This window comes from Pholis gunnellus (assembly GCF_910591455.1).
Source record: "Pholis gunnellus genome assembly, chromosome: 13".
Classification (NCBI taxonomy): Eukaryota; Metazoa; Chordata; class Actinopteri; order Perciformes; family Pholidae; genus Pholis; species Pholis gunnellus.
Window position 1 is genome coordinate 12,050,560 of NC_136540.1, and position 144,179 is coordinate 12,194,738.

Here is a 144,179-nt window from a genome sequence, read left to right on the forward strand (position 1 = left end):
ATCAATTAAAGTCACATTGCAGTATGTGAAGAATAAATGAAGGTATTCTGAGATATGCTCTGCGGGACCTCAGTGAGGGGAATCGTGGCAAAGCCGTCATGTAATTAGTCCATTCGAAGAGCATGATAATGAATGGGATTGTCACGTCGACTGCTCATTTGAGTCCAATAATGGATCACATAATTAGCAGAGGGATAGAAACATTGTCTTTTTCCTCCACTGTAATTAATCTTTTCATTGAACAGACTTTCCACAAAGACCTTAAACCTCATGGACGGGAACTCAGATCTTACTTGAAATGCATTTACAGTAATAGACGTAATGAAATACACAGGCTCATGATTTGCACAGAAACCCACTAATTCAGAGAAAGCAATATCAAGAGTTATCTGGATATTGATATAGAGCCTGTAATTCAAAAAACGAGTCCAAAATGCTTTCAAAAGTTCAAGAATTGCGATTTACATCTCATCATTTTAAACTTGCAAACTGCCAAAAACATATGGCAAGGACATCAGAGCAACTTTATGAAGAGTGCCTGAAGAAATGCCTTAAATACTCCGGAGCAATGCATCTGGAGAGTCATCAGGGAGATGCCGAGTAGCTGAGACAATTCAGTGCAGATTGAAGAATTGTCATGCGATGCAGGGGGCCCAGCCATGACGTACGATCATATCATATACAAGATGAAAGGTTTCTTCTATGGGAAAATAGTCCTCCACATTGACATCTTTCTGATCGTGCAACTCAGGAAAAGAGGTGCTCGTTCTTCTTCCAACTCAGACGCTCTTCTCAACTCATACTGTACATCATCTGGATGAGCTGTCTGTGTTGAAACATTGTCTAGCCTGAGGCAGAGCAGACTGGCATCTGGCAAAATCAAAACAGATGCTGGAACACTAGATGATGAGCAAATAAAAGTCTGCTGATAAACCCAAAAGCAATGCCACATTTTATTGAGGGGGTCTCATGTCTTGCACATTTAGTTTTACTGTTACTGTTGTTTAATGTAACTTAGTGCTTTCTGCAGGTGTTGTTGTTGTAACTTTGGCTCACTGCTTGCTCAAATCGTTAGAAAACACAGGGGATAGTTTATGCTACTATTGTCTTAGAAAGAACATTTTCCTTGGTGTTGTCAGGCACCGTAATGTGCCAGCTAATTTTGTGTGGCACATTCAGTTTGACTCTTTTCCATCTATTGCTGATTTATATTTTTGCAGGTGTGTGTGTGTGTGTGTGTGTGTGTGTGTGTGTGTAGGTGTGTGTGTGTGTGTGTGTGTGTGTGTGTGTGTGCGGCGCCCTATGTAGTTACTGCTGAAAGATGTGTTCGGAACATAAAATAGATTTTATTACTACTTGACAGAAACTCACCAAAGAAGTCTTGTTTGGTCTTTCCACTCTTCCAACAATTTAGCCAAAATACTCCGTTAATTCACCCATAGATGTGAAATTGTGCCAGCTCTTCACACTGTTTTTCCTTAATTATTTTTAGTATTTTTGTTTGAAACATCCCTAAAATACACCTTAAACATCAATGAGATACAAGTTCAAAAACATTATAGTGTTTGAAATCCTTGTCTTTTTGCTGCTATCATGACAGCACAAGCAGTGAAAACGAGTGGTATGACTGAGCTTTGCATACATATCGAGATCATTTTCATATCTAATGTGTTTTCAATGCATTCCCCTCACAAAGCCATTTCCCACGCAACTATTATAGATGCATCTTTCTTTATTTCAGAGCCGCACTCTCATGATTTAAGAATTATAGCTGCGATACTGCAGAATACGAACCCAAACAGAGCTGTTATCTGTAGAAGGAGAGAGGCATCAATCACTCTGAGACCAGAATAAAGGGCAGCAATGGGAGTAATTATCTGTGATAAAAGACAGTGACGTGTGACTCTGTAAAAAACCTCACAGGCAAAAACACCCGGCTCAATGATTTCTTTATCAATTGCATTAAGGCTTAAATAAGCCATGGGGAATGTTAGGGAAAGTTTAATAAGGAGGTTTATAAAGCAGAGCTGACTTTGCCTCACATAGTTTTATTAGCTATATTGTCTTTCTTTGAAAAAGTAGTTCAGATATCATCATATTTGCAAAGTCTTACAGTAGTGCAACAGTACCACTGATTATAGGGCTTATAGTATTACAACTTGAATTGTGATATATTGAGACCTGGATAAGTGCATGTATTGCAAAATGAAGTGCAAATGATACTCTAATGTGAAGTAAACTATATCTCCACAGAAGTGTGAAGTCTGGTTTCATTGCACAAAAAAGAGCCTCCACAATATTCACACCTTTCAGCCAGAAAATATGTTCTGGACATAAATACAGACGAGATGACCCCATTTAGTTTCTTGTGGACGAAATGCAAATTTCAGTTGCAACATAAACTTTAGACAAAGAAATGAAGCAGGTTGAAGTGAGGAACTGCGATGGAAAATAAAACAAATAGATAAATTCTGATGTGTTATAGGCACTTGAATTACAATTAACCTAAAGCTATCTTTTCAACTTTGGTGCAGTGGCAAAATCAGATCTTCAGCTCTTATTCATAAGGCACTGAGTCATTGTTACAATCTAAAAAAAAACACTTGCTCCCCATATTGCCCTGACATCCTGTATAATTCAGGAAAGTATTGAATTAAGAAAGCGACATATGATTAAAATGCTGCTTCCATGCAACTTAAACAAAACATTTTGAAAAAGGTATGCTAATTTATTAATTTCGTGCTGCTGCAATGCATTCTCTGTTGACCTCTAGTTTAATTGAATGCAGCAAAACAACTTGGAGAACTGGCTTGGAATCAATGGGCCACATGCTTGTTATTCTTTGACATGCATCTATGGTTTTGTGATCGGATCAATCAATGTTTCTCTGTCTTTTGCACACACATGATGAATGTATGTTGAAGAGAGAGCGAGAGAAGGCAGGACATCGTAATGTGAGGGGGCCCGAGGAAGGAGAGAGATATGTAATCAAAGAGAAAACAGCAGCGGGAAGGGGAATAGAGAAGGTGTGTGTGTGTGTGTTTGGCAAAAGTACCCCATGCAATTAGGTCATTCTGAATAATTGGCTGCCGCGAGCTCTCATTAAACCTATCTCGAGACTGTAGCCTTTGATCAGCCTACGGTCGGACCAAATGTAAATAGTTCAATGAGCATATAGAAGCCAAAAGGGAAGTTAAGTTCACAGGGAACACAATTTCTACTTTGCGGTCCTGAGCCGCATCATTATTGACTAAACGTTTGGCTTGGTCATAAGAAAAGAGTTTTCAGAAAGGAGGAGGTGAGTGCACAATACCTATCATGTTTATTACACAGTTTTATATCATTGTTCTTAACAGAAGGGCAACATTTTGATGTTTAGTCCATTGAAACAAACTTTTGTGTGAGTTTTTCTTACACTGGTCTGCATTGTGTGTCAAACCCTCAAACTGACTTCATGGGTGTGTGTGTAAAGTATATATATATTGCTGTTATAGGTTTTTTATTATACCCACTTACTGAACTCAAATACAACAAGCTTTACATTAAATGGAACAATGGCTCCTTTTGTTTGATTAGGGGAGAAATAAACATACAGCTGCCAACCACATTAGTGATCATAAAATTAGTGAAAAGATTCGATTGGTGGTTATAAACAAACAGTATTATGCTTGAAAAGCACCTCCTCAGTTGCAAGTGAAACACAGACATGCAGACTCACGCAAAGTTAGCATCGGGCAGCTGAAATAGCACAAATACAGCCAGTCTGCTCCACCTGTTGGCTCTCAGTGGCTCTGTCTGCCTCTCCATGGGGATATTCCTCAGTGATGGACAGTGGCTCATAAAAGTAGCCCACAGTTTTACTCTAACAACGTGTCATAAAAACTGAAGTAATCCACTGGCTCTTCAAAATATGGTTGTCAACTGCAATAGCAGACTGCTAGCGATGCCCCCAGGCAGACAGAAGAGACCTAACCTGATCTCTGCCAAAGTCTCCCTGCATTCCCCTCTACCCACGGACATCTGGAACCCTCAGTGGCACAGAGAGATCAGTGGCAAATATTATAGACCACTGCAATATGACAAATACGCAAACATGGGGCTTATCGTTTCAAGGTGTTAAATGTAGCATTTTCTCAAACTTCAGACAAAATATGCTCACTTCCATTTTCAGGCTCCTTGTATTTTGACAAGGATGAACACTAGAGACATTCATAACCCCACTATATATTACTTATTGATTTGTTTTTTTTAGTCTTATCTCTGTTCTTATGTAGTGAGACCTCATACGCTGCCGTTTTGACGAGGAATCTCATGTAAAAAAGACTCCAAATGGGATTATTATGGCTAAATAATGGTTAATTACGATGAAGATAAGACAGATACAAGCAAACACCACCTATTTAAAAGTGCTGAAATACATTTCAACTCATTTATTAAAAGATAGGTTCTTGTTTTAAAATCTTAATGGCCCCTGTATTTGTTTTTCCTGTTTGTACTGGCCGCCATTCCAATAATAGTGAGCCCAACTCAAAATCAACCCATTAATTAAAATATACTGTAAATCATAACCACAATTAAAGTCCATTTCATTTTCCCCTCCCCTGTCAACCTGAAAGTGCAAGAACAGTTACCCAGTTTCTCGATGTAACTTCACTGTTGATAAACATCATCATGAGAGAGATTTGCCATGCCTAATTGATATAATATGCTTGGAAATTAGTCTCATTTACTCGGCAGAAAATGCACTCTCACCACCAATATTGCCTGTTACTCTATCTTGACATATCTCTCACTTAGTGGAGGCGTACAGAGTTGTTTGGAGGATGTTGTAATTATATTAATAGACAAAAGCTGCTCAGGAGCTTAATTAATGGAGGGGGAACGTTTGCTGTGTTTTCTTCTCAGCCAAAATCACACTAAAAGAGGTGCGATCGACCCATCTTTTACCATCTTGCACCTTTCTGTCATGATTCTATCTTCTACATGTCCTCTGGTCACTTAAAAAATACTGCAAAACATCAAAATTATTTTCCTCTTGGAAGGTAAAAATGGTTTGAGCACTGCATTATTTTAAGCATGTATTTATAGTACCTTCACTAGTTGTGTAATTTCTAACTTCCTGTCTTCTCTCACACTGGGCTGTTGTGTATGCCATAAAAAAAAACACTGGCAGTATCCTCATTTTTATAGAAGCTCACACTATTAGTTTCCTGCAAGTTTTCCCTGGGGAATCAATTCTTTGAAGGCTGAACTGCACCACATCATCCACTCTTCTCTTCCTCTCTTTCAATATCTCTCCTTCCTCTCTGCCTCTCCTCAGTGATGCACCCCGGCCAAGAGCCATATATAGACAAATTAATACCTCTAACCAAACACAGAAGCCCCTTTCACAAATACTGTTAATACTCGTAAACACATATATAAATATTCAAGCATATATTTAGATTTTTTTTTTTCATTTTGGGCTATAACTCTTGGCTTATCTCCCTTTTTTTCTTTAATTTAATTCATGGAAAACAGAAAAACCTGAAACATTTCTCTACTCTCCACTCTACATTGCAGCTCGTCATTGCTCCCCCTGGTACTGAAAGGCACATAGTGAAAGGCATATATAATGAAACTTATGAAACAGAAATCCAAACATACACTGTGCTGCAAGCGATTTAAAAGTCAACGCACCTTTTGAAAAGTATAACTTTATTTGTATTTTTTTCAAATAATGAAAAGCTGAAACAGTGTAAGATTTTAGTTTGGTTTATTTAGAATTCTTTTTAATTACTGAACCTTGCTGTTCTTGTCCCAAAGCAAGTGCACACACACCAAACCGCTTCATTGACTCCGTGAACCTCAGTAGGGCATCAGTGCATGTGGATTTAGGATAGATATGCAGGAAGACCAATTCCAATTACCATGTTGAAAGTGAGAAATAAGGCTTCTAATCCTCTGGCTTTAAAGTCTTTAATGCTTAAGCAATTAACTGAGAATAACATGAACAGGGTTAGGGCCAACACCAATGAGATATCGGGACTGGTGCTGTCCACCTATTGCACAACAACATGATTTCTAATGTGTTATACAGATGGTAAAAGGCTGCCTTGTTAACACCTGCTGTGCATCACGCAGCAGCACATTTAACAGCAAGTGTCACACCTCCTCTGTAGGAAAACTGGCTCAGGCTATTAAGTCTGAGGAAAATGGAAATGTTTCCAAATATACTGTAGATTTCTTTTAAACTTTTTGTGTAGCCAAGAAATCAAAATAAATTCCCAGAGTTCTTTATTTGCAGTTGGCATATTCACATCCAATAATGGTCATTTAATGTGTTTGTTTGCCGGAAAATTCTTAAGATTTGTGAAAATATATTTTTGGAGTATCAACTAACTTGCATCTTAACTCAAATGAGGTCTGAACCAGTGATCTTTCAGTTGGGAGCCATCTGAGTGGGCTAAAATAAACAAAATAATGATGTGCACGGAAAGACTAACTAAGAGTCAAGTAATGTATGAATGAGTCGTTACTACAGTAGTTTGTGCTGGTTCAGAGCTAATCAGGAATGAAGAAAGTTCATTCATATTCATGAACTAATCATTACCATATGGTTCATTAACATACATCTCCCTCTGTTGTCTAGTAACTAATTTTTTACAATTAAATCTTTAAATCTGGGTTATTCACAAACTGCTCATTAACATATTTTGTCAAACTCAGTACTTAGAACTACTCACATGTGTGTTAACCTAATGTGAATTCAAGAAAAGCACAGACCTCATCAAGAAGCTGACACTTTCAAAGTTTGTAACCAGAATTATGTTTGTGAGCACTTCTCATTGTGTTACTGCATGGCCCTGGAGGCTGTTGTTCAGCTTCAGGGCCACAGTGGTAGAGCAGCCTCACTATACCTTTGACTACTTCTCAACTTGATTCATCTTAACTGTTTCGATTCAAGATGGCCATCTGTTTTATTTTTTTTATCCTGTGACACCTGCTTCTGTCCCTCTGGAAGATCTGGGGGACACAGTCCTGGACAAAGGACAAACCAGAACGTCACTGACGACTATTACCGGGTGCGAATCCCACTGCCCAAACCACACAGTCACATTTGTGCTGGGAGCTTCTCTCTGAGAGCTTTTTCAGTTTTCAATCAGGCTGTTTACTTGAATCTACAATTCCAAACATTAGTGTAGACCCCCAGCAATTTGAGATGCTCTGGAGTGTTTCTCTCTAAGAGATTTTCACTGTTCACTTACATTGTCTGACTTCCAAAACCTCCTCAAGGAAGGTAATTAGTGAAATCAGTTTAACATTTGGTTTCGAATTTAACCTGATGGTAATTATGGAGTCTCGGAGTGCCAAGTAAACATTTCCCTAAGAGAGAGAGAGCGTTCCTGCTTAGTCATCTTGGGGGGAAACCGAGGTAAAACAAAGCGTTATCACAGTGTGAGACATCGCACCGTTAATTGAACAACACAGGTGTTTCTTCCACCAGTTCTTTTTTTTTCTCTGCCAACATGCTCTCTTTCTTTGTTGATGTTGCCTTTTTCACATGATTAATCTTGGGGCATTCCATTCTCTTTGTTAGTTGACTGTCCACACAGTGTGATCCTATTAGATACATTGCAAAGCATCATGGGGGACACGAGAATAGTAAACCCTTGTCATTTGAGATGGAGGCAATGATGGAAAATAACCTCATGGCTATACCTTGCAATATGTATGTGTGACACTACTTCTGCTAATAACTAATACAGAGTACCAGCACTGGTAATAGTTTGCTAACATCGAGTTACTGTTGTGTGAAATATGTGCAACCATATTTGTGTTCTGTTGAAACACCTTTTAATTATGTATTGCCAAGTAGGGATACATCATTTCATGTAGGAAAATTCACCGTCTGAGTTATCATTCTGACCTGAACTGTCAAATTTGTGCAATTACAGAAATAAAATGCTGAACTAACTTACCCGACAGTAATATTCCTACAGACCCTTGAGACGTTGTAACAACATTCAGCCTCTTACAAGAAACAGAGGGATCAATCTGTTACCCACTTCACCAATAAAATAAAAATATAAATAAAGCATCTGCCCTCGTAGCTCCCCTTCTGGGAATACATTCGGCAGAAATCAATAGTTCCCTCGGAGAAGCACAGCATGCATGTGTGTGAGAGTTTGTGTCAGAGTCTACAGAGGGAGACTTTTCCACACTGACACACATCCCACTTCTCTGGCAAAAAGATCGACAAGGTTCCTCCCACAGCGGCTCTCAAATCAGAGGTTAACAAGGAGTGGGCGCACCTCACTGACTGGCTGGACTGCTGCCGCTGTGTCCATTTACCAACATTTGTCCCTCCTTCCCCTTAAACCATATTCACGTTCAAGTAGTTCCTTGAATAAATGAAAGACGGGCATCAACATTTTATCAGACCATTTTATGTGATGCCTTTCCTTTGCTGTCCCTCAGGCCTCACACCATCTTGTTCTTCTCTAATTCTTTTTCTGCTGTCCTCACATAGTCCTCTCTCTCTACTAACTATATCTTTTATCAAAGCAACCCCACCACACTCCATGTTTATCCCTCCACAACCTCACACTCCATCCTACGCTCTATATGTGTCAGGTTGTCCAAGTGAATGTGTTTATTCAGCTCTGTCACATGCACATTGGTAGTACTGTTGCCATGGAGGCTTGGCTTGTTTAATTGACTTTTTTTTGTATTTTCAACTAAACTTTATCTCAAATAGTTTTTGCGGCACACGTTAATATTCCTTAGCTATTCTTGATATTTCTTTATTGCCATTAATTGTTAAGGTCAATTAGAAAAGGGTATATTTAATTTGAGCATAATTTGAGGTAAGCCACATGGCTTCTCAGAATGGAGAACACATTTCGTGCAAATCTTGGCACAGCCCCATGAGAATAACTCTGCAAAGGCAGTCAAGTGTTCTCTTGCAGATAATCGTTTCTTTCAGCTTTAAGCTCTCTCCAATAACCAAAGTGTTTTGTTACCACAGCAATGATTGAACTGCTTTGCCTCTTTCACTTGCTGATGAACCAGCCGCTTGCTTTAAACATTCAGGGAGCCAGCTGCCATTGTCAAATCACACAAATCTTTTTTAAATCAGTCTTGATGATCGATGAGCTGAAGTGTTAAGATGTGTCAGTGCATGCGGTGAGCTGTGGTTTCCTCTAGTGCATATGTAAAGTTTACCGTCTAAAATGCGATTCTTTTTACAATTTTTCACTGAGGTTATCCTGATGAAATATGATAGTAGTTTTACAAGGGAGTGCATGAGTCATACTTTATAGCCCCCTCTGTCAACTTAATTCAACAGTTTGCAGTAAATTCTGTCAAGAGAGAAAAGGTTACAGTATACACCTTTTTGAATGCAACCCCAAACAGGGCATGGCAGTCAGGATCAGGAAATCCTCAAAGACAGATTCTCCACCCTTTGTGAGAACAGACCCTGCCTCCTCTTTCTGAATCATCTGACAGTTTTGAGAACTTCAAATCGTTCTCCTTGGCCACTCTAACATCCTGCCACACACACACACGTTTTGGCCTCGGCAACCACAAAAGCTACGGTCTCTGTGGTCTGGTGCTAGCTGTCTGCTATGTCAGGACTTCCTGAGCTTTTTTTACTTTCAACCTGATGGTATTTTTCACAGGTTCCTCCATGGGCCCTTATCATGAAACACACTGACAATCTTCTGGCCCCAGCTCAGAGCAGCTGTTTTGCCAAAGGAGGCTTTGAAATAGACCCAGTTGGACTGCTTGGATAAGTGTTCCAGGTAAATCGCTTTCATTTTTCTTTTTTAGGATACATTACATCCCCTGATTGGGTGATTATGGTATGCATTTCTATATGTTATAAATACAACTATTGGCACTATTTATCCATAACATTTTGACAATGTATTTTTTTAGTTCACTGGTTTTATAACCTGCCATATTGAAATATGTTCTCATCAAAAAGAACTGCAGTTATGATGGAAGTAGATCGAAGTGAATGCATTTGAACATTAAGTGACTAAACTCTAAAATAACCACAACATACTCAGCTATCTGGCTCTGTCCTCAAGTCAGCAGGTGTTCCTCTCAATTTAAACCCTCCACCAGTGTGACCCTTATCAGATTGGTCTGCAGAGTTGATATCTCCCCCTCAGCAGTCCTTAATGCAGAGTGATACCTGAATGACCATTACCAAGACATCAATCTCCATTCAATTGCCTTCTGGGGAATATAGCTTGGTAATAAGTTAGGGAAATTACCACTTTTGCCAGCTGATGGTAATTCACTATGTATGCAGGCTGTCAAATACATGGGCTGAGATCTTTGATCAAAGCTTAAGAATGTTTTGAAGTGGCTTAGAAAAGCTAAAGGGAGGGGGAGGGTAAGAGATGTGGATAAAGAGGGAGATTTGGGGGTATAGGGAGAAGGGGAGAAAGAAAAAGGGGATTCACACTTTTAGGAAACGGGTGAATACTTTAAAATGATCTTTCATGGAAGAATGCTTCACTGTTTTTCTTTGTTTTTTCTTTTCATACTACCCAGCTGTTTTTCTACCAATTAAAGGCTCCTGCGTGAAATATTATAGCGCATGCAGTGTTCAGTTGGATCATGTTTTTGCACACACATATAACCAAAAAACACAGACACTCGGTTTATCTTGGCATAACCATTTTTTTTCAGTCTCAGCTTCATTACACAATGAAAACACAGTTTGATCTCACATTCTGTGTTCATAATGAGTGACCATGGGGGCAGCAATTGACGGAGCTGTTGCCTAGCCCTTGTGCACCCTGTGTTCAAACAAAAGTAAAGAAGTTATAGATGAGAAAAAATAAATAAAAATACAATCCCCAATTTTAAATATGCCAGACTTACATAAGTAATTGTTTGCAAAGTTCATGGATCTCCAGGGGTTCTGACATCTTTAGATAAAACAAGCAAGTGAGGAAGGGTAGTCTTCCATGATTATCACTACACCATCAATACAAAGTGTTAAACTAACAAGTGATATGTTCACACTAAAGTCCATATACCGTAAGTCATGCATACTTTACATTACTGCAGCAATGATGCAGCTTCACAAAAAACAACAAAAAACAAACAAACAAAAACCACATGATGTTCACTGTGATGTAAGTCACTAAAGGTTTCCAACTGTGCAGAAATTAAGGGTGCTACATACGATATTGGGTTCTACCTAGACTGTAGCAAATAAATGAACCAATTAATGAATTCGAACCACTGGATTAGTCCTGAATAATGAAAACTGCAACTTTTCCTTTCACAACAAGAAGCAAAAAAGTAGTAGTATGTCATGTTTGAACTAATTGCCAGTCCTGAGATATGACTGATGCGCACATTGGAATGTCGATCGTGCAGCCTTGCTATGAGCCCAGAGACCTTACTGATGTGATAACAACAACAAGGTTTCAGCTTTTTATGATTTCATGTAGTAGTTTCCAATTAACTTCCTCAATGCCATAAGAAGCAACTGGTGGGAAGTGAAAAGAGAACCATCCGTCTGAGCTGGAATGTGTGTGGCTTTCTGTGAAAAAGCTTACTTTCTTTCTTTTCTTTTTTTTTCAATTATAGATGGAACAGATGCGTTTTTACACCCTCACTGGTTATCTTCAAACACTTAAGTCTTTAGCCCGTCAATTTTTGAAGGAACTGAATTATTGTAGAGTAATTTTCTTGGGCTGACTGCATTTAATGTGAGAAATATGCCCCCATTTGTATTTCTTTTAGTGTTGGGCTATCACACATACCATATTTGCCATCCTTCAGTGAGGTGTGAGCACCTTATCTTTCTACCGCCGTAAATCAACATTCAGCTACTACATATATATATATATATAAATGAGATGGAGAGAAAATGGTCCACCCTATGATTCATTGTGGCAAATGGACTCTAGACATGTGCACAAGCCCTTAAAAATGGACACTAGATGAAAATAACACACAACAGAGGCAGAATATACAGTAGAGGAAAAATTGAGGGACATCTGGCTCAGGAAAGAAAGCAACACAGGAGATATAAAACAAAGCGAGGAGGTAATAAACAGCACTCCAGTGGTCGAGTTAATGGCCAAAAAGAGCTGCAAGACAAACGCATCTTCCGTCAAGAGGTCAACTAAACAGCATTTGGGCGTCATACATCTCCAAATGGCAATTACTTTAGGAGTTAATGATGGAGAAATCTACCCACCCACTACAACAGTGGCAAAAAACAGCATATTCAAACTACATCAAGTAAACTTTTCCTTTAGAGATTGTCTTTCTCTTCCTTTGGCATTTTTATTACAAAGAGAACCAATTACGGCGCTGTGGCCTGAAACTATCACTTAATTTAGTCCCTAATATTAGTGCAATGCCAACGCCCAGAGGAGAATGATATGGACACTATTATATATTGTATTTGTTCTGCTTGTACAGGTAATCTTAGGATAAATTGTAATAAGGAATAATTCAATCTCCATTTACTCTGTCCATGAAATTCCATTCTCTAGTCGTATTGAATGGACACGCTGTCACGTCCGTATAAGAAAATGAAAGACCATGTAAGACCTTGAATTATTATAGTACCTACTGTGTCCTCATCAAGGTGGTATTCATTCTAAAATGGAGTAATCTTATGTAAGAATAATTCAGGAACTTCCCAGTTCTAAGATGACTTAGAGTGACTTAATGCATAATGTGGAAACTTTGACAGAATCATCAGAATCATGGCTGTACTTCTGTATGCTAAACTCTAACATGAACAAGCTATATTCTTTACTATTTCCCTTATGAGATTATAAGGGACGACAGAGGAGCAATCAAATCGTTCTAATACCGTCATGTTTCTTTGATGCTCTTCAGGAAATCATGTAAATTCATTTCTGCATGTCACTGATATTTGACTTTGTGAACAGATGCATGTTTGTGAAAAGAAGCATTCAATTGTTATTTCAGAAGTAAGTTTGGTAGCTGTTATTATTTAAACATGGTGCGTTTCTTTTTTTCATATAGCATTACATAACACATGATTATAAACATTTTTGGTGCCATTATCCAAAGCCTCTTTTCCAAATGATTTGCCAATACCTGTTTGGGTTTAGTTCTATGAGCAAATTTCAATACAGATGGACAACAGGCAAACACAGACCTGTACCTGTGGCAGTAGAGGTCTCAACAAAGAACAGAATGGATAAAGCGTTCGCCCTCAAATGTTTTAGTCATGACGCCCCTAAATAGAACACTAATGATGGAAATCAGTAAGGTTTTTAATGCCCTAACCTAATAGTTATTTCTCCAGCTTCGTCTCATGATGTCGAAACAATGAATACTTCATGAGCTGCAACATTTCTGGCTTTAAAACTCATTTTTTTTTCAGCCTGATCTCTGTGTTTTGAAGCAATAAATTCAATGTTCCCTTTTACTAACTTTATTATTTATTTTTTTATCACAAAATGTATCCGGCTAAACTGCAAAATTACTCACACAACAACTACTCACATAACACCTTTGGTGCTCTGCGATCGCACTGTGAGTGCAGGCTTTGTTCTTCACAAGGCGGAACAAACCTGGGCATTTTTAATATTCTGTTCATCTGTGTTTTTCTCTCAAGGGTGTGAGCATCAACTTTGGCAGACCACTTCCACTGGAAGAGAAATTAGAGATTCATTTGAAGAAATACAAATAAACTGAATACAAACGTATTCTTCCAAGTCAGATATTTTAATTGACATTGCAGAGTACTAGAAGTTTTAAGAGAGAGCAAGACAGAGAGGAGAGCAAGAAAAAAAAAAGATAATTTAAGATTCAAACTGATCAAAATGTGATCCTTTGGGTTTGAAGTTTAAAAAATAATTCTGGAAGAAAGGATGAGAAAATAGATGTGATCAGTATCTCCAAAGAAAACGCTTATTCGTGCTGGGATGGCCACGTATCTTTTCAGCAATCCGCTCTGACTTTGAAGAATCTTTGCAGACAGTCTATCCAGGCCAAACCAAAAGGACATTATAATCCAGGTCACAACGCCATTACACTTTCACTCTGTTTCCAAAGTGTTTTCTAGCTCTGAGTCACGGCTAACCTGACTAATCAAAAAGAGACATGAAAGCGTTGCTCCTTTTGAACCAGAGTCATTAGCAGCAGCAACCTCAGGGACTCAGTGGCATTGCAAACAGTGCACTGTTTAATCACTGGGATAGCGGCGGCATTTAACCACAATCCACACAAGTCTGACAGTTGTGTGAAGTTTTACGGTCAACTTTCGATGCAGAGCTCTGGTTGGCTTGCTGCTATCTCCAGCTGGATGTCCACCTAATATGTTATCTCATATTGAAGAGGGCGTAGATGCTCTTTCTGTGGAAATTCCAACCTCCTACACCTCTGTCTACACTTACTGTAGAAGGCTGTGGTGACCACTACTTAGACTGCTGGATGTATTAGCAAACTATTTACACTAAAAATCCATAAAAATCAGTGGCAGATCCATCGGAACACCACATTATATATACTGTAAGTTTGTGGTTTTGTTCACCCATCCAACCACCCCAACTGGGTGCTTACTTTGTGGCTCCTTTTTTACTTTTTTTGTACATGTTTTGGGGCTTTTTGCCTTTTTTGTACAGTGCAGAGAGAGACAAGGAAAATTAAGAGAAAGAGGGGTGTGACATGCAATAAAGGTCCGCCACATGACAGTTGAACTGTGGACGTTGCAGTTACTTATGTGGTATGCAGCTTAACATATAAATTGGCCATCTATGACACCCTTTATTGTAATTGGTGACATGCCCTTCATTTCCAAAAGTTCAATTTTTTCATCCACCATAAATCAATGCAGACGTTTATTTTAGCGTGACTTCTATCCAATTAGTTACAAAGGGTCTGTATAATTTTCCATTATTCCTCTTGCCTTCCACCTTTTATTAGTCTTTCAGATGGAAATCATTTCCTCACAGTGTGATGACACACCATTTTCACCAGGTCACATGAGTTCCTGTAATTATGTAAATCGCCATGGTTGTGTGAATCGGGAGTTCAAGCTGGTCAGTAGGTTGGAGAGGGGGATCATGGGTACAGCTGCGGTTCAAGGTACTGTCAATGCCAACATTTTGAGTATGCGTGACTTATTATGAGAATCATATACACATTTTGTCCCTGATGCAATTCCTTGCAACACAAAACTTTTGTCAATTTGAAGGGAAACTTTTTGTGGGAGGTATGTGCAAATGAACGATGTCTGGCTTCCCTCCATGTACCAGCGCCCGTAACTCTGACATTTTGGACAGCAGTTTGCAGAGGCATACAACCGCAGGATGGCTATTCTATTCTTCTCACTGTATTGCCCTTTTTCAGAAGTCTCCCACTGTTAAACATCCCACACCAACCAAAGGTACTAAATATCACGAAGATAAGATGTCTGTGAGGACATCCCAGAAAATCCCATCCTATCTCTCGAACCTTATTTGTTAAAATAGAGAACTGGCAAAACTCGGTCTGGATCAGCATTGGTTGGTTATTGGACTGAAAAAACTATCTTTACTGTAAGCACAGCTGCTCTTTTTTTAAGCTAACGGCAGCTTAATGAGATGAAGAGTAGAGTGCAAACATCACAGTGGTGTGGGACTTGCTCACCTTTGGACCAACCTGTAATAATGCTGAAAGGTTCCCTGTCTAAATGTCATCGAATATATGGGTCTATATTTGATGGTTGTTGGAACTTGCTCAGTATTGGCTGTTAAAGGAATTTGTTTTACATCTCAGTCCCCCAGTCAGGAGACAACATGACAATTATTAATATAAAAACTTTCTTTCGTAATATCATTAATAATTAAAATTTAGCCTCACTTTAAATCTCCATGAATTCTACATGGGAGAACACTTTACACATTCTATGGTTGGTACAGCTATTACAAATGCACAGCACTGTAGCACTGACACAGATGAAAACTACTCTCTTCATTACGCTTTCCATACCAAGGAATACTTTCTACACACATGCACATATTGTTTACTTGAAAATACATGTACTGTACACAGTCATTTTCCTTCCTCATTTCAACCCGAGACAGGCGAGATATTACAAACTGCTTTTGATTGTTTATTTCAAGAGCAGCTATGCAAATGTCAATGTATCAACAATGATGTTTCCCAAATTGAGGTCAGCTCCATTGATTATACACCAGGTTTCAGATTCTTGAGGTGGCAGCTGTTTTATGCCCAATGGAGGAAAAGAGAAAGAAAAAGAAAAGATCTGGAAAAGAAAGAGAAGAGAGGTGGGAAAAGGGAAGAAGACAGAATGAGGTGATGGAGGGGAGGATATGAGGACCGAAGGGCACTAAGACAGAAGAAAGTGTAGGAAGGGGGGAAAAAAGAGGAGGGGGGGTTATACAGATACAGGGAGTTGGTTGCAGGAGCAAGAAAACGGGGGACAGAATGAAAGCAGGGATGATGGATGGACGGACTGAGATAGAGAGGGAGGGAGGTGTCCAATTGAATGTTGGTAAGGATTTCTCCGTGTTAACAGAATACCTTGTCATGTCCTGCTTGTCTGAGGGCTAAAAATCGGATCTATAATCCTTCATCAGCTGCAGAAATGGCGATCAATACTGCCTCAGCTGATGGCTGTGGCAGTATTGTAACGGTTTGTGCTTTTTTGAGGTAAATCAAGTGATTCTGAGTGAGTGAAAAGGTCACACTGAACATGGGAAAAGAAGCAGGAGAAATGTGAACGAGTCTCTCTTTGAGCTACATGCTTGAATATTTGCACAAACAAATGCTTTTGCCTCAGTGTCAAGAATGTGCAAAGCTGCTTTTCTAGTACTCAACATTGAGGAATGAGTCATCATATCAACTCATATCGTTGCTTCTGTTTGACTTTTCTTTTGTCATATTAAGTGAGTGCATAGTAAGATTTTTGTCTTTTATATTTTCTAATTGAGTTTCTGTCATGCCTTCTTGCCTTCTTGTGTGTTAGAATGGCCATATCATTAATGGGACAATTGCAATGGCCTCTGTACCTCTTTAGTTGTAAAATGCTATTTCAGGTAACTCACGGTGACTTCATTAGGTGCACCTGACCAATCTAAACCTTGCAAAACAATAACCAATCAATAATCTACTGCTTCTAATACAGCTGGCTTGCAGTAGATCTTGCTCGTTTGTTGACACTGTGTCAACTCCATTGCAGTTTTTAAGGCTGAAGGTTAAGAAAGTGTTTTGTTGGAATACATTATGCTGAAAGATGCCTTTGTTGTAATAAGATCCAGTAGTCCTTAGGAGAAAGGAGCTTAATATTTTATAGAAAATGAGATTCTCACACACATCTCTTCAAGACATTATTGAAACCGTACATCTGTTATACTAGACCACTGTCCACTGACAAAATCACAGAAATTACCAGCAAAAACTGAACAGTAAAAAGCTTTATAGAAGTTATGGCAAGCATTGTATTGCAGCACAGTATCTGCAGGAATTACATCCAATGCCAACATTTAGTGCCATTGCAGAAAGCAGTGTGCCCTTAATGCTTCATTATAAACCACAACCACAATCGTTCCGTAGCTATAACTTATTTCCAATCTTTCCTATACTGTACCCTAGTTGTTATGCACATATATTATCGAAAGACAGATTTTTTTATAATCTCATTAAACGTAATACAAGGTTTTATACAAGGGTAATACAGGTTGTGTGTTGAATTGTCTTGTATTGTATAGAAGTACGTAGCAGTATACTGGTAACTTCTTTTGCTAAACCTGAAAAAAAGACCACTGTACAGTATGACCTAAACATACTCTTGGGTTTCATTGACTTAAATATGAAATCGTGCCTTCCTGTAATGCATGTCAATCACATCCATTCACATTCCCTTTAATCAATTAATGTCATCAATTCCAGAACTACAGAGATTTATTATTCCGGACACGACGCGGACTCCACTGTGAGCAAAGGTGTGAGAGGCAGAGGTGTCCGTGTCCAGAGCGGTATAGCAAACTTCTAAAAGCAGCTAATTAGAGCTAAGATGAATGCCCAGCAGGGAATGAGCCAAGGTTAGGCCCCAGCTGGACCTGTTTCACACAGATAACAAACGCAATGGGCCTTCAGTCTCAACTAAAGATAGACCTATAAACTATGCAAATGCCCCTGCGATCAAGTCTTTTTTTCTATTGAACACTACAAAATGTATTTATGTTGTGGTTGTGTTTTGCTAAAAAAAGGTGCAGGGGGCTTTCTTACATTGTCACTTAAATTCAGTGTGGCTCTTGTCTATAGGCTAACTGGCTTGCTCCTGTATACCTATGCTTAAAGGAGGAACATACATTATAGCAGTTCCAAGAATGAGTTCATGACTCTGAAAGAAAGGTTGCAACCCATAATTCTACATCCACAAATCTCCCATTTTTAAATCCTGTTTTTAAAGAGGCAAACAATATACATACCTGTATTCTAGACAGAGGACTTTACAAGACGTCCCATATTGTTCTTGCATTTAAATTCCTCCTTCCCCATGTTTAACAAAGAGCCTTAAGTATTACAGAGATTTGAGAAGAAGAAGACGCCTTTAATCTGAAAATTACAGTGAAGCTCTATAAATACTTGTCAATCCAGGAGGAGTAAAACAAGCCAGACTGGCCATTTGACTGGCAGCTGGAATAAAGGAGCACACAAAATCACTGCGACAGCGTCCAAGTGACCATGACAAATACGCAATCTGTAAAACAAGAACGGCGGAGGTTTTTATGGTGGGTGTTTGAACAGGGTGGGTGAAAACACATTTGTGTTTCTGCCATCAGAGACTCGAGTTCTCACACAGCCAGATGGCTGGTGCTGTCTTGATTTGTCTATCCCGGGCACCTAAAATAGATAATTACACACATTGGTGCCAGAAACTGGCTGCTACACATCAGTTGAAGTGGCTGAGTATTATATCGGTAGAGAACTAAATGACATATCTAGCTGAGTGTTTTCGAGTAAACATGTGTTTTGCCTATTGCCAAATACAAAGTATTCCAAATGTCAAAGGGTCTCCTAAGCCGTTATACAGGTACATAATGGTTAAACAATGTTTGTAAGATTGAAACAAGCTCTTGTCAACATTTGAGGTGACTAATAATTCAAGGATGAAATCCACAATGTCTCTCTTATGTTACCTCTCAATATGCAGAGCAGCCTACTATACCTTCAATAGAAACACAGAGGCAAACATTTACAGTGCATTGCCTTAGGCAGAAGGAAAACGTATTGAGCAGTCAGACAGCACATTAAACCACCGCAGGGATAATCTTCAAATGAAAATATGTCTATGAGAGAGAACACACTGGTCCCAACTGTGTATTTCTTCGTATGACAACAGGATTATGCTATTTTCATATTTAGCGTTGTTCACTTGAGCTCCAGCTTTTTCCAACACTTGCTGATTGTTATGCATAGGCGCTGTAAAGTGAAATCAGGCTGCAGGTCCGAAAGGTGTTTCTCCAATGTGCGATACAATAGGGCCTAATAATAAATGGCGGTCTAGCTATGCGCACCATCTTTGTTATGACTCTAAGATTCTCAGGCTCTTTTTTTAGAGCAGAACCCATCGAGCTAAAATGAGCTGCAGGTCAGGAGGTGTTTGAGCGTACTTTCCCAGTGGGAGACTGAACCGAGCTTAATAAATGACTTGTTTGCCAGAGCAGGAATCGTATGAAAAGGAAAGTAAAGGAGTTCGACACAGTAAAGTGCAAAGATCTAGAAGTTTGTCGACTGTCGCTATATTTCTTACTGTGGACAGCAAATAAATCAGCAACTACAGAGAAAATAAGGAGAAAAAGGTCAGAGTACATAATATTATATCGGCCCGCTGTATTTTACAGATGTTGAACGTTAGAGTAGGAGAGTGAAACAAAGCTACACATGCAAAATAAATAAAAAGTAAAAAGAATTCATGGCGATTTATCAGGAATGAGTTGCTTTTACATCTCGGCCCAACTCGCAGAAAATACATTCCCAAAAAGCAACCAGACAGCTTCACAGTTCATCTTTTTTCAACAATAACACAGCATGGCAAGCCAAATAAAGGCCACATCAGTCATCAGCACAACAGCACAACAGGTTGAAGTTTAGCTTCGCCCCCCTCTCAGTGAGGCAGCATCTGACATATCACCATCGCTCCGTCTCAGTTATGAACACATCTCAGACGTGAAGTCAGCAGAAGGGGTCGAAAGGCTTCCAGCCCTCACTGGGTCGTCTGTCTTGCCAGGTGTGGCTCGTACTGCCTATTTATTTCAGGCCTCAGAGGAAATAACTCAGTTAATTTATAAAGCCTTCAAGTTGAAACACTTCTTATATCTCAATGGTCATTGGTACGAGTAAAGATGCATTTGAACCCATTAGAAATGTTGGAAAACATGTTATTAATTAAAGCCTGAGTCAGTGAATGTAAGGATGATAAATTCCTCCATATGCCTGACCACAGGCGGCGGCGTTAGTTTGCATTTTTGATTACAAATCTTCCAGAAACACTAACCACAGCAATAATTATTACTTTGTACGGTATCTGAATTGGAGTTCTGTATGAGCACTCACTGTGAGTTGAGCTAAGGTACAGCACTTATAGATGATCCAGAATATAATATATTAAAATGTTGCCAATGCTCTGTTACCCATCACTTCTTTATTCCAGGTTGATACATACATTTGTAAGTACATTCAAACAATGCAATATTTTTTTCTCTGATTAATTACTATTAATGATAACAGGAAAATATGCAGGGTTGTGAAAAAAAGCACTTTGCCGTAAATGTAGCCTTTTTCCATTTAGCACAAATCCTCTGATATTTTGGATATTTGAAAAAATAAAATAAAACATTTGAATTGAAAGTCCACTCACTTGCTTCTTGCAGAGCTTTTAGCTGTATACTAACACAGTCTTCAATATTATATGTACTTATTGTGGTGCTGAAAAGATTAGTCCATTAATCCATTAGTTGATGTGCAGATAAATAATGTACAACTGTTTTGATAATTGATTAATCCCTTCAAATTCTTTCCCTTTACAAGGGTATGAAGGGTACTCTATGAATGTTCTATTTTTGTGCCATCAGTTTACATTAATGTTGTTTTATATTTTAATATTTTTTAATATTTTTTGTATTGGCTCTTGATAGATGGTTATATCCAGTTGCTCCCGTTACGGCTGACGGGAGTCCACAGCCTGCTATCATGTGATGTTATCGCCCTCAAGCTAAAATGTGTTTTGTGCAGGAAAGAATTTAGAGCCATGCTGTAGACTTGCTCCCCTTACCCCAAACTTATTGGTGACATTTATAATTCATGTACCTCACCATAGTCTCCCTGAGGACATCTCACTTTCTCTCTTTTATTGATATTTATGGTGTGATGTCTGGGTGCGGGGACTGTGACAGCTCACTCTCTAAAGCAGCACTTGGATTGTTTGCTGCTGTGCGCAAAGCAATAATGTATTTGTCACCCGCTGCCAAACGCCATACATTCCACCGTTCATCTTTTTTGTGTTCCATTTTCCGTACAAACGAAGCAAAAATATGTGCTACTTTCTGGAGGGCAGGTAGGTGAATATATGGGGATCTGAAATCTCATTTTTGGGGGAAAAACTGCAAGCCATTATTGAAGAAACAATTGGCTCAGCGTGGTGCTCCTGACTGAACGGGAACGGGACAGAGGGCTCTGCACTGCTGGGTGCTCAACAGGATTCTCCTCGCATTAACGTTGCAACGGCACCAGGGTTTTCTACTCCGTCCCAACCAGCCACAAGAGAAAAAACTAAAACTTTTTCTAGCAGCTAATATCTGGGATCTGTTCCTCTTATTGACTGACCGACTGACTAACAGACTGTGTGAACTGTGAGAGGCGACTGATGCTCGAAATTAGACACTGTAACATAGACTCTGTCTTTCTCCCTCTTTATGCGTGTGGGTGTTGGTGTAAGCGTGCATATGGATGAGATGGATATTGGTGCACAGTAAGCCAGCCATTACCTTTTTGGTGATGCAATTTTCTGTATTGTATGCTACGCTATGGGCTTAAAATGATTTTTTGGGACTTGTATTTGATCCCGCAACAATCGTACTAGCTTGGGGGAGTGGGGAAGGGCATTGAAAAAGTCAGAGCCCCAGGGCTCATGGTGCTTTAATGTGTAACTTCACCCCAAGATCTGAGCCTAAGTCCACCCAATACATCATTTTTGGAAAATGGAGAAAAAAAGTGGGCAATTCGGGCTTAGAGATGAACCCACGGCCACTTCCATGCGACAAAAGCCTCGAAGCAGCGTTGAGAATTATGACAGCTACAGTAGCCTGTAGCTAGGTATCATGATTCCCATCGCTCGTCTTATACCTAATCTTCAAGCAAGTAAAGGCTAAATATGACTGGTGAGTGGACCGTGCACTGGCTTCCACAGCCTTTGCCATCTGGTTTAATAAAGCAGAGCTACCTAACTTCAATTGAAGGAGTCTCTGTCTGTATTGCTTTACTTGGAATCGACAACCGTCATCAGATCAATCTTACTTTTGGCGGGTGTATTGCAGAGAACCCAAAGTAGTGCAGTGTCGAGTGCAAGCTCTTGAGATATAAATATGTATTAGCAGTGCGCTATGTACACACCGTGTAGTACATTATGAGGGGACCCCTATTAACTTATTTACAGCAAATGGCTTGCTTGGTACTAGGGCATTCACGACTGCTGCATTTTGGTAGTCACTGACTTCTCTCAAAAATTAGATGACTAATCGATTAATCGCAAGAGATACATCCAATGAACCCAAGAAACGCATTGTCGAGTGTTATTTGGATTAGTGGCTCTCGAGAAAACTGCATGCAGCAATAATGGAGGCCAAGAAATCTGCACGTTCATATCGGGCACTGCACTAGTCTGAAATACATCCATGAAATCTTGGATAGATTAAGTAGAAGGTTATTTATAGAGAGCTGTATAAGGGGGCTATTCTCTCTGTGTCGTGGTGCGTCAGTCTCTAACAATAGTTGAAAGCAGTAGATTTGCTGGAGCAGAAAGATTGGGACTTCCTCTGTGATGCCTGGAAATAGAGTCAGAGCCGAGACAATGATGTCACGGCAGCGACCCAGGCGTTCGGATGGAGATCATAGGGTTGTGCCTTGTTAGAATAGTTCTCCTGTAAAAATGACGCCCTGTCAACAGAAGTGCCTGGCCCATCCCTTGCTGTCTCTTTAGGGTACAGACCTAATCACTGAATATATTAAATGTGATTGGCTGGATTTTGTGCAGATGCATCTAGCCTCTATTACATCTCATTCCTGTAATGACTGAGCCAATTTAATTGGATGGATGAAAGCGAGATCTCCGCCACAGTAAACTAAGCTATTATGTCCTATTTGTCACCCAATAGCAGCATGCACGCATCACACGTTGGAGGGGCCTGGGGTTGCTTCAAGGCTTCCTTTTTTCTGCCAGCTTCCTCAGTAAAATCACTAAATGGAATGAACATAATTGGTGAATCTGAGGGCAGAGCTGTGTGGCACCATGGAGGTCCAGACTTATCTAAATTCAAATTGAAACACAATGCCATTTTAAATGTCAAATGAACTGAGTCTTGGTCTGAAATTACCAAAAGATAGAAAACACAACAGCAGTTTGTCTGTTTACTTCATCTCTGTCAAACTGTTTACAACATGAACAACACAGAGATTTTGTATTTTCAAACGGCATTTCTGAAAGCACCTTTTTTTCCAACGAAATTAAACGTTTTCCACTTTCAGTTCCAGCTATTCTGAGTTTGGGTCTTTTATGGGACATTTTACAGTCAGAATATTGCGTGGAAAATGCCTTTTCACTCCTCTGCTATTTCTTTGTTGCCTGCTATTACCTTCTTGCTAAAAGGATTTGACTCCAATCTCTAAGTAATCTTGCAGTGGCACTCTGTCCTTGATTTCCTGTCCATATCAGAAAACACAGAGGATTCAACATTTGCAAATATTTCTTAGTGTTTGTTTTATCTGGGATGCAGAAGTAGTGAACGTTTCGATTTTGCAGCGTAATAAATGACACAAATCAAATACTACAGTATGTGCAAGCTAACACAAGCCATGAAGATATTTTCCCATATTATGCTAATCATATCTGCCAGGATAAAATAACAGTACAGAATACAAAAGGTTTGTTTTTAGAATAAATACAGGCATTTCCTTTGTCATTACAATTAGTGTCATACTAGCTCTAACTTCAGTAGATATAAGCTCATTATGAAGGCTCTGCAATACTTTTTATTACATTCACTGTGTTAATATCGACTTTCAATAACATACAATTCAGAACTGATTGAAAAGCAATGCCCATTTGTATTCTGTTATTGCCTCTGTGGAGATGAAACCGATCTACTGACAGCTTGCAGGCGGGATTCAGTAATGTATTGATGGATAAGGCTGTCATTTCGGACAAAAAGGTAATATCCTTGGTATTTCCTTTTTTTAATATTTTTGGCTTTGCATTTTTAAGTTTTCCAGATTCAGAACCATTAAAGTTGACTATGGCCAAGAGAAATCCTACATACTGTACCTTGAGTCTGCACTTATATAATGCAGATTAGGTCTTACTTTAAAATCAGCTTGCAACATTTTCAAAACATCTCATTAACTGTAGCAAACAGCAAACAAAAATAAATCATTACATAACGATTACATTATTTAGTAACCTCAACATCTCTGAGGCTGTTTTCAAATGACTCAAAAACTACTTATTGTAAATCTGGAACTACTAAATACTGACCTGATTAGATGATCAGGTGCCTTCTAACTAATTCCTTGCTTATTGGTTCTCAGGGTTTTGTTTACCTTATTGTGACCTCAAAAGAAACAGGATGCAATCTGCCATAAAACGGAAAGGAGATTAAGCAACTATGCACGTATCAAGTAGGATGTACCATGACATTTCCACCATAAATGGATGCAAAAAAAGCCCTACACCCTTGACCTGTGCTTTGCAGCTATAGTCTGTATGCTAAATAGCAATTAGGTGAGTATAGCTCCTGAATGCTTTATAGTAAAAAGGTGATTGCGTGTATTCACAATGGAAGAACCAATGCAGCATCGTGATCTTTACTATTTCACTAGCAATATCATGGCTCCCTCTGGCCCTTCAATATCTTCATGCTTGGATTGTCATAGTGTAGAAAAATGTGCCCTCATGCTGTGAATACAGTTTGTAAGGATTTGAGCTGACATTGATTTTGGATTTCACACCACTGTATTACAGGTTAGGAAACCAGCTTGACTAATGAGCTCTATGCATGAAGAAGTAACTCATTTGTCTGCTTGCACCTGTCTGCCCTGAGCTGCTGACCCTGGTTTGATGCTTTGGGATTTGCGCCTCTCTTAATCTCAACAGCACTCACCTTGCCAACCTAACACAGGCCCCTCTTGCTCTCCGCAGAGCCACACTCGGCTTTTAGGCTTCATACATGATAATAACTGGGCTTCCATGTTGGCAGGCTTCAGTGTTCGCCATGATTAAAATCACTAGTGGCCTTCTCCTTGGCAGCGGTTAACAGGTATCCACATAGAGAAAAGACTGTTTCCAGATTTCTCCAGTCGGGCTCTCTCTACTACTTCTTTGTTGCTGTAACATGTTGGCTTTCAGGCTTCAAACTTTGAAATAATTGGCTGGGCTTACATTTGATGTTGCTGTCACTCTGCCCAGGAGAAGGAAATAGTCCAGAGTTTTTAGGCTTACAAGGAGTAAGCCCAGGATCAGGAAATGCAAATAATGATTTTAGGTGATTTCTGAAGGCAATTAGTGAAAGTATTTGAAACACTGGAACCATGACATCAAATTGTAACGAAAAGCAAAAAGGGACATTTGTAAACTGCAGATACACATATGCCCTACTTTCAACATGGCCTACCTACCTATCGCGTAGTGAGAATGACAGAGTTGTGACAGCAGGCTCTAACAGAGGATATAGAGAGAAATGGCTTACTGTATGGTTTGTAGTTAACAAGCTTTCCCTAAATCCTTCAAAATCAAAATCCACGTATGGGCTTTCTCAAAAATGTTGGTACACTGGAAACTCATGCTAGCATATCCTTTATATATTTTAGGTGTGACGATGGCTATAGGTTATTAAAAAGTGGCAGCTGGTATGGGCATCCAATGTAGAGCAAACATTTTTGTAAACAGCTATTGACAATGTTCTTTGTCTTACACACTGTGAAACAGCCGACCTCCCCGCAGTGCAAGGAAACAGGGCTAGACCAGAATGATTCAGCAAGTGATCAACAGACCAGACTTAAGAGGGTCACGTAAACCGCATATCCTGCTATGCACATGAGATGAAGCTAAACAGCAGGTCCTGACACTTCAGTACAAACAGAATTAAAGACATTTTGAAGAAAACATGCACACTGAAGGTAAAATACATTTTTGACAGTACAGATCTAACATGATTTATTACACAACAAAAGACTATACTTACGTGTGGTGCTGTATTTGTTTACCAGCCTCGCCATGCGTAGTACAATTAATCACAGTGCTTATATTAATGAGCATCCTCCATTAATCCGACAGAGTGTTACAGAAATAGTCACAGCCTTGTAGCGTAGCTAACAGGGCCTGGTCACGATGTGTAAAGCAAACACTAAATGTATCGTGTGATAATGCCGTTACATTCTCTCAGGTTCAGCGAAGACTCAGGCGCAGACACAGACACAGGAGACAAGGTGAAGTGGAGAACTAGGTAGCTTTACTGGGATCCAAGTCATCAAACATGGCAACAGAAAAGAACTCCAACAGGGAGCGGGCAAAAATCCAAACGGAGTAAAAAAGGGCAGAGTCACAAAAAGGCAAAGTCACAAACCAGGACCAAACGCTGGAGCACGGAAGACACGGAAGACACAATGCTGGGACATGTAGAAGACAAGGTGACAAACTGACAACCAGAACAGGGAAAGCAGGGGAGTATATATGTGTGGGGTGATGAGAAGATTGAAGGCAGCTAGGTGGACTAGGCAGGTGAGTTGAATGAGTGCAATCAGGGGAAACAGACACAGAGACACAGGAGGGAGCCGGGAGGAGACCAGGGGCGGAGCTACACAGACAGAGACGGAGACACAGAGACAGAGACACAGAGAGACAGAGAGACAGAGACACAGAGAGACAGAGAGACAGAGACACAGAGAGACAGAGACACAGAGAGACAGAGACAGAGAGACAGAGAGACAGAGACACAGGGGGCCAAAGCCCAATCCTAACAAATGCACATACACAGTAATGGCTACACACACAGAAGCACAAGTTTTCAGCCTTGCTGACTTAAGAGATATAAAGATTTTGCACCAAGTTGATGAAGCATGTTAGATCGTATTCCCACAGGGCACTTTAGTTAACACATTAAATATTACAATGTTGTGCAATATTATTGCTCTGGTTTATGCTCTTAGATACTTGCTTAGCAAAGGATATGCACTTATGACTTCTGGTGACTAGTAGTTCTCTTGAATACCGATGTTGAATACACTTATTGTAAGTCGCTTTGGATAAAAGCGTCTGCTAAATGACTGTAATGTAGTGTAATGTAATGTATTAATGTCTCACACGTAGTGCTACCCCCCCTCTCCCCCTTCTCCCCCCATTGTTGGTGTATGCATAATGGCTGACTATGTGTGTGTATTTATGCATGTACTGTATAGAATATGTTTGTGTTTATTGTTCAAATTTATGAGGTGCTGGAAACGTGTCTCCTGAAGTTCCAGCTAAACCGCCAAAAGCACAACAGAGATGGCGGCTGATTTTAGTTTTGAAATCTTATTTTGGCATTTGCGAATTTGGCGTTCCTTCTTGGAATGGAATAATGGAACATATTCTGTGGAATAACAACGCTGTCCAATAACCAGGGCCTTCAAAGAAAGCTAATGACACGTTTTCCCGATTGAGCCGTCATGAGCTGATTGGCTTCGTTGATCCGGCATCAGCAGCGAAGATACACAAGCTGTTGACAGCAGAGGCAGCCAAATATTGTGAGTCAACATATCTAAAAATATACCAGGTCAACAATGAGACAAAAATAGATAGTGGTTTGTAGTGTGCCTGAAGAAATTACTGTGCACTCTCACAGTGGCTTATTTCTTAACCGTAGCCCTGCGATCCAGGTTAAAGGGATTGAAGTCATCAGACTTGGTTTACATCTTCTCAACTTTCAAGAAAGCATTCATACAATGGAATAAAAGCCTGAATGCAAATATAACATAGCTGGCAACGCGTTATGCAGGCAAGACTTAGCGTTTACAGTCTTGCAAACCTACATTGGATTTAAGATAAGATGCTCTAAGATTTCTTTTAAATTTTGACACTAAAGTATGTGTTTCATCTTAATTGATTTTGAAAAAAACACTCGGCACATCCAAGACAAAAAAATCCTCTCCCATTTACACAACACCAGCACTGCAGATACATTTAACACTTTCACACCTCACCCTTTAATTAGCACATCAGTACGAACAACAGCAGACTAATGGACTTGGGTTGTGACTCTTCAAACTGGAAATGGCCTTCCCTTCATTTGCAACAACACACTGTATAAACAGGCATAAATGATCCTGATGGCTTAAAAATCAGTTCTGAGAAATGTTAGAAGTATTCAATATTCACAGGTAAAGCATTTCAATCAATGCAAATGTTCAGCCACATAACAAAGTATACTGCCAGTGTTACTCTCATTGCTGAATTCATGCTTTAAATAAAGGCTTTTAGACATTTTATTTTAACATGTTATTCAACATTATCCGACATTTGGCGGATACATTATGCAGTCTGGAGTGTACCACTGAAATAATTAGTCTTTTTCGCTGTTCAATTATATTAAATAAATAAATTGATTAGTCAAATGTTAATTTAAGTGATGCATTAAAACAAATAAAAAAACATACCCTTTAAAAAATAATGTTTTATTCTAAAATGGGATGTATTTATTTAACATAGATGCCATCATACTTAAATACAATTAATTTGCCTCTTTTAACATTTACAGTTGAAGTTCAACACTGCTTTACTGCTTGTAGACAGCTCTCAGATGTGTAAGCAATGTGTCGACTGAAAGTGAAATCTCCAACCTACAAGCACAGCAACAGGAGCTCTACAGTATTTGGCAAACTGTCATCTGTTGCTGTTATCTGTCTTTTCTGTTCAATTCTGTTTCTTCTTTCTGTCCCCATGTGTTTCTCTGAGATACGTCCTCGTAGGATACAAGTGGTAGTGAGGGAGGAGAGGAAACTAGCAGATAAAAGAACACACCCAATTTAAAAATGGCGTATGAAATTATCTCGGTCTTCAGCTTCAGACTTACACAAGAGTGCATTTTACAGTCTGTAGTTAATCAGAGCTAAAAATATCACTCATGAATATGTACTAAAGAAATTAATTCACATATCTCAAATCAATTTCCCCCAATGTTGGGGAATGTGGAACACCAGAGATAATGAAACGTACAATAATAAACCTAAATCCTGCAGTAGACATAAAAGGCATATTAAAGGCTCCCTGTGGAGTTTTCTTGTAAACAGACACTGTATTATTTGCATTCGCTGTTTTCTAACCAAAACGCATTGTGCGAATCATTAAGACTAAACAAAAATGTTGCACGTGTTTCTTTTCTCATCAAAGATGTATTGACTGCTTACGCTGATTCATTTAATATTGGGAAACCTGCTTTGTTTACATCCATGTTCTTCTTCCCTGCCTTTTGATGGTGAAGAGCTACTGCCACCAACTAAGAATAGTGTGGAACCGACGGCAGAAATGTTTGCCATCACCAGTCAGCTTCTGCATATATGTGTATCATTCTGTTAATAAAACAAGAGATGCAATTAAAACAGGGACTCCCTCATCAAATAATTGCTAGTGGTCACAAAGTCCAACAGATATCACAATGACAATTTTGTTAGTATTGGCACATCAGCATCAGCATATAAACTGACTAACAGGGTACGGGTACGTTTTCAAACCTTTTCAACATTTTTAAATATGCTGCAGCTTATTAGCTATCTAGCAAACTGACGTTATCAGTATACTTTCCTCTGGTGGGTATTTAGACAGAGAGCCAAGGAGCAACTCAAGACATGTCTGTTTTTTATCTGAGATAAGATGGAGACCATTTGTTCTTGTTCATATTCAAAAGCTTTTATGTTATGTCTCAGAGTGCTGTCTGGCTTTTAGGCAGTGTGAGATTAGCATTTAGAATTGGTCAAATCAAGTTATTCTTACAAAAATAGGCTGGAATAAACATATATTTTAAAGATCCAATAAGTAATCTTAGACAACGTAACTTTAATGTAATTGCTGGTCTGAATTTTGAGTTAGTGCTCCTCTTAAATAACAAGAGCATAGGTCCTCCATGTGGCCTTTGATTAAAAAGCAGCAGCACCAAAAACTAAAAGAAAAAGTTATACTATAAGTTTAGTGTAAGGTGCGGTATTAAATGTTTGATTTTGAAATAATCCAAAAGTATTCAGATGGAATCACAATTTGTATTGTAATCCCATGGATTTCTCTACTAATGACGTCCATGTAATTTGTATTCAGTAACTGACGACATTTCAAAGTAATGTAGCTCAGCAGCTCTCAAATCTCACAAAACATCCTGTGTTAAGCTTGCCGTCGTCAGCCCTTTGCTGACAGGACTCCTGTACTGTATATTAAAAAGCCTGCTGTATCTATTATGTGACTTCCATTGCACAGCAGGGCCTCAAGTAATGTTTGGCTCGGTACAGTTCGCATAGAAAAGGAGATAATGCATTAAATGTCCTTTTACTCATCTTTTCAATGGGATAGTGGCTCCAGGACACAGTTAATGCAGGATCAGCCTATTGTGCACAAAGGGCTTGTACCATTGTCCGCTCCACAATGGCTGGCAGTGTGCATCATTCAGCTGTGTTGTTGAGAAAATCATCCGGACTAGTTGCAACAATGGCGATACACGCGGCTGATCTGATTGCAGTGCAGGAGCGCTCGCTTTCATCTGTAATGCTGGAAAACAGATCATGTTGCTGGAGCGCTTATCTTGCAGATGGATGCTGACAGCTAACACAGGCTCTGTGCGCTTCCCCCCCCCCTCCTAGCTCTTCATCTTTTTCTTCTTCCTCAATCCCATTGCTGATGTTCTTCTGCTCCTTTCCTTCCTTACTCCTCCACCTGTCTCTCCACCAGCATCGAGTTGTCTTTATGCTGCTTCTCTGCCTACAAAGTGTCTTTTCTTATCCTCAAGATCTGTGACTTATTTCAGTTTCTTCCCTTTTCCTTTCCTCCCTTTTAATCTTTATTCCAACCATCTGCCCGGCTTACTTTCCATCTATCTTGTCCATCCTCTAACCTCTCCCTCCCTCTGCCCATTGCCTCTGCCTCATTTCCCTCCCTTTTCTCACCTTTTATCCTATTTAATACCTTTTCCTCTTTCAACACTCTTTTATCACCTTTCCCTCACACTTCCATCCACACCCCACATTCTACATTTCTTGTTTCATCAATGTCTTCATTGCTGGATCTGGCCAGCTCTAAGAGCCACATGTAGCCGCCATCGCCTGATCTTGAGAAGATAGCTGATCCCACTGATGCTATTTTAAGCCTGTCATGCATACTCTCCCTCCTCTTCCCTTCCATGGAGAGCTGGCAGCTACAAAGAGGGACTTGAAACATGCATTCTTCCCTCACAACCAGACTTTCTCTTCCTGATTGTGACTTTGAAATCAGTATAATTAACTGTATTGTCAGGGGACGAGCCAGTCGGACAGAAATAGCTGATTTCCCTCCATATGCCATCGCCAAATGGATGATTTAATTGTCTTGAAGTTTTGTCAGAGGACTTAGAGGCACGTTTTTTTTTATGGTGAATGTGGACTTTTTAAAACGTGTGTCTTCATTCCTGCTTCATTTTTATCTTCTATGTCTGATTAGTTTCTGGTCAGAGTGGCCACCATGAGAACCGTCCCCTGAAAGACTTTGATAGACATTATCTGCAGGATCAGTGAAGGTGCTTTAAGTGGAAAAAGGTTGCTTATGAAGATTGGGAAAATCTTGGGAGTTTGAAATAATTATCTTGGCTAGGAAATTGCATGACTCACATTTGTGTGTTTCTAAATTGAATTATTGTATTTATGTCAATATTTAACATCATCAGGCCTTTCTTTCACAAAGGACCGCACACACTTCTGCTAATGAAGCTAGCGTAAGTTCATGCAGGACACGGAAGTTATACGCCCCAGCTGTAACCAGCTGACAGCCAGCCGATTGAATCATAGCTTCCAATCGGCCACGCTCCAATCACAGCCCACTCTCACTTCACGGAGGTTTATTTAAATATGGCTTCCTTCTCACTGATTCATTCTACATCTACGCTGCTACAGACCACACTGCTGGCGAAGCTTCGCCTCCTCCACCCCAGCCTCCACCTCTTTGTCAGTTCATCTTCTGGCAAATGTTTGAAATGTATTTTAAAAATGTACCTCTGTCCCGTAAACCCGGGGGGGTTATTGCTCGGTGCTCCCAGTCTTAGCTCAGTAGCTGCTGGCTAATCCGGGGAGCATTCAAAGAGCGGAGCCGTTATCTCCAAGTAAAAAGTATTCCATTTGTTGCAATAAATGGTTAAAATCTATAACGAGAGTGTTCCTGACTGAACATACATTATCCTCTGGTATTTTGTTCTTGTCTGTTCTTTTCTTTCTTCATGATTTCTGATTTCCCCTGTTATTGGAATGCTGTGAACTTCTGAAGCTTACAGAACAAAAGGGCTCACTATCCCATAATACAGTACACATTTTTACTTTTTTTTCATCCTCTGGCTGATGTCTTGCTTCATTTCCTGTTAGTAGAAAAGTACAATCATTTATTGTATACTCATTCAAAACACTGTGCTATGATGATGCGATGAGCGCTTTGCAATGTGTGCATATATATTAAGGCTGTGAGAAACAGCTTGTGTACTCACCTGTCACTTTCCCAACCCTGCCTCGCTCCCCTGCCCAGCATTGTCGAGCTTTACCGTACCCGCAGATCACCTCATCCAATCACTTCCTCATTAGCCTCTCAGTACAGTGCAGTTTACACTTTTTGTTTGTCAGATTGTCCAACCGGCCTTAGCTTCACACTGTTGGTTTGTTGCCAACTGTAAGCCTGACCTGACCTTTGAGGATCTTAACTGTACACGTTTCATCTACTGTCTGCTTGTGTGGATCCAAGTTCTGTCGTATCCTGTGACAAAAATAAGCCCACCAAGCTCAATCAATGACGTACATGTTATGTATATAAATATACATACTACTGGGCTGTAAATATAGCTCTACTGCAGTGTCCAAAAAAAAACACTTTCTTGTTCACTCATTAACTACTCTCTATAGTAAACAGTCAGTAGTTCACATAGTAAGCAGTAAATTCAATTGCATCGTGGCACAGTGAGCAAAATATAGCGTTCATGCCATGGACAGAATTGTCAGAATTTGGACACTTATAAAATGTATTGAGTGTAAATATGGTTCTATAGTAAAGTATATAAATATAGCACTACACGATATAGACAGTAAATAGGAATTGATTTTAGAGGCAGCATACAACTCACCTTTCCTTCCTACACCTGCATAACACAAACATAAACATATGCCTGTAGATTGCAGTACTTCAAGTTATCGTCAATGTCAATATTAATGTTTTATTTCATGAAATGAGCACACACCGAACTAAAAAACAAACAAACAACGTTTTAATTTGTTTTTGAAAGTAAACAGTGCATTGGGCTAATGTGATGAAATATGAGGACATCTTGTTTCAAGTAAAACTCTGATGGATGCAGTTGCAGGGAGTTGCAGGGAGTTGCAGGCATGTTATATATTAGACTAGGACAGGGGTATTCAATTCATATTCAACGAGGTCCAGTTAGAGAGAATTTCCTCATACAAAGGTCCGGAACATCACAATAATGTCGAACTTGTGCTCTGATTTAGTCCCATATATATTGAAGTAGCCAACAGCTGTATCAATGTCTGTATGTAGTCAACAACGGACTGTCAAATCAAATAAAGAACATTCAATTGAATAATATTTTAACTATATTCATTTTCAGGGTGAATTATAACTGTTACATACTCTAATGAATACATTTTCTTCTCATTTCAAGTTAAATAAGGGAGAACAAATTACATAACAGAAAGCTTTTGAAAAATGTTTCTCTTGAAATAAAGTACTCCATTTTAGGAAAATGAATTTAACGGAATTGTCTTTGCACTGCATATTTAAATGTGGTTAATTCAGGTGTGAAGTGATGTCAAACGAGAAAGCCACAATATTATATTCTTCTCCTCTTCTAATAAGAGACATTTGTGTGCAGGGACTTTATCTGTGGTTATTGAAACCACTTGTTCCAGCTATTCTCCTCTCTGTTTACATCATTGTTGGGCAGTGAATTAATGTGTTAGGATTCTGATCATGTAGGGCTCATAAACTGTTTATTTTCGGTGCCTTTATTTCGTCTTTGAGTGGGTAGGTTTGCTGAAAAGATTTGTGCTTTGTCTCATAGTGGTGCTTCACATTGCCACGGTCTCTGTTCATATGAGACACACTGGTTTTCAACTGTCCATTGGAAGAATAAACACAAGAGTCCATTCTTGGTTAAAAGCTCTGGTTAAGCTGTCCACATTCCTCCTTTTGGAGTCTGACATGAACGACTCGGCCTCTCACCCGTCTCTCCCCTCTGAGTGAATATCTCCCTAAAGCTGCAATGCTTATCGGAATACACATATTTGGCTGAGTAGCATCATGTGATACGATTTACAACGCATGCAAATGGTCGGTGTGTTTCCTGGGCCGCTGAACGAGTGCCGTAAAGGCTAGAAAAGCTGCGCCGGTTACAAGGAAGCACTCCGTCAAAATTAATAATATTTTAATAATTCTCAATTATCTGTTGGTTGTAGTTCCAGGTCCGGATACAACGGCGTCTGGGTCCGGACCGCGGTCAGCCTAATAGTGACCCCTGGAGTAGGATCTAACCAAAAAGGCTGATGTTCTACAGCCAGTGCCCAATAATATGACTATAAACACTAACACTTTGCCACAATAGACAGTATTTCAATGCAGCAGTTTGGAATGAGCGTCTCACCGTTTTTCAACTGAGGGCAGCTGATCAGATCACCTTCAGATTCACTAATCTGTGAAAAAATAATCTCAAATTAATGATCACTTTTGAAGATTCACTATCTTTCTCGATATCGTGTGGACCTCAGAGGATTGTTGACCACCGCAGCAAAGGCAGATGAGAACTAGGAATAAAGGCAAGTCTTAGGTCGCTGTACAGAATGTCTTGTTTATTGTATTGTATTGTCATACATTTTCAAAATTACTATATCCTTTTATCTAAAGACTCAGATGATTTTAACTCTATAGGTAGACATATTAACACCTGGAATACAGGGCAACTCTCACCACAGATGTTTGGCTGTTAATGGAAAACAATAATTTAGTTTCTGGACATACATGTATAATTTCATAGGCATGTTTTCCTGATTCCAAAATACTATATAATATTTTCTGAAGGATTTATGGTGAAACAAGTATTTCCATCAACTATTTTCATATGCCTGGGGTGAGAATAACTCTGTTTTACAGGAGCTCAGTCACACTGCAGACTTTTTATTTGATAATGTTATACACCTGTGGAGGAACAGCAGACACTATCAACACATTTGTGCTTATCTTTTTTTTTCTTCTTTTTTTTTTTTTGCAAGTTTTCTTTTTTTCTGTTAAATATCAGTTTTTGACATAATCTTTTTCACAAGAACAGACTAAGTTAAATCTGTTACATGTTTTGTATAACAACATGCTCACAATGTATCTGAACCATTTTTTCTTTTCCTTTTCAGTGTCAGAACAACATACATAAAAACAGACGCCCTTTTGTTTCAAACAGTATGTGCCAGGTGGTATCGGAATAGATGATTTTGACAAATTCAAAGACAGGAGGAAAATAACAGGGCCTGCAGTCATGTACATTGGCTTCACTTGCAGGGCATGACCATAACTTCAGGAAAGAAAATCTGTAGACGGGCACTCCAAGATCACATTAATTCACATACTTAACATCACTTCAGTCTCTCTTCTTTTTCATACATCACATTTGACTAAAAACCAAATTGAACTCATTCTTTTTTCAATTAGTTTTACATCATCTTTTTTTTTTTTTTTTCAGGCCCGAAGAACTGAATATCAATTAATGTGCTCTAAAGGTGAAAACTGGTTAGCTTTCTCTCTCATGACAGACACAATATTTGTGACTGTGTTGTGCATGTAAGGTGATTATTGATTTATCTCTTTTTCAAATACTTGTTTGTGTTTCTGTATAACTCTATACATTGTGCAAAAACAGCTGTATTCTACTCTAGAAGGCCACCGGGTGTCTTGGTATGCATTTTCCCTCTGTGTCTGTTCAACAGCATTTCTCCCGTCTTAAGACAAATCTGTGTTTGAAAATGCTCTCAGATAGATTTCCGTGACCGACCGACCTTGATGTTGAATCATCTCAAAGTAAACAAAACCCAACACATTTTTTTAAATGGTAGGCAGAGTCAAGCAAACACGGTTCCTAATATCCCTTTGCTTAAGCTGGACTGAATAAAAGCAGCACAAGACTATCTACTGCGGATGTCAAAAATAGCTTTACAACAAAAATATGCAAAAAGCTATGCAACAATTCTCTCTTGACAATCAGAGATGTTCATCTTTTATATGGACCATGTGTATTCAAACTGTGTTGGATCATTTGGCCAGATAATAGTTGTACCAGCAGCTGAAAACACACATTTAAAAGTAAAAGAGAAACATCTTTATACAGTATCTTCAGTCAGCATGCTGTTCTCGGAAAGCTTAAAGCAATAATCAACCAAAGGCAAACTATTGTCTGGCCTAACGCTAAAAATCCAGCTATTTTCATCTGTATTTACAAGCTGTATGAAGACCAGAATACATGTGACTTATAATCATATGTCCTCGTTGTTTGTAACTGGCCAGTGTGAACTCACTGTGCTGTATGCAAGTCAACAACAAAAAACTTGTGCAAAAAGTGTGTTTTCCTTTGGTTCAGACCAGAAACGCTAACCGAGAATACAACACCACTACAAATTTGATATAGTGCAGTCTGTTTTGTTGTGGGTTGGCTCATAACTCCAGCACATGAGACTGTTATGTTTAAGTTCTGATTCTCAGCTTTGACTTATTGGGAAATGTAAAAATGTTGTCCTGTTGTATTGTCCTCAAATTGGGGGAAAAGTGCTGTTTGCTATTATATATTGCTACCAGCCTAATCGTAAACCTTAAACCAATTCTTCACCCTAAAATGTAATGATGTACGTTATGAGGACACTATTCAGTACTCACCCAATGAGGATGTAAAACACCCCCAAACACTGTTTGAAAGTCAGCACTTTAACTCCATAGTTGTTGTTTCATTTCAAATCCAATGTCACAGAGTACAGAGCCTAAACGACAACAAATGCACACAACACTTTCTGACTGCACTGCACGGTAACAAACGCTTCGGGGATAGACTGTTTGTTTAAGGCATGAACATCTTCAGATTTATTGATTTCAATCCAGCATTGCTGAAATGTCTGAGTCACCAGTGAATGCTTGTGTTGCTTGTGTTGCTTGTGTTGCTTGTGTTGCGCTGTCAGACAAATGTGCTGACAACCAGTTTATGATTATGTTATCTCGGAGAGCAAGTTGCTTATCATTTGTTATAGTGGTAAATATAGGCTATAATATGTTATAGGTGTTTCCTCGTCCCTGATGGGCCAATACTCTAAATGATAAAACAAGAATGTCAGTATTACATTAGCGTCAGTCTACTGCATCACTAAAAACAGCGCGGCAGCCACACCTCATGGATTTGCGTGTTATATACAGATAGTATAATACATTATTCTGGTTAGGTATGATTTATGGTGTTTATTTACATATAGTGTGTGGTGTGCATTAACATATCTCAACTTCAGCTCATAAGATAAATTACTTCAAAATGAAAATGTAATATCCCAGTATTGTAGAAAAATATGTCATATTCATGGTATGGACATGAGGAAAATGGTTGGTTTGCATCTAGTGCCTATTGCAACCATATTAATGTATACTATAATAAACCACAGCAGACATATGGGCACCACTGAATATATAACTACAAATATCTTACTACCCATGAACCACTTCTCTTACAGGAAATACATGTTATGGGCAACATAAGGGCATTGGATAATCTATTAATTTAAAGGCCTTTAGATAGAAAAATAAGTATAATAGAACATTTTTAAATTGGGGTATTTTTTTAAATAAACTGATTTTTGAATAACATTATACTATGCATATTTTATATATGCATATGTGTGTGTGCTTTTAATTTAACTTTAAACTTTGTGCTGTGTAAAAGCTATGATTGTTTATAAAGCCCATTCCTCGACACTTTCATAAGCTGCAATAACAAAACATATTGAGAACTTGAATTATGTTTCACCGGGAAAATGCTTTCCACTGTGTCCTCTTTTTTTTTTTGTCCTACTACTACTACTACTACCAAGACGGCCTTTCTGAACCATCATCTGTACAAGATAGTTCATCAATATTTATAACTACATCTTTCATCACAGCTGTCTATCACACTATTCATAAATAACATGATTTTTAAGATGGGACCAACAAACGTGTCTCTGTATGCAGTTGTTTATCTCATCAGCTACTTCTTCTGATGGAAACTGAAACTAAATCTGATCAAATTTGTCTCACACATTAGACATAGTGAGGTCATTGAAGCTTCCTTCCACAGTACTTTGGACATCATGCTTTTAATTTGCCTCTCACAGTACAAGTTGCCAATGAAATATTTTTTTCATTTTTAACTCTAATTCTCACTGAATTATGTATTTCTTTCCTTAGTTGCACAATCCGCTGGACAATACACGTCCAATCCTTTTTCTATATGTTCTATATCTTTTGCATGCGTCTCTCCTGAAACAGAGATTGTGATGTAATGTTGTGTTTAAATAAACAATGAACAATGAACTATATTAAAAAGGGATGTGTTGAATGGCATTTATCATCTTGAAAAGTTTGTCATCATAACTGAAAAGAAATGTTTCACATTTACAACATCACTGAATGCCTGTGTGCTTTCACCCTTTGCAGTCAACAACTTCATTTTCAACCTGAATAAACAAAAAAATCAACCGACTGGGGAAATGAAATTTGTGTTCTTGAATTGCACTCTTTTAGAAATAGATGTCTGCCAACTTTGTTGTTTCTGTAACCACAACACAATACATCACAATAACTGAACCAGGAGAACATCAATCCATACATGAATAATGGCAAATTTTCACTAAATACATAACCAGCTTGTCTTTGTAAGTTACCCAGGGGCTTCATTCATTACTGTAAAGAAGAACCACATCTATCTGCTGTTTCACTGTGCCCTATCATCAATAACTATCAATCACCATGTCAAGAGTCCGGGTAGAAAGCATCCGTCTGTGTTGATGGGTTAGCCTGTGTAGCCATTCTGTCTATTTACTGTAGGTGTCATATTCAGCGTAGTTTAAATGACCTCACAATTGATCGCCTTCTCTGTGGGAATGAATGTGAGTGTTGTGTACATTTTGATGAAGTTCTTGACTAAAATGGCTATGATGTAATTGGGAAAGTGTGTGTTGAATCAGGACTTTTCTTTATGGAACCTTTCCCCCATGGTTTGACCGTCAAACACAATCCTTCACTCTTTTACTTATCTTTCACACAGTAACCTGGGAATTGCTCCACATCCAGCCAACACAGCAAAAATCAATGCAGTGCAGAGTAGTTTGATTCACTTGGGGTACGTTTGCAACATAACTGATATTAGAAGAAGAAAATGAATTGCGCTGCTGATGAAATTGTACCGCCTCCTGCTTCAAAAGTTCCCAAATGTTGCCTAAAAGTTAAGTAATTGACCCAGCTGTTTACGCCAACCTGGCAGCGGAGCGCTCTCGGAGTATTTATAGTGAGAGCACTGTCGGGACAGCATGAATTATTAATGGTTCCTGATGTAGATTTATTCATGACCTCTAGGCCACCTGGGTGCGAACACACACACACACACACATTAACACACACATTCACATACTAAATCAGTTCGTCTTTGTGGACTAAAACTGTAGCTCCGTTGATGGTTTTCCATGGAAATTATGACGGATGACAGTGTGTGTAGTCCAGTAACCCTCAGTAACCCCCATTGTAGCCATTAGCAAGCCTTCAGTTGGTTGATCGGCTCATAGAGGTTGTCTTTCACCCACATGGATTGGTCCTCTCTGAACGCTTTGAAGCATTCAGCAAGTGCGGCACATACGTACAGTACATACATACAGTACATACAGTAGGCCTAAACTACATACACACACATACGTACTATGTCAATAAGAGAACAGTCTGTTGTTTATGCTTTTTACTAGCTTCTGTGTAGACTTTCAACCTACTGGCATGAAGGTGACATTTCTCCCAGTAACCGGATTCTAATGAGTTAGGTGTTATCTCCCTTTTGTTGCAAAAGTCATGATCAAAAAACATGTAAACTGATCCTTGGCCTCATGTGTCTGCACCCTCTGTCCAGTTTCCTGGCTCAGAGGCGGTACTTTCTTAACAAGTCGGCCTGCCACATGTACTTCTTCTCGGGGAACCTCTCTGGGATCTTGATCTTGCGGAAGTCTTGAATGCACTTTTCCAACTCCTCCTCGACCGTCGGCTTCTCTTTTGCTGGACGTTTCTTGCACGTGCTGGTGTCGCGGGAGCTCGCCGTAAGTGTGCGCAACAAGTCACTCTTCCGCCGCTGCTCGGACTGCTGGAGCATGGCGATGGGGCCCTTTTTCAGCGGCCTGTCCAGGGTTTGGACGTTGGCGTGGGGGTGTGACTGGCGGCTGACCGGGCCGCAGATGACTGTTCCCTGGGGAGAGCTGGCCTCTGACTGGCTCTCAGAGCTGGAGGTGGAGAGCTCGTTGAATGAGGTGCCGCTCTCGCCCTCGCCGTCACCCTTGTGGTTCTTGCAGCAGCAGTCACATGCAGGGGAGGACCAACGTGATGGACCACCTAGAAAGAGACAAAACCAGGAGAGGAAGCTTACATTAGAGTTCAGGCAGAGCTATTTTTTCCCCCTTTTCTTTCTTTCGAGGCCGATCATCATGAAGAGAAAAAGAGAGACGGTGACACAAAGAGAGCCACAAATTAGTCAGACAGGAGAAGAAAGACAAAGTAAGAAGCACTGAAGACAGACAAAAAGGAAGGTCAGCTTTAGCCAAATGGCTATCACCTGGAACAAAGTGACATGCCATCAGAGACACCTGGCTTGCTTCTCGTCTAAATATGGAAATGAGCTGGCTCTCTGTGGGACAAGCCTACTGTACATTGTTCAGAGAGGTACCCTCATAGATCCATGCTGTCACATGAAAACAAGTGAAAGAGCTACAACCAACTGCAAACACATTTAATGAATGTAAACTCTAATGGCAATGGTATTCTTTTTTATACACTGGAGTCTGGCAATTTAATAATGAGGAGAGGTTAAACTGTACAGAAATTATATATGCAAACACAAAAAACTTTCCAATCGTTTTATTAGAAATAAATAATAATAAATGAAAAAGCCGAGTGAGCTTTGATGTAGTGGTTTTGCAGGTTAAGAGATGTCTAGGTGACATAGTTTCAGCAGCATTAAAATTATACTTTTTCAATGTATTACAGGTCTTACCTACATGTTATAGTTTAAGTACCGTGAGAGTACCGTTTTTTTCAAATGTTGTGCAATGCTTGGAATTTAAGTGGTACAGGTCAGATGAGAGTTAAACTGATTATCTCTCAAACATACCATCATTACACTTGAGTACCACAACTGTTTTCACCTGACCTGGATCTTCCAGTGAGTCATAAAAAAGTTGAGAGATATCGCACTGATGATGAGTTTGAGGCAGCTGCCCAGAAGTTGTGGTCTTGACCAATAACGAGAAAAATGCAGTGATCCGCAATCATAGTTGAAAGAAATCTATTGCCCAGCCTCTCCTCTGTGTGAGTGTACAGCGAAAGGCTGAAAGACTCACTGGAACCAGAGCAGCAAACTACCTCTCACTGCAGGAAGAAGCCATTTATTTTTCATGCTAACCTCCTGAATAATTGAAGGGGTATCTGTTGCTGATGGACTCCACTCTGTTTAGTCAGGAGAGAGATCAAAACCCCTAAAGGCAAACACACACATGCGACGTCCCTCCATTCTGATTTTGAGACCCGCCCCTCAAACATAAGCGCAGGCTTCCACTTTTGATGCATCCTCTACTCATCAAGTTCAACAGCACTGTTGTTTCTTTTCATGAGCTGCTGAGCATTTCACTTCAAACGAGTAGAACAAGACTATAAATATGCTGCTTAAAATAAATGCCCCCCTGCCTTTACTTCCTGTCCTCAGCAACATGTTTGGCTTGTTTACGGAGAGGCAGCGGAACAGAAATAAATTCATCCAACCAATATTTCACCCCAATATTTCACCCTAAAATGTAATGATTTACGTTATGAGGACAGACATGTTGTCCCCATAAGGAAGGCAAATCACCACGATGTGACTGTAAACAGATATGGTCCCCACAAGATGGATAAAACACACCCACACACACACTGCTGCCTACTGTATATGAAATAAACATCACCCATCCAAGCCAGTGACAGAAATGGAACGCTACACCCTTTGTCACCCATAGCAACGCTGGATCTTTTCCATTACCACAGGCATTTCACAGCTCTCATATGCACAAACACACAAAATATAGAGAATACACTGAGCTTTAATAGTGTGATACACATACAACTAGAAATGTATCAGCCTGTTTGTTATACAGTTGCAGGATAAAAGGCATAACCCCATGATGGGTGCAATTACGTCTCCCCCCCCAAACCTTTGTTTAGGGACACATGAGTTAATTTATGTCACTCTGAGTGAATAGCTAGCTCTCTGATCGATGAGACGATGAGATACAAACTCGTAATTGGTGTTTTGAAAAATGGCCCCAGACTCTGGTGAATTGTTAATTCTGCCAGTAGCCAATCTGCTCGTCCAAATAACATTAACACGATGAGACGGCTAAAGCAGCTGTAACAAATGTCTTAAAGAGCCTTGTGTGTGTGTGTGTGTGCGTGCGTGCGTGACCTTTCATCTGTACACTATATGACATTCTGATTAAACCTCTGTGTAGCTTATGACACAGTGAGTCTTGACAGCAACACACTGCTTTAATTTACAGGTAGTGTGTCTATCTATTAGCCTCGCTAACACTTAAGACTACCAGGGAGGGGTCTGATTGATCGCTTTAGATTTCCTGTCAAACCTTAAGCTTCATGACAAATGGTTCAACAAATAATTCAATTTAGGACCACCACATACAGGGACTTTAGAATCCAAGCACTGATAACTGAGATTTGTAAAATAGGTTATTGAGTTGTATCGCCTCTCTCATCTACACAGTGATACTTTAATTAGGTTCCCAAAAGGATGTATTAGTGTGCAGTGTTGATGCTTTGTAGGACATTCAGTCATGTTAGTGGTAAAACCAATATCCCCTGCTAATTGAAATTTAAAAAGAAAAGTGTAAATTTAAAGACCTGCATTTTAACACATTGGTATTTACACTGCCTGGTTATAATATCTTGCTACTTAAAGTGAAAATGTAATCTCTGTTTATGTAATGTATATTCAGTTATTTTTGTCTCATTTCCTGTCTGGTTGAACTCATTTCTATCTTTCATTGCTTCTTACAGGCGATTCACTGAAGTTAGGTACATTTTTCTGCATCACAGTAACTCCTCTCCATTTTAGGAATCCACAAAGGAAACTGTTACATAACTTAATCCCGATCCAATGCAAGGATCCTAAAGTTCAGGGTATTTTGTCTAACCGTAGGTTAATGATGCATTTTGACAGTGTGCTCTAGAGATTCAAAATTTATACTGATAGAGGTGCCATGATTAAAGGTCAAGGTTTCAGAGTGAAAAGGCAATAGCTGCCACACAAATTGATGGATTTTAATTATACCGGGGAGGAATGATGCATCTTGTTACTTGCGACTGGCCCAAAGGATGCCTGCATCCATCACACTCGGTGAACATTTCTAGATGAAAGTTAGCTTCTTTTTCAGCTCTTGAGGTCATTTAAACTTTTCCCTATCATACCTTGAGACTCCACTTACTGGGGCATTGTATTTGTACATTTTGTGAAAAAAGCATGCATGATTATTAGAGAATGACCAATTTCCTGTCTAGTCATTGTCATAGAAGAGGAATTTTAGCACTCAAAATGCCAGGATGTTGACAGTTTCTCACTATGACAAGTATGCGACACTACTGAATGATCCGCTCACTCAAAAAAGAACCTGAGGTTCTATGTTCATGTCAGTCAGGAGATATCAAAGGGAGAGCGTGTCCCCACTGCCTGTCAATTACGTGGGAACGTGCACGTCAGCATTTTTGGAAAAATGCTGAATTAATGACAGGAGTCGAGGATGAGGCGCGGCTACTGTAGCAAGAATGTGTCTGAATATTAATGTGTCATTTAGTAACTGTACAATTCTCTAGATTGAGACATCGCTTTAAATCTGTATTAAAAAGTTTGTAAAGCAATGTTCACTCTCTCTCTTGTTTTCTAATTACTATTGCTATACAATATTCCGAGCGTTAATATAGAAGCAGCGAAGGTTACGGTATTGTAACCTTAGTTCTGTAAGCACAGGCAGAGCCCTCGACCAGTGGCTGAATGCGTGATCAGCCGAACTCTAAAAATGGTCAACGCTTTTGATCGTTAGTGGAGCTGAGACAGGCCCAGGTGACACCCTGGTTTGCACTGTAAGCACTGTTAGCGGCGCCACTTACATTTTTTAAAATTATATTTAATATTAATTATTACACCATTACGCCACCATTAAATTTTTCCTCTCGCGCACCCCCTAGAGGCAGCTCACGTACCCCCAGGGGTGAGCGCACCACACTTTGGGAGTCCCTGACCTAAATGAATAACATATTGGTTAGTTGATCAAATAAATTAAAATGCCAACAAGCGTGAAAAAAACACGTGTGCTGATAGTAACAAGAATACTGCAGGCAAACATGTCTTGTGATGACATCAAGCAACCTCAGATAATAGTAATCTATTCAAACTTGTACATAGCTACACGTCCAATAGATCTCCTGCATTGTTAAATGTAAAAACAGCAAGCCAAAAGAAAGGCAAGTGGACTTATGGCTGGAAGGCAGCCAGCTCAAACTTGGACCCTCAGGCTAAAATTGGGCAAGCAAGTGTGCCAGGAGCGCTTGCCTTGGATTCCTGAGCATGGCAGTTAATCCCAAAACTGCCAGAGGGACCAACAGAAAAGACTTTGCTTGTACTGAGCTGCTCCTGAGTGAGATTGTGTTTAACTGTTTACATTTACGGCAGGGAAAAGGGGCATCTTTGCTCCGCAAATCTAGTGATTTAGTGTCACATAAGGTCACATAAAATATTTGTGTTCTTTAAAACATGCACTCTCTGACTTTGTTATGGCAAGATGACTGAATTAATAATGTGCTTATGACTTGTGTTACATTTATGCCCAGAATTCAAATTATGTAACAAAAAGAGTAATGAAAAGGAAATTGTACGTAAAACAAAGTTTATTTGTGTGTTTCTGTACTCCTTAATCTTTCTCAGTTTACGTGTGTGTTTCTGAATATACTTCGTCAGGTGTGTGTAGATGTAGATGTTGTCCACAGTATGTGTAGGCCTAATGTAGTATATGTGGCATGCTGTGCTCTCATGTGAGAGTAAGGTCACGCTTTCCTTCAGGGCTGAGGGCATGATGTTGTGGGTGTGTGTGTGTGTGTGTATATATGTACATAGGAATGCATACGTGTACGGTGGCCGTCACAGTAGAGGCACATATGTATAACATGTGACAGGTGATGCACCATAGGCGAGAGCCTTTTTTCAGTTTTGTTTGTGTTTTTCACTGGCGCCTCACTTCCTCCATATAGGCTATATTATACATGTTGTAGTGTGGCATGTGTGCGTAAAGTATCCACCAACGGCAAGTGAGGACGCCTGTGGTCATCCCTCTGTGTGTAAGTGACATTGGCCTTGGAACTATTATCTGTGTGCCGTTGGGCAGTGAAAGGGAGGCTGATGTCAGGTGGGGTTCCCATTCGTGTCATCAGAGGTGTCAGACTGTCGGCAGTGCCTCTGGCCAGCATCACTCAGCACAGACATCCTGTGTGTGTGTGTGTGTGTGTGTGTGTGTGTGTGTGTGTGTGTGTGTGTGTGTGTGTGTGTGTGTGTCGGTACCTTGTGTTGTACTGTACATGCAGCCGTTGATTCATGTGATCTCATGTTGTTTCTCTTCCAGGGAAGTGGGCAGGAGGTCTGACTGATGTCACATGCTATTACACACACACACACACACACAGAATGCTTCCTGACAGGTGCTCCGGGCTCTGATGTATTGATCTCAGCAGGGACCTTCACAACTTGTGTTAGCTCTGGTCAGTAAAAAGACCTGGCTGACTCTCACTGTGCTCACAATTAATGAACACACGCTCACACACTCAAACACATTCAGTACAAACCCAATTTTCTATCCACATATCATCAATCATCTGTCATTTCCGTGCATCGGCTGACACTATATGACTTGAAATGAATACATTTCATGTTATCTTGTTGACTTATACAATGTTGGCTTAGTATACCTAGAGAATTTTTCTGATTTTGAATTTTCCCAAAGATTGGCAGAATTTAGCCTCAACCATTGACCTATATATCACCACACAATCTATTAACCTGAGCATAGCCATTTGACTTGTGATGCTTGTCCACATCAGTACACACTCTAGAGGTAGGCAGTAAGCACTGAATGACTGAGAAAATGAGCAAGCTTCTTTAATTCTATTGTCTTGTTCCATCCCCATTAAACCCCATTAAACCCCATCAACGTTTTTACTTTCAAATGTCTTTATACAACTCATGGAGCACGATTTTCTTTTGTTCACAAAACATTGCAGCGGATAAGATCATCATGTTAGGTCTTCTGTAGAAAAAGTAAATGTTTCCTCAATGAATAGAGATTCAAAATAAGCGAAAGGCTACAGACTGTGGAGTGTTTGGGGGTCATATAAAGGGCACACACATGCACAATACGTTGCCATCTCGTCTCTCTTTTTCTATTTTGATTTATTTTCTTGTCCTCTATTGCTTTCCAGCTTTCTCTCCTCCTCTCCCCATGTGTCTCTCCTGTAGCATTCCCCTCCTAATGTCTGTATCGATGGGTCGGGGCATCACGGGAAGTGTATGGACGATTGCCCTCTGATTGATTTCTGTCATACAGCCTCTCAGCACTGGGAGACTGTTCACCTGAGATAAATAATGTTGGCACAACAAAAGCAAATAAACCTCTTCTATCCATCACTTCCTCTCCGTCAGTTCTTTTTTCTGCTTCCCACCTCGACTCTGCCATCTGCATCTCTTCGTCACTGTGTCTCGCTCTGTATGCTTTCCTGTCTCTCCCTTCTCGTTCAGATTGAGGTTTTCACCTTTTTCTTACCCATCAGTCACTTTTCCATCTTCATGTTTGTTCAACGTTTTTATGTTTTGACAATTATTGTCATTAGAGTTAGGCTACATAATGTGTGAACTTTATGCACTCAGACACTTCTTACATACCATTAAAGCTTATTTTGTGATAGTGTTGCAATTTCCTTCTTTTTCATATATCCACCTCCACTCAACCTGCATCTCCTCATCTACTTCTATCACTTTAATCATTGTGTCATACTGTCCTCCAGTGGATTTATGAAATTGAAACATTATTAAACATGTGGCTGTAAAATACCAAATGCTAGCTTTAGAGGATTTTGTAAAGAAATATAGCATTTATTTCTCCCTCTCTAAACATGTTTTACTCTGACTTAACATTCACTTTTGTTACTTAGCACTGGACCATAAGGCAAGAAACCCTAGCAAGCTAGCGTGTATGTCTTTGTTTGTACATAAATGTTAATTGTTTGTACAAATAGTCACAATTCCACAGCTAATCTATCAATACACTATTTTACTACACAAGATTACTCAGGTTCTGATGCTAACTGGACCCAAATTGGTTGATTCATATCAATAATGCTGTTTTGTAGAGTGAATAGCAATGAGAATAGATCTTTCTATAGTACATAAGGTCTTTGTCAAACAACATATAAAGCACAAGCTTCTATGTTTAAGCCTGAGATCATACAGTTACTGTATGTTAGTGTTAATGCACTTGATTCTCATATGCTTTTACTACAATCCCAACGAAGATTGTGATTATATGAGTGAGTGTTTAATCCACCCGAGCGACAACAGTGAGAGAACAGAAAGAAAGAGTTTGTTTTCCCCTTGAGAATCAGACCGATGTGTAGCGCCATAGAGAAATCAATCAGGAAAGAGGGAAGATGAGGCGCTGGCTGTACCCTGTGTGGTTTTTCTTGGAATATGAGTCTATTTTCTGGTTCAGAGCTGATATCACTGCTATGAAATGGATTATATTTTGGTTCAAAAGCTCAGATAAATGCTCTTTGGGTCCACAAAGTCGGTCTTATTTTATTGTTAATGGAGCAGCACCCAGCGCTAAGTTACAACCTGATGCCATCACAGGTTAAATGTAATAAAAATGTGATAATGTGTTTACCCCTATAAAGAGATTATGTTTCATTTTATTAAATCTGCAGGGCAAAGAGAGGTCATTTAACAGCGAAAAAGTTGGCAGTAATTCAGAGTCTTGCCCAAGGACACTTCAGCATGACAGATGCTGGTCAAGTGTGAACCTGCAGGAGCCTGCTTTACATCTCAGCTGTCTTGTTTCTCGCTGTGGGTAGAAGCTCAGTTGGTCAGATATTGATTGAACTGTCCCTGGCCCTGGGAATGAGCTTTGGACAAAGACATCAGCTGCCAAATGAAAATTCAGCATATTCAGAATGCAAAAGGCGTGTGTTTCTAAGCAGATTGTTTGTTTGAGCCATATTTGCAAGGTTGGCGCAATAGATAATGAGAATAAAGCATTTGTTACCCCTCCCTCTTCCCTCTCTCTTCTTCTCCCTGTCTTTCTCTTGATGCAGCATAATTAGTTCGTCGCAAGGCAGCGTGAAATGACACGTTTGACTGTTCAGCTTCTTCAAACCAGCCACTTCTTTCATGCCAACGTGCTTTCACCCCTGTATTTAAGGGTCCTATGCCACGCTGAGTGTACTTCTGCACTCACATTGTTTTGTTTTGTGTGTGTTCTGAGTGGAAATTCCTCTCTTCCGTACAAACAGGTGTTACATTGCCCTTCTGAGAGTGACAGTGCTTGGTGACAGGAGTTTCTATTTCTAGCAGCACATTTATTTCCCTATTGCTGTCCCTCATTCTTTCTATCTATTGATTTTATCCTCTCCTCCAGCCCTAGGGTCTTTACTGTAAATCTCAGGGTGTCTATTATAAAGTGACAGTAATTGTCTTAAAATGTATGTAATACAAGCCTCTGCATGTATAATTTACCATAAGTTTCAGAAGCACAGCGGCAGGCTTTTTCCTAATAGGGGTGGATTGGGAACAGAACGATGCAAAGAAGTTGCAAGTATGGTTTGAAGTTCTAGTAGGTTTGAACATTACCCATTAATATCTAACATAGACCAGCAGTGCCCTAATTGTAACAATGGGGACTTGGGTGGTTTGAAACACTTCCGAAGAGACATAGAGACATTTCCATCTTAAAGTACAATCCTACTGATTACTAATCAAGCCTCCTCTTCAAATGTTAGAGTTTTTTTGGACGGGCACCAGCTGCCGTTAGCATTCATTAATGATACTTGCAAATTATCACTTTCAACCCACCGAATACAGACTGCTCTCTTAAAACATTCATCATGATGCAAATGAATGCTCCTTCTCTGGTCCGTCTCTCACAGCTCACACTGAGCGCCAGGCCATCAGTGCTCACACTGTTGCTGCTTATACAGTATTTACAACTTTCTTTTAATTATCCTGCTTATCAATAAATGTTACAGGAGAAATGAGAAATGTTCAAAGTTAGAAAAAAACAGCTGTAGCATCTATTTCACAAGTTGTAGAGATGAAACAATAGCATTCATGCATTCCCCTTTTTTGGTCATTCAGAATACATAAAGATCACACAGAGTGATGTCACAGCCATTAGAGTGTTATTATTATATATGTATATTATATATATATTGATTGTCACATTGTTAGTTCACTTTTTTGCAACTCCAGGTCTACTCACAGCCATCAATCAATCCACATATCTGTTAATCAATCCTACATCTACTATTCCTCCATTATCTCTTTTCCTTTGACCCATTCATTAATTATCCATCCGCAAACAGCAAACAATAATGTTACTTAAAACGTAAATGATACATATCAAAAGAACATCGATGCAAAGGGTAAAAGTGGCCCTTGGAGTTACCAAGATGCTGGTGGAATTAAAAATGAGGGTGAAATCAATTAATAGCAGCAGTCTCCATCTGCAGTTTACCAGTCCAGTTCCTTCGTGCTGATTTTAAACATTCATGTTTGTGAATGTGACTATGTCCCCAGTGGGCAAACATGGGTGATTAATGGGAGCCTACAACCAGGTGATTCCTTACAGTGAGAAAAATAGAGTGGTTTTTAATCTGAAAGCAACCGAGCGAACAGCCTGAAGCCGCAGGAAATGTTGGCACCGTCCAGCAGTAGAAGAAAATGCAGACCGCACATACAGGAGAGTGCTGCAATATCAATAAAGATAACAACTAAACTCTACAGTCAAAGGGTGGAAGGTGTACGGAGAGAAGGATGTGGCAACTTCTGAAAGGCAGATTTAGACGAATGTACAACACTCTGGAATAAGTATTGGTATGATGTGAAGTTGAACAAAACAATATTGAATGTAGGAAATAATTTGTCCCAAACCCACTTGAAAAAAAGGTTGATTTCTGTGGCTGGGTGTTGTAATAGAAATGAAAAGACAAAACATTGAAGTTTATGAGCATACATGCTGTAAACATTTAAAAATTGGTGAAGACATGGTAATACAAGTGCATACTGCCAAAACTTGTCAGGAGCAACATACACAGTGTCCAGTGATGAATTATCTCTGATCAACTAACTGTAATCAAAGACCGTAATCGCGAAACAATCGCACAAGCATTATCACTGCCCAGCAGAGCGCTCACCAGCCACTATCTCTGTCACACACATTCACTCATTATCCATCTGTTACACACAGACACACACACAGACACACACACAGACACACACACAGACACAGACACACACACACACAAGGTTGGGAAGGTTACTTTCATGAATGTAATTGCTTACAGAATACTGAATGTTTCCCCATGACTGTAGTAACCCTGACACTGTGCTGCTCTGTGATGGTTTCAGTCATATCTTGGCCATTTAACCTCAGATCCTTGCAAACTCAAGGATCTGAGGATAAACGGCGCTTCATTTCATTTTAATTCCCCCATTATCATCCTCGGGAAAATGATGATCCGTTTTACATCTTTTATAAAATGACTTAATTAATTATTTTTTTTGTCATCATTATCAACATTGGGCCTTATTGTCTCTCTTTTTCTTCTCATCTCCTTTTCCCTCCAGTGACTATCAGTCTCATTTTTGTTCAGTTTCCTTCCACTTGTTTCATACATTCTCAGTCAATCTCCACCCTTTGTCTCCCCAATCTCTCATCTGACCCCTCTTACCCCTTTCTGCCAACATAATGGAGTGCCATTGCAGACTTTTTCTCTCTGTCTCTCTTTCATTCTTTCATCTGCAGTCTCACTGTTTAGTTATTTTTCCAGTCATTTGCTCTAAGTCTATAGTTTGTAGCTCCATCCTCGATGGGAAATGATGATTGCGCTTCATTATCACTTTTTCTGTAGTCTCGCATAGCCAGACCTATCTTCACAGCGATGTTTCAGTCATCAGTTTGGGGCGTCACTTAGCCCAGGATGCAAAGTAGATAGTGCATATAGTGAATTAGGAGGAGAATGCAAGCTTAAATAGTTAGCCAATGGCATGCTTGCAGTCTGCGGTGAGTCAGACTACTTTTGTTGTGATGCTGGATGCATCCAGACGTTTTTGGGTATTCATAGTAGTGAGTGTCAGCCTTGACCTGCCCCTTAGATCCATGAACCAGTGTCCAATGTAGTCTGTAAATGATGCAAGACTTCAGCTACATACAAAAACAACCAGATTGGACCCTCTTTTTTCTGCAGGCTTGGATTCAACAGAGTGCAGGACATGTTCAATAAGAATCAGCGCTTCTCCTTCTCACGTGCATCATCCTTTAGATGTTTCATCCACAAGACCACTGACTGCTGATGTTTTGGTTTATTGGCATTCTTGGGAGGCGAAAGATGCTGTGGTGCAGGAAAATCCCTGCAGGCATGCTGTTTCTGAGCGGTAATGATGATACCATATTCCGTTAATCAAGTCACATATTTTGACCGTAGTAATGTAGCTGAAACGTTCAACACTGTCTGTATTAGTGACTCCATAACATTAGCTGTTTCATGGCTGATCATGGTTGATCAATGCTTATTTTCATCCAGGCAATCTAACAGGTCAAATATGTGTTTTGTCTTTGTAAGAATGATGCAAAATATTGTATAATTGTAAATGGGCAGCACAATGGATGACTGGCAGGGAAGCAAAGACCAAAAGCTGCAAAACAAATGAGAAAATGAAGGGGAAGAAAGAGGCTGCTAAATGTGCTGTGGAGAGACGGAGAAACAGAGAGCATCACCATGTAGAGATTTACAGTAGGTTAAGTTAAAGAACGTCACTTCCCCTCAAGGACCATCCTGTCTCTTTTGGTTAACCTAATTTATCACCAGGCCTTGGCATGTACTTGACATTATCAGGTAAGGGATTTGACATTCCTTTACCCAGCCTTGTGGGGTGATGGGGTTTTTCCTTATTTATTAGACCTTATTCCGTGCTGCCAGTGGCGTCTTAGTCACACTCATATACGTCAGGTAAAGGCATACAATACACCAGTGGCGGGCCGTGCATTTTATACCTGGGCCTTCACTGCTGAAATACCACCTTATAACCACATGATGGCGCCACAGCTAGGGTTATTATTCGTTTCTTGGGCTGTAACTATATAACGTTACGTATTCGTATTAAACCGTTTGGTACGAGGCTTACAAACCGAACAAAATGTTTGAATAATACTAGTGCATTTGGAAAATGCAGAAGCTTAAATTGTAGGAAATATAATGTTTTCTGCGCTCACTAGGAGACAGCGGTCTGTGTGACCTCTGAACCGCTACAAAAACAGCTGATGCCCCGCAAGTGTTCCGGGAGGCTAGGCTAACTAGCTTAACGGAAAAACAACAGCAGCAACACACATTCTGCTACACACTCAAGGGCCATTTAGATATTAGATGTAAAAAAAACGAACCAGTTGACTTACCAAATGCTGATCACATCCTATTTTCTTTGTTGACAAAGAGTTTAATCCCACGGTTAAATCCCAACTCACAAATCCGTTTATCTTCCAGTTTCAGCCATTGAGTGTTAAAAAACAAAGCCAGGTAAAAAAAAAAAAAAAAATCTACACCAAGCAAAATGCAAAAAATATCATAATTTCATGTATCTTTCAATTTGAACTCGTCTTACTACTCGAATAAGCCTCTGCTGTAAAATTTGTTTCAAAATAGTCACGTGCTCGCCCACTGACCAATCACAGCACAGAATCTCACTGCAGCGCTGCTTCTAATGCTGACATAGTTGTAGGCCTGCAGGCCGCTCTGGCACGTCCAAGAATGTTAAACTAAAGATCTGATTGGTTGAAGACTATGACAATCAACAATATCCCCATTCACTTAAACTGCACATGGAGGCACTGGTGAGTCTGCAGGCCTGGGGCCTCTCTTCTTACCTAGAGACACAGAGGTGAAATCTGATTGGATAAAAGCTCTACTTAAAACAAGCTGCACTGGAAGCAGAGCAACTGAGGAACACAGTAGCTGTGCAATGAGAAAATAAGATAATGGGAAAAATATTTTTATAAATTATGATACATGTAGTGTATTTAAGAAAAATTATTAAATTATAAAATAGCTATAACTTTGTGATTCTGTTTAGGCCAGCAGAGAAGGCTTTGCAGGCCCTGACGGCCCGCCACTGCAATACACATACAAATGTGTTATTGCTATGCTGACATTTGGAGGATACAGCTCTGAAGGAGTTCATGAACAGTCAACACACAGCCCCATGTGACCACTTGAATTTAACAATTCATGGGACTGGCACTGATTTCCCCTGAGGAGTCTGCAGCAAGACATCTCAAGTGCCTGGGAAGTAAACGCGTTGTCCATTTTGTGGCCTGGAATGTGACATGTGCATGACTGAGGTGACTGCAAGAAGTGGTGGACTGTCAGGAACAATCCAGGCAGATTGAAATATAACAGATGCAGAAAATAATGAGTTCATAAAAAAAACAGCAAAGAGATTTGTGCTGCACCTACAAAATTCAAAGATCAAATAAGAGTTTAGAACAAACACCAGCAATTCTGGACTCAGACAGAATCAGTGTGGATGTCCAGGATGGATGGTTGGAGTGATGAAAGGATTTACTGAAAAGTAAATGAATCAAAAGATTAAGAAAGGCTGTTGTTGGTTTTGAAAGGTATACAGACTGAAAGGCATCTGATCAATACAACCTTATCGTGCTGTTAAATCCTCTCACGTCCTGGCAGGACTCTTTGTACTTGGCCTCTTTATCTCTGATACCATCATGCTCTTTTTTTAATTTATTTTTACTCAATCTGTTTTACTCTTTTTAAGCGGGCGGCCACATGCTCCAGAATTGCATTTTCTTTATTGTGAGGGAGAGCTGAGAGAGGAAACAGATGCGATGAGCTCTGGAGAGATTTGGTCTGAGGCCAGCAAGGATCATTTTCAATTTAGGCATTTAGGCAGGGCTTTACCACAACACCATCTTCTGGTGTTGTGAATCTCCCTCTATAATGCTTTCTCTCTGTGCAGGTGGCTGTGAAAGTACATGCTTATGAGAGTTTAACATCTCATCTCCATGAATTCTGCGAAAAACAAAACAGTACATAAACTTGAGAACTGCTTTTCCCCCTTTACACTCCACTCAAGTGCCTCAGTCTGGAGCATCATCTGAAAATGGCTCATTGTAGTTGTCCCATTTTATCTGGAGTATTCCCAGCAGGGAGGGTTTAAAGAAAACAGCACAGGACAGGATGTCAAGAAAAAAGCATGGTTGGTGAACCAAAAGGAATAGAATATTCCCTGAGGGGAAGCGACATTCTTTAACTTAACCTACTGTAAATCTCTACATGGTAATGCTCTCCGTTTCTTCGTCTCTCCACAGCACATTTACAGCTTATTTTCCCCTTCATTTTCTCATTTGTTTTGCAGCTTTTGGTTTCTGCTTCCCTGTCAGTCATCAATTGTGTTGCCCATTAGCAGGCATTTTGTTAAAACCAGACGTTATTTCTCTCTCTGTGTGGTCGTTCTCTTTTAAGTCATCACTGATTCTCCCCGAGTGCAGCTCGCGATGCGATGCCTGACAAACGGGAGAGAAATGAGGGGAAAAAACGAAAAAGAAACAGCTTGGGCAAACAAAATCCACGTCATGCAAGTGGCTCTGAGCTATTTTTGTGTGAGTGTTAGCTTGCCTGTCTGGGCAGTTTCTCCGTTTTTGAAAAATTTTAACAAATGGAACATTATTTCAAATATCATCATATTGGCCAGATTTGATGGCGATAATGTCAGTAAGGAAAGACGATGACAAAGCTGGACTGCTGGTTACCAACCATGGCAGTTCAAAGGCGGAGCTGCCTTGAAGAGAGCAGCTTTGAAATGAAGTTGGAACAGGAGCGGTTTTGGAGAACCACAAGCACAGGACAGCTTCCCAGGGGCCTCATTAGGGACTTTGCATGGTGGGTAGATTGAGAAAGTGGGGCACAGCCACCAAACACACAGACACAAACACAAAATCACGCATGTTATCACACACACACATGCAGTTTTTCTATTGCTCGCTCTCTCTCTCTCTCTCTCGCCCACACATTTATACATGCAGACACATAGCAGGGGGGGTAGGGAGAGCCTTAGAGCATGACAGAGGGCAAAAGTAATTGGCAGTAAAGTGATGTGTCAGGAATGTTGCCATGCAAATGGCAGCAACAAGTTCATACGGATGTAAAGCAACGGAAAGAAATGATCATGTCACTTGAAATTTCTTCACAACAAAAGCCAAAAGAAGCTAATTGAAACCCAAGTGTTTCGTATGTTTCATTGTTGTTTTGTCAGTTTAGTTCATTAATTGTATGTGCTTTTGTGTGTGTTCATGGGTGCGCACGTGTACACATCTGTGTGTGCGTGTGTGTTGGGTCATTGGCTTCGACAGCTTTGGCTCTTCGTGACTTTTAGGGCGTCTCCAGAGTTGATCTCACGCTAAGTATCATTAAGCCACTCGTCTTTTCACGCAGCTGGTGAGCATTAGTGTGTGTACTTCTCAATGTGCATGTGTGTGTGCGTGCATGTACTGGGAGCAGGCTGTGTTCCGACACCCAACATTTAGCTCTTCTACAGCTCACTGACGGAGCTCCGTATGGTGTCTCTCAGTTTCTACCTCATACACCCTTCACAATGTGTGATTTATGCTTTTTTAATGGGCAGGTCCACATACATACACATACAAACAGGAGGACACGCAATGATGCAGAGAAAAACTCAATTTACCCCTGAAAGTGACTATTTTCCAAGAGAGGTGTTGGCTCTAAAAAATCGACAAATGACCACATGTAGATCTATGATGGTCCCGACTGGTGAGGAAGTCAACAAAGTAAGCAAGTACCTGCTTTTATAAACTGTGAAAAAATCTTTTTCTAATAGATGACATGAAGTTCTTTTGGCTCAGCAAGCTGAAGTATGAGTGTTCTGTACCATTTGCTCACTGTGTCAAAGATTAAATCCAACCCACATAATCATCTGCTCTCCCTCACACATAATCCCCGTCACTCTTCGCTAAAAGACAGACACTGTAGAAATGTCATGTGTAATACTCATTATGGTTGAAATATGTTTTTTACATTTTTACTCATTGATTTCTATTCATTTTAGGTATTTTAACTTCAGTTATTGATTTGTTTTGACGCAGTTAGATGGAATATATGTCATTTTGGTAGTAGAAATGTTGGTGTATGATATATTGTTTGCAAAAATCAGATCAATGATTTTATTAAAGTATATCAAATAGCACATTGTTGTTAGTTATGTAAATCATCAATGCTTCTCAAACTGTAATTGGTAAAACAGTGTGTTAATTTATATAATTAATTCTAATATATATATATATATTGAAACATGTTTCAAGGACAATACTTTCAAATGAAAACCACTATATGTCACTTAAAAATGCACATAATGGTACAATGTAAACTGTTGCTGTTTTGTAGGTTGATGGCTGACAATGGTGAGTTATAGTGTCTGTTTGTTTTCAGTCTGTAAATTGATCTATTCAGCCAGTTTGTGCAGACTGACTGCAGAGAATCTCTTACCTAAGCATCTGCAAGTGAGAAAAAAAAAGCAGCTCAGGGGTATTTTATGCCCCGAAGCAACTCATATAGCTTCCAGCCATGTGGCATCCAATCAAATCTGCAGTGTAAAAAATACTGTGTGCAAATGTATGCTAATGCACTATACAACTACTTCTCATATACAGATTTATACACACAGTTAGGCTTGTCTCTCAGCTTCCCATCAGCTCCTACTGCTACAGTTCAATAACATACAGCCGTTGTCTTGTAATGAGCCCTGATGGCACAGTAGGAGGGTCTGTATCCTACCCACCAGGGGTAAAAGCATTTACAGTACATCATATGACCCCTGACAGCAGCAATATGTTCTTAAGGAGGCAGACAAGCAAAACAGCTTTCTGCTGTTATCAAGAGGAAATTTAGACTTATTCTCTGGAGGTGTTCAATGACATGCGTTGGCAGAAATAAAGGCTCATGGAAAACCAATGGCTGAATTATATTCAGCTACTTCAGTTTCCGGGTCCTGCATTGTGCATGCCGGCTCACTCCAATCATTTTACCTCAAAATGCTTTGCTGAGGTGGTAAAGTTATTGTATCGATAGTAGGCTAAACTTGCGGTAGAGGAAAACATAATATCTGTGTGATAAGGAGACTGTAACTTTCCTTAAATTAATACATGATTCAAAGATAAGCGCCACATTTCCATCATGTTATCCACATCATTCGCTTTCGTGTGATGGCGAGACACCTCAGGCAAAAACATCAGTTTTCTTTCTTTTTCAGCTATTTCACTTCCACAACATGTCTTCTTTCAGATAAAAAGAAAAAAGAAAGAATACACATTTAGGTGTTTATTTTACTACTTTTGTTTTTGTGTCTGTAGATTTATCATAAATTCACCAAAAGCTGGCATTAGATAATGACTCATTTAAATATTTAAACATAACATTTCAGATAACCTGTAATACTAAAATATATTCTCTTAATGTAAGAAAGCAATTGTGGATTTTGTATCGTGATATCTTTTAGTTAACATTTGTACCCTGTTCCCCTGTAGTGTCTTGCAAAATGTATGAACTACAATATATCATTTTCTCAAAACTATTTTTTTTCTCAGGCTCTGAGCCAGAAATCTCCACCTTAGCAGCACTTACATATATCAAACTTTCGAGTTTCATTCTGAAGGTTTTTACAGAGGGATTGGTTCATATATCATTCATAGCCTGATTCATGTTGATGTATTTCCTTCCTAAAAACATGGCAAATATTTTTTTATGGCTGCTGACAGTTTTTCTGATTTATGTAGTAATACGCAGAGATACCCAAAGGTCCCACTTTAAAAACCTTTGACTACATGTCAACAAAATGAAATAAGAATTTTGAACATGCATGCTTTATCCAATGGTTAGATTTCTGTTCCGAAAATGTTTGTAAATGTAATTATGTCACCCTCTTCGCCTGTGGTGGTTTAATGGCACCCAACTGAAGAATTAGCACCACCAAATGTTTACCTCAATGCCCCCAAATCCTAATATTTCTTTCTTTCAACTTTTTTCAGTGTGACTAGTGGATCGATTGATGGGAAAACTACCTTTACAGCCATTTATATGTTTCTATAAGCGTTCTAGGTATGTAGGAGAGGAAAATGCAGCTTGCTGAGGCTCAAAAACTCTAAAAGAAATCCAAAAAGCGGCAGGTGTTGGTGGCTGTGTTTGCATGTGTGCTTGATAGATTTCATGTGCCAGATGTCAGCTCCCTTTAGCAATACTTGTGACTCAGCAGGACAACGCAGGGAATGAACTTCTCTCTGAATCGCTCCCGTCTGCATCTTTCACTGTTATGCTCTCTTAACCATATGTTGCTTTTCATGTTGAGGACTCATACTGGCTTACACTCCAAACCCTAACTCTCCCTCTCCCCTGCCACTCTCCAGCCATCCAGCTGTCTGTGTGAGGTATACCACGTCCCTAATCTTCTAATTGGTAGGTAGTCTCGGCCACTACCTGAGAGATGACGGGGTGGAATCGATAAGAGGCACAAAGCCAAACGATGTGTCCCGCTGTTTCTTTCTCTTTCTCTATTACTCTCTGTCTCTTTCTCAGTCTCTAACCATTTTGCTCTCTCTATCACCCTGTTTAAATTCATGGTTTCCAAGGCAACAGCCATTCAATCTCAACACAACGGTGAAATGAACACTCCTTTAATTTGTCTTTATTACTCTCCCGTTGTTCTTTTCTTCATCTTCTTTCCATATTTCACAGGCACTTTGCGGGCAAGGTTTGCAAAAAATGTCTCTTCGTGCTCCATCAGCTTAGAGGTAATCAATGGGAACCTGGTTCTCAATCACTGCCAGTAATTTACCCCCACCAGCCCCCACAGCCTCAAATGATGCATTATTCACCGCATGCCACCGCATGACATGGTGCGGCATGTTTGATGAACAACCTTTAATTGACGTTGAAGACAGATGTAAATAGAGGGGAAATGATGTCGGAGAAAGAGAAAGAAGAGATAATTGGAAAAAAGAGAGAGAGAGGGGTCAGATAGCACACGGGTTTATGGCAAAATGAGGACGGTTCATTTTACAGCCAGCGGAGACGGAGACAAACTGACAAAAATAAAGTTGAATAAAGAAAATAAATGTGTTTGAGCTGATTTCAAGGTTGCTCATCATTCCTACTTTCTACTCATCCCTCTTTTGATTTTATAATCAGCGAATGAACTTCATTATCGTGAACATCATTCTCGTCATCATACAGTTTACATTGATTTAAAGGCAAATGTAAATGCTGTCGGTGTAGCAGTTATTGTGAGTAAACATTTATCCGTCTTTCTTTGCAATTTGACTCTTTACACAATAAGACAATGAATAAAGGCTCCTTCATTCCAAGCCGTGATAATAGACTGTACTTCTTGGACCATTGTCACGTCTGAGCTTCTCGAATATGGGCAGAGCAGAAAATGAATAAATTCCCCCTAGTAGAATTATGTAGGGCTGAAAATCTTATTTGAAGCCTGCAGTGAGCGGCACCAGCAGATTATTCACCTAAGCGGCGGCAGAAAATGGTGACAATCAGTGATTTTTAGAGCAGGGCAGAACTTCATAAAGCTCTGTCACGGTCGACCAAATTCCAGTAAACAAATAAAATAGATGATGGATGAGAGTGAGTTAGAAATTCATAGTTTATGAAAATGGTTTTATCTCATGGTCAATATCTGTCAATGTCAATGGATTTCACATGTTGTGACAACAGTGTGTGGTCTGAAAACATAATATATAATAGAATATAGCCTTTGGTTTACCTTTGTTTAGTTAAATGTGGATATTAATTCATGCCGTTGAAATGTCAGAAATAATATTAAAATAATAACTGGTAGACAAACCACACTGCTTCGCCACGGAATAAAGATGTACTTTTTCTGCTCAATATGAGATTTTGTCAGTCAATCTCCTGGTAGGAAAAAAGCACCGATCCTTCATTACAGATTGCAGTACATATGCTGACAAAACAAACAAGCCAGAGGTGAAAAAATGTACACGGTTCCCTGTTTGCGAAACAGCATTATAAATAGACAGCAAGATCTGTCTGTAAAATATGAAGGTTTATCCAATGTTGGCTTTTTTTTTTTTACTACCGGAATTACATTTGAACCTTGCATAATATCTTTGCAAGCTAATAATAGAAGCTGCTTTATTTGGAACAGGCTGCTGAAACTCCTGCTTGCATGTCGTCTTTTAATTAGGACATTGTCTGAGTTTCAGCCTGGTAATCTGAGAATATTCCTGAAAAGCTCTTACGGTTCTCCAGACCAATTAAAATACAGCGTGCAAAACGGCCTCGAAGGGCCCCTTAGGTAGTCTCGCCTTGTGCTCGACAGGCTCTTGGTCAAAACATATCTAGCAGAGCAGAAGATATTTACATATTGAGCACGGAAACAGAAATCATTATACTGATATTGAGTGAGTACTTCTGTTTTGAGGATGGAGGCGGGGGGTGGCTCACTCTGTAGCACTTGTAACCTACAAAAGCCCTTACTCCATTTTCAAAGCAATGTCACTTTTAGACAGTGGTACACAGGGGATTTTTGTAGCAGCAGCCCTTCAGATTTTTTATTAGCATCAGTGTTAAGAACATGCTGACAAGATGTGATATTCAGTCTTTAAAGCTTGTGTCAATTGAGCTCCAATTGCTTTGTGAAAACGTAACAGCGGATAAATGTTGAGCTGGCTGGTGAGTTGACACGTACGCTGTAGAATTCGGTTTGAACATCTTATTTTTGCTTAGAATTCAGTTAATTCAATTATCTTCATTCTACGTTTTTGGATGCCCACGAAGGAGATGTTAGATCTAAAGGTGTCTCATACATCAGTACATATAGCTCTCTTTTTTTCAGCTTTAGAAGTTTCAATTCAAAGGGATAGTTCAACATTTTGGCAAACATGCATCTGCTGTTATTCTGAGAGTGATATGTGGTTGATGTCTTATGTCTGCGCATTACGTGCAGAGCTGCAGTCAGGGAAAGCATAAATACTGCAAGCAAGTGGAAACAGCTAGCCCGTCTCTACCAACACCTCAAAAACTCACTAATTACTTATATTACAATTTTTTGTTCAACTCGTACAGAAAAAGAAATGTCAAAAACCACAATAAGTGGTTTTAGGGAGAGTCAGTATTTCTTGGTGGACACCATCTATTAAGAGCAGTGACTGCAAAGTTTTCTCAAAGTCTTGTCGTCAAAGTGAGGTTGCCAGGTTTGGCACCATTATACCTGTACAGATACCAAAACCTGTGCTCACCAAAGCTATCTGAACCTGCATTATGACTTGAGATTCTGCACAGAGCTAGTTGGTGGATGGATAAAGAAATATAGCTCCAACCAATGTAGTTTAAACTGCAATCCAAAATATTCTTATTTGGGAATTGGGCAGGACCTCTAGTATTTAATCAGTAATAGCATCCATAGCGTGTACCAGAAAGCCCTAATCTAGACGAGGTATTAGAGACAGGGATTTGAGTGTCTCGATGTAAAATAGGTAAACAGGCAGGGACTGGCGTCTACACACAGGCAGGCCTTCTGGGCTGATGGATGAAATGGCTTACAGAGGACACAAGCGCTGTGACATTGATGGACAGTCTGATATTGCCTCCCTAATCTTGCCTCCACTCAGTCTCGTACACACTCGCGCATACACACACATTTCTCCGTCCCTCTCACTCCTCCATCACCTTCTTTCTTTCTTGTTTTCTCAGCTCTGCTCTGACTCATACTTTTTTTTGGCCTCAGCTCTTCCTCGTTTCTTTTTTCTTCCTTTATTATCTCTCACTTGCCCATCATCTCTTGTCACGTCCTTCCGGGGTCTTATGATGTCTCATGTCTTTTGTTTTCTGACGGTTCTGCGATTCCATCGCACTCTTTTGCTCTGCCTCTCCCCTCAACTCTGCTGCTGCTCTCTCTGTCCTTGTTTGCGCACACCAACATGCTCACAAACACGTAGATTCCTATAATCATTTCACAAGATCAAACAACCATTACTTTGTGTGAAGGACACAGGGGAAATATAGGAAACAAAAAAATAAATAAAAAAATAAAGCAGCAATTTGTGCAATATACAATTCAGGACCAGAAGACTTATGTCTACGCAGTTGTCTGCATGCACTTAAAGGAATCGTGTCTCACCTGTCTCTATTCTTCCTGGCTGTCTGGCACCATTTGCTTTTGTATCTATTAGTTTGTCAGTTCTGCGAGTCATTACAGCTGCACTAATCAACATTTTATCCCTTGGTAATTTGACAATAATTCATTTCGTATGGTCGAATGGCTACATGCAATGTCAGAAGGGTTGTTTGTAGTGACAAACCCACAGATAATGCTCAGTCCCACTACTTTGTACGCTACCTGCCCAGCACCAAAGGACTGACAGACAATGTTAGCGACTTGCCGGTGAACAAAGCGGCGCGTTTAGCAGCTAAAGAGCTGGATATTTCTCTCTGGAGTTGGTGGAAAATACAACAGAGCCAAAGGGAAGTCACTGTTAGACCACTTCATCAGATGCAAAGAAACAGGACTCCAAATGAATGTTAATGTTACTCCATGATGAGTCAGTATACGCTTTGCAAGATTGTCACAGCAACTTACAGTAATAGGTTGATACTATGTCAGGCAACCCTGTGACAAAATGACATCCAAACTGCATTCTCAATTACGTTTAGAAGGTAACATGTTTTCTTACGGTCTCAGATTTGAATAGTTTAAAACATGTGGCTAATGTTGTAATTTGATCCAAAACAAAACAAAAAAATGCTACAAAACTACTTGATACGTCAAAAGCAAGCGTGATCCATGTCAAAATACTAATTTCCTTCTTAACGTAATTTACAATGCAGTTGTATTTATTCATTACTGCTTTGTTTCATCTGTATGTATTGTAACATGAGGTCACCATCTATCCTTTTATTGATACGCCAACTTTCCCAACTCAGCCAAGCCTTGAATTTCTATTAGGCTTTGCATTGACTTTTATGGATTGTGCAAGAAAGCGAGTGGATAAGCTCACGGCTCTCGCTGATGGCGCCCATCATCAAGTGAGAAGAGTACAGCAACTGATGTGTGAAGTTTGGTTATTTTGACTCCTGTCTTGTTTACTTGCCTCTTTGCATTAGATACGGGTTGCATCACAGATCAGGCAAAAAACTGTCCAAAAGCAGTGTGAATCTAACCTGAGCCCGAAGGTCTGCATGCTGAATGTAGCCCGTCTGTCTCTGCTGTGGAGCACCTTGTCTGCTCTGACTTCCTATCTGTTGCCTGTCTGCCGGCTTGTCTCTCTGCCAGCCGATTAACCTGCGTGCACTTACTGTCACTTGTCTCTCCTCATGCCAGGAAGGAATATTTTCTCTCTTTCAAAGAAGAAAAGCATCGCATTATGTGATGGGATAAATAAACACACAGCGAGGCCTCTTCACAGTTTACCTTATCGTTCCTCTCCGTCTCATTTTCTCGACCACCCACATAAAGTCTATCACAACATATCTGTGCGACTCTTTTACTACAGGGAATAATGTGATGCTTTTGTTTTTGCCTTATGTTTCCCCGCTTACCTGTGACCTCATTCACTCTGTGACCTGCTTGTGCAGAAAATGGGAGTATTCCTCCCAGCATGGGCTGGAGAAGTGGAAAATAGCCCGGCACTCTCGTACGACCTGGCTACAGCCTGCTGTTTGATTACAGCAATCAATCGAGAGATAGAGAGAGTGAGTGTGTGTGTGTGTGTGTGTGTGTGTCCATGTGTTCGCATGGGGGATTGTGGGTCAGACAAAGCAGAACAGACAATCACAGAGGACTCTCAAACACACTCTTCACTCCACTCTTCTGCTCATCTGAAGAACATGTGGCACGAATTTCAAAGAGAACTCTGGATTCTCCTGAAGGGGAGACGAAAGGACAACAAAATATATCCCTATGGACCACAGTTTGTTTCCCTGACTTTCTGTTCTGCCTTGTACTGGGTCTGTCAGGGTGGGAGGTTTCAGTTTGACGTTAACATGCTCCGGTGCTCTCTGTGGACATATCATTAGTTCCCAGTGATGCATTACTGCCCCACTCCAATAACAGCTTGAATGTGGAACATAGATCGGATAAACCATTCAGGAATTAAAATCACATCCAGTATTAGTGGGCTGGTTGAGGATGAATGACTGATTCAGAATAAAAAATATCCCAAGTCATATCAGCCTCTCACATCTCTGCAACAACAGGGCTGCATATATCAGTTTGGGTATTACACAGCACTTCCTTTAAAGGCTATCCTTATACATCTGCACGACCAGACTCGTTTGAAAGGCACTAATCCGACCAAATGACTTTGTGAAGCATAATGATGCAACTCAAGCTTCAGAGGTGAGATGAGTTACACACACGACAGTTAGCAATAGTCTCCCTGGAAGCAGCAGCAGAATCAGAATGACTGGATAATGATCTCAGGGACAGAGCGATTGATCCAGTCTTCCATCACTGTAATGAGAGACTATAAGACACCCAAACCACTCCAATTGCGCTCCCTGAAGAAGTGGCTTCAAATGTTGGACAATTTCTCCTACTGACTCTAACAGAGACATTAAAGATCCCAGCAGGGCCCTTTGAAAAGGGAGGGGGCACCACATTAAACGACCCTTACATAATTGCTGCACCTTCTATCCAAAAGGTGCACACCGGTGCTGATGAGGCAAGGGATAGGGTTTACACATCAAACAGCTGGACCCACAGGGATATAGATTCAGCCTCTAACTACAAATGTCGATACATGTGCTGGATTGCTAATGATAATTAAACTAATTTAGTTCCAATATAACAATTGCAAAATTGTTATATTTCACAAGATCTGTCAATTGATTTGGCATTACACGTTCTTCTGCTTACTGAATACAAATGTGAATGTCCTTGTGTTTACACAGCTGACAAGCTGTTAAGTAATACTGCACCATCTTGGTATATTTGTTACCAATGTTCCGTATACTGACATAAACATCCCCTCTGTAACTTGATGATCTGACCGAGAATAGTTTGGGTTTTTGATTGTTGTCGTAAAACGTCGCCCGCGTATTTCCCATGCTGTAGCTCTCTTAACATCATTTCACCATGAATTTATTTTTTGCCTGAAATTTTGTATTTACAATTAGTGTCCTTCCCGCACACATCCAGCTGGCCAATGAGAAAAACAAGAAAAAAGGGACACAATTACAGGAACATTGTGAATCAGAGCTATCTGGGTTCCTTCATCATTCAGACACAAGTTTGCATAGAGCTTTTTTTGAGTTACGCTGACCTTTGAATTAGTGTGATGAATAACTTCTTCCAGGACGTAATAAGTAAGGTAATAGCATCCCTTTTAAATTAAGCTTGTTGTGAAAAAGAGACACAGATCCATTTTCTGTGTCATGAAGTGTCATGAAACTCTTTAAAACAATACTTAGAGTAAAGAACTTAAAGAGAATTGGCACCAAAATAACCTGTTCTTGTAATAAATAGTCCTGAGGCAGTGGCAGGCATGAACGTGTTAGCAAATGCTGCATACTTTTCTCTCGCTTGCATCCTATCCAGCATTATGTTGGGTTTCTTTTGCAATTGAAATCACAGTAGAGTTCAAGGGCTCAAATTGACATCAAAGACATGGCCATAGTGCTCATTTCAGAGACAGATGAAGATGAAGATGCATGTTGCAGCTTTCCATTTCTTTCTCTCATAATCACCATATTTTCATTAGATCCTTAGCATAAACAAAAGTAAGTGGCATCTTCCGCAGTTGTGTCATCCTCTATTCACTGCTCTAGCTTCTGCTACCATCACCTTCACCGTAGCTACCTTTGAACAAGCCAGATGCCCATATGAGTCTCTTTTGCATAATTGCTTTGCAAACACCTTTGTAACATGCATAATTGATGCACAAAGTCCAAACAACTGCACCTTCCCAATGAAAGTCAATAGGAGCATCATGCATGCAACCAGCAGTACTTCTAAAATATTTATGTGAAACTGAAAACAGCTTGTGTATGTTTTAGTTGAGTGCTTCATGACAGAGACATTTACTTTTTTGTTGTGTACTACGGTATGTTTTTTCACTACCACACATTTTTAAGGTTGCGTAGCTGCGTGTTACTTTCAGCTTTATAGTGTAAAATATATTTTGCAGAAGAAAACTGGTTTTGTGAATACATGTGAATAACATAATGTTATATATCCCCCCCGAGTTGGCACCTTCACATTCCATTTGATGAGGCTACAGTCGCGAATGCCGTGCAGAAAAACTGTTGAAGATAATGCAAAATGTCCAGAGACTGAGAATTCCTGATCCATTTCTGTAAGATCTAAGTTTAGAGAATTTTACACCTGTTGAAAAGTTGTTATTTCTGACCTCTCCAATTAACATTATGCAGAAGTTAAAACAATTCCCAGCAGATTGGCATTAGGTGTATTTGGATACAATTGTGTGTTGTAACATTGAACACATAATCTAACTGCTACTAAAGCTTGTTGATTTTAACTTAATATGTTATGCATTGTGAAGGAAAACCAATTAAAAAGCCAGCTAAAAGAAATCCAAGATTGTATTGTTGATTCCCAGAATTGAATGCATAAGCTTACAGACAAACGGCTTTTCAAAAGTGACCCAACAACCTCATTGAGTGTCCCTCTTCTCTGCTTATCTTAACCTGCATCACCCCCTCTCTCATCTTCTATACTGTCCCACTCCCTTTCCTCCCCATTACTCTTGTAAGCCTATGCATCACCCATTCCTGATTCCCCAGTACTGCAATGGATTATTTATTCAGAAAGAACTCTATAAATCATGTCAACCTGACCAGCATGTGATACCAACTGAAGGAGAGAGAGAGAGAAATATGAACAAGCGTGTGTGCGGAAAGAATTTGCTTCCCCTCGAACAGGGGTCTTCAACGTTTTTCAGGCCAAGGACCCCCAAACTGATAGAGAGATGGAGCAGGGACCCCCGACTATATATAATGTATAAAATTGTGTTTTATATTAAACTGGGCCTAGTGCCATGTATAAACATACCTCTTTATTATGCATTCAATACTAAGCTATTCAAATAATACACAGGTTTATATATTCATGTTTTTATTTTAAACATGTGCGAGGTACAGTGAGTAGGGTGGCCGTGCCACTGCCATTCATAAACATACCGTGTTAACTGATACCAATGCCAATATCAATTGCATGATAATCATGCATACAAGCTATTCAAATTGACATTTTTATTTTAAACATAAATGTGGAAACAAAAATTAGTGATGGCCTATTAGTGCCACTGCCATGCATAAACATACCTGTTATCTTGCACACAATACTGAACTATTAAATCAACCAACAATTTCACGGACCCCCTGCAGTACCTCCGTGGACCCCCCTAGGGGTCGCGGACCCCCTGTTGAAGACCTCTGCCCTAGAACATTGTGACACCTGTGTTGATGGCGTCAGTGTTGCGCTAGCATCATCAAAAAACCTGAATGTTGAACTGCGTGAGAAGGACAAGCATTAAAGTTTCATAGTTTACACTTCATGAAACTAGGCCAATGTAAAGAGCACATGTAGTGTTATAAAACAGTAATGCGTGCAGAGGTCTTTGAATGAACAGTTTCAAATATTCAAACTACACGTCAATAACTACTAGAATTATCGAAAAAGGTAGGAGAAAAGGAAGAGGAAAGCCAAGGCAAGCTAGGAAATCAAAGTTGCATGAGGCAGTATTGAAATAGGGAAGGTAGCTTTGTAATAAAAGGATTAACAGAAGTGAGCTGCAACGGCTAACTATGCACATAATGTTCCTGTTTACTGCCATGACTCTGTGATTGCTCATTAGAATATACCGCTCCACATCTGAACTATATTTTTCCTTGCAAGCCAATCAGAGCAGACTGTTAACACAGGTATATTAACAGTTTTAGTAGAAACCCAAAATACAAGTATGAACCTGTAAATGAGCATACCATGTATGTATGTATTTGTACCCTTTAAGGTGACCTTTTTTATTTTATTTTTAAATTAAATTTCCTCTCATACTTTGAACGGCGATGACTCTACCAAACAACTTCATTCTGTCCAGGGATATGAGGTGAATGTATGGCATTTCACTTAGATGATCATTTTTCCACAAAAATCCTGTCAAGTGTAGTTTTGAAGACCAACTTCTCTAAAATGTACCAAAACTTTTCTCGAAATGGCTGGGAAAATTGGAAAATCTTTAAGTCTCCGGAGAGTACTTTTTTTAAACTTCAGAACAAGCGCACTAAAGATGTCAAAGAGTGCGTTGGGTGACGGTTGACGAGCTCCTCCCGCTTGCTGTCACGCAATCTGGGATTTTTGTCATTGCAACGGCACTGTGGATTTAGATAGGTTAGCAGAACTGAGACAACTTAGAGCCCTCTCTCCTCACCTGTCTGCACAGACACAGATGGTGAAATAGACTAAGAGAGATGTAGAGAAAGTGAGAAATGGAAAAAGGGGGTAGAGGCAGATCAGGTGGCTGTCTTTCAAAGTGAGGTACAGATAAAGGGAGATAGGCAGACAGGGAGAGATGGAAAAGGCAGTGACTTTGCGAGCCAAATGAGAACAAGGCCATTTATATAATTGTGGCCATTACCATCATTAGTCTTGTACTCAGATTCACTTGGCTCACACTCTACCCGCACTCTTGCCAGCCCGCAAAATGCCCCTAAAATAGCCCTGTGTTTTAAATTATGCATGGAGATAGAAATAGACAAATTGCAGCAGGACGATTCCCTTCCCTCTCACTAGCACATTGCCGCTGTATAAAGTCGGAAAATAACAAAGAAAGGAACAGTTTTTTTCCCCCAGGAACAATTACCATCAAAACAAAAAGTCAATTAAATAATGTTTTACTTCATATTGGGCCATTACAAGACCCTCACTAGAATGCATAACATGTTTGAGTGGATACACTCTGCATTTGATTTATTACAGGTAGAGGAGTTCAAGGCTTCCTTCCTGGTTGGATGGGCTCTAGGAAATGGAGTGAAAAATGAATTTGTGCAGGAGATTGATGATAAAATGTGGGACTGTTTGATATACCCCATCTTGCCTGTACTATTTAAATGTTTGATGATTGTAATGTTCCTCAGAACAGCCTCAATTGTGTCATTACCACAGAAAAGTATACTACTACATGCATACACTATTCAGTTTATAAATAACATTCAACCAGGGCAGCTGTGAAACCCATAAAGGAGATGTTGACTAGAAGTTGTCACAACTCAGTTGTGCATGGGTTTCTAGAACTTTGTCACTACAACAGCTACCTGCTCCCTCTGGTGGTAACAATGCTAATGAGAGGGTTGACAGTGAACGAAAAAAGGGAAACTGTGGGCCGTAAAACCAGATCAATAACATGAAAGATGCAAAAAGACAGTACAGCTGAGTTGGGTTGTACGAGGGACACCTTTCACACACAAAGAGTCATTTGAACCATAAAAATATTGATAAGAGCAGCTCTATTTTTTCAAATTTTATTCAAACGGTTTTGTAGTTCATCATGAATAAAACTCATCTCCATGATTGTTTAGTTGCCTAAATCTAATGCGTACCCCCTACAGCTGATCTACTTCAATCAGTTGCTAGCATTTTCAAATAAAGTTTATGTATCTTACTATCACAAACGTGTCTCAAGGCCTTTATAGGGAAAGAAAGGACCCTATGAGGTCAGACTAATTATTTGTATAGATTCAATGTCGGTTGAATTAATTTGGAAGGTTTTATTCTTTGTTGTGTTTCATCTTGTTGTACTGTAGTAGGTATTTGTAACAGTTAAGCCTGCCTTTAGCTGCTACCAAACTGAAATCTTAGAATGTTGTTTACCTGTCAGTGTGGTGGATGTTGTCCACTGTTGCGTATGACTCACACTGTTTTCTTAGCTATGCTTGAAAACTGAGTTTCCCCCGGGACAATGTGAACATTTTGCATCTCGTAAGCCAGTAGTAGCATACTTCAGGCCTCTGCAGCTCTGTTTGTCACAGACGGGCAAATTCACAAAGAATGGATTGCGGCCGCTGATTGCACCATTAATCGTGCATCACTTGCAACCACTATCTGCCCCGCCTCAAGGTCCAGTTCACAAAAGATATTGTGCTAATGATATTACAGCGCAAACGCACCCATTGAGGTTTTGCAGCTGAGTGGAATTTGCCTTTTCTGTTTCTGATTGCAGTTATCCTGGTGGAAAAGGATAAATGTTGCCTTTGTGCCGGAGAGAAAGGGAAAGATTACATGTTCAGACCACGAGCTACAGGTCCTGACCAACGATGTGTGGAGTAATTTCACTTTTGACAGAGAGAAACCGCATTTGGGATTTAACTGGCCATGATCACTGGAAAGTCTAAGTGTCACACCCCTTATAAATGCACTTCACTTACCACCAACTCACTGTAGATACTAATAATGTCGCTGTAACTGCATGTGGCTATTAGCGCTGAACTTCGTGAACTGGACTGTTTTTGCAATGAGGCTCATTGAGGCTTATGATTAGCAAATGTTGTGCCAAATGTACTGTATGCATATTACCTCATTCAAATACAATGCCATTTGCTTTGCGGCGCAGTTATGGGTGCATTACACCCTTTGCAGGAGCTTTGATAATTACACAGGTTTTGTTGTCTTATATGTGGAGGTTTAGCGGCTGCAAAAAGCATTGACGTATTCTGATGTAAATGAGGAGTTTGGAGGCTGCAATTCAGGTTCATGTAAGCCAGCAAAACGAACCAAGAATATTCTCTATGCATTCATTTTTTTTAAATGATTGAAAGACATTTGCAGTTATTATTGAAAAAGAGCATCTTGGCACTGCCTCTCCCCCGGGTGACTCATTGCAGAGCACTTTTCTGAAAGAGCGGGCTATGTGTTTTTTGTTTATATTGTATTTTTTTTTATTGCTTAAGCCTGTGCTGTAACAGCAAAGTGCCTCATTAAGAATGCAAATACGAGCTTCATACACTTCAGCAGCTACACAGGCCTGAAAGCAGGAGGGGAGGGATGAGGAAGAAGGCTTTTTCATATTCATTCAAAACAGAATGTGTGAGAGAGGAGAAAGGGAGTGGACAAGAGAAAATGGAAACAGACGTAGAAAAAGGGGAGCACATGAGAAGGAAAAAAGAAAGAAAGTGTGGCAGAGCTCCCCACACAGACTTGAACACACCATTGAATTTGTTTACAGTGGAAGTGCCTTAGAGGCAATGAACAGATATTGTGTGTTTGTGACAGTGGCACTAGTTTAAATTGCTCAAGGTATTTTACATTTAGATGTAGGCCTTCTGTAAATCTGTGTGCTTCACCCAGTCCTTACTTCTGCGATTCGAGCCACGTTTCACTCCACTGTGTGGGTGCAGTATTTTCACTACACATGCACACACACACACACATTTAATATTATTATTACATTATTTATTATTGTTAGTACTGTAGCAAATTCATTCCTGCTGACTTCCACACATCATCTTCCCCCACAGGAGCATTAGCCTATTTTTCGGAGGCATTGTTTGTCATCTTACCACATCAGCCAGATCAAACTGTCTATTGCACAATAGCTCAGGAATTCGTGAGCCAGGGGTATGATTACCGTAATCTATTTTTCTTTTTGTAGGTTGTGGCATTGTTGCATACTGCAGAATTAAAGTCCCTTGTCATTTAATGCGTGTAGACTGTCAAGTATTTCATCATTCTCACATGACCTCAGTCTCTTATGGAATTACAATTCTTGTTGCTCGTGGCATGTTGTATTAATTTACATTCATCTATCCATTTCTTTTATACCTCCTCCGTATCTCTTCATGGTTGCAGGGAGCTAGAGTCCAGGGTTGTATTAACAGGAGGTTAGACCCTGAGCAGTACAACAATTTGTTATTGTTGTGAATACGAATGACTGAAAACCTTGTTTAGTCTGTCGCTATTGGATACCAATGAACTCCAGTTACAGTATCTAAGAAAACAAATCAAGATTCTAGCTATAGGTGGCGTTTACCAAACTTACCTACAAAAATGTTAGCAAATTATCTCATCAACACACTAATCCACAAACACGGTCTTGATCTTCAGATGGAGGTTCCTAATGTGTTCCATGAGAGTTAAAAGCACCCGAAAAAAAAGCCTTGTGAGCTGACCTTAAATTCGGATTTTAACTTTCGTTAATTTCTCCCACAGGTCAGGGCATGGAGGGTCCTTAAATGCTGGAAATTGGATGTACCAGCACTAATTATGGCAATGAAGCTTTTAATGAAAGTTCAGGCAGGAAGGGAATTACCAATCTTATTTTCTCATCACACTGCTCTCTACCTCTCAATTACTATGTAGTAAATTCACTGGGTAATGTGTAGCGTGTGTCACCAACCAATCTAGTTAAACTACCTTACGTCTTACGTCTCTTTGCTGTCAAACAAACAGTACATTACAGTAGAGTATTTTCTGACTGAGCTGCAGTTGTATCGGAAGTGTAGCATTACAGCAGCATTCAATCATTTTGACAGTGGACTAATTATAAAAAGATCACCAGTCTTTATCAACCTCTACACTACATCTTTACTGTGCCACTGGATTTCACAGGAAACCTGCTGGATTGATTTACACAACAGGACTCTGTTCTTTCAATGCACTCAACATTTCAGAGTTTCTCACTCAGCCAGACAGCAATGTATAATAGGCTCATTTAAAAACCAGTGTCGGCATGTATACCTTTGATAGCAAAATGGAAATTGATGGCAAAAGTCGTCTTATTACACTTATTGTAAGTCGCTTTGGATAAAAGCGTCTGCTAAATGACTGTAATGTAATGTAATGTAATGTAATGTCTTTGCAGCAGGTTTACAGTAATGGAGATTGTGTTAATTCCAACAAATTCTAACACCAGCCCTCAGTATTGCATGGCATTGCTGTTAATCTCACAGTCGTATGAAAAATGATATACTAGAGGCATAGTAAATATGCTCTCCATTTGTGTACGTGTGTGTGTGTGTGTGTGTGTGTGTGTGTGTGTGTGTGTGTGCTCCCCTTACAGGCTTAGTCCATTTATCAGAAAGTGGTCAGGACCCAGAACAATGATGAGAACATTTGGGAAATGGAATGAGCTATTCCTTCACCGGGCTTCAACGAGAAAATTGATTCTTGTGAGGCAACTACTGCTGGTTATAATGATGTTTTCACTGCAGGAAAGAAGTACAGGAAGTGTGTGTGTGTGTGTGTGTGTGTGTGTGTGTCTGGATAGAGCAGTGTGGGGGAGGCCATCGACTGGCTGCATAAGACTGAGTAAACCTGCCACTGTGATCCTGTCTTGCCTGTCATCTTCTTGCTTACCTCTCCACAGCCCTGCAGAGAGCCAGGCCGGCACACCTGGAGTACGGCCTCGGACACAGCCTCCTCCACTGCCAGTACAACATCCTCCTTGACCCCAATATGTCGCTCTCAAGAAGCTATCAGCAGACCTGGGTAAGCGAGGTTGCAGTGATAATGGTAAGCGTTCAGATGTCAAGCCTGCAGGTTTGCTGGGGGCGACTCGATGAGCCATGCGGGGTTTTTCTTTTCTCGTTTGTGTCTCCCTCCATCTTTCTCAATTTTTTCCCAGTTTTAGCTCGCTGTCTGTCTTCCTGGCTTCGTCTTTCTTTCCCAGCTCTCCTCTCCCATGTCTCTTCATTTGTTTCCTCCCCTATGCCTTTGCGCCTTCCTTTTCACCAGGCCATGCTTACTCCTTGCCAACGACTTACCAATGAGAGAGGAGGAACCTTAGGGGTTATTTTAGGGGACCTTCTTAATTCCCTACTGTTTTGGGGATGCAATTAGTGACGAGAGGAACGAGGCAACAGCTACGCGGAACAAGAACACCATTCAACCAGCTGCCAGTGCAAAGCTAGCTATTAGTGTTTGTGTAATTGGAACAGGGCACCTTTGTAATTGGCTTGCCTTTCTCCGAATATTACAGGGAGCGGGAAATCTGACTAAAATACAAAGAGAAAGTAATGGGACTGTTCATAGTGATTATGTTTGTGTATAATGCCCAGTGGCACACAACGGGATGCACTCATATTCCTCTGCATATATGTTTATTTGCACACAAACACAAACACAGCATTCCTTTATTTGGGTGCTCATAGCATACAAGCAGTATGTGAAATACAGGGGCACCTTGAGGGCCCAAGACCCCTTGATCGACACTTGACGCCCCATGACAAGAAACATTTTGGAGGGTCTCTGGAAAAATCTTTAAAAGAAATGTTTTGTCACTTGCAGTTGTCACAAAAAATGTCTTTGAAAAGCTTACTATGTCCAGCAGTATTCATTATTCAAACTGCAAAACATATATAGATATGGTCTGAGTACGCATCAAGTTTGGGAAGTATGTCACAGACGTTCATTACTTGATTAAAGTAAGGCTATCTATCTCTACCTTGTGTTCGTTGTGACTGAAATATGCATACGGTGCAAAGTTGTACAGCGACACAAGTTTGTGTGTGTGTCAGGGTTAGAAAGAGAGAGCCCAGTGTGCTGTGTCTATTCTGTTGCAGGGCATAGTTGTTGGGTAATTGTGTAGTTGTGTGAGTGGCCTTGTTAACAACGTTAGTCTCGGTAATGTGTATGTAAAGCATGTAGAGTCTAGTTGATTGCCTTCGCTTGCATCTAGGAAATCGTGTGGGCCTATAATGCATATTGAGTCTGTGTAATACGTCAGCATAACACCGGAGCATTAGGTAGGGGGGGGACCCCCCGATTGCCAGTGGGTATTTTGTACACTTTAAACAAGCCTACAATATGCTTAGATATTATTTACAGCAGACACGAATGGGTCAAAATGCAGTCGAAAGACATGTAGAAATAAACACCACCACCTGAAGTTCTTGCCCCATGTTGTTCCAGACGCCTTTAGCTCACCTTCTGTGCTTCATCTCTGCTCTCCATAGAAGAAAGGAGCTGCTGACTCCTTTGGCATACATTAGAATTCAGACACCCACCTTCCACCTTATCTGCTGTCAAAACAGCCACCTCTAACTTCCACAAAGAAACACTTTGACCACACATCAATGACAAGCCTCCTTATCATTGGCCTAAACAAGCTTGGTGCATGTCAAATCCGAGGACAGTGGGAGACCGGGAGTCGGAAAAAAAATGCGTGGGGAATGGGCCTCTGCAGAGAGGCAAACACAGACAAACAGACACACACACACACACACACACACACACAGAAAGAAAGCCAGAGAGAGAGAGCGAGCGCAGTGAATGTGTCTGACATTTCTAGCTCTGGTATTTTGCTATATGAGGAGACCTAGGGAATGAAATTGAAAAAAGCCTCCATTCCTCCTCCCTGCTCCCACACACACACACACATTCTTCCCTAACATTTGTTTGGGGCATCTTTGCATTGGCTTGTCTGGACCAATATAGCACAGGGGGATGAGGACTTGTCATAGAGTGGCTCAGAAGCACGGAGCAAGAAAGCGAGACAAAGAAACGGTGCGAGACAGAGAGGAGAGAGTGAGAGTGACGGTATGTGACCGAGAGACAGCTCAAGTGACGGCAGAACAATGGCAGGGGTCTAAGAGCTTGTCATGATGAGGCACATATTTTGTGTCGCCGCAGGGGGCAGTACTGGTGCTGTAGAATTTGCATGCCTGCTATTGGTAGACACACTGTGTAGGGTAAAAGTCTGAGAAGTACTCTGGACACGTGCTACTGCAAAATGCCTAACAGTGGAATGCACTGCTTTTATGTGAGATTTAGTGGGCCTGTGTTTCAATGTCCCATGTTTGACCACTGAAGTCTCACACTAGTTTACCTTTTTCTTTGAGTCCTACGATTTTGACACCCTGACGCGATGTTGAAAAAAGAGAAAATGTAGCTATACACGATACAAATTTGCACCCACTGTTTTCAGTTGAGATGCTCTGTGTTAGTAATAAAATAACTCTCAAATAGCTAGACGATAATTTGAAATAGCTACAGAATCAGATAGTATTGCAGCAAGCATTGTACTTCCATTAACTTGAGCGAGCCCTGAGAGACAGATTAAAGAAGAGTGGTTGATAGGAACAGATCGTGGGATATCCAGACTATTTGTCTCTTGTGTGGGTCAGTTTCCAGAAACACTGGATCACTTCTCATAATGCAACTTAAAAGTATCTTTCTGTTACTTTGTTATTGGCCTCGACAACCCTGGTGGTATTCTCTCAGACTTGATAAATGTCCCTCTAGAGCCGCAAAACTACATGACACAACATTTTCACATGCTGAGTGCTAAGAACCATGATGAGTAAACAGATTTAATGTGTAAAATCAGCAAAATTCTCCCTGAGGAAGCCAGACAAGTTGTCCACCATAGACACTGTAGACAATTTCAGCCATGATTCCCTTGTTTCTTTGCGGCAGAAATTTTCTATGAGAATATAACCCTTCTTCTCACTTGATTTATTACATCAGTAAACATTGTAAATATTAGTTTATGGTCTCAATCGCTAGATTCAATCCTTTTAAATACATAGTATTCATTTAGTAAATGATGGTCCCATTTAGAGTAAAATAGACAATAAAACAGGGTATGCCTCAGGGCATGACAGGTTGCTACCATAGCGTTGTCCGGTCGGTGAGTTGTTTGTGTTATTGTCTTACCCCCTTTCACAGTGTCCCGAACCAGTCAATGGCTACATCCCCTTCTTATCTAAAGTCTATAAGCCAGACAAACACACAACAGGGCGCCTTAGATATATCAACTCTCAACACGCTAACTACATAAAAAGCAAATAATGAAGATCCTGTGAATGCAGAATTTTTGCTGATGAACCTATCTTGCGGTTTTTTTCAGTTGATGCACAGTTGTCTGATTCTATCATCTCAGCAAACAGCTGACAGTGATCAATGGGTACAGCATGAACTGGCCCTAGCTTATAAACCCTCGCCTCTAAAGTTGCCACCTTCTCTTCCTTTCTACCCTCCCTCCCACTCTGCTAATGTGTTATATCAGCAGAGTAAATATGCCGGCGGTGATTGAGAGTTTAAAGGTCATCCACAGTCCTTGCAGAGATGAGCTGGAGGTGGGGGCGGAGGGCCAAATGTCATTCAAGTCCGGGCAGTGTAGCCAGTGCATGGCCAGAAGCGAGGTCACAAGGTCTGATGAAAACAAATCCATCACTTTGCAGCTCGGGTAACAGGCCAGAGAGCCGAAGGGCTACACGGGTGCAGAAGAGCTTTAGGTTATGGAGGAAGAAGGAGGGGTGGGCAAGGATGAAAGTAGTTTTTTGTGTGTGTGTGTGTGTGTGTGTGTGTGTGTGTGTGTTCGCTTGTGTGGTGGTAGAATAATGCTAAGCAAGGCTGAGCTGGCCAGAGAGGGCAGCAGGCTGAGGATGTTTAAAGTCAGGGATGAAGAGGGATGGAGATTATCGCAGCCTGGCCACCCTCTTCTGCTTGTGATCAGAGTTCTCTTTGATCCACAATCTGGGATAACAAGGGAAAACACTACCAAAAACGCTCCTTACCAATGTTCAAACACACATCACACACATTGTATAGTTGAGCAGAAAAATAGATCAAAGTGTATGGCACACATTCGCACACACATTGCTTTTACACATATGCTCAATAGGCATTTTCGGATGGAAGGAACCATTTAATGGTTCTTAATAGATCCCCCTTTTTATTGTGTCTGCACTGCGAGAACTAGGAACAATTATACTTCTTAGAACGCCGTTTTGAGGACCTTCTTTTAGCTCCTTTTAGTATATGTACTCTCCCAGCACAAGAGGAACCGTGAGTGAGGTAAGTGGACGACGATTGGTTGAACACATGAGCCAATGCAGCACCGGCTACTGACATTTGTAAAAAAAAAAAACAGTTTAACTGTGTAAACGACAAAACACACACAACTGAACGTAACAAAATATATGTAAGTAAAAACAGGCAAATCCAAAAGTGAACCTGTTTATGAGCACACACCCACTGAGCTAAAGAACGAGTGAGAGCCGCTGCTCAACGAGATAACCCAGTAGCACAAAGACTAACCGTCCGAGCCAAAGAACAATAGCTATAAACTAAAATTGTAAAAGGTACTTTTGTGAGGGCTATTTTGCTAGAGTTTTTTTGATTGTGACATGTAACAGAGTTGTTTTTCATATTCATGTATTACTAAAAAAGCTAAGAGAGTTTGTGAAACGTAGAAAACTAGTTGTTTGCCAATGTCACAGCTGGTGATTCATGTGAGTCGCTCCGGCAGGCCAACGTCACTTTAACATTCTTACTGGCGGTGTGAATACTAACAGGAAAAAGCCCTTGAAGGTATGTAGTTCTCGGGGGAGCTTCTCAGTGGGCAGCCTCTCAACGAGTCCCCAGAAATGATGTCTCAGCCCAGGGTCTTAACTGAGAAGAACAACACACTATTTAACGCTGCCGAGAGGTTTGCCGACATCGCAACTGCCATAGACAAACAATGGCTCAAGCCAATAAAAAGCCACTCTTCCAGTGATGTTGTGTAGAACAGCAGTGTTTCGATGTTCTTGAGCATGGACATAAACTCTTACAGTTGTCTACAAGCTACAGCTCTACAGCTTTAGCACTCTAGAATACCCGGAGCCCTGACCTTGCTGGAGGGCGACTTGCGAAAAGAGAACTTCTCAATAGTGATCACCAAGGCATCACATTATCAGGAATATGACTCATTCAGTTTACCTCTCTTTGGCCATTCTACTACCTCCATTGCTACCTTCTGTAATTATGAGATGTGTGTTAGCGACAAAAGAAGGAATGTTGTACACTTCATGCAGGAGGCACATTAATGGACTTAATACAGACGTGGTGTTTGATGGTATCCGACAGGCACATAAAAACAGGGGCACCTCCTTTTTGTATACTATGGTTTTGCACCAGTGCTTCTGAGAATTAGATTAACGGTGGCAAGATTGTGCTCTACATTTCTTCAGACAATGCATGTTGTTTAGTTAAAAACAGCAAATTGAACCGGTATAATCTTGGCTGTAGGCTTACACTTTCACTTTAGATCATAGTAAGAGCCACCACCAAACGCTTAGTCACTCTGGGCGGGTGGAAAACAGCTTAATCTGGATATCTGATTGGTCAAGAGTGCTGACTCCATCAAGAAGTTTAGCCAGACAGTGTAATTGCTAATCGCTCAAGCTTGAGACACACCTAACAAGGCGTGCCGGGCCCTGTGCCTTGAGTACATGCCATTCTCTCTGGCTATAGTGAAAGTGATATGCTGTCCCCTGTGACCAGAATAATGTATGTCTTGCTGCAGCTTCTAATGGGCTAATGGGGTGGGTAAGGAAAAGAATGGAGAACAGCCTCCACTCTGACTTGTGCGTATAAAGAGAAAACCCAGATACACTCAACGCAGAAAATATGAGAAAGAAAGAAATGGAGTGAGGGCGAAAGACAGTGTGAGCGAGATGAAGTGACAAGGGTAAGAAATTGAACGATTTTGAGGGAAAAGGGAAGTGAGAAGCGCAGCGCAGCAGTATTAGAGACAGCATAGCAGAAGTAAAAGAGTGAGAGGGATCAGAAAAGAGAGAGAGAGAGAGAGAGAGGCGAACGGTGATTATAAAGATAGAAGGCGGGTGAGGGAGACAGAGAGACAGAGAGAAAGAGAGACGGTGAAAAGAACTGAGATAGGCTGTTGGGGGGGAGAGAGAAACTGTGAGAGCGCTAAGAGGTTCAGCGGAAAAGCCATTTAGAGCTCTAATCAGATTGCTATTGAATGTGCAGGAATTAGATTTGGCCCCAAAGCCGTCTTGGCTACAACCAGACATACTCAGCATCCAACACCCAAGTACAGTTGGATCTGTGTCAGCCAGACAACCCGGTAGCTCAGAACACCCCAGAAACCAGTCTTGTGCGTGTGTGTGTGAGTGTGTGTTTGTGTGCGTGAGATGGTGTTTGTGTGTGTGTGTGTGTGTGTGTGTGTGCGCCTGCTCCCGCAAGTACGTGAATTTGGGGAAATGCATGTGGGATTGTCAGGTGAATCAATTCCGTTGCTGTGTGTGTTTATGCTTGTGAGCCTGAGTGTGTGTTGTGCGATGAGAACACTGCCTCGGGGAGATTAGCGGATTATATAAATTAGTTTTGCGTATTCGTAATGCTTGTGTTGGAAAAGAGATAAGATGCTGGTTGTGGAGTGCATTGTTCTTAAATGTGCAGGAAACAGCTAGAGTAACATGGAATTCAATTTATTCATCGCTCAGTGTTAGAATTATAACAAAAGGGAGTCTTGCACTGTATGTATTTTTGTAAAAGACTAAATGAAAGCAGAAGCAATGAATGCAAAGCAGACATTAAGTCATTTTGCATTTTGTAGTCATTTCTAATTACCAGAAATGATTGGGTGGAAACCTTGAATGTCTTCAAACCGCTCCTTTTCTTGAGATGCATGTTTTGTCCAACATTGATTAGAAGGCAGGAGGTCCAATGCATCACATTGACTGATCATAAACTTAGAGGTTACAATGTTTATTGAACCGATGTGTGCGCTACATCTTTTGTTGAATACTCTTGTTAGAAAAGATAAAGTTCTATGAACAGGCCATTGAAGATAGAATTGGCTGTTACTAGAACTAAACTAATAATCTGTGGTTTGCGAGAAGAACTGAAATGACAAAATATGGAGATTGGAGGTTTCCGCCCGACAGCGACGCAATTTCTTCCTGTACACAGTTGATAAATAGTATCAAGTAAGCGTACTTATTTTCAATCACTACCCAACATTTATTTCCTGTTCTGTACCACGAGCTGGAAGTGTTATTATTTTTGCTGTGTCCTTTACTGGCTCTGTGTTTTCCCTGCTCGCACAATTTCTAGGCTGACGGCCCTTCCCCATCCTGTCCTGTCTGAACCCCAGCCCAGGACGGGCAGCTCAGCTATGGGAATTATTTTCGACACAATTCACTGTCGGGGCAAATTGGTGCAGTGGGCTGAACTTCAGCAACATGGGTGATGGAGAAGGAGAAAAGATAATGAGGAGACGGACACGGTGCGATAGAAAGACAAGGCACAGAAGGATCGACAGAGAGCATGATGGGGGTAATGGAGAGCTGAGAAAGAGGGTGCTGCAACTGGCTGTAGATAAAGACAGAAAACAAACTAACATGAAGAGAAAAATGGACCAAAGATAGGAGTGGCAGTGGAGAGGAAGATAGGGAGATGGATCGATGGGAGGTGAAAAGAGAAATGTTAACGGAGGTGTGAAAACAAATGACAAATAAACACAAGTGAGTAAGCGGCTTTGTTGATTCTTGTTACTTGTTTGTCCCAAATCACTGAAGACAGTTGGACATGTTGACTCTCAGCTATACTTTATTTCCACAATACAGCCGTTGGAAATTTTGGTACATGTGTAAATGTCTGTGTGTGTGTGTGTGTGTGTGTGTGTGTGTGTGTGTGTGTGTGTGTGTGTGTGTGTGCGTGTGTGTGCATGCTGGTGTGTGTGAGGCTGTGTAACAGTGGAGGAGTGGATGGTGGAGGAGGAGGCTGTGTGCCGTTCCACAGCATGTGAGTGAATGTGGGAACGGAAATACATCCAACTGATGAGATCGGCAGTACGTTCTCTCTCTTCCTCTCTTCCTCTGTGCTCTCTCTTTCACTCTCTCTCTCTCTCTCCTTCTATCTGTGTGTAACCTGGCTTCTTTGATGTGCGTGAGACTCTGTGGAAAAAACTTCAGCTCCTTCCAAAGGCCCCAAACAGGGGAAGAAACGTTTGAAGAGAGACGGCAAACTTGCCTAATGGTGTGTGGGTGAGTGGAAAGCACAGATCTTGGCTACAAAAGCGAAATGATTTCTATTCTGTAATATAAATGCAGTGAAATCCAAGATATAATTGTATAGCTCATCTGAAAGATATTTTAATTTAACATGAGTTTAATTTGTAATTGTTAATTAAGTGTCTAATTATATATGTATGTCGTTATGCGCATACATCTCCCCACAGATGCATAAAGATAGAGAAAGATAGAGAAAGAAAAATGTGAATGTTTAGACACTACGACGAGAGACAGCATTTGAATGTTTTAGCACCGCGGCGAGAGACGCTTTGAATATTTCAGCACCATGGAGAGAGACAGAGAAAGAGCGAGAGATAAAGAAGCTGTGCCCCAATTCCGAACCACAATGTAATTTAAAATGGAGTTTAGAGGACGTAGTGCATTCACAATGATTAAAAATGATAACGTGATGTCAGTGATGTCATCCGTGACAGATTCCAATGTGTCCCATTATAAAGTCTGAAAGTGGTATGAAACCTCAGCAAAAAGATGGCAACATTTTAAATTGCTTACTACTTTCAAAAGTAACTCGTTTGGAGTTGTTTCTAGCACTATAAAAGTGTCTTGAAGGAAACTAAAAGATGTGAAAAATGTATTACTCAGTACAATGATATCAAGCACATTAATACGTCTCCTCCATGGGGGCTTTATAATGCATCAGATTTCAACTATTGATTTATTATACGTGGTCCCTGTCAAATTAACTTGTAAATAAAATATAATATCTGTACACCCAGACGTGTGCTCTTATTATCAACAATGACTAGATCTGCATGTACACTACCAAAACAATAGATGTTATTCATCGTCTAATGAAGCAATGAAGCATTGTAGTCTTTATCGGAGCTTCAGTCTCATTCCTTTCTACTATGACTCAGAAATAAATAAACAAGGAAGATAGTAAGGATCGCTCTGTCTGGACGACTTCTCTCCACTTGGCTGGTTGTTAAATATTTTCTTTCCCGTGTCTCTCTGAAGTACACATGAGCCGGTGGTAACTTCAAGTTTCATGTTATGCCAGGTCGCGTATGTCGGAGTTCATTATGTCGTTATCCTGCGTAGGGAACAAGGTACGGTGCTTGTCCCTCTGGGGAGTGAGTGCACTCCTTGTTTTGGTCAGATTGTATATTCCATGCCATCCTCCTGTCCCCTTTTGCCTTCCTGGACATATGCTTGAAGGCAGCGTCCCAAAGAGCACTGAACTGTCACAGAAGAATGCTCTGCAAATGTTCATTACTGTCGATCAAAATGTGACTCTGGGCCCTTGCAACCCACTCTGGTAACTCACCTTGACAAATTACCTCGCCAACATACCCCAGAAACTAACTGTGGCCTAAAAAAGGTTGAAGTCCATTGACAGTGACTTAAGATCCATAAACATTGCATGGGGGCCATAACAGAGAATCCTCAGGAGACTTTCTTTATGTGTTTATTTGTGTCTCTTGTAAAAGATACGTTTTGTTGTAGATTTTGTCTCATGGAGCACCAATAAGCACACTAAAAACCGATGGTATGTATAGCAAAATTGTCTCAAACGTGGTAAACTTAAATAACAGCAGCAGCACTTTGTCATCATCTATTCGCTCCTGGTCCTGAAGGAACTACATTAATATAGCAAAGTACATCTGACAGAGCTAACAGTGTTCACCTGTGGGGGGACCAGAGGGTGGGCGATACCCATCCATGACGACGCTGTCGGTCGGGACGGAATTATCAGCCTTAGCCGCTGTTTGAGTGCAGCGCAGAGTGGCAGCCTTGAGCTAGCCAGTGGGGTATGCTAATGTACACGAACATGCACCAAAAGCACACGCAGCCTAGCCTGCACGGCTTTGTCAAAGCAAGCTTTTGATAACAACGCAGAGGGAGAGCGACTTAATTCTCTGCTCATTACTCTACCATATCTTCACATAGCAAATATTTGTTTGCTGCTATTAATGTTCAGAATGTTAAATACAGCTCCTTTAAGAGTGAGGCAAAAAAAAAAATTCCAAGACAAGCTACATATCACATTAAGCCTCAAAGCCCCAAACCGTCTTTCAAGTCTAAGTCTTTGAAGTTGCATAATTCTGTTATAAATAAGAGTTGAAAACAACAAAAAAAAAAGCTCTACTGTTGTCTGAGAGAGACTGGAGATGACTGGTCTTGCACTGCAGGACAGAATCTCAGTCATGTGGGCTTAATATGTCGATGGGCAGCAAGAGACACAGTGACTCCCGCTTGTAAAATGTTACGTGAAATTTCAGATTTGTGGAAGTCTTTTTTTCAATTGTTCCTTTTAAACCTTTCCTTATTAATTATAATGACACCCACCGAGTTGGTATTTAGAGTTTGTTTTACCTGCAGGTGTAGCCTAAAGGTTAGATGGGTGGATGCACTCAAGGAGCAACGCACATAGCCTCGATCTGCTCCAGAGAGGCTGCTCAGTAACGAGTTGTTGTTCTGGAAAACTCCCTGAGGTCATGATATGAATATAAAGTGTGTCGCTATACAGAGGACGCTTGAGGAGGAAAATTAAGATTAATTTCCTGGATAAATGAATCTTGCTGATTATAAAAGGGACAACAGTTTTGATTCACTCTTCACTGTTCTAGAGATAGGATTCACCCTCCAGTCACAAAGGCTATCAGTGGCATTTTGTTTAAAAGAAATTTAAACTCACTGCCCCTGCCTTTGTAAGTCTCCCTCTCCTTCTTGTTGAGAGCAGTGTCTAATTAATTAATAGCATGCAACTGTAAAATTGCTTCCACCCAGAGTTCTCTATTGTGTGTAATGCCAAGTCTCTGTAGCAATTATAATTTCTGTGGTATTGTCAGAGAATTGATTGATCATTAGCTTCATAGTTCTTACATGAACTACTTTCTTTAATGCATCTCTTGCTCAAATGCATCTTCAGAGCTTTAATATTGTGTATTTTAAGTGCTTGTGTGTGTGTGTGCCCACGTATGGGAATGTACAAAAAAACCTCCAATAATTGATTTTTGGCCAATATAAAATTGACTGAGCACCTTATAAGGTAGCACCTTATAAGGTGAACATGTTGCCTATACAGCTAGATATGGAGTGACATTTTGTCCACCTGATGACTGTAAGTCATAACTCATCCTCCTTTTTAGCGCTGTTTGAGTCTCTGCCGGCTCCTGAGGGACATGTCAGCCCTCAAGCTGCTAAGTGTTCCACTGTATTCGCCAGCTTGTTGCAAATTACGTTGATCTGCTGTTTAGTGTTGTAACACTGGATTTATCAAAACTTGTTTTTGCTGAAAACAGCTGCTGACAGAAAGCTGTGATGAGAGACATGGGACTGAATCAAAACACTGAAGTTGCAGACTGTAAAATGAAATCAAGTAGATAAGTGCACTCGGTAGATTTCAGATCTCTGCCAGGTGTGTCTGCAACGACCACTGCTGTAATGTTTGATTCACTGAATACAAACCACAATTGCCCCTGTCTAGACCGCAAGTGTATTAGATGCGTTTCTCACTATCAGTGTGTGCTCTCAATGGAATCTATACAGCGGTCTGCAGTGGCTCTGTCCAGCTAAGCTGCGGTTCATTCTTTAATGCTTCATGCTTCCTCTCAACGGAATCTGTCAGTCCAGCTGTGTGTTTAGTTCAGTTAGCTGTTAGCTCTGTTAGCCAAACACACAGTAGGACTCCCAACGGCTGCTAACAGCTAACTAGCTCTCCTGCTACCGTCGTGAGACAACATGCTCCATTGTAGTCAGCGCTCGGCTCAGTTTGTCATTACATACATAAGTTGACAAAGAGTTGGTTGAGTAAGCAGGCCGACTCAATTGTAGCCAAATCAAGTACTGGTGTCTTTCATGTATGGGTTGCTTAAGTCTTTATTGCATTGCCACTGCAAGTACATCAACCCTCTCTAAGGGGACAATAAAGAAAGTAAGTATTAAAGTATCACATCGAATCGTTTCATACTAGGAAAGGAAAAATCTTTGACGAGGTGGCTGTAGTCGTATTCCTTTAGAGCGCTCAAAATTGATTAATGCCAGATCGATCTTTAAGATATGACCATTGATTTATGTAACTGGCCTGACAGCCTCAAACGGACACTTTCTGTGATCGTTTCTGACAATGCATGAAAATCTGCTGAAGTCCATCATTTGGTAATTTCCAAGAAAAGGAAGTTAGGTCAGTTAGGTATGTATTGACATTGAGCTGTGGTCGAAATGATGCACAAAGTCAAATTAAACCCAGAAGACATGAAACAAAAACTTGCTAATTCCATGCCTGTTAGAGTACATCTTTGACAGAGCTGTTGTGAGACATTCTCCCTTTTTTCCATATATCACGGTGACAGGGTGACCGCATGGTTAGACTGCCCTTTAAGAAAAAGCCTCACAATCTGTCCAACTAGCCTTTATCAAGTGTCGCAAAAAGATAGACTCTCCCTTAAGAGAGCATTCTGGACAAGATCGTCGGGTAATTACCCAAAATGCTCAATCGTGTCTTTTTGTGGCACTATAGACTTAAACTGTGGGCTAACATTCATCAACTGTGGTGATCCAGTCACTCATTGACATCAGGTGCACATTCAGCGCATATCCAATCATGTACTTACATGCAAATCAGTTTGACCGTTGCTTGTGTAATTGTGCTTTTATGCAAATCAAGGTCACATGAAATTCATTAGTTGAACCAAGCTTTTAATTCATCACACATCAAAAAAATGACTAGATGCAGAGGTGAGGACACATACAGTAATTACAGCTTTAATTTGGTCTTGATGGCATAAGCTGATGGAGGTAATAGGCTAACAGCATACAGAACATGAGGTTCACTGTACGACTCAAAAAAACAGTACTGACTCTTTAATTCATGAGACAAGCAGAGAATTAATGCCCTACTTAATCAGTTGCCAATTCCAAATAAAGAAAATATGTCGAAAAAATTGAAATATATCTGAGAGCAGTCAGACCACATAGCTTTCAATTTTACCTGATTACAGCTGTATGTTTTAGGATGAAGTATTATTTCAAAAGGAATATCAAATCAAACATCCACTCTCAATCTAATATCTGCCTCTTTCCCTGAACCTCTCTCTCCCTCTCCTTCCTCACAGAGCGCCTTGGAATCGATTACACAAAACAGTTCACAGAATTAAGCAGAACAGGCTTTCGTTTTCAGATAAATAATGAAGGACCCAGCACTATTTGGGGTGGCAGTTCTATAATGTTTGCTGATTCTTATTTGTTTTTCCTGCGAAAGACATTGTATTTTGCAATAAATCCGAATCTTTTTTAAAGACATAGTCTTAGAATGTTAATGGTCAACTTTCAGAGAAGCGGAGAGTTGATAAGCTTGAGTTTTGAAATATGACTGGTAATGAAATTCTCAACATATATAAAGACTGCTAACAAGCTACTTTACCTGTATTTAGAACGCTTCAACACAATAAAGGCAGTTTTGGTGTTTCAAAGGCATCTGCGGCTTTCCTGACATTTGATTTATCAACTATCAGCATGAATCCCTGCTGTTAACCTCCTGCAGCAGATGTTCACATTGGCATCAAGAATGTGTTGACTTTGAACATGTGCATGTGTGACTGAAGCTCATTTCCCACATCCTTTTATTTTGTAGTACTTTTGTGACATAATCAGAACTTGTGTCTACTTTCTGATGTACTAAAATAAGCAAAAACTGAAATGGTCCCTCAACAATTATTTTTGAGAGCGTGCTTATTTGGGCACCGGGCAATCTTTTGTTCTATTCGTTTAGTTTCTGGGCCCCAACCTGCAGCAAAATCAGGATAAATCATCCGTACTATAGATCTCTTTCACTTTATGCTATGAAGCGAGAGGTCCCCAGAGCACAGTGAGACACACATAAATTGAATTCAATAGAGAATTCCATTTGGGACCAGACATTTCCTGGAGCCATCAGCCCTGGTATCATAATGTACAAAAGACACGAAGCACGTTTTAGCCAGAACAATCCCGACTTCAAAAGGCCCCCCACCCTAGAAGCGACTGGGAAAAATCATTTTCAGGCAAACCTCAAGGTCATGTCTCTCTGAGAGGTTCTGTACTGAAGAGTTTCTTGTGGGTGCTTTCAGACAAATGAACACTGGTGAAAACAAGACTCATCATTTTCGCAATAGCCTACTGGATCCCTGATCATGTGGTGTACCCTCTGGCACTAAGAAGTGGAGGTACATTTCAAATCTTCAAGTGACCTTCGAGGTCAGCGCATTTAAGAAGTTGTACTTTTCACGCTTTCACACAGACTCTCATCTGTGATTTTATGAGTTTCAGATATGTCACACATGTAAAAGTCATGTTTCTCTGGTTACCTGAAAGTTGCCATTTGACAACAACTCTCTGATACCCTTTTCTCACAAAAGTTGAAAATAGGTAATAAACTTGTATGTATTTCTGTTTTGGTTTTTTTGGTGTGTAACTTTTGACTTCACAAACACGCTGAAAACCAGGTCGGGTGTACTGAATAGTTCATCTGTTATTGTCTCAAAATTCAAAATGTATCGACAAAAGATTCCCAAATTCACAATAAGTTTTTTTTATCTAAAAATATATTCTGATCAATCCATATTTGTTGGCATAAGCCTTTCAAAAACAACACTTTCACTGCAGTCAAAACATGAGTTGCTCTCTGGCTTTAAACACACAAAGGGAGGCATATTAACGGGGCGTTCTAGCACCATAAATGACATTTATATATCCACAACAACACAAAATATGACGACAGACATTCAAAGCTTCATTTGAAAACCTCAATTGAAGCTTTAAATGAAAAAAAGGCAATCAGTTCAGCCCTAAAAACAAATAAACATCCCTAAACAATGAAAATGTTACTGTGGTCACTTCTTTTTTTCCAGCTGTTGCTTATTCAGTCTCTCCTTTAAACTATCAAACCAGAGTTGGTGATTGTTGAACAGTGGGAAGACCAACAAAGACAGTTTGGATGAGTTTTTTCTGTTTCTGACAAGTTTGAAGTGTTACAATGTGAGATACAATTACTGTTGTCTGGTGGCTTTGAGGAGAGCATAATAATTGTATGTTTTGTACGTTGATAAATTATAATAATTCTCCAAATCTTTGTTGACTTTATTCATTATATATCCACTTCAACATATTTCACATTGGATCGCACTGGAAAAGGGGCCGAAAAATAGCGTGTCCACTGGAGTGTCATGTTGTTAGAAATGCAGTCTTTAAAAAGTCGATTTTGTGTATATCCTGATGAATAAGGTTAATGTACTGCACTTATGTAGCGCATCTGTGCCTTAGCAGAGAAATTACTTTACAATATGCTTCTTATTCACCAATTCAAACAGATAGCAGCAAGCAGGGCCTAACAATCGGAAGAAATTTGGGGTTCAGTGTCGTCCTCAAGGACACTTCAGCATGTGGAAAGGAGGAGCCGGTGATCGAACCATGTGATTCATTTACGACCCGCTCTACCTCCTGAGCCATAGCCACTACACTTATATGTACATTATATAGAAAACGAAGAGATATAGACAAATAGTTTTAATACTTTTAGTATTTGTTTAAGTATTATGTGTCTGTCTTTCTGTGTTAGTTTATCTGCATTGTAAATGTGAATTCTTATATATCTGTGTATCTTTGTGTGTGTGTGTGTGTGTGTGTGTGCGTACAGTATGTGTGCCAGTGTGAGCTGTGGAGTCTCTAGAGGCACTGCCAGCCAATAGCTTTCCTGTCATAGAGCTACCTTATCTGATGATCCATGAGCGCGTGAAGCAGCAGTGAAAGCCAGCGCATGGAGTGGAAATATCGCTTGATAATACCAAATGAGATCCCCTCTTTCATAACACATGACCTTGCAGTTTATGGTTCATATAATGCTGGGGATGCATGGGGGAAACTTCAAGGAGAGACGGATTATATAAATTGGCTTGGGCAGATGTTTGTGTGAAACTGAAATGAATGAATAATTCTCTCCCTCACTACTGAGGTGCCTTTGCGAATTGCTTGTAACTCATAAGAGCCCCAGTGGATTGTCTTTGATGCAAATGGCAGAAGACTGTTTGCACCCAGCAGCTAATAAAACAAGGCAATCGCGAAAAATAGTTATTTTCTCAGTAAAGACTAAAACGTCATTCTTCTGGTAAATTGACTAAAAACTGTGCTCAACCTTCTTTCTGAAAAACCCAAGCACCTCTCGCTTGGCAGCAACATCCCATCATGCTTTGTGAGCAACTAAGCGACAGTGCTAAAAAGTTATTGGCAGAGAGGCTGACAGTTGCTCAGTGGTCATTTAATTCACAGAATGACAGCAGCTCAAACGTTCTACACAGCTAAGCAGTCACAACCACTTCCAAAACATGAAATGTACAATAGATCCATTTTGGAAATCTACCATGATCTGAAATTTAATTTGCACAATAGTTTCCCCCCTAAATATACCTAGTGATTTCTAAAAAAAAAGATTGTAATTTCCCCAGAAACACTATGGTATATTTGAATCTCTTTATGTTTTGCTTTGCTTAACATACTTAAAACTTTGGCAAAAGAATTGGCACGCAAAAGATAATTTGACAGAAATGACTGGAGTGAATTTGGCACCAGACACATGCAACAGCTTGAATAAAAGAACACCAGTTCAGCCAATCAGAACTAAGCGTTTACCTGAACCACTGTTCTAATGAAAGACACTAAAATAAAGTGACTCTTTCATATTCCTGACATGACACAATAAAGTATGACCTCTTTAAACAAAATGAGAACCTGCACCCAGTCTGTCAGTTTTGAAGTCTCAACTAAATCAAAAACGAAGTCACCATATCCTGACGGCTGCCACCGAGGCTTCAAGCACCCCGCCTTCCCAAAATGAAGTCGTACTGACTCGCATTCATCACACCGTAACCAAGTTGATCAGAGGAAGTCCTCCGCTCAGCGTGAATGCACAAAGTCATCACTTCAGTTGGCTGGTAGCTGCATGCAGTATATGAGAGGCATCCATTCACATTAGCACCCCACACACTCATACCACATCACTCACTCGCTCTCTGGTCTACTCCATATTGATAATGGATTCCTGTCTTACCGTAAGCATCAGAGAGTGTGTGTGTGTGTGTGTGTGTGTGTGTGTGTGTGTGTGTGTGTGTGTGTGTGTGTGTGTGTGTGTGTGTGTGTGTGTACCCAGTATATCAATGTGTTCCCAAATATCCTGCCTATTTTTCTGAATGTTTGAATTGCATGACTCATTCTGTGGTCATTCAGTGTCTGACTCACATGAACATATAATGTACATGAATACATGCAAGCACAGCTACAAACCAGCCATGGCAAATACAAACAGACAGGCCTGAAACATGACTGAGTCTCCGGTCAGTTATTTAGTGTGGTACAGACGGACGCATGCAAGTGCATGGGCTGACAGTTTCATCCTGAGATTGAAGGTTACAGTAGGAGGCATTTCTATCTGTGTTAGAGGCAAGACAGGAATAAATCACAGCGACAGAGACAGAATGGAAGAAACAGCGACACAAAGAGAAACCAAAATCCCAAACCAAAAACTTGCATTCAAAAGACATATTGTAGGAGTAGTACTAGAACGTACTAGCCGTATACTTTTGGGATGAACTGTCGCTTTAAAGACGAAAACTAGACCGTACAATGCCATCGTAGCGTGAATCATAAGGTAGCCACGCCCTAAAGCATACCTTCCTTTATCATCTTTTACTCTGAATGCCACGATAATTTACTAAATTAACATGATGCTGTATTGAAGAAGACTTGAAACTAGTGATTAAGACCATAAACTCATGTTCACAATGTTTACTGAGGTAATAAATCAAGTGAGAGCAGGGCCATTTTCTCATAGACTTCTATGCTATCAGACTTATTTTGGCAACCAGAGGAGTCACCCCTTGAAAGAATCCAGTTTAAGGCACTTCTGCATTGGCTTCACTTTTCTGAAACGGAAGATGCCGCCAGAGTGCATTCTCATTAGGCAATGGTTTACACCAAGGATGTGGCAGTCAGAATGAAGCAAGGATCTTAACTACAAAGCAAATTACGTTCCAACCCTCAATGATCACAGGCTTTGGGTAGTGAGGCTGTTTTAGGCAGCATTGTCATTCTCAAACATGTTCAGTCTTGTGATGCAAAGTTTGTAAAAGAAAGTATAAAAAATGATAAAGCATCGTCTTGACCGTCTTTTTCCTTGTGAAAACCTGGCACGTACATTACCCGCAATTCAATGTGTCTGCCGATCTCAGAGATTCAGGTGTGGTATGCTTGTAGCGGCTAATGTAGCCTGATATTCCCTTGAGGCAATTCATCCGAATTTCCACACCTCCCTCTGGAGCCACTGGAGCTTTGTATTATTCTTTTTTTTTCACATTTGCAGTACTGCTCTCCAAGACCTCTAAATAGACGTGGTGTGTAAATTGAGCACAGTTCCCCTTCAAGGAGCCACACCATTGCTTGGGAGGCTACATATGTAGGGTATTCAGCTTACACCAAAGCTAACATGTATCTCCTCAGAAATGTAGCCATAAATTGGATTTCAGATGAAAAAATATCAAATAACAAAAGGATGAAGATTGAAGAAAGGCTCAGTAATCTTCTTCTCGGGTAAACGTGTTTTGTTGCCTAGCAAGGCCACAAAATCGCACTCTGAAATTTGTTAACAGTTATTTCGGGGCATATAAAAGCAAGATAAGGTTTGGTGACGGTCAACACATTCTTCGAGAGTTATCGATGGATAAAATCCAACTAATAATAATAACTACACTTGGGGTATCTATGGTGGGACCACCACACACCGTGGTAGCTATAATTCACAGGTATAATTCAGTTTTTTCAGGGTTAACCCTTCAGAACAGGGTGAGGAGCTCAATCATCCAATATTAGCTTGGAGTTGGGCTCCTGCTCCTTTGCATTAAAAGGAATTAGTTCAAATGATTGTATCTGATTGGGGTGCCAGACGCCTCCATGTGGAAATATTCTGGGCACGTCCAACTGATAGGAGACCTAGGAGCAGACCCAGAACATGCTGGAGGGATTACATATCCCATCTGGCCTGGAATCACTTCATGATCTCCTACAAAGGGCTGAAGAACGTGGGTGGGGAAAAGGAAGTCTAGGCTACGTGCATAGTTTGCTTCAGCTACACTGGATGGATCTATTGAGATGCATGCTAGGTATTCTTGTCCTGTATCAATCGTGAAAGGTGTGTGTGTATGAGAGACAATTAAGACAGAGTACACATGTGCATCTATGCTTGCATCTATGCTGGCATGTAGAATGTCTTTCTACCTAAAACACTGAGCCACTAGGGACTTAAAATGCCTTAGGTCTTCACTACCTCTGCCATGTTAAAGGTTGAAGGTTGAGGAAAGCAAGGGTCTTGTAGAGATTGCTTTGTGTAGCAGAAACTCCACTGGGGGAAGATTATTTCTTTTCCCTATGTTTTCATGTGGGCAAGATGTACAGCAGCTATTGGACGATTCACGCTGAGAGATCACACTGGGGTCACCAAATTACAAAGTCAGATTTTTGCAGTGGAAGCTGCCTTAGACTTTAAATACGCTAAAATACAATAACATACATTTTAACAGTCGCTAAAGTGACTTGAGGAATTGTTCAAAATGTGACCTTTTTTCCCCAACTTTTCTCCTTTCACACTTGGGCAGCGGCGCCTCCTAATTGAGTATAGAATACATCTAACAAGGCACCCAGCCTCACTTACAAATGACTCCCAGTCCCACTCATCCTTCTTTTGCTGACCTTTAGAGGTTTATTTTACGGTCCCCTGAACCACTGACACGTATGGTCAGTTAGGCTGAGTATTTATGTTGTATAGGTTTGATGTTAGAGCACCATATGCCCTTCCCTTGGTAGTAGTTTTCGATGGAGAAGATATGAGGTATCTAGTGAAGAAACAATAGAAAACTATAGAAAATAGTATAGAATGAGAGGAACTGAATATAAAATTAAATGGAATGAAAAGGACCAGTAGTTCCGTTGTTTTGGCTGCTGTTATTGTTACTCCTCAGGTGGTTGGAGAGAAAAAGAGATAGAGACACAAACCTAATAAAGAGAAACTGAGGATTAAGACATTGAAAGCAATTATAGCAACCGTTACAGAAAATCACAGTAAACTTGAGGTCTTGCAGGAAGAAAAAATCAGGGAAGAGGTGTATGCAGAAAGAAGGATAGACAGTAAGAGACAAAGGCCTGGAGTAGTGAAACCATCACTGACCAAACACAGATATACAAGGAAAGGAAGACGGGGATAAGAGGAGGGTTAGTAAGAGAAATGACTATAGAATGAAACAGAATCTCAGAGCTGTAAAGTCAAAAAGTCAGAAACATCTGCCAGCTTCAGCACTGGCCGCTGTGCACTCCAGAAGAGATGTTTGAAATCTGTGAAACACCAGCCAGAGTTTGTTTACGGAAGACACAAGGATGAGCTCTCTGCACAACACCTTGATGCTTTAAATGCTCCAGAGAAAACCGAAAAATATCCGATCTACCCAGCTGGCATAGAATCAAATGCTAGAAGCAGCATCAGATACAGAACAGGAAGGTGGGACCCAAGAAGAAAAACAACAAATCAGAAAACAAACGCTTGTGGCATACATACTCGACGCCCACTTGTAGATTTCAATCCAAAACATGTTTCTACGTTGCCAGTGAGCCAGAATGTGAGCGTCTATTTGAATTTTTGCAAACGTGTTTGTTATCCATGATGGATTTGTTCACACTCAGCTGTCTCCACTGAACATAGCTTTTAAAATTGTAAGAACTTTGCAATGCCAACAGGCACAGAGATACACTGATACCATCACCAGAGATTAAGCTGCGCCCCATTCTACTAAATATGCAGTGTGTGTGTGTGTGTGTGTGTGTGTGTGTGTGTGTGTGTGTATAAATGTATTACTCCCACCGTCTCTTCTTCCCTTCACCATCATTTCCTATTCTCCTTTCTGCTCTCTTAAACGTTTCCTCTCTCATAGCGCATACTGCCATGTGCCTCTTGGTGTCGTATAACATATTACATGCTGTGTGCTGGACACTTTCTTAATGAATATCCAGAAGGCCCATGTTGTGATTCTAACAGCACAGCATTGTAACGGGGAGAATACAAACCACCTGATCAATGAAACGAGCTGGGAATCATAAACACGGCAGAGGCCTCAAATACCCATGAGGAGTTAAGGTTTTAACAGATCAGCCCAAAACAAATCTTTGAAAAGTTTTGGATTTCCAAACTTTGGAACCAACTTTCCTCAACAAACACCTTGAATATTTATTCTGAATCTTTAGTTTGGCTCATTGGTAACTCAATATGCTTTTTTTTTTTTTCTTTGACTTTCTGAGTCTATTTTTAGACTTTGTTTGTTCGCACAATCTGGCACATCTCTTATAGAATCTTTTACTCTTTTTTCTTTTTTAAAGGCATAGCTTCTTGTGTATTAATGAGGGGAATTTAAACTGGAGGGACATGTACGAAAAAGAGAAGGGAAGGAGAGAAGGACCTTTCCAAAGGCTGAGTGACGTCTGAGAGTGGAAGGCAATGTGACATTTGTTATTGGGTGTTGCATGAAAACAGGAGAGTGCGATCTGAAAAGGCCAGTGTCCTCTATTCCACCTCACACACACACTCAGTAACATGCACATGCAACACACATAGCAGTCCTAATCAAGATGAATGGGATTTGCTCCTCAACGAGGACATGTCATTACATTATGAGACAACTACATTATTGCTCTGATCCCAGCGTGAAGTGTAGTTCGTGCGCTTGTATGTATGTGCATGAAGGAGAGAATCCTTAATGATTGCACCTAAATGTCAGCCTGTAAAGGATTTAATTGGCTAAACGATTTTCTGAGGTGATGGATGTTGATAATTGTCTTGCTCCATTTGCTTGTTTCTCGTCCCAGCACACACGAGCGTGTACAAATGAGGCGTACCGCGCTCCAGAGATCAGATCTAGACTCTCAGTGCACGGTATGGCCATGTGGTGTGCAGACACAAATACAGTGTTGTTTTGTGTTGATACATTGTTTGTGTTGCCGTAGACAGACGCATACTGCTTACTAATCCCTCTAAAGCTTCAGCCAGGTTAATCTTGTGGTAAACAATGTGTCTCTAGGCAAGACTGCGCTGTCTGATCTTATCTGCATAATGTGTGTGCGTGTGTTTTGTGTATATGTCCTGTCGAGTGTTCACACCCTAATGCGCTTGCTATAGTCCTGCAAAACCAATTTACTAACACCTCCTGTCTGCAGACCATAATCACACAGTTTCAAAGCCAGCAAATCATTATCTACACACACTTAATACAGGCTTGTGTAGTTAGGAGACCATAATACAGGTAGTATGTGTACATAGGAACCCAGGTATCAAGCCATTACTTTTGCAAACAGTCGGGCCCTCTGTGTGGCTGCCACAGCGTCCTCTGCGAACAGTACTCAATTATTCATTGCATCGTGAATAGTAAACAGGAGCGCGGGCGAGATGGGATGATAGCGGACACTCATTTTCTATAAATCGTCATCGCTATGAGACAGAGAACACAAAGTCATTAGCCGCTAACTCTTCAAATCTCACTGTATGTTTCATGAAGCACAGCAAGATGACACCAACCAATCCGTTGCTGGTTTTTCCTCCTTTATTCGTCACAATCTCAACCTTTCATTTTCCTTTTTTTTACTCTTACATGTGTAATGCTTTCTTTGCCATGGATCTGTTAAACTAATTGTATTCAGTGTGCATTCGAAAGAAAACTCTGAAGTTGTCATGGTGTGAAAGTCTGTTATGCAATGTCCCCATGTTTGAATTATAAGGACAGGTTCATTTCCAAAACTATCCAAGTTTTAGTCCAGCCAACTCCCAGTGACTGCTGGCATGCAAATTTGCAAGATGTGAAATTCAAAACTATACTGTTCAAATGTGAGAGGATAAAAATCAAGCTTCCCACCCATAAATATCTGTTCTAATTCAAAGGGTGGGGAGTTACCAAAATGCACTGTTCAGCTGACGTACTGCATACCCTGTGTCACCAAACCAAACCAAATATTGTGTGGATGGAAAAGTCTTGGATAAATGTGAGGCTGTTTGCTGACTTTGTCAAATGCAACTGTCTTACAGTGACATCAGTGAATTGAAGGGGAAGTGAGGCAGCTGAGGCCCCTTGAAGGAACGGGACAATGTCAACATAGTTTAGGACTGTCGTCACTTCCTTGCGTTGTGCATAAACCCAGTGGACTAAATGGTTTGCATTCAATTGATTGATTACATGTTGGTTATAATTCATTCTAACTTGATTTATTTTTGAAAATTCCCCATTTAGCGTCGCCAAAACAGGCTCCTACACCACACGGGGCCTAAAGTCAGCCTTGTTGTTGCATAAAGCCTTTTGTGGCTTCAGAGAGAGCAGCACAAAAAACGACAAGTGACTCGAGGCAACGTCAGTTGGTGTTGAAGACTACAGGATTAAAAATGAAAGAAAATGAGTGTGGGGAGTTAGAAAGACGTGAGCGCACCAGACCTCTGTGGCCCTCTCTTTACCTCTGCTTACAGATCATTTCTGTCCTTTCTTTTAAAACGGTCTACATGAGTCTGACAATGTCAGAGGAGTACAGTGATTAGTGGAGTACTCTTTTTATCCAAAAATACATGTGGCTGCTTCTAAATTGATCACACGGCCGATGTAGTGAGGCGCCTCTTCGATACCATGTGTTGTATTAATATAATAATAAAAGTGTGAATCCAGAAGAATTAAACAAAATCCCAGGCAAAGTGGGTCGTAAGAGTTAAAACTGCTTCCTGTCCCCGCTTTAAATTAATAGGTAGGATGGATTCCACACAACAATGAGAGATATTGCTGATATCTATGCACACAGATAGTGTGTCTATAGATCTAGAATCGTTTCTGTGTGTGCTTTAATGGACAGGGAGCTTCACAGCCACTTAGAAATGAAATGGTGATGACAGTGTGCTCTAGCAAGCAGCTGAGTACTCTGAAATGACACCGTGGGATTACTAATGAGGCACAGTATTGGAGTTTTGAATAATCCTCTGCAGTGGAATAACTTCAGGTGCTGCCTGGTGTCATGCTAAAGCCTATTTAACATGTGCATAGTATATAGTCCTATGTGGTAATCAACATTTGTTATAAAGTGTTTTCACTCTACTCTGGAAGGAAACCTGTGTTGACCAATTATCAATCTCAGGTCTCAAATATTTGACAAATGCCTCCCAACTATATTCCAAGTGTTATGCCTTTATTTATATCCCTACCTGTGAAGCCAACTGCCCTCTGTCCTTTGCTAGACATGAAAAAAACAAACACGATATTCTATTTTTGTGAAACACCAGGACTAGGCTTTTATCACAAGTCACCGTCGGTGGTTTCACCAATTTCCTCTGGAGTTAATTTCCTCTGGAGTTGTGATATTAGCGCCTCTGGCTTTCTTAATGAACATGAGGACTTCATTGCCACTTGCAAATGAAAAGCCACTGACATTCTGCCCTAGGAAGCTATAAAGCACTGTGGAATGAAATTACAGCAGTATGACCACATGCTCGATCAAGCTGTGGACCACTGCTGATGTGAGTGACAACGTGTGATTCTAATGAGGCACAGTGGAATACGGAACAATCCAAAACACGATCAAAGTGTGAAATTCCATCACGATGTTTCAGTACTTAGTCTGAATATTGACGGACTGTTTCATCAGTCACACTATCTTGAGACTGAAGAAGATGGATGAAGGGCCTGGTAGAGGTAAATGAACTATCTGAGGAGAGAACAAGAAGAAAATAAAACTAAAAATAAGACTCCACGTAACAGTTCTCTCCAATTTATTATCACGATATTTCAGAACAACACTGCAAATCAGAAGTTAGGTATTGTACCTGATATTATTCCCAGGATATAGGTCTTCTTTTGCATGAGGTCTTCTAGTTGAGAAACTTACAACAAACTTAACAAATGCAGCAGGCATTGATCTGAACTGTGACATGCACTCCCACGGTGGAAAAAAAAGCCTTTGGTGTGATTAGGTGATGCAATTACTGATGCGATGGGAATTCTGTGCATCCTTTACATGGAGATTCCAGCCAATCTCGGCTCGCGCAGAGCGGGACTATTAAAGCATTGATGCATTGCAGCAGCCAGCCGGTGGGTTGTGCGAAGAGGCTCTCCAGCTGCAATTTCTGTCATTATGGCAACGCTCTACACCTCGTCGCACCGCAGAGCACTTATTCCAACACAACAGGGGAAGAGCATCAGCATTATTTCAACTGTGCCTACCACCGCACAGAGAATAGAGTGTCAAGAGTCACAGAGGAGGGGAAAATGGGCTGATAGATGGCGAGGAGAGGAGCGAGTCGCAGAGGGCTGAGGGGAGCTTGTTGTTGACGCTACGGTGTTGGCTCGCATTTCTTTCTCTCTCTCTCTCTATCTCATTCTTTCTCTTTCTCTTTTTCTTTCTCTCTCTTGGTCTCTCTCCCAGAGCCTTGCAGTTCACCATATCCTCAAGAGGCCGGGGATTATGGGAATCTATGCTACGTAAAAACACTAAGCTTCCAAGGGAGAAGGTCAATGGAAGGCTAGACAAACAAGCAGCTTTCCATATGACCCACTTGCCCTTTACCCATTATTTCTTCTACAATGTCCTCCACTTACTTTCATACAACCCCACCTGCACCTCCCACTATGAGCTCTCATGCAAAATCAATGAAAAACCAGCAGTATACATGCAAACAATTATATTGTTTCAGGATAAAGTCACTTTAGGTTTTATTCCCCTGAAACGACTCAATTTTCCTCACTCATCTGTCACCTGCTTTAACACTGTTACTGTATTCAGTCTCATTTCTTCTATCTGAAGAATATTCCCAGTGTGATGCCGTTTTTAATGTTTCAGTGAGGAGGAGATATAGGGTCATCTGTTCTTTTGTTTCTTTACAACCTTCTGTATTTCTGACTCAGTCAAAAGTCTCTTCCTTCCCTGCAGCTTGTACAAAACGCAGCAGCTCTGATTCTTACTGGACACAAAGGGAAGCTCATGCCAGTTTTATCTAACTCTCCAAAGCAGCGGATCAATATGAAAGGCAGCAACATAATGTAAGGAATTTGTAAATAGAGACTACTGCTTGACTACCTACATCCGTAAACCATCACACAGGTTGCTTTCACAATCAGCACACAGTTAAAAAGGCTAAATATCGGTCATCTTTTCAAATGATAGTTTTTGAGAGCCGTTCCTATAATGTAAATAATTACCAGCCGCTACATTCACGCCGGTGTTGTTTTCACCCTGTGACTGTGTGTGTGAGTGAGTCGTCAAAATGTGGTCCTGGAGAAACCCTCTGTAGCGCAAACTACCACAGAGGCGGTTTTGAGTACTTTCTGTCTGGTGACTGTGGACAGATTTTGTGACCACGATAGCATAGAAACTGTGCAAATTGCAGTCACAAAACTTTGCAGGCGTGTAGTTAAGATCAAAATGAAGGCGGACTTGGCCATGGTCCAAGCAAGGAGGAGGAAGGGTGGAGAGGCCATTGGCTTACCCGCTTTACTACCCTGGCCCGAATCACAAAACTTAAAGGTGTGTAGTTAAAATCAAAAGGGAGCCAGAAGAGTCTCTCATGAATCAAACGGTGTCGTCCACAGGCTCCGCTCTCCTTCCTTTTTGTCTCAGCCTGAATAACGCAGAGTTGAGGTGTGTGTCGGTGGTCTCCCCTGTGGAGCTGAGGCCAGGGTAGCAGCTGTCCCTATCAAGACTCTCCTCAGAGCTGTCACGGCCTGTCTGCTCCTCGGCTAATCACTTCCTACAGGCCTGCAGCATGGGACCGCCGCTGTTAATGTCGTCAGCGACGGGGCTGAGAGCACCTCGCAGGAAGAGTGTGATGTAGTTTCATATGGTGATGAGTGTGTGTCTGCAAGTGGGTGTATGTGTGTGTGTGTGTGTGTGTGTGTGTGTGTGTGTGTGTGTGTGTGTGTGTGTGTGTGTGTGTGTGTGTGTGTGTGTGAGGGGTTGGTTGGTGTGCAGGTGTGTTTAGCCAGTGGCTCAACGGGTGTGCCAATGCCTCAGGTAGTGCAACATGGGTCAAGCATGAACACACAAACACACACGCACACAAACAACATTACCATAACCACGGCCCCTTGTTTCCCACCTGCCAAAACACATTTGCTACACAAGGAGTTACCCATCTGCGTGTAACAAGCTAATGGCACAGTGTGTCACACACCAGCACACATGGTCATATAATAATGGCCTTTTGTAATGACACACACTTCACTCTGGCATGTTCGGCTGAGGTGCAAAAAAAGATAAAGCATGGAAAAATACATCCTGAGCCAAAAAAATGTGATTTTCCTATCCTTTCAGTTGATATTTAAATAAATATTTCCAGTTTTTTGCCACACAGATGATGTTGTGTTGTTCAATGGTTCTGGTGCAAGTAGGCTCTGTCGGGCCCTGCGGTCAACAGTGATGATTAATTATCAGTCACTCTAGCCATGCAACAAATTGGTAAATAGATTTGCCTTCTGGGGTCTCAGAGACCATCCTGAATTTGAATAGCCACAAACAGAAAAAAACAGATTGATGGGTCCAATCAGAAGAGTGTAGGATCCGGGGCAATAGATAACAAGCAAAAAGAGGATTTAAAGAGATAAAGGTGGTTCTGGCTTCTGGCAAGAAAAACATGAAACTTGTAAGTAGAAATTGGGAATTGGTGTCAGTCAACCTGGAAATGTAAAGTGAGTTACTGTTGTTGTGCCCTTAAGCACTTTACCCTAAAGATGTATAGCCACATGAAGGCATCAATGTGTCTATAACGTATCATAATGAGATACCCGGGAAAAAAAAGATTGCTGTGACCAAAACAGTAGGAGGCAACTTTAGCAAAGCAGGGTTAGGGTTAATGGCAGATGACTGGCAACCACTAATGCTTGATGACGGCTTCTTGTAGATGATGTAATCCACTTTTCAGCACATTAAATGTGTCAAAAGAATGTGGAAAGATGCGCATTACACCCGTGTGTGGTTGTTGCACATCTCTTTACAAAATAATTGGCATTAACACCAAACAGCCTCCAGTCCTCTGGGAAGGCTTTCCACAAGATTTTGGAGTCTGGCTGCAGGGATTAGCTTCATTTCAGCCACAAAAGCATTAGTGAGGATGGCCACTGATGTTGGGATAAGGCATGGCTCGCAGCTGTTGTTCCAATTAATCCTAAAATGAGTGTGATTTCAGGAGGGTTAAGGTCAAGGCAAGATGGGAAAATCACATCTTTAAGGACCTCTCTTTGTGCAAAGGGGCATTGTCAAGTTGAATAAAATCCCTAATCATCCCTAAAAGCTCAATTTAGGGTATGTTGAATATGGCCAATAGAACACCAATATATAGGAAAGGCAGACTCGTTGGCATATGTACAATCAGGAGAGGCGCAAATACAAAGAGGCAGACAAAAGACTAAAATGTAGAATGAGAAAGACAAAGATGAAGGTAAACAAACAATCATGGAGATCGACAGGCAAGAGATATGAATAAGAAGCGAGACAGGAGGCGTGACGGAGCAGTGAGGCATGTAAAGGCAACTGGTGCCGCCACGCTGCTCCTTGCCCCTGCGGCGCACGGAGCCAAATACAGCTGGAAAGCGGGAAGGGCGGGAACCGAGACGAGAGAGAAAAGCCGGGTATGATTGACTAGACCAAAATGAGAAGACATGAAAGGAGAAGAGGGAGAGACGAGACGAAGAGGGAGGATGGGGAGAAGGGAAAGACTAGCTCGCCAAAAATGTGACAGGCAGATAAACAAGAGACTGTCAGTGACTACATTTAATCCACTGGGTGACTGCAGCATTTAACAAACTCCCTGCACGATTTGGTGTGTGTGCATTGCCAAACCTCTGTTCATGTGTGTGTGCGCCTCTGTGATTGTGCCTGGTTACCTGAGCTTCTGTGCACACTTTTGCCCCTGTGTGAGTGCGCGGAGGCTTTTGTGTGCCCAACACATCTGCCACTGTGCCCTCGCCTTTGAGAGTGCGCCCTCTAACAAGCTGAACATTTGTCAACAAAGCCAGGAAGCAGTTGTTGTTTGCCAGTAAGCAAGGAGAGGCCTGCAGAGGCCGCCCACAGACACACTGCCAGATAGTGCACAAGCCACTTGATTTGGCTTGTTAGTGCTACTTCTGGGGTTATAAGAGCCTTGAGCCATCCAGTCATTGTAGCAGCTTCATGCAGGCCATTAATGCAGAGCTCATTTAAAATGGAGATAGCTCAGCAGAAACGCTCTCATGTGTTTTTCGTTTTACTCCTGTTTGCTCTGTGGCCATGTGATCTTTTGACTTCGGTGATTTATGGGGCCGGCAGGGATTTCCCCTAAAGTGGTGGTGACTGTATGCGTGGTTTCTAACCAGTGGTCCTGGCCCCCATCTCAATCATTACAAGAACATTTTGGAACAAGATGAATAACAAGTATTATTTTGGGGATGTGAAGAATTTCCAGATAACACTTTAACATTATAAACACAACTATTCTTACTTGACAAACTACAAATGATCCTTTTAAGGATGTTTGCAACACGACTTTACTTGCAAAACATCTGGACACTTGGGCACTGAAATCATGCAGCAAAGCCAGTAGTAAAAACAAAAAAAGGGTTAGATATCCTTCTCCTTGAACCGAAAAAAAACGTTTCTAATGAATATGAAACTGCATCAATTCCCTAAAATACAGACCACAAGGGAAGTAGTGGTCGTGTATTCAAATAACAATGAAACCCACTACTCAGTCCCAAAGATTTCAGTAAAACAAATGTTACTAGAGAGATCATTTTTCAAATTCCGATCTTTTAAGGGAAAATAAACCATATTTCCAAAACCAGTGTAACTTTGCAGGAAACTATTACTCTATGTTATTAACCAATATCATGATAGCAGCCTTGACACATTGATCTCAGTACTGTTGGCAGCCTCTCCGGTTTTATTTGCAGCTATACTGTATCTCAGTTATGTAACAAGACTCCATTTAATGATAGGGAATTTTAACATAAAAACCCACCAGACAACACAAATGTCGAGGTTTTTGTTGAATGGTTTTGCTGTGGTAGCTGTGGTACATATGTGACTAAAACAGGGTCATTTTTATAAAGCCACGGCATACTTGAAAAAAGACATTTCACAGAGCTTGTGTGGGCAAAAGGAAACATTTACAGAAAATAAAACAAAGAGCTGCAACTATGTTGGAAAGCCAAAGGGGTTTAGTTTATTACAGCACTTCAATACAATTAATTAAATTATAAAAAGGAGAATGTATTACTTGGGGCTTATGCAAGAAAAATGAAGAGTTTTGCTTCATTTTTAGAGGCCTGTTTATAGTATTTTCATAATATTCCATGGCATCTCAGAAATGGCCTCTGCTACAGATTCAGCGGTTATTCCAAGGAAAGTTGTGTCCTCCAAGTAGTGCAGTACTAAGAGCTAAGCACAAACACAGTGTAACACTGTCTATTTTATGGCAGCAATCAAGTTTGCGATAGATTATATAAGAGAATATGGATTATTTTTATTTGCATCATAAAATCTCACTGAAGCTCATTTAAAAGTCACGATCTCTTCCTCACTACTGCTCTTCCCAGATTCCTACCAGCCAGTGAGCAAAGATGGAGAAATGTAATGAATCAGAAAAGCCATGAAGGAAATGCATGAAGTTGAAAGGATGGGATGGATGAAAGCAGGCAGGAGGTGGAGTAGAAAATTGCACCAAGATGAGAAATGGCAAGCGTTGACAAATCATTGCTCTGACTATTGCCGTGTCTCAGACGGGAGTGAAATTATCAAAATCTAGTTAAATCTTATCAAATATGAACTAGCCTGCAATAGAGTGCAGAATGCTGCAACGTGCTGTAATAGATTTGAAGAACACACTGTGATCAGAACATTAAGTACTCCCTCATGTTTGCTGATAAGGTTTCATTGCTTCCAGGGAGCGATAGCAACACCTTGGCTTAACCCCAATTGCCAGGAGTGATTTTATTTAATTTTTTATCGTTCCACAAGGCTCAGACAAAACTTGTTCCACTTACGGAGCATGTAAGTTTGACTCTGCATTTGTGTTTGCATGAAAATGTAGCAAATGCTTTTTTTTAAAAGTAAAAAAAGTTACACAATTCCAGGAACTGTAGGTTAAATATACAAGTGGAAGCAGCTTTGTTCACACTGTCTCTAGCAGCCACCACACTGAAGTGTCTGGTACACCCACATCATTCAAAACAGGGGATGTCCTGTGCTAGAAACGCCCATTCACTCATATAACCACATGTCTCTTACACAAAGGACCAGCAAAACAAGTGCGCCTTCTAGCGGTGACTCCAACTTTGTGTGCGCGCACGTGAACAATAACCTGCTGTGATAAAAAAGCAAAGGTGCCACTTACGGTAGAAGACGTATTCTGTGTAGCTCGACCAGATCTTGTCCTCTGTGTGCTGGTTGACAAACGAGGCCGTGACTGACGAGTTGCAGGCCACCATTTGGAAACCGCACTCCGAGAGCATGTCAAAAGACCTCTCCAGGTGCTTGAACTTGAGGTAAAACCGGGAGGTGTACCGATCCGGGGTCCTGTCCGGATCCCGGCTCTCGTTCAGGGTCTCCCCGAAAACTTCTTTGGCGAGGGCCACCCGACCGCATATCAGTATCCGAGGCACCCTCCTGAACTTGGCGTCGGTCTGAGTCTCTCGGCCCATGGTGCACGACCCCCGGTACCCCACCGTGATGAAGCCGCTCTTTCTGTCCGCGGGGACAAGAGAGGGAGGCGGACACTGCCGGTGGTCGCTGCCCTGGGACCCATCTTCATAGTCGCTGTGGAAGTAGTCGTCCGGGCTGTGCTTGATATCGTCAGGGGTCAGGAGCTTCACCAAGTCGGGCAATTGGAAGTACTCCGCCTCCTTCCTGAGCCTCCCTTTCTCCGGGAAGTGGTCCGGGAGGACGACTTGCCTGTCTCGGAGGTAGTCCAACACATACCGGAATAAAAAGCCGTCTCTGTCGATGAAATAACGGCCCTTGGGGTCTCTCGCCAGGTCATTCGATGCGTCTTTTTTGGAAGAGAACAGCTTGCCGAGTAACGAATTCGGGGTACCCACCAAAGTTGAGTGACGCGTGTAATAAACCTGGCCCCCCACGTTTAATTCAACAACATCTGGGAAACTGTTCTGAACCGATGCTTGCTCTTTGGTGTTAGTCCTACAGTTCCCACTCAGCGCCATCGTTTCCGTCATGAATAGCTCAAAACAGGCTACACGCCTATTACAGCAAGTCTCAGCGAGGGGGGGAAAAAACGATGGCTCAGGATGTTAAAAGTTCCTAAGCTATGTCCTCGGTTATTTTGTGTTGATTCGGGGCCTCCAACTTCACCCTACAACAATCTGAATATGCATTATTCACTGATCCATGAGCCTCATCACATACCAGTCTTTTGCAGTTGTCGAAAATGAGGGGGGGGGGGGGGGGAGAAGATGGCAGTCTGGGGCGTCCCTCCTGTGAATGTTTAATTAAAAGAAGGCTGAGATGGATGACTGGGAGGAGGAAAAGAATCAGTGCCGCGAGAAAGAGGAAATGTATCCGGGCGCATCAAAGCCGTGCATCAGTGGCAAATGTAAAAGCATTACAGGGTGGAGGGGTGGGGGTGGGGGGGCACCGTGGAGGCTGTAAAGCGTATAGCACCGAACGAAAAAGTCCTACTTAATAGTCCTACTTAATAGACAAATAGAAAACCTTCTGCACACACACACACACACACACACACACACGCAGCCGGGACATTAAGCAGAAGAACTGGACAAACGAGAAAAGTCCAACAACTTAGGACACAGTCCAAACTGGAGATGGTGCTGATGGTGCTGATTTCTCCTCAACTTCCCTTAAACACCGGGCTGATTATCCGGGCTGTGCCGACGAGCGGGAGGAGGTAGAATCCCGTTCAGTGGCAGAAACTTCGCAGAGAATCGCACGCGCAACAATCGGGAGTCCTGTAATGGTTTTTGTATGTAGCCTGTCACTACAAAGATGTCGCCTGCTCCGGACTGAATTTAATGAAGTCCCCTCCTCGAGAAAACGTATCGTATTTACTGCCTTCAAGAGGCTGTTAAAAAAAAAATCTTCTTTTCTTTTTTTTCACAGCAGCGGAGAGGACCGACCCGCCGCTGCTGGCTGCTTTTACCCGGAGCTGTCCGCGGTGCTGAAACGAGCATCTCACCCCCCCTCTCATCACCCTCCCTTCCATACTACCCTCCCCTCCCCTACAGAGCTGGGTGGTGTCTTCACGGTTGCTCCCCCCTCTTACACACGCACACAGACACACACACATACACACACACACACACACACACACACCACACACACAGGCGTCTAAAGGCTTATGGAGCGATTCCAGGCTTCTGGGTGGGAAAAAACAAAAGTCTCTAATTCATCGCCAAGAACCATTGAACAGAAATCAGCTCTATTGTCAGAAATGCCCTATATCACATACATCACACACATGTATAATCATTTGTATAATGTGTAATGTTGCCACTACCTACATTTGTAGAATGCCTCTGTTTAAAAATAAAGTTTTAGGCTTTAACAGCAATATCCGTGTATAGTCGTGGAAGCGCTGCATCAATCGGTGTGCCAAATGAGCTAAACACTCACAATGCTGTAATTTGACCCCCAGCTTGAATCTATTTGCATGACATTTAGTCTGAATACAAGACACATTTGGGTTTCCATTGTACAGACTGTTTATATTGTTCCCAGTTTTCCATTTTGATTGCAACATGTTTGTAGTTTACATTTTGGAGCTCTTTTACACATTAATATATATCAACGAAAATACTATCTTCCAGACCCAGATAAATGGCTGTAACTGGCAGTGAGCTGTAACATTATGTGACGATTTTGTCTCGGCTTTGTAAGGTGAGCAACAGCGCCTCCCTCTGTTTGTGTTGCGTCAAAGTCAGACTTCTTCTTTCAGCACCATGGACAGATCCGCACACAGAAAAGTGATATAATTGGTAGCTGTCTTTTTACCTAACATACTTTTAAAAAAAAACACCTTTCAGATCCATTTTTACAACAATCTGATTAAGATTAATCTTTTCCTGCCACGTCATGCTTCACACACACAACGGTGCAGTTTGTGGTCAATCAAAAACAAGACAACTAGCACACAAACGTACAGCATCTGCTCCAGCTGCAGGGATAAATCAGGGCTTGTAAAATATTATGAAAAAGTATCAAATATACGAAGTCCTATGCCTGTTTGCTGCTTTTATTTTCCTTGTCAGCTGTCAGCTGTCATCTGTCCACCAAACTCGCCTTGAGCAAAACTGCATTTTATGGCATTCCAATTCCATGTGTTCTACTTCTGAGGACATGATGCCACTGCTTTTCTCTTTACATTTTTAATTTATATTTTAGTCTGTTCCGTGCACTTAGGCAGTCACTTGCACTGTACAGGTGCATGACTTTGTTGTTCTTGCTCAGAGGAACTTATTGGACATCACTTGTAACGGGAAATCAGCAAGTAAGACCTCAACTACTGTGTAGCCTCTCAAGCAGCCCTGCCTGTATGTAGCCTAGAAAACATGTTCCCTCTGTACCAACTCATCAAACATGTTTTCACAATGTTTTTGAACACACTGGATACATTTTAGAAAATACCAGATATTTTAAAATCCAAACATGCCTCCTAGAATCGCTGACTTTTCAATCTGAAGATGATTAGTTCATTTAACTGGGGCCATGCACGATGCTGGAATTAGCTTTACAGCTGATTTGCATTTGCGGTCCCTGGGCAACACTCTGGGGTTGACACTCTAAATGCAATAATTAATAGTAAATGGGCGGACTACTGATGTCTGTATCTGCAATGTGGTGTCATGCAGTGTTTCAAAGGAATGTGTAAAGACAGGAAAACACATTATTATTCAGAAGTTTCAGCGCAGTATGACACCCACCAACACAACTTAGTACATCATTCAGAACAATGTGTTGCATATTCGTTGTAGAATTAGTGATATAAAGGTGGTAGAATTTCTGTCAGCCAGTATAATCATATTGATAGTATTTCTTGGGTCAAATGTCCTCTGAACTCCAAAATCAATACCTGGCTAGAGAAAGAGAGAGAGCGAGAGATAGCGAGAGAGAGAGAGAGAGAGAAAGCATTTACCCAGAGACACAAGTTTATTTATTGTCATTGTACAACAGGTTTGTGCAACGAAATACAGTTTATAGTCCCATTTTGCTACATAAAAAAAAATATAAAAACAGAACAAAACTATATTATATGTGGAAGGTGGATGTGTTGCCTCTTTGTGCAAACTGCTGGGGGTCCAGGCTGGCTTCGATGTTTTTTATGTGCTGGAGAACTTGTTTCTCAAAGCACTTCATCGTAACGGGGGTGTCACAGGGCTGACAGACTGACAGTGGCCAGTCCTTTGAAGGTGGGGAAGACTCGACAACTGACTCTTTGTTGAGGAGATCAAAGTGAGCACAAAAGGTGTTCAGCTCATCTGGCAACGTGGCCTCACACATGTTGGGGCGCTCCTGTAACATTTTGGATCGCCTGCCACACCACTTGAGTGTCGGTATCTTCATCATAAATACAAGTAGCCACTACAATGTTCCCAGCTGCGCTGCTATTTAAAGCCCAGGCAACTGACCACATTTAAGGACTTAGATCTGTTTGGAACGACATTTCATTCCTACTCCTACATTCCGCTCTTAGTTTAATGGCAACAAAGCCTAAAAAAAAGGAAAAAGCAACACACCCAGCAGAGCCATCGCCAAAGCAGAAGACATATTCCTCCATGGTTTTTGCTCGCTGCATGCATTTCAAAAATATATCAACACAGACTCTCAGGAAATGGTTATTTGTAAAGACATTTTAGAAAATCAGAATTCCCATTTTTTCAGTCAGGGAATAAAATCACAGAGCTGAAAGGACATATTTACACCAAAAAGTCTGTGACGTTCATTTTAGTTTCTTGGTGTCTTATGTCTTTGAAAACTATTTCAGTTCCATATTAGCCAATAAAAATATATGATGAAATATTTACTCCACAAGCACAGCAGCAACATTAATAATGTATCGTTTTTCCAAGAGAGAAATGCAATTTCAGAGAGATTTTTAATTCTCATTTGCAAAAGGAATCCACTTCTTACACAAGTAAAATCGCGAGCCTTTGGCTTCCTTGACACATATCAAATCGCAACACAGTCATTTTCTTCCTGTGCAGTGGAGAGAAAACGATTAAAGGGAATTTTCAGGCTGGTCACAGATGGTTGAAATAAACAGAATACTACTTCCACTTCCATCTCTCATTACATCCACACTGAATTATGCCAGGCCTTAGATGGGAAATCTGCTAGTACAGCAGGCAGACATTCAATGCATAAATTCAGTTGACTCAGAGAGTATTTACTAAAATGAGTTTCTATGTAAGACTTAGTTATGCCTCAAACTTGGATGTTTGTTATTTCTCATTTAAAATTGGTAAGCTATTTAAGATTTTCAAAAGTTTCAACAGGCAGAAACTTTAAATGTCAGTTTAGAATTTTTTTCTTTTCATGCAGGGGAAAAGTCTGTAGAAAGTGAGAGAAACCACCAAACCAATCAGAGGAGAGGGAGGCTAAGGCTTTGTCAGATGGAATATGGTATTTGATTATAGATGTCATAGAAACGTCAAACGCCGTTGCTCATGGCAAAATGTCAAAATGTTTATTTTTAACTCACCAGTGCATGTGTGCGTACATGGTTGGCATGAGAGAGAGAGAGAGAGAGAGAGCGAGAGAAAGAGAGCGCGAGAGAAAGAGAGAGAGAGAGAGAGAGAGAGCGAGAGAGAGAGCGAGAGAGAACGAAGGAAAGACATCAACACATGTACACACACACATACATCGTACACAAACAACATCAAAACACACTTCCACAGTGTCTCACAAGCACACACACAGAGCAAGGACTAATTGTAAATTGTCTGCTGCTGTTTTCTTGATGCTATGAATTGTACATTTTTCGCTATAGTCTCATTATTTCTTCACGCTTTGGCAATATTGTCCTTGTTACATTCGTGCCAATAAAGCATTTCAATTTGAATTGTAAAAAGTACCATGGCATCAAGCCTAGCAGTCATCGGTTATATCGGTATGTTGTTTATTTTACTTTACAAATTGAATTTTGTATCCACTCCTTGGTTGTGTATGACGAGAGCTAAAGACAAGAACAAGGTCAGTGGTGGCCTGAAGGTCAGAAGCAGACTGCCAGGATATTTCTGGGAGGGAGAAAAAAAGGTGTTCTTATTGAGCAATGTCCTTAACCCCTCCTGTCGAGCGTTCAAATCAGACCGGAGTTGTACTGGGCAGCTTCTAGATGTAAATGTATGTTAGTGTGATTATGGCGTTTTATACAGAAGTGAGAATTGTTCTCAGTGAAACTGCCCCGAGGAAAGCAGCAATGTGTGAAATCAATTAAAGTAAAATGAGCTATTAAAACAACAATAGGAATAAATACATAAGATAATCACCAATGTTGCACAGATACTTTCCACATAAGTTGTAGTGAGTCAGCGCTTTCTATTTCGAAGCAGGTACAGTTCTCGTGTCAGGGAATTTGTGGCAATTCTTTAGAAAACCCATGAGTGAACCTGACGTCGTTCTTTAAAAAATTCCTTTTTTTGTTTTGTAATCATTTATTTATTTATTCTGTTTTTGCGTGAGACACAAATACCCTGCTGATGCTCAGTCCCCATGAGATCATCTTAGCAGGCTGGTGACTGGACTGAACCCCTGTTGTCCTACTGAGCAGGTACACTCCAACACCTCCGGCTGCTAATGCAATGAGTCATCAACCTCAAATGTGTCTTCAAAGACTGCTCGGCAAGGTTTTCAGCTTGTCAGCCGATGAACTCATAATCATTAAGAAACTTCTTGTCTCTGCAGAATTGATCTTCAAACATAAACTCCATGAAGTCCTTGTGGGAATCAGCAACAAGTCCCAATGCCCCAGATTTGGTATCAAAACAAGATATTTTTAGCTGATTCAAGCAAACAGCGAGCTTCTTACCCCTTTCACTCAGATGTGCTACAGGAATCGGTTGAACTGAGGAAGTAGATTTAGTTGGTACACTTCATCACGCCTCAAATGATGGCATCAAATATTATGATCGACAAACAGTTTCTTGTAGAAGGTTATTTCCTCCGTGGCTCAAAACACAGTCTAAACGCCGAGCAGAATGACAAACTGGGGGCATATTTGTTGTGATGTTACAGTGCGATATTCTCTTGGGTACTGAGCATTAAAATTGCAATATCTCTGGATTTCTTCCCAAACCAGCAGGTCACAAAATGAGTTTCTTCTTGCTTTGTGTATAGCTTCGCGGCCCCTCAATCCACTCCTCATCCACTCTCTGCACAGGCCAAGGCAGCTTACCCTGCTAAACTAGGTCCACTGCTCTCCCTGGAGACAAGGCTATTTAACAGGAAGCCCGCTGAACATTAAGGGCTTTGGCAGCCGGAGCAGAGAAGAGTGGTGAGGGACGGACAAGTGACTCCTGGAGCCAGGATAAGTATAAGCCTGTAAGACACCACAGAGATTCGGGAGTTGAACGTCTCAGCTTGTCTTCTGGCCAGCAACACAGCAGCAGAGCTGTCATCCCACTCACTAACACTGACTCTTCAGGTGTCGGTGTGTGTGTGTGTGTGTGTTTGTGTTGCTCTGTGTACTGGTGAAAGCATCAAGAAAGTGGGTTTATCCTTGGAGCCTAGTCTACACAGGGAAAGCAGGGAAATGTTGACCCAAAGCAATTTTGTATGCTGCCAGCTGAGCTAGGAGTTACTCTGGTGTTTATATGTTACTTCTAGCATGTGGAGCTGACAGCGGAGGCGACGCTATGATGATGCTAAATTTAGCTCAGGCCATTTCTCTGATGCTTTTGATTGGTTATGGGCTCAGACCCAATTGATAACTGAAATTGACTTTTGGTGTTCACAGTAGAAACAAATGTTCTTCTTCTTTGAATTATTTATTGTGTTCAGTGTGTTACTCAAATAAATACATATATTATTTTGTATACGTATTGCTTAATCTGAATGTTCTACTTGGTTATTCTTTTCTTGTCTTGGCTTCTCTGTTTTGTATTTGCTGGTGTAGTGTGGCCATATTTACTTGCTGGTGGCATTTGTCGACCATGAATGACCTCTCTATCGACGCAGATCATTGATCGAAATCTGTTGTCACATACACCACAGATTTTCTCGTGACAAAATCGATATTTGTCAAAACCTGATCCAAGAAATGTGTCGTGTGTGCAAAGCTCTCCCCCCCCTAGCCTGTGAGCCATTCACTTATTAGACCAGGTGTACGTTTTTTCCTTCCGTTTTTAACAAGGATGCTGCTATATTGTGGACGTGTTTACTGATAAACAATGTAACTACAAGATACCCAAAAAGCGATAGATAATATATCCATCCACCAAATATCTAAACCCCTTGTCCTGTCAAGGGTTGCAGGGGGCTGGAGCCTTAAGCCTCGGTTATATTCCCAGAATGCACTGGGTCAGAGGCTGGGTAACTTCAGGTCTTCACCGTGTGACAGGCACAACTGATAAAGCCGAGGAAAATGACCATGTCCCTCTGCTTCATGCTTTTTATTTTTCAGGCACATAGTTGTGATATCAGTCAGAGTGTGTGGGCTCACAACACTTGAGTCACAAGTGATTGTGTGAAATGATTGCAATGCCCATGGCTCATGGATTGCAAGGCAACAATCAGTTGTTTGGATTGTTCGGACAGATTTACACTTCCTTCTGTAACTTGCGATTCACGTACAAAGATAATTGTGGGTTTTAGAAATATAATAGAGCTGATCAATAAGCAAAATGAGTCTTTATTTCCACATGGAGACAAACATTAATGTGCTGAAAAGTGATGATAACAGCCAGACCTAAAGTTCCTCTCCACTACAAGGAAGAAAGCTCATTTGCACACAGAGATAATCAAACTGGTACGCAGTGTTAAACCCAGTAGGTTTGGTGTGTATCTTACAGTACAGTAGCTGGCGTTTGATTCAATTTGCACCATGTGGGACTCAGAAAGCAGTTGGCCAGGATCACGTTGTGGGTGTAGTGAAAGGATGGGAGGGGGCGGAGGATCTGACAGCTCCACAGCAAGGGGGGGGGGGGGGGGGGGGGGGGGGACAATCTCTGTTTGCTTGTTAAAAAAAAGGACATCCATTAAGTCAGAGTGTGTAAGTGTATACTGACTCATATCTGGATTGTATAAGACCCAGATGAACATGTACAGAGTAACCATTCATTCAGATCCATATCAGATCGTATAAACTCACTGGACATTAAACTCTTACCGAAAGGTGAAATGTAATTTGCAGCATTTTGTGTTTTTCAGTAATGTCACATAACCTTATTGAAATAAAACACAGTGTACATGCTTTAATTATAATGTCGAGCTTCAGGATTCATTTAACAGCATGAAAACACATTCATATTGAACTTGCTAGTTGCATATTAACTTGCCCTTGTTATTTTTAATTGTGTTGTGTTTGGTTTGCTTGAGTCTTATGACATTCTTGAGGTGCTGCACATTTTTCAGTAGACCACCATATCAGCTGTTGTGTTGTGCAAATGAAGGGATGATTTTAGCCGACAAAGACTTGTCGGCTTGTGACTTGTTGCCATGTATCTGTCATTCAGTCTTGATTTGGAGATGTAAGCAATCTTTGGCTTTAGGAGGCACAGACTGGTCTCTGTTTATACTTCAACATTTGAAAATAAGTCAACCAGATTGTAATAAATCTGAAATGGTTTCAAATATATTTGTTGTATTATTTCATATTAGCAATCTACCTTTAAAACTAAGAGACTTTAAACGGATCACCTCCCAACAGCAGCCTTTTTCCTGTTGGAAGAAGAATTAACCCTGGAAGGCTAAAGACTAAGATCAAGAAACTTAAGAGGGGATTTTTTAAATTTTTCGATAAGAGAGTCAGCCCTTGTCCATATCATTCTCTCCATCTCTGAGGCCACTCCTTGGACAGTGCACTGCGCAACAGAGTTCTCCAAGCCTAAATGGATCTCGACCCTGTTGATTTGGTAAACCATGCAGATGAGGTGTTGCTAAGCACCTGCTCTCCCTCTGCCAGAGTAAAGGCCATGTGGGAACGCTGTGGAGGGGTAGATAGCTGTGCTAGTTTACTGCCGTAGTCAGCTCTCCTGTGGTATGTGTTTCTGCCTCTGTCTGCTGCTCTCTCTCTGTATCTCCCTCCCTCCAGTATTTGCCATGCTTTACTCTCTGCCTCTTGGGATTTAAGGGCGGTTTACACAGGTCCTCAATGTGTGAAAAATCTCTTGATGGAGCCAAATCTCCAAAAGCCCTTTGAACTGTAAAAGGCCATTTAAAGGTGTAGTGTCCATTTTTACTCTTCAGCTAATACCATCAGCTATTTGCTGTAAATCCTTTAAAGGGCGTTCAAATGCAAATGTGTTGCTGAAGTGCAGGAAATGTATATACTCCCCTTACATACTGTATACTCATAGAATGTAAATGCACACCTCTCTCCAAAATGTCCTTCTATCTTCAACAACATTCTCAAACTAAGATTCAATGCAATATAAAGTCCGATGACTGAAGTGCGCAATCAAGAACTGCATGGAGCTCTCTGCACACACAGGGAAATGAATCATTTCTGTCAGTATGGAGAAAGTGAAGGCGACAGATAGTGAGTAGGCCTAGAGGATGTATAATTGAATGTGTGGTGGGTCTCTGTTCACTCCTGTCATCAGTAATCTCATCAGGAAAGCAGGACATCCAGTGGGATCCAGTAACTGTGCATGTAACGAGTTGCTGTATAGCTTTTGTCATGTTTTTTTGATAATCAATTATTTTCAGGGTTCTTTGCATTTGTGGGCGTATATCCTCGTTATATCTAATTATTGTTGAAATCTTGGATATTGTCAATAAAGCTGGTGTTAATTGGCAGGAAATCTAAAACAAAAATGGTTAACTTAGGTTTTTGTTGTGTCGGTCTCACAGAATCAGAACGACTTCTGTCCAGACTCATTCTGGAGCCGTGGCGTTCAACTGTCATATTGAGAGAAATCCATCAATCCGGGACATTTATTTATTTCACCATTGACACCATCTTCAATAATGTAACAATGCAACAGAGCCTCAAGAAACGCTGTCATTTATTCTCTACTGATGTCCAGATAAGAGAAGAAAACACAGCTGAAGGCAACAAGATCATACCTGTTCTCAAGGGATTGTCAAAAGCCATTCTGGGAAATATAGAATGAAGTAGAAATGGAGAAGGCAGTTTGAGGGGAAGTGGGTCTATAAAAAACACAAAAGAAATTGAGACACTTCATCATAATGTCTGAAACTTCTGAAATGTGTTAAGCATCATAAAGTGATAATACAAAACCATGTGAGAGCATCTGAGGGAGGCTTTTTTGGCACTTAGTGGCCAGACTGATGATCAGATAATGTAAGTTGGGTCCCAAAAGAAATATCTTGGACCCACTCTTACCTCATTTCATGTCATTAGTTTCCGTTAGACGGGAAAGAATACACTTGAAGAAGAGAGAGAAGCAGATGGAGAGCTTTACAAGCAGGCTGACAATATTGGCCTCTTGTCAGCCTGTTCAGAGTGATTGAACATTCATTTAATTGAGTGTGCATGAAAATGTGATATTAATACCCCTATTATCATTAATTGAAATATAAGTACTATACAGTAGATGCAGCCATATATTACATATTGGAACAAAATATTGCTTATTAGCAGCTTTTCAAAATCAATGTTATTTCTCAGGAATCAAAGCGATTTGTTCTGAACAGAGGCATTACTCTAACTAGACAAAAGTGCAGATTATTTTATAGATTATAAAACTGTTTCACATAAATGTCCATGTTTTGCTTCTTAGCCTATATTGTATTCAAATAAACACATGCACCATTAAATATGTGTCAGTTCTAATACTGCTAGTGATGCTTTATGACGGAGTGTACTGTGGAGTTTTGCCATCCCTTTCTTGTCTGCCTCTGGTTGGCATCAGGGGACAGCACCAGTCAACCCACGAGTGTTCTACATGTCAAAACAGATTTAGAGGCTTCTAAAATAAGTCTCATATAAACAGTAGCGTGGCCTTGGCACTTTGTCTTCTTCCATCCCACCCTCACAGCCACTTTGCCAAGTTCCCAGTTCCCTTAACTTTTGTTATAAAGTTTGGCCGTACCCTGCAAGATAAGTCATGCTTGACATAAATTGGCTTTGGCCCGGTGGGTCAACGCCACAGTATTTTGTTATTGCAAATCAAACGAAAGAAAGTCAATAATTTTTTCCCACTTCTCAGCATCTTGGGGGTTGTCCACAGCGTTTCCAGAGTGCAGAATCAACATTTCACATTTATAATCTCATGTCATTAAAGTTCTTGATGCAAAGATCAATTGAGAGTTGATGCCAGGATCAATTTGTTTGGATAGAGAACAAATGTTTCCTGATTTCTTACCAAAATAGTCTTACATTCAAGCAATTGCAACCTAATATTATATGTTTAAATGCTTTAATATCGGCAGCATTGTCACTAGATTCCAGAATGAGATGTATTTTCATAATGACTATAATTTTGTTAGAAACAGTTAAACCTCGAGTGGGTGGAATTCTCCTTTTGGAACAAACAAACTTCACAAACTCTTCATCTGCTGATTGTTATTTTAGTTCTCATGTAGCTCACTCACACAGAGAAAAGAAAGCTGCTTCAGAAAAAGGACCCTGCAAAGTACCAGATGCCTACTAATGTATGATCTCTGCAGCTGTCGTATCAATAGGGTGGCAGGAAATTGAATTAGATGAATTAAAGGATTTATTTGATCTTGTAAATGTCTTGAGGAAATGTGCGCATCCATTTCTGCTAAAAATAGAGGTGTGTTTGTTTGTTTTGTGTCGGATCACATGTTCAGTATGTTGTGTGCAGAAGGAGAACAATGACGTCCCATCTGCATCATGTTTTTGTCCAGAACAACATAGATTAAATAGCTTGATCCCTTGCTTTTCCCTCTCTGCTATAGCCATAAGAGGCGGAAAGAAAAATCTTACAGTAGGTGGTTGGAGATGAGGGGTTGCTGCAGTGTAGGAAAATCACTAGTTTTAATCCACCGAGGCAGTTACAGCAGGATTACAGCAGGGACTTTATAAAAGAAGCCAATTATGACAGCATACGGCAATACACTGCCCTAAATTCAATTACCCTCTCTGGCACTTTTCAATTTCCGTTCATTAAGTGGATTAAGTAGAAATACATGTTCTTCAAGTCTAGAAATGATTAAAGGTCTAAAGGAAGATGAGAGGCAATGGAGGGGAGGAGACTCATTTCTGCGTGTGATTAATCATGGGTGTTTTTTTGTAGGAATTCATGTTTCGTGCATCAAATTGATTTTGTTCATCACGAGGCAGAGGAATGATCCATGTCGGGTCTGCACAGCTGAAAGGTTTGTTAATGGCGTTTTTTTTCTCCATTTACTGGGTTTGTTTGTTTGATTTTTCTCATCCGCCCCAATTATTTATGTGTCATGTGTTGCATTTGCCTGTCCTCCAGCTTAAAAAGACGCCTGCAATAGAACAGTCTTGGAGCAAAATCTGACAGATGGTCACAAAGTTTTCTGGCATGAAAATCATGCCGCTTTGCTGAGGCAACTGCTTTGTGCAGCACTGACCAAAAGGCTTTTCTATGTATTGTGGCCCTGAGACCCATAACTCAATCAGAGTTTCTCTGTCAAAGAAGGAAGAGGCTCAATATGTCTCCTCTGAATAATGACAAAGTTTTCTTCCATGCCTTTTTCCACTGCATTATTTTTCCCATTTCTCATTCTGTAAAGAATTCTGTAACTCCAGGCAGGGAGCAGAGACAAGTCTGTAGTTCCTTTTCACACTGCGCCAGTTAATCCAGTTAATCTATGCTTAAAAGTCAAACATTTTTATTGTAATGGTTGCCAGAGGTGTTTTTGTTTCAGTACTGAGGTGGGAATAATCTCAATTTAATAAACCGTGGGTAGGACGCCAGGATAGTAGTTTTTACAGATGTGACAGAAGGATATTGGGATGAATTTCCTAGTTTTCCAATTATGTTGTTCCTGTTGGCTACTTCTCTTTTATTTTTGAGTGAAGAGTGTTAGAGAAGAACAGGGGGGGGTTTTCAATGATTCCATTCATTAAAGGTCAAACCATCTGAGATGCTGTCTGCCTCCCTTGTTCCCTCCCAACCCTATTTCCTCTGAGCAGGGGTCGTCAGCCTATTATTTTACATTATCTGTCATCATCAAAGAGGATGGATCCACCGGCAGTACATGGTAGCGGTGCAGTTCTCCTGCACTGGCAGAGTGATTGATCTGCTCCTCTGCATCCTGATGAAAGAGACTATACCTTTGTTCTTGCCAGGGGCCCAGCACTTGCCCTGTTAAATCATCTTCTACCCTCTGTCTCTATTTGTCTCCATTAGACCCTGTTTTTTTTATCAAATTATAGGTTTTGACATAGGACATAGTTTAAGATGTCTAACCATAGCCCTTTGTGAATTGTATTAATAAGAAGAGCTCAATATTTTAAATAAGGGGGTTTCTGCACACAGTTGCGGTGAACACGTGGTATGACCTTTAGAATTATATGCATGCTTCCATATTGTTTCCCTATTTTCTTTATAAAAACAATTTCAAAATCAGGTAAGATTTTAGCAAAGATCTACAATACTCGGCACTGCATTATTTCAACCAGGAAACTGTACTCTATAAGGTATTCATTATTTGTATATGTTCATATTGTAGAGACTATAGCCCAGCTTGTAAATTAATGCTTTTTGTGACTATAATGTAATACCACCAGTCGCCTGCAGACAGCGCCACATTTCCATGCAAAGGGTAATTTGCCATTGTCCCTAACGGCTTCCCGTCGGCTACGTACCATACCGGAAGATTTACCTTTATCCTGACACGTAGCAACCACAACCAAGTTGGCAGTCTTCTGGGTAGATTTGTCAAACATCACGGGTAAGTGTCAGCAGTTGCGATGCTTTGAGGATAAAAACTGTGTAAGAAAAGTTAACTATAATATTAAAGCTACTACTGACATAATGCGTGAGGTATGCATGCCAGGTCTCCGCAATTGTTATAGCTAGCATTAGCTAGTCAACCGACTAGCAGCCGTTAACGGTGCTTTAGCCACCCAGTGATCACTAGCTTGTTTTGTATTTTTACAAGGATTGTTGAATTATCCTTTAAAGTGGTTGTAATTGTCCAGTCATCTGACAGTTGATACTAACATTCGACTCACAATAGACTAACGACATCTAATTGTATCTTTGTTTTGTGTGTTTGTGGCCAACGTTGCGTTAGCAAAGGTAGCTACCGTAGCTCTGTTACATTAACGTTAGTTAAATCCATGGAGATAACGGTCCTTAAGTTTACGAGCTATAATGTAGCTTTAACGAACGTTAACCGTGTCCTGTGTTCATGAACGATTCCTTGTGTGATGTGATGTTATGATCTAACGTTAAATTGTGTAGCGTCAAGTTATGGATATAGACAACATTGTTAAGCTCCCCGTCGTGGCATCACCAATAGCAGTGTTGCCTCAAACTGAGGGACTCATTTTAGATGATAAAACCATATTTAAATGTATTGATTAGGTAACAATGTGACCTATGTCGTCTGGTTAAACCTGGGACAGTCATTGTTGTTTTGACGGTCAAAGTGTACCATAACAAATGGCATAGCAGTATTTTTGAGATGATTCTCTCTAGATTGTGCTCTATGACAGAGAGCATATTTGTGTTCAACATAACAGTACTTTCAAATGTGTGTGTGTGTATATATATATATATATATATAGGTGTGTGTGTTTTATTGATACCTCACTGTAGAACAAAATAATCAACCTAGCTGATACATTGTGTGCCTGTTGCTGTCTGTGTTTCCAACAGAGTGAGAGATGTCAGGGTTTGACAATTTCAACACAGACTTTTACCAGTCGAGCTACAGTGTAGACGACCAAAGCCAAGGCTACAGCAACACTGAAAACCCCTACAACAAGTAAGGAAGCCGAAAGCCCTCCTCGACTGATGCTCCCTCTGTTATGAGCCATTTCAGCTGCTGAAGACTTGCCTACCGACCACTTTGTTGCCTGGCTGAATACCTCATTTGACATATTTTAAGTGCATTTATGATTAAAGATAACTATTGACCATTATTATTATTATTATTATTATTATGTGTTTCTCAGGCAACACGATGGTCAGTACGACTATTCCCAGCCCATGGGCTACTCTCCCCCAGGGATGATGCAGCCCCAGCAGCCATACACGGGACAAATCTTCCAGCCCACACAGACCTACACCCCATCCCCGTCACAATCCATGTATAGTAGCAGCTTTGATGACGAGCCGCCGCTGCTAGAAGGTAGGCCAACCACGACCTGTAGTCTGTGATTTCTATTAGCTATTATTTCACTATGTGTAGATCGTTAAGTGTGCTAATATGATTTGCTGGTTATTATCCTGTCACTTGATTGCTGTTGGTAGTGTCAGAAGTGATAAAACATTTAAGTCGGAGCTCATCACAGCTTCTCAAAACTGCAAATTCAATACCGGTGTTAGACTCCGGTCAGGCTGTGAAAATTGTTCTGCATTATCAGTTCTTCGCCATGGACCCAAGACATTTCTTAAGGCGTGAAATTAAAGTTTTGTTCGGTAGTCGCTTGCAGACTAAGAGGATGTCATATCTACAAGAGAGTTTTAATAGAATAGAAGTGACTGACTGATCAAAGGCTGGCTACCTGTCAAAGTGACTGCAAAATTGGCAGTATTTTCCTTCTAATCGCACACATGAAAAACTTTTCACTGGCATACATGCTGATACTGAGCGACACCGAGCTGTTAATTATGTTGGCCTTAATCTTTGGACCGAGTCTTCCAGGGTTCCATGTACGATACTTGCACTTCCTGTTTCTCACACTTTGTCAGGTTCTTTTTTTCAAACTAGAGACTAAAGCCGAGAACACTTTGACCTAGACGTCAGTCTCATTGCTCTCATTGTAACTCTTTAGTCTAAAAGGAGTTTGACCTAGAAAGGTGAAGACACACATCGAGTCTATTCTGAGAAGAAATCGCACTTTGTCAGACGAGAGACCTTTCTGTCTACATCCTCATGCAAAGTGCTGACTGAAGCTTCTGAGCATTCGTGGAAGAGAGATGTTTCTTTTGTTGTATAAAGGCCTATTATTTACACGGCAAACCAGTTGCATATACTCTCTACCATTATAACTCTTTCAATTCTTTATTCTGTCAATATCTATTTGAAAGATCCTGTACAACTCTTTACTTATTTGTGTCATATTTTGCCACTCACTATGTTTGATCATAGTTCTAGCATTCAATGTTTCCAATGTGTGTTTTCTCTGTTTTAGAATTAGGAATCAACTTTGACCACATCTGGCAGAAGACTCTGACGGTGCTCCATCCATTGAAAGTAGCAGACGGCAGCATCATGAATGAGACAGACCTGGCTGGTCCCATGGTCTTCTGTTTGGCCTTCGGAGCGACGCTTCTCCTGGTAAATCATTTGGTTAACCGGAATGAATAATAAATCTAAGGACTTGTATGAGTAAAACATCACTAGATATCCCCCAACAATGTATGCACTTATACCGGTGTTATTATTTACATCCGTAATGCAAAATATGATCTGTTTGTATGAGGAAAACACAAAGTTGAGTGTTAAAATGTCAGCAACAGCATCATGTTGTATATTTAATTCCGGTATCCGTGCATCCCTATTGCAAACATATACTGTATATACACATCTGTACACCAACCTGTACAGCTAGTGTTGTATAAGTGTGTATATCTGACTGTGTGGTATATCTTTTTACCCCTCTCTGTTAACAGTCAGGTAAGATCCAGTTTGGCTATGTGTACGGTATCAGTGCAATTGGCTGCCTTGGCGTGTACTGCCTGCTCAACCTGATGAGTATGACGGGTGTGTCCTTCGGCTGTGTGGCCAGCGTGCTGGGATACTGCCTCCTCCCCATGATCCTCCTCTCCAGCTTCGGAGTCATCCTCTCTTTACAGTGAGTACACAGGAACACGGTAAAGCTTCTGAATGTTGATATAACTTGTAAATCAAGCAAAGGCTTTTCTTTGTCTATGATGCCACTTCTGTCTAGTAGTTTAAATTTCCCAGTTTGGGTTTTGTTGTATTGTACAACTTTAAAATGATCATTGGTTGTTGTACAAATAGTTTTGCATTTAATAAAACAGTTTAAATGCAGTTTTGCTACAGCTAACTGATAAAACAGTGAAAGGTAACTTCCTGCTTCCTTCTTGTCCTCTTTAGGGGCATGGTGGGAATTATACTAACAGCATCAATCATTGGCTGGTGCAGTTTCTCAGCCTCAAAGATCTTCATCTCGGCGTTGGCCATGGATGGACAGCAGCTTTTGGTTGCTTACCCATGCGCTCTCTTATATGGGGTCTTTGCACTCATTTCTGTCTTCTAAAAAAAAATCATTGTGTAACAGTTTGAGAAAAGAAATGCTCCCCCAAATGGCACCAAGATATTTTTCTTTCTTTTTCTTAAGCCTCCACCTCTCACTCTACATTCCGACTTGACCATCTGCAGGCTGGAGTGTATCGTCTCACTCATGTCTTGTCTCCACTTTGTTCCCCTCATACACCTTAAAGGAGAGGACTGTCAAATAAACTCTCCTGTGGACCATGTTGAGCCTTGAACGGCCTAGTGCAGTCGTATGATTTTAAGGACATGATGGCTCAAAGAAGCTAGCAATTATAGGTAATAGTTCACACACGGGAAACCCAAGGAGACAATTTAATTTGGACACCGACGGGAGAAGTTTCTCAATTACTAAGGACTGATAACCAACCCTCAGCGAACCCTGCAGAGGGATTTGAAGCCAGTGGAAACATGATTTTTGCGTAAGCTGTTTAATGTGAGCCTCGTACGGCAAACCCCTACAGATTCGAAAGCCGCAAGACCAAGGGAAACACCCACTTTCCTTCTGCGCAAGACCACGGTAGGGTGGCGGAAAATGTGGAATCTCCTCTTCTGTATCTTCTTTTCTCCAGGACTGAGCGAGTCATGAATCTCATCACAGCAGTGATCTGGTCTTTGGTGTAAAATCAGCAGCTCTGCTATATCTTCTCATGTAACGTTTTATTATATTCTCTTTAGATTAATTTGACTTTTGATACCCTTCAAGAAGAAAACACAGTTTGCACAAAACCAAACGCATTTGATAAGGTATCGAGAATTCAAACTCTTAGAGATACTTTATATTTCTAGGTACACACACTTCTATATAGGTTGTTGCTATCATTTGCATCCTTAATATTTCTCAAATCTTTATTTGAGAGCCGACTCTGTATGCTTTAATGTTTTATCTGTTGTTCATGTCTTCTCATGCACATTAAAGTTGTCTTTGAAATTGATCTGCCTTTGTCATATTAAAAACATGCATTATATGGTCAAGCAGATAATTGTAAGAAGTGGTATAACCTCTGAGACCTGTGGACCTATAGCTGTTTGCTCTGTTAGAAGAAAGGCGGACGTGCACTGGAAGAAGTCGGCATATGATGCATAATGACAGATTTAGTCACAGCCGGTCTGTAGATCACAGGAAATATCCTGCATGCTTTGATTCACGCTATTGTCCTTTTCCCTGCTTCTTAGGTCTGAAAGACCTTTCAAGGTTTGAAATGAGATTTGTAATTGAATGAAAAGTGAATGTGGACATTCACCTCTCCAGCTCTTAACGTTTGGTCAGGTGAGAGCAGCATTATCCACACATCACCTCTCCTGCGTCTCCACTAAGAACGTTTTCACATCTTAAATCCACAGTTTCACGTATTCTCAAAGGCTTTCTACCTCTAGTGTGTTCAGCATGGATTGGTTATAGTTATTGGGTGATTTCTAATTGTTCAGCTGAGCAATTCATGGCAAGCTTCATTTAATGCATCAACTAGGCAGAAGTTATTGACAAGTACAGCATGTTTTTTTTTTCAGTTAAACACCTCCTTGCACTTATTACAGGAGTTACACAATTGCAAGCTAACCTAAAGATACTGAAACTTTACAAATAGATGGCAGGATTTTTCCCCAATGGTGTAATGATACAGCGCCACTGAATGTAATTTCTGTTTACTCGTGTTTCCCTTTGACCGCAACACCAGAGGATCATCTTTTATTAAGCAAAAACCACAAGAACATCTTTTCAGTATCACTTATTATCACAGACCAGGTTATTTATGGAGGTTTGTCTAATTTTGTCATGATCTGTGAAACTACTTGCCCTCAAGGTCAGTTGTGTTTGGTAGAATAGAAACCACAACTCCAACTGATGGTGTGTGTGGAGGAGATGGTCAGCCCACAGAAAAAGAAAAAAAACACATAGACTCTTATAAGTAAAGCTTTAAAATGCAAGAACGCTCATAATTAAAACAGATAAATAGAATGTCATGGTTAGAACACAACTCTCTTTTTTTCCTCTCCCTTCTGGGTTTTCTGTGCCCCAACATACACTAAACACATACACAGAGGGGCTCCTTGAATGCACCATAACTCACTTAGGAGAAATGAATAATTCAAAAATGAAAACGGAGTTCTTTTCGTTTTCCCAACAAACTCAACATCAAGGGGGACACTTTGCATTTCAAGTAACGGGCAAAGTCTGCTCTCTCAGGCCGCTCTCTCATTGGGCTAAGTGTTTATATATCTTCTGTATGTACAATCTGTTTGTATGTAGGTGAAATTGACTTGTAGTTTAGTGTCAATTAGATTCTCAACGTATGAAAGGGTTCAGTGTTGCACTTTCACGAGGATTTTCTGGGGTTTCTCTCTAAATAGAACATTGCTTGTATGTGTCATGAATTGCCTTTTCCAAGTTATGTTATGCACCCACCCACTGTGGCGCGCTTCTCGAGTGCTACAAATTGTTCTGCAGTTTTGCATCTTCACAGCTCTGGGGAGCTCAGAAACAGCTGAAGATGTTGTGGGTATGATTGAAGTGAACAGGATGTTGACGTTCATGTATGTCGTATCTGGTTTCAGCCAGTGTGCAGTCGGGTTTCAATGTCCTGCGTCTGGATTCACTCAGGGGTATCTCAAATTCTCACATTTTCCCTCTTGGGCCTAGAGAGGGAATTAATTCCCAAATTCCATGTTTGCCTAAAATCAAGTCCTTATTTGATCCTCGTCCCCATCTGATTGTCCAAACTCTAGGCTAGGGGTTTCCGAATTTACCGTAGGTGCTGAAGTGAACATTAAAGATTCTCTATTTTAGTATTTTATCATTCCATGAGGCCAATATGGTTTCAGAATTTGCTGAATGTGCTGCTGCGAGCCAGCTTTGACAGCTGCAGGACTTCCTTTCCACAATGTTTTGACAGTATTGCCACGGAAACTTGGATTATTTATGTTCGACAGAGCTGGATTTAACCGAGTTGTCAGTGCATTTAGATCAGGCGATGAGTCAATGATTCACTGTGTTCACAACACACTGGATGCAACAGTAGAAGCTTGAAGCCAGAAAAGTGAACCTCAAACAAGTTGGCTGTTTGGGATGTTCATGGAGTATTTGCAGCAGGTGACGGCAATCTTGATAGGAGCCAGATGGCTCCTTCCTGTTTTTCGTCACCTCCTGAAACATTTACACCCAAGCGCCTCCAGATGACAGTGTTGAGTTACAGTCTGCCCTCTTGGCTGATTGAATGTTGTTATTGCTGTGTTCTCTGGCTAGAGCCTGACATTTCCCCTGGAGAAATAACTACATCCCCCAAAGCCTTTTTCGAAAACTTCCTTATTGTCATAATCATGGAAATGATGGCTCACTCTGGATCCGCTTATGAGGAGCTTCAGTCTAACCCTCCCAGCTCACTACTCAGACTGTATTATGGGTCTTATGTCTACACATTTGTTTGGTTTAGTTTGTCGGATAATTTCATTTTGCATAACATAGAGGAGCATGCCGTTTGGTGGGCACATTTTATTTAAGTGCCTCAAGTATCCTGAATACACATACTGTACATTGACTATAGGTGGGCCCTGAGAAATCCAAAACAGTCCCTGATGTTGTCTCTGTTAACACATATTGCACAAAACAACACCATCACTGTTACTAAACCTCAATGATTTCAGTGAGATTAACGTCGAAATATTGCTGAATGGTATAAGGCTTTTTTCTTTTTGGTCGTGGAAAGACAGTTTTATAAATATTAGTCGTCACTTGAATAAATACATCTAATTAACATGCAATAACGCTCCTGCTGCTACCACTGTTCCTCCCATCACTACTTCTTTCAAATGTAGCAGCATCCTAACCTACAAGCTGTTTACGGTATAGCTCACTAGTTGACTGTCGCTTGTCTCCGGGGAATAAGGGCCACCGTACCATTATGTTCTCTAATGGAGGATAATCTCACCTCCATCTGGCCGGCCTGAGCCACAGTCTGTTCTGCCCGGCAAACTGGTGAGTTAGAGCAGCTCATGGTGCACTCGTCTCTGCTCGAAAGAAATACATGTGAGACGAGCTGGATGAGAAGAGAAGGAGAGGAGGGAAACAGATGGGAGTACTAAATACAAAAAGAAAAAAACATCTGGCATACAGGGCTGCATGTTTTATCAGCAATTCAACTTCACAGCATCCAGATAAATATATGTTGATGCCCACTAGATTTGGTCGACATGTAAATCTTAGATTGCTACTGCTCTGCATTTACAGCTGGAATCTGTATAATACATTTTTTATGACATGTTACATGTCTTTTTAATGTGATCTCATACATTAGTCATACCCTAGAGCTTAAAGGAGAACTACGTCCTTTTTTCAAAATTTACGGTCTAGGACAGTCCAAACATATAAGAAAAACTCCCCCCAATCCAAAAGCTAGAGCGCTAAAACTCAAATTTAGGATGTAATCAAGTATAAAGTCTGAAACTTCTCCATCGACAATGAATTGTGAAAGACCCAGGGGAATGTTTTGAGTACATGAGCACATTTTCTGAGACCTGAGAACTTCACAATAGAATATAGCTCATTTGGAAAAAAAACTAAAAACGGCATGTCTGTTTAGAACAAACCTATCGCTATGTTATATGAAAGATGAAGCTAATATTGACAAACGCACAGTAAAATGTCACCCAACTCTGCGTTGTCCCACAGCTATACAAAGCTTTTTAGCCCCAATAAGTATTGTTTTGGTTTTCAGGCCCACAGACACTGCTCTTTTCAATCTTTTGTCCAGCCAGATGTTTTGTTTTTAAGTTTGTTTCTCTGCTTCCAAGTGGCCAAAAAAAAGAAATAAAATACAACACTTTGTTTAGAATACACAGAAGAACTAGTTTTTTTTGTTTTAGCCTGTGCAGCAATATTCTCTTTGCATACAAATTCATCACTCAAAAAAAAGAAAGAAAGAAAGACTGAAGTGTTACTGAATGACTTCTGAGAATAACTGCATCAACTCATTAAAGACCATACATAAGATATACTATTTAATATTTGTGTCTTTGGTAACTCCGAGTGATAATATACAAAAAATACAAAGTGAAGACGGTATAATGCAAGAAATGCAACAGACACTTTCCTTGGTATTGTTTATTTTATACACACATGTGAAATCTGAATATTTTAGAATTATCTATAATCACATAAAATATACTACACAAATGGGCTTTAACACTAAAAACATAATCTCAACAAAAGCATGCAATCAGTTTAGATTATATTCTCTGGTCTGCTGCACGGTCAGACGTAGCCTACTGTGATGTGTCTTCATTATTTGGTAAAAGGTGAGAAAGTGTTTCTGTTTTTAAATGGAGGCCAGCAGCAGATGTATCTGGATAGCACATAATAAATGTGGCCTGTGTTTGTGATGCGCTCCAAAAAGCCTCACAGCAATGAGGCTGATTAGGATGTTATCTTCACAGAGAGAGCAGACAAGCCACAGGTGGAAATGTAGCGATTGGTATTCAGCGCCGCAGCGCCGCCTTTTAATGTATCTGCAAAGCCAACAGCACATGAATATTCACTAAGCAACTGTTAGCATAGCACTGAGTGTGATTTTCTCCTGCACTTCATTAGGCTAATTGTCCCCCCTCATTGCACTGCGGCCTCTTCTAACAGTTGATTCAGAACTCAATGAACCAACGCAAACACTGCAAGGGACGATCAGCAGAGTCCAGCTGTGTGTGTGTGTGTGTGTGTGTGTGTGTGTGTGTGTGTGTGTGTGTGTGTGTGTGTGTGTGTGTGTGTGTGTGTGTGTGTGTTTGGGTGTTTGGGGGGGGGGGGGTCTTCTCCTGTGCAAAACAATATGTGCCTATACTAAAGATGTTAGAGGTCACAAATACACACAAAAATACAAAAATTCAGATATGTTACATGTAAGCTCTCAGTGCTTTTCCACAGATGAATGTACACAAGCATGTGCAGAAACACACTCACATAAGCCTAGAGAGATTGCATTTGTGAAACGACAGTGAAGAAGTGGTGCAGATTGTTTCCACATTCTTTTTATGTAGATTAAAGGGGACATATCATGCTCATTTTCAGGTTCATACATGTACTTTGAGTGTGTATAGTTGAATATGTTTACATGCTTTAATGTTCAAAAAACACACTATTTTTCTTCTACTGTCTGTCTGAATATACCTGTATTCACACGATGTCTGATACGCTCTGTTCAAGCGCCTGTCTCTTTAATTAAACCCCCCTCCCGATAAAAGCCCAGTCTGCTCTGATTGGCTTGTTGTAATGAGTCTGCATGTGACATAGGAGGTGGAGCCAAATCTGAATGGCTTGTTGAATCACATGTTTTCTGATCTCGCCTACCTCTCAAAAACAGAATGTGTTGTCTTATTTCATAGTTTGTTAGTTCATAATTATATTATATGGCTACATTCAGTTTAGGTGTTCCAGGGCTTTGACAATGCTTTATGCATGAAAACTCAAACTATCTATTGTTTAAAAAAAAGGCGGAGACAAGGTTTCAACAACACTTTCGTACTTAATTAATCATTGTCTCGGCATCATCGTGGAGAAAGAGTCAGAGAAAGTTGAATTATCACTATAATGAAACTGGGTGCAGAAAATCTACTTTTTACTAGACAACTATAATAAAGAAATGTTGCAGGTAGCACAAAACATTGATTATTGATTGCATGATTATTGATTTGCCACGTTGAAGTATCCTTAGCTCCAAGGTGGCACATTGTATGGTAGCCTCTGCCATGAGTGTATGAATGTGTTAAAGAATGGATAAATGATGAAATGGAGTGTACGGTGTTTAGAGTGGTCGTAAAATGAGTAAGCTACTATACAAATGCAAGTCCATTTTACCATTTACAGCAGTAGTTTTTACGAGCCGCGACAAAATGTGCTCCAGGAGACACTACTGCAGCAGGAACTGCCACAGAAGCGGTTTTGAGTACTTGAGCCAGGTGTCTAGATTACTGTCCGTCTGTCTGACTCGCTGAGTGTCTGTCACTGTGATAGCATTGAAACAAGATGCAGTCAAGAAACTTTACCGGAGTGTTGATGGGCGCAGGGGGGCATTGCCACCCCCATTGAGAAAATGCTCTCCTCTCCACCATAGAAGGTTTTCAATGTGGCAAAGAAAAGGAAAGAATTGTGAAGGGATCATGAACAGCATGGTACGATTACTCCTTAGATAGAAATAAAATGAAAACAGAGGAATTAATAAAATAGAGCACCTGATGGTGAGTGAGCCAAGCAGTGTCTAGCGGATGACAAAGAATTATCAGATTTAAGCACAGTATTGCATAATAATTTACATAATATGATATCATCATAACAATTCAGCTTTGACGTAATGCGTAGAGTTCAGTATAAAGGACAATGACTCTCCCGTCATTACAGACCATTTGTCAGTATTCTGTGTTTAGCCTCTCAATAATCTGCCTGAATGATAGGATTGTACTGTTCAGTCTGGCCAGTGGAATTGTGTGCAGCTCCAGATTAGAGCAGCTACAAAAACTGGAAACCCATCTGGTCTTGCTGGGGGCGTTCTTATTCAATATGCATGACATAAGCATAATAATTCAGAACATCAGCATACCACAGCAAGCAGCAACTCAGCTGACATCATTCCCTATTTGTGCTTTCATTAGTAGAAATGTGACTCATCATTTATATTCCGTTCTTGTGTTTCCCGCTAACTTTTATGGTACCCACACCGGTTTGAAAATTAGTGCTGCACATACAAATGCACCTCACTATATTATATTTGTGCATAATAGACCCCTGTTAAAAAACGTAGCATTACTCATCGATATTTTAAGTTTATGAAGCACAAATGTTGGCATTGTTTATGCCAGTGTCTCTTTTTACTTGCAGTACCCAATTAATGAAATATAAATATACTTAATTATCTTGCCTTTTCATTTATCAATGAGAGCTATTGCTATTTATAGAAAGCGCTGTGTTTCTCTATAACTTAACTAACAGCCCCATACCATTACAGCAGATCAATCAAAATCCCAGATGTACGCACAAAGAGATGAATGAACAGGCTAAATAAGTGTTTATGCTGAACGGATTCACCCCTTACTCACTGGATCCTCTGGTAACTCTGTGACATTTAAGCAGCAGTCCATAATATGTTTTCAACATTAGATTCATCATGACGTAGTGGTTCAGAGTGTATAGTGGTATGACCCTGCATTTGAAATGCTGTATCTTACATTGCACAAATGCAGTGCATTGTAAACTTGGCCCTCAGAAAACATGTACATCATCAATGCATAATATGTAAGCATGCACGTTTCATGTTTCTCTGCAGTAAATAGAGAGCACAGGGCCTTTTTATTCTCTGGATGAACGACTTTTGCCGCAAGGGGTGAGATTTCACTGTAATTCCTCTTTTTCTGTCACTTTTTCTTTTTGCCACAGCCTACCCATCGTATAGCAGTTTGATTTATTCTATACTGCTCAGTGGGGTAAGGATAACATCATGATTATTTCAGGACTCATCAGCTCAACAGTAAAAGTAGCACAAGCTAAGGCAGCAGCAGTAGTTTGAACCACTCCCTCCTTCCCTCTGGGATCCTGGAAGTAATTGGCAGCACATCGGAGAGCTGCAGAGGGATCTATGGACCTTATTGAACCTTAAAGGGAAGAGCTCAAGCAGAAGAAATACATCCTGACAGGGCCTTGTATAACCTTGTGGCTTTAATTATTCATAAAATGGCCCGCGAAATAAACATAATGCTGAGTTTGACAGGCTGGAGAAACATACACAGAGAGAAAAACCGATGCATCTTTCACAGCCTAGATAATGGGGTCAACCATTGTTACAAGGCCCAGCTCTCATTCGATAGACCTTCCATGCTGTATTTTGTCATTTCAAGTGCAGCTAGAACAAGTCTTTAACTTTGCTGGCACCAAACATTCATTTAGTGCATCAAAAGGGAGAAGATACAGGGACTCTTTAGTGGAGGTGGTACATACTGCTGCAACTCAATTTGCACTGGGATCTGGGAGTCTGGTAAGTTTCGTTGGCATATTATGCAATTAGAACCCCTTTACACCCGTCATTAATGTGTGTCTCATATGCAGATTGTTGCAGATATAATGCAACCAAATTAACCTGCACACCTACAATGGTTGCATATCCTTTTTAGAATTTAACAAACCACTGTTTACTTTTTTTCTAATTAGAGGAAGACTCAGTAAAATGTAAATAGCTAACAAGCTCGTGATAGCAATTCGTTTCCAGTATGGCTAGGGGCGTTGAGCGTTAGAATTTGACAACCAATCAAAGCATGCTCTCTGTGGCGCAGCAGATACTGGACAATGAATGGAACGTTTCCAGGCTGTAAAGGAAACAGCCCACTTTGGCATTTACTTCAGATGAATAGTTTGTAAATGGCCTTATTTTATTTAATCAGTTGAGTTTTGTGTGAGAGTCTTAGTAATCTGTATTTGTAGTTGCACAATACATTTATATGCATTAATATACTGTACATGCGCACAGATCCACTCTCCATTGTGTAGGTGTGGTTTTGACTATATACTCATGAACACTCGACGGTTATCTCAATGATGCAGGTTGAAAAGCTCTGATATTAAGCGAATGGCACTGCTTTTGCCCAACAATGACTTATTCTTCACCCTGCATTCCACTCAACCTATGAGAGACTGTGCAAGGTCACTAATCATTGTGAAGAAACAGTGCTGAAATAATACCTGGCATTCACTGAGTGAATGTAACCTGCTGCACAACCTGCTGATGATATCCATCACTAAAATACAAACTCATTTTTGTGCAGCAGGTTACATGCTTGTCAGGGTCATGGCAAGTAATGCGGCAATAGTTTTGTGAGATGGATATAACCAACACATTTAATGTTTTGCACCTTTTTATTATAACAAATACCTAATCTGTCAAATGGTATAATTACCGTAAAAATGATAGTTTTTATGAAAACAGAATTTAGGACAACACAGTGAAATACCAGATAGTAAAATAAATGGATTAACTAGCACCAAATTGTACCCTATATAAATATTTGGTTTCACCCTTAAAAATAAAATTGCAGCTGCACTTATATCTTGCAAAAATTGTAAGAATTTTAGTTGGGTTTTTTTACATACAATTATGGTAATCATTTGACTGTTTCACTTCCTCGTCATTATCCCTGTCTCTCTCATTGCTCTCTCCTCTCAGTACTGTACAGGCAGTGCCTCTCTCTGTCTTCAGCCATGCATGCATGATGCACAGCTTAATATCAAATGAGATCATTGTGCTCCGTTTCTTAGGGCACTAATTACACAGAGCAGAGAGCTACTGCTTCTAGAGCAAAGTAGGCTAGTACATGTGTAATAGTACCAGGGGGATGGACAGTAGGCCACATGATGTACTCTCACTGCATCCTCAAACTTTCATTGAAGAGTGAATGTTGAACTATGTTTCACCACTTTTATGGGTTTATGGGGACTCTTATAAAGACTCATTTTTAAATACCTACTCTTCTTTCTTTCTCTATTATTTATTCTCGGTAATATTTCTTAATTGCACTTTATTTTTCTATTTTGTAAATTGCACTGTAAATTTTCCGTTTTAATGTCTGTCTAGAGATGATCACATTCACTCTCCATGTGACATAAAAATCCATAAGAAGAGACTATCTGCTACAAGACATGACCGTGTGATGAGAGAAAGTCGCTATGTAATGTGTTGGAGGTGCTTTGTTGGGGACTGGCCACACGATGGCTGGTGATCAGCCAACATGTAGTACATGTCATGAAGCTGGAGTGTGGCTCTGTATTTAATGTGTATCGCGACACAATACATTTTTTGCATTGAGTGAATGTTTGCAGGGATTGACGAGGTCACAGCCCAGACAGACAAATATCAATTGTATACATATTGTATTCTGTATTCACATAATACATTCAAAACCTCTGTTAATATTTGGACTAAGCACTACAATATCCTCTCTGTCCACATAACACTCCGATTAGTAGCACTCATCCTTCTATCTTGGGGGCAAATTGTGCAACATATCCTTCATAATAACAGTGTCCAACCTGGAGTAGGCATGGGAACATTCTCTCTGGCTGCATCCTAATGGCAGATTAAAACACTATGGGTCTAATTGGTGCTAATCAACACAACTAATTACTCCTCCTAGATAAACAAGCTTCTCATTAGTCCGGCAATTAGCCAGCTAATGAAACCCTTGTTTTTGGATGACTTCTCAATGTCATAAATGATAAGGGGGATCAAGATCAAATACTTAGAAAACAGGGACATCTCCTAACAAAGGGTGCATGAGGAAAAAGTCTTGACTCTGTAAGGGACTTTGTTTGTTGATTTGTTTGCTTGCGTTTGAGTAAATAAATCATACTATGTGTTCTGTAGTAAGTATGTTTAAAGCATACTTTGCCGATGTCAAATAAATTATCTCCTTCCAATAACGGCTCATTAGTAATGGTATTTTGTCATTAAGTGTGCCATACATTGCATTATATCCGAGGACGTATAACTGCATTTTTGCCAATAAATATTTCAAAAAGTAATTTCTGCTTGTTGGTCAAATTGGCTGTTTTAATACAGTATAATAGTTGTTTAATGTGTGTAAGTGTTTTTATCACTCTGTGTTGTTAGTTGAGATTTATATCAGATTGTTCTTGCTTAGATGACCGTCCTCATTGTTCTTCCACTTTGGAGTGTCTTTATTTTTCATTTTGTGTCTCCTCACTTGCAGTTTATTGACAGGTGAGTTGGGTGATGGTGACTCAACATAGAGCATCACAGAAACATGTGTGACATATGTTATCACTGAGAGACAGTTACAATCTGGTCTGACCCTTTGTTTCCTTCCATTCAGTTTTGTAACTGTTGTTTACTGTTTTGTAAGTCCAAAAAAGTAAAATGTTCAAAATAAAATGTAAATTAGGTAATGCCTGAATGCATAATTAAGATATACTGTAGTGATGTTTTTTAATTTATTAAAATCATATGTTTCACTCATATTTGTCATGATGCACAGACAAAACCAAACATGTGTTTTGCACATATTTTGAGCCCATAAATTGTATGACTACATACCCAATGTTTGAAGTAAAAAAAGACTTATGATCATGATCTGGAACCTGAACTCTTCAAGAATATATCTAAATATCCTCCAGATCATTTAACACTTTGTAAATGATAGAACTGATTCTTTGGATTTTATATTAGACTCATTTTGTGTCTCCTTGTGGCCATTGTGTGTCTCTTTGTTGTTGTGTTGAGTCTCTTTATGGTTCCTTTATATTTCTTTGTAGTCATTGTATTTTTGTTTGTGGCCATTTTGAGTATATTCCTGGTTGGTAAGTGTTTCTTTGATTGATATGTTGGAGTCCAGGCGGTGCCCGTCAGGCCTTCTCAGTATGGGCCCACTGGACAGTCGGTTGTTAAACAAGTAGTTTGGCTGTAAAATGGTATTCACAGTTGAATGTATCCTTAATTAAAGTGACTTTTATTTTGAAAATAAAATGACGCTATGGAAGTAAATCAGCAACTTAAGTTGTGAAAGCGTTGTTTGACATCAGTGTAGAATGTAAACACCGTCTAAGCGGCATAGATTTAGTGTTTATACCACACAGCATGTTTCTCAGAGCTGATTGTAAGAATAAACACACCAAGGCATTATAATCACAGACTGATTTGCCACCACAGATTTAACCAACACAATCATCTTCATACAGGAGGATATGTTTTTTTGGTCTTTTGGAAGTTGTCTTTTGTGCTTATTATTGTGGTTGTATTAAAATACTTGATGCCTGATTGTTCAGCGAAGCAATTTGCATTTTACTGAATATATATTTTTTTGTATGCATGCAGTCTTGTGACCCTGTGAAAGGTCAGTTTCTCTTAGCTGCAGAATGTAGCAGGGTGTATACGTATTGTGACTCAAAGAAAGAGAGCATCTGGAGAAAAATGATAGAAAGAGCTCTAGTTCCTTTTTTGTTTTGAGGCTGAACTATTAAACTCCATACTTAGTCATTATGTACATTGCTAGCTAGCTTGCAGCTAACCTCTATGCAGATGTTGAATTGGCTGTTTGCGGTGAATAAACAAAAACAAAAAAATCCCAGCAGTCAAATTTCCACAACTTACAAAAACTGAACAAACAACGAGAAAAGAAAATCAGTCAAAGAGCTATTTTAAGACTGCACAAATAGCAGTGATGCGATCATTAGATTTGATCCACAGCATCAGATGAAAATAATGTTTCAATGTGTTAGAACTGGTGGAGTTGAGTAGGAGAAGCAGCTTGTCCGATGATGGAAATTGTGGTGTGAAGTTTCTGTTGGGGTGGTTTTGCCGCTGTGTCACTCATCCCATCACATCATCATCATCATCCCAGAATACCTTTTTCCCATTTGGGTGTGTGCATATGTGGGTCTGCCTATTCGTGAGATCTGCACATTTATAATGTACCAGATAGCATGGAAAGAGAGGGCAGAAAAAACGTGACGTACTCCAAAACGTCATTGACCTTGCGTATGCATAAGGAGTTCATAAAAGGTGCACTTAAATCAATATGAATATTTTTTAAACCCACTCCCACCCCCACAATAATAGAAATGTAACAATAAGTTATGCGTACGTATTCAATTCATAAAAAAATGATTGAGTTTACCAAGGTTTTTCTCTTCAAACATTTGCTGAGGAGGAGGCGGAACGCAATAAACTCTATGGAAACATTTCTAATTTCTTTCAATTGATCCTTCAACTGCACTGAACTCGTTCAACTGACCCTCATCCTCCTAGCATTAGATTTAAGCAGGGATGTATGTAGAATACAGCAACATCCAATACAATACAACAAAATTAAAGTAGTATAATGTCCTTTTAGCTTTGTTTTGGTCTCCACCAACTTCTGACGAAAATATCTGGCTATTCAGCTGCTTGGTTCAGCACCAAAACACTATGTTGCTTGGAGGCCATAATACGTCAGGTGATGATCCCCTGTGGGTTCATCACTACGAGAGAACCCTTTCACATTACACTCATTTGATCCATTGTTAAGAAAATGATTAACTGAGCTTTTAAAGTAATAATTTCTAAGCTTTTCATTTGAATAAATTGATGTCAAGGAAATATCTATCGCCGAACAAGGTAACAAAATGGTTACTGCCAAATTCCTAGGGTAAAAAAAGTGGCACACATTGTTTGGATCTCCGGGAAGTGAGATCAGAAAGCACGCCTGCAGTTACCGCTAATTTCCATAAGTTTAAGATTTAGCAGAAAAGCAGAAGATCCTTGTGTTTAGTATCTCTAATTGATAAATGACTAATTGATTTTCAACATTTTGTTGTTGATTGCTTTACTATAAATCGACTAATCAATTAATTCGCTAACCATTTCATTATTTTAATGCAACTACCAGTCTGATATTACTTGCCATTACGTTAAATCGTGAATTTATATCACATAAAATGGTATCCAAACTGAGTGCAGGTGGGTTTATCCTCAATCGCATCCGTGTTTGTGTCCACAATCAGCAGACGCTGAGCAGTCCACTCAAAACTCATCCAGGTATGAGTATTAAAAAAACATCTCTCTTCCAGTGTTTGCTAACAGCCAGTCAACTTCTCCCTCTCTTTATCTCACTGAAACGTTTTTCTTTTAGCTTCTTTTTTTTTAGGTTTCACTGGCTGAATGCAGTCGACTCGGATCCTTTGGTTGGAAACTGTTGCGATCTTTAACGGCATTTTGCTGTGAAGTCTTTTATAACTGGAAACATTTTTAAATACAAGGATCAGGGGCTGAGCCAGACCCTAGGGATATTATTTTTTCCCATTCATGGCAGCTACAGCATAAAGATCTGTACATTATTATGGAAAAACATGATAGTTGCCAAGGAAATACTAAACCTGTTGAGCCTACATCTTATTTATGCATCTAATTGTTCAACTGTTTTCATCATTTTGAAACAGAATGCAACAAATGTTGAGAATGACTCACTCCTGTAACCTAAAATGAGGTAAAGGTTGTCTGATGTCATTATTTTCAAGTTACATAACATACATAGAAAGAATTGAACTTAAACAGCATAACTGATCTTGAAACTGCTACATTTGAATCGGAATGCTATAATAATCCGGTCTGCTCTAATTGCAAGTAACAATGCCAAGTAAATGCGGTCTTCAAGTCTCTGAATTTCCTCAATTATATGATTTTTTCTTTTTCGGCAATAGCAAAGTTTTAGTAGCAGTACCATAGCACGGCAACCCATGACAATGTTAGGACGCTATTTCCCCAGTAATAGGTCTGAGACTGAGGGGACATGACACAGAGTTAAAGTTATTTACAACATTTAAAGATGTAGGACTTTTTAGGCTTTTGAGACCATAACACTACCCCCTCCATCCCCCACCCCTCACCCAAGCAAGTGTGTGTGTTACGGTGTGTGTGTGTTCCTTTGGGTGAACACAACTCTACACTAAGCCGTGTTCTCAGTGCTTAGTTTACACCAACCACTTAGCACATGATAGGTTGACCCCGAAAGGTCACAACACAGCATGTATCCATGGTGACAGCTTAGCCTGTAGAAAAACGAGCTGGGATCAGAACTGCAAACTGAACTAAATTGGCACGCAAATCTATGTGTGCAACCAAATAAAAACACAAACATATGCACACACATTGCTGTGATATATAGTTTAAACTGAAGACAGTGCTGAGATCCTCTATTCATTCTTCCTGTTTATCCTCACTGAGCTGCCCGGAACGGACGGCCGTAGCAGACGTGTCCACTTCATATTCACATGTTTTTTATAGACTTTGGTAATTGAAAAGACGTGTCAACTGCCCCCCCCCCCCACACTCTAAAAAAAAACCTCTTTATCTAAAACTATTTTACTGCTGCTCTTTGTGATCTCAGCAACTGAGCGAGCTTAGCCATCAGACCGGATGAATACAATAAATGGTTGGTGAGACAGCGAGACATGAATTTGTAAAATATGTTGTCACGGTTATAATTAACTGTTTGTCCTTTAAGGTCCTAGTCCTTACGTCAAACATACATTACAGGAGAACTGGATGCTTGTCAAATTTCTCGCTTAGATTGATTTAAAATCCTGCCCTCATTAAAACTATAGGTTAGCTGCATGAGTTGCCATGCACTTTATTGAACAGGAGAATCTGTTTTTTTGCCAAAACAATTTATTTTGAACTGCACACAAGCTCTCCTCCCTATCAGACCACAACATATGTAAAATGGTGCATCTGCAGTGTATGCTTTCTCTTTCACGTCATTTTTTGAGGTAGGTGTTTTAAAAGGTTTGTCTTTTTTTAGATTGCAGTGGCTGTGAAACCTCTATAATCCATTTGCATTGAACTGAGGATTTGTCACCCGATCCCGTTTCACTCTTTTTCTCTCTTGCATAAAAGAAGAAGAGAGTAGGATCTCTCTCTCTCTCTCTCTCTGTGTCTGTCTCTCTGTCTGTCTGTCTCTCTCGCTCTCTCTCTCTCTCCATGTCACTCTGATTGCCAGGGGAATGAGTCACCCTGTTAAATAGAACATCTGTGTTCCACATATCAGCTGTGAAAACAACAGCTGGGTAAATCATAAAAACAATATAATTAAATAACGTAGGGTTGCACAAATAAGACAGGGTCGTCAAAATTATCAGCAGAGAGCATTCCCTTCTGACCATATAGTCGCAGGTGGATAGTTTTACTCTTTTAGAAAACTAATCATTCATTACTTATAAAGCTGATCTATTTTGAATGTCAGTTTGTTTACTAGCAAACCATCTAATACCAATTACCTTGGCTTGAATTATTCAAAGATCCATGTGGCCAGTTGCCACAATGTCAAAACCTAACTGTTAGTTTTGTTTTCATATAGTGTTTTAGTAATACAGGCACTGTAAAGCATGATGAGACTGTAACTGCTATAAAAGACAGTACATTTGAATTTGTTAAGGTAAAAACTGCATTAACTGCCTGTATACTGATGCATCGTTGTATTTCTCCACTGAACCTTGATGATAACACAATCTGTGGTTGGTGTGAGATTTGTGACAAAAGTAGTTTCTTAAGATTCGCATTTCTCTGCATGACTGAAGGGATTTTTTTTTGCCAACTAATTTTGTGCTGGCCAACACATAAATGTCTGGTCCAAATAGATTATCAGGTCAAGAAAACATCTGCAGAAGTATAACGTTACAGAAACGTTTCAATAAGGAAGAAATTCAAAGGAAGTTATGGTGACATTAGGTTTCATTGCTTCACTCATTGTTGGTCTTGTGGAGCTTTAAGCTACAACCAAGAAGATCAGATAAACATTCTGAACATTTACACCCCAGTATTCCCACTAAACAGGCCATTTAAACTCAGCATAGCTGCCATCAAGAGCTTCTTTGGTCAAAGGTGAATATTTCTGACCAAATATCTGATGTAGTTGTTTAGGATGTACATAAGGCCCAAAACACCAAACCGTGTTTGGAACCAGCGGTTTAAATCTAGGCCTAGATCTATTTATCTTGCATTATTTTTATTGATTATGTATTATTTTAGGCCTGAGTGTATCTCATGTATTAAAATCCCACATCACTTTCAGCAGCATTTCAGTGATATGTCTAAAAACCGTGAATTCATCACATGTGAAATACACACATGAGACACAGGGTTTTTTCTCCAGTGAGTGCAGGTGATTCTAAAACCAGCTTATCATTTTGGTAAACTTACTCCTCTATAGATTGAAAGATAGAGAAGATTCTCAGAGATCTCTTCAGATTAAATATGACCATTTAAAAAGCCACGTTTAAAGTGCGTTTTTGAGAGTGTTTTTATATCTTAGATTAGATTAGAGAGTTCACAGAGAACAGAGAAGACGTAAGGATGCAAAGGAGATGTAACAACTGCTCCTCTTGAAGGTTGGCTTGCCCTGGATGTGTTGGAGCAGGTACAGTACTAATTAGCACAATCACCATTTCCATTCTAACATCAGATATGCAGAAATCCAAATAGAGTTTTCTGGTTTAGGAACAGAATATGAGGAACAGTCTGTTCTGATCTTGCATTTCATATAGCCCTTATTAAAAGGTGGCTTCCTGTGCTGTGGCGTTACTTCAGTTTTTTCTGGGAATGTAAGCAACAATGTGCTTCCCTTCTTTGTCACTAACTGTCACTGGCAATATGACGCAGACGTGACACTCAGGGTGCACTGGGAGGGAACCCCGCCTCTCTGTCCCTCATTTGAACCATCAGTCACTTTCTCTGTTTTTGGCTGGACAGTATATCTGATGAAAAGTTACACTATAAGTGAATTACACAGTTTGCTCATGGTCATGAAGACACTGTTGGTCAATACAGTTTCTGCACGAACACCATTTTGGATTGGATTCTTTCACACAGCGAGCACAGAATCAGTAAGTAAGAACATCTTATATGATGATTTCTTGTAAGGAATCATGAAAAGCAAGAGTTTTGGAGCAGAAAAAAAGCTAAATGCTGCCCCTGTCCATTCTGCAGCCACTTTGTTGTCAGCTAATTGGTGTTTGTAAGGCTGATCTCCTCTAAAACCCTCTTTTGCGGCTAGTAGATCATATTGCTTCGTCAGCTATCGAATCCAAAGGTCAATGTGGTCAGTTCACTTGAAGGTTGGGTTCATACCTCGCTCCCCTTTTGCAAAGCAGATACTGATACTGAGAATCAGAATCTTTTGGCCTTGCTTTTAATGTGGAGAGTACAAGCTTTTGCACATTACAGCATCTGTATCTCAGATGTGGTGGTGGTTTGTGCTGTGACACTGTCGCCATTGTGGGGCAAAAGTGTCACAATAAATCAATGAGTGGGAAGGAACAAAGTCAGATAGTTTGCCACTTTTTCTAAACTTCAAAATCATCTCTTGTATGCCATGTAAAGTGGGGTCCTGTAATAAGCAGCATATCATTCCTAAAAAAAGTATTTCCATGTTATATCTCACAGCCTACTGTAGACTCAACCAGTCTAATATTTATAGTACTTTATAGGGCTTTAAAACTTCCCAACATAATGTCCCATAATAACACTGGGTGTGGCGCGGCTATTGTGAAATTTGAGAGCTTGTGTGTCATTAACCACAGTTCAGTTTGACCTATTTGTTTTATACTGGAGACGTTGTGTGTCCAGTAGAGTAGTTTCAGAGCTGATTGACATGAAACATAATTGCAACCAAGAATAGTATTTTAAAGTGATATTTGCTGCGTGCCTGTGTGATGGTAACTTTTAAAAGAATGTGCTTTTGGCTCAAACACACATTATATATCAAATTGATTTATGGTTAAAATACGTTGAGAGGAAAACAATGGACTTTAATGGTTTTTAACAGTACTCATTTAAAGCACCAAATCTCTTACTGCAGCGAGCTTCTCACAAAACGCTGCAGGCAACATAATGACATTCGTAAAAGAACAATTTAACACACAATATTAAACATGTGACATAAAACAGATCTGAATTCATATATTTAATGTGAAGTTAAGTGGCTGTGTATAAAAATAACTGTCCATAGAATGAAACAGTGGCAATAGCAATGTGTCTCTTCCTGCCTTGATTATTTTAACTGTTTTGTCATATTTGAATGTTTTGCCGACAGAAATCCTTCACATGCATCATGTTTGCTGAACATTACTCCAGCC

The 144,179-nt window shown here is 40.3% G+C and overlaps 2 protein-coding genes across 2 annotated transcripts; one reads left to right on the forward strand and one right to left on the reverse strand.

The window, feature by feature from the left end:
- Positions 1-40,655: 40,655 nt before the first annotated feature.
- kctd16b (potassium channel tetramerization domain containing 16b) lies at positions 40,656-107,202 on the reverse strand (the record flags this gene model as incomplete). Its single annotated transcript, XM_079171009.1, has 2 exons — positions 40,656-41,119; positions 106,365-107,202. 2 exons carry the CDS (start codon positions 107,200-107,202, stop codon positions 40,656-40,658), a joined length of 1,302 nt encoding a protein of 433 aa, XP_079027135.1.
- A 13,741-nt stretch (positions 107,203-120,943) lies between these two features.
- yipf5 (Yip1 domain family, member 5) lies at positions 120,944-125,472 on the forward strand. Its single transcript, XM_079172262.1, has 6 exons — positions 120,944-121,018; positions 121,951-122,059; positions 122,250-122,425; positions 123,432-123,577; positions 123,913-124,094; positions 124,361-125,472. The coding sequence occupies exons 2-6, from the start codon at positions 121,959-121,961 to the stop codon at positions 124,521-124,523; spliced, it is 768 nt and encodes a 255-aa protein (XP_079028388.1). The 5' UTR covers positions 120,944-121,018; positions 121,951-121,958; the 3' UTR covers positions 124,524-125,472.
- The last annotated feature ends 18,707 nt before the right edge of the window (positions 125,473-144,179 follow it).

What these genes read in the sequence shown, in the direction of transcription:
- yipf5 (XM_079172262.1), top strand. Translation starts at nt 121,959, where the DNA reads ATGTCAGGGTTTGACAATTTCAACACAGACTTTTACCAGTCGAGCTAC. An exon ending in CGAGCCGCCGCTGCTAGAAG is followed by an intron (nt 122,426 to 123,431) that starts GTAGGCCAACCA and finishes TCTCTGTTTTAG; the next exon opens with AATTAGGAATCAACTTTGAC. An exon ending in TCGGAGCGACGCTTCTCCTG is followed by an intron (nt 123,578 to 123,912) that starts GTAAATCATTTG and finishes CTCTGTTAACAG; the next exon opens with TCAGGTAAGATCCAGTTTGG.